Below are 135,120 nucleotides of genomic sequence, written 5' to 3' on the forward strand. Positions count from 1 at the left end.
AAAGTGACATTAGATCATTAACTCTCTCATAATGTTGATTTCAAAGTTGTGAAATGTGTTTTTTCTGTTTGCAAACTGTAAGCTGAAGGTAAGACTTGCCTTTATCTCCTCTTCGGTGTATGCACACACTGATGATGATGATGATCACACAGATCATCAATAGAACGAAAACAACTGATATTATAATAAACCGGAGGGCAGGAGAATCTACAGTGATGAAGAGAAACAGAATAATCAGCTCTTTTCATTACCTCCTGACATATGAGAGGAAATTCTGTGAATATTCAAACTGATAAATATTAAAAGTTTATCAAACACTTCACGTCTATTACCAACTACAGAACATCTCAGATCAGCTTAATATACAATCAAGACTCACATGAAGACATGTGACAGAGTTTAGTGATGTGTAGATGTTGTGTGAGGTTTGTGATGGGATTGTTGACCACACATCTGTATGTGTTTGTATCCTGATATTCCACCTCCAGAGGTAGAGAGAGTCTGATGTTGAGATCAGACACACTGATGCTGGACAATAAACTCTTTCCTTTGTACCAGGAGACACTCACATCATGTGACACATTCATCACTGAACACAACACACAACAACATGATGATGAAGATGATGAAGAACATTGAGAAGAGACTCTGGAGATGACAGGAACAGACAGACCAGCTGGAAATAGGAAAGAGAAGGATTACTTCAATATTTCTGTAGAACTGTGTGTCAAAGATGGTTTAATATTGATTATATTTGTGTTAAGAAAGACAGGGATGTGTAAAGGATGAATGTTTGTGTTTATTAATCATTCTGTTGTTTCACTGTACAGTTATGAGGAATGAACAAATGTGATCTTGTTTTCTCAAAACTGTTGTTTTTGTGCACTGAATCTAAATCTGTTCAAACAATATACATACAGTCGATGGGACACATGATGAAGTGCACAGACAGTCTCTAAAACACTCACCATACACAGTTATGTTGAATTTCTTGTATAAGGGTTTCATGTTTCTGCTGATCTTCAGTGTATAAAGTCCAGAGTGTTGAGATGTGATGTGTGTGATGTTGAGATCTCCAGTCTGATCGTTCATCAGCACTCTGTCTCTGAATCTCTCATCATCTGAATACATGATGCTGTCGGCCTTTCCATTGAATCTGGCAACAAATGTGTTTTTAGATCCATAATACCACTTTATCAGATCATCTCTCTGTCTGATGACATCAGTGTGTAGAGTAACAGAATGTCCCTCTGTCACTAACACTGACTTCACTTCATCACCTAACACACCTTGGAGATAAAACATAATCAATAATTATATCAATAATACTTACGCATATAAATATAACGTGCTAATGAGCCATTATAAACTGTAATTCATTGTTCGCGTTATTGTCTGTGAATTATTTTGTGATCTCCAATGCTGTATCATCTTCAAACTTGCCTTTAGTACCTTTATTCATAATCATGGCATTTTAAAGGACGTCTTTATTTTAAACTGTTCAAATCAACGTTTTAAACTCGATTTGCATGTGGCCACAACAAAAACACACATTTTACATAATATTGGTTATTCAAATGACAAACTTTGAACCCTCAAACAAAACAGAAGTTTTGATGGTGTTTTTGTAACAGTCACACCAAACGACAGAACAAGAGGGTAATCCAAAAGAGTAATCCAATAAACGGTCATAAAGAGAATCCTGGACAAGCAGTGGCGGTTTTAGGCACGGGCGAACCGGGCAGCCGCCCGGGGCGCCAAATTTTCACGACACGTGGGGGGCGGCACAAGCACTTGAAAAAGAAAAATAATCCGCGCCGCAAAGCAGGTTTCTATTATCTATAATATAACTGTCTGTGTGGGGAATTGGCAAATCGCCGCCCCTGCTTGCTGAGAAGCGCAGAAGCTGTGTGAAAACTGTAAAGGGGAGGGGCTGATCCCCTGATGGACAGTTCACCTCTCCCAAATGGAGCGGACAAGGAGGGGGGCCCATTTAGTGGGCTAAAATCAGTCACACCTTGACTTTCTTCTAAATAACGCACATTTCATTCATAATTTTAAAGCATAGGCCTATTTTTCCACGATTTTTTTCTGCATTGTGTGTGAAATGGCTAATAAAAAAAGTTAATCCAAAACGATTATGTGGAGGTGAAGTGGTTTAGTCTTGATTGTCGAGTGCCAGATAAACATGAAAGCGATGGAGAGAAAAAGGTTTAAGCTGTCAGGTGCCCAATATAAGAAAAAATCAAAGTAGAAGCGGAGAAAGGAGCAAAAGATAAAGGTATGTAACTACGTTCTCTCTGTATGATTACGGTGACGTTATCCATCATCAATGAAGGGCTAATGTTAATGGGTGGTAACGTTAACTCTTACGTTTGTTAGCCTTCTTGCTATGATGCTTATACAACAATAATTCGGTCTTAACTCAACAAACACGAGATCTAATTTCACCATAAGATTGTGCTTTGCAACAAAACTGTTACAAGTAAAGTTATTATTTATTTCCATCATTGGGGTTAATGTTGGGCCCTGTAATTAGCCAACGAAATTAACATATGTCTGGATGTGTTCAAAGGCAAACATTTGCTATAACTCTGTTGCGTGACAAAGAATATAATTCGAGGCAGTAACCAAGGAGCTAATTGTTCCTCCCTTAGATTAGATTAATATAGCGTCTAATGAGTCATGACAGACATTTGGCATGTAAGGGCATGTTTATTTAAATTTGCAATTCATAAGAGTTATACTGTAGCCTACTGTCTTTTGATGTCAATTTCAATTGCAAATTCATGGGCACTTCTAAAGTATTTTGGAGAATCCTCTGTCACTGGTCAGCCATCAAAAACCATCAGCCTCCTTGAATTTTATCACTTTTATGCATGATAAGGATCTATCAGAGATCTACCCCAACTTTTGGACTGCTCTCAGGATTACACTTACTCTGCCAGTCACTGTGGCTCAAGCAGAGAGGAGCTTTTCAAAAGTTGATCAAGTCATACCTGAGGTCAACAATGTCTCAAGAACAGCTCACTGGCCTTCCTATCATCAGTATCAATAACTCAATAGGGGGCAGATTTCGTATGATGACATTATTGATGATTTTGCATTAAGGAAGGCCAGAAAGGTCAGGTTTTAGTTTGTGTTTTCTGTTCTTAGTGCAATAGTGTAATAATTAGATTTGCTTTTGTGTGATGAAGGATTTGTGCTATTTAGAATATTTATTCTATATTTTATTTGTATATTATTCTAATATTTTAATGTTGTTGTTCTCTGGTCGTGTTACATCATGATACATATGTACATCATGTACATATGTTGCAACATTTATGTACATAGAGTATATTTAAGTTCTGATAACTTATACTGATTTGTGCAGAATTGTGTTTTTAAAATGTTCTGTTGAAGGATTTGTGCAATTGAGAAATATAAGGTTCGTCTTACACTTATATAGTTATGGTAAAACATGGCTTTTTTTCTCTCGGATGGGTGGGAGTAGATGGGGGGGCACCCAGAGCGGATCTCGCCCGGGGAGTGATTCAATGTAGAACCGCCACTGTGGACAAGAACGTGAACCATGACCATGACCAGTGAGACGCTTGGTAAGCAGATAAATTGACAATACTCCTCAGTAAACATGGTACAGGTAAGGCTTAAATACAGGAAGTGTTTGAAGAATGAGAAAGTGGGGGCGGAAGAGAAGAATGAGTCATTCCTTACAGTCAGGTTCCCTGTGAAGAAATGTTGACTTACCATTTGCAATCAGAGAGGAGAACCAGTGGAAAATTCTGATGTCCATGTTGCTGAGGTCCGTTAAATATTCAAAGAGGTTAAAATGGTTTGACTGAATAAAGGATGTTGTGCTGTAGATGAGGATCTGTGGCGTGTGAAGCAGCACGTCTCAATGAGACTGAGGTACTGAGTAAGCCTGTGAGTGGATAAAAAGCATGTCCTACTGAAACAGACGGGTCATGTGTTGTTTTCAGTGACTTCGGTCATTTGTTATGCAAAAACCTCCGCTCCTGTTGACTTCATTTAAATGTTCTGTACTGTGGATTTTGAATATTTTGCCTGCTAAGATACAGAAAAACGTAAAAAATGTAATCTTTTAATGACCTTTATTTTAATTAAGTAATAAAATGAGACTGGATCAGATCTACCTTCAGTCACTAGAGAAGATCAGAAACAATATACCATTTCAATCACACGTAATGGGATAGTTCACCCAAAATCAATACTGTTGTGTACGGCTTCACTACTGCACCTCATGCAAAACTCACCTCCCTCTCCACACTTCCAAGAACTTTCCCGTTTTACAACACGCATGAAATCATTGATGTCCATTAAACTCTGTTCAAAATGATAACGTTTTCACTTTAAGTAAAAAAATAGAATTAAATAATGATATAAATAACAGATTAAGAAACACACCAGAAACCCTGTTCAGTAACATTAATTGTTCGAATTTACTTCTGCCATGTCATGTATGGCACACGGCACAATAAAGTCACTGTTTTAATGGCGGAAGGTCTTTCTTGCCATCCAATGAAATTCTGCCTTACGTTTACTACGTGTGGCATGTGGGAGAAGAGGTGTATCCTAAAACTGAGCCCAAAGCTGAATGTCCACACGTGTGTACTGTAAAGGACCACCCAAAGGCCCAACAACGGAATCCAATGGTATGGTTGAAGGGATCTCGTGTTCTGCTTCTCCTCAGCGATTTCTACATGAAGTTATTCAAGAACTGTTACAATTTAGTTCCAATTTAAATGACTCTGTGGTAAAAACCGATCTGACTCCAATTTCAATATAATATAAAATAACTTATATGTCATTTCAAATGTATCTGTTGATAAGTGTTAATTTATTTATAAATCTTCATATTTTAATAATTAATATTAGAGTTATTCTTTCGATTGGGACCTGCAGTCGCTCAGAGTCTCACGCCGGCCGGGCTCATGGATCTCACGGACACAAAACGGTCAGTTCCGATCTCTAGTCAGAGGTTGCCGGGTAAACTAATATCATTAAGTTTGGCCGCGATATGCTTGCTCAGAAACATAACAATAATTATTTTAGTCACGATCATGCAACTTGCTAGGCCAGATGATAGGTGGAAATCATGTGAGCTTTAGCAATGCTCCTTTAAAAAATCTAGTATAAACTAGCCCTACCTATCCTGACACATCGATTTTGCGGTAACAGAACAGGTTCCTTTCAATCTACTTGTAATAACAAACTTTGAAGAATTGAGATAATATCAACAATAACAATTTATTAAACCAGGCAGGCACAACATTAATTAAAATCATAAAATGTGTATACAAAGAAATTCCTAATGTACTAAGCAAAGATTATTAACTTAGTATAAGAATAAAATAAAACTACAAAGTTTATCATACCTGGTAAAATTGAGACACACATTTGCAGTGTGGTAAGTTCTGTTTACAGATGCTTCCAAATCAAGACACACAGCTGCAATGTGGGAAGTTCTGGTTACAGAAGCCTTCTTCGAGTCTTTTGCCAATTCACCTTATATACCCAGATGTAACAAAGCCAATGGTCAGCGAGAAAACTTGGTTTGTTTGTTTTCTCTTCAGTGAAGAGAACATCAAAGGAGATCACAATCTACATATAAACAGGATTCCCTGAGAAAGTCACACCTCTTTGAAGAGTGCAGGTGATGGGTTAGAATTAAGCAGTTTTAATATACTATCTGTTAGACTTTAAAAAACTAGACCTTTTTACCCATCGCACCATGACCTTTAAAACAATACAAACATGAATCATCAAAACTTCATACTATGACAATAAATGATATACACAGAATAAAGCGTAAGCATTTTCCTAGTGATCAGGCCCTGAAGAGATGAAGGGGAGAGGTGTGATAAGAAGAGGGGGTTCAATTCTTGGGCATCAACAACCCCTTAGGGGAGGGCAGGATATCATTCCTCAGAATCTAGCAACAAATGGGGTTTGATTGTCTTGTATCCTAGCATCAAAAACAACCTTAATTCTTAGAACATTTCCAGCTGCCTTACAGTACTGTCCAATGCCATTTTTTAACTTGATTGACAAATGGATAAAGAAAAGCATTTGGCATACGACAAATAAAAGCAATTGTCAAATAGAGCATGAAAGGCTTTAGGCAAATGCTTTTTTAAATTAAATAAAAAAATATATGTTTTAAAGCAGAGGTTTTCAAACTGTGGATCGCAAAGTGATAAAAGGTGGGTCGCACAAGTCACTTGGCTGACGCTAAATTTACATTATGGTGAAAGAAACAAACCAGTACGACATTGAGCAAACGACTCTAAAGAGTCTATACTTTTTTCAATGAGTCATCTAATTCAAAAGACTTTCAAAAACACAAGAATCAGAACTCTGAATCAACACATGATTCATTGAATGGCTCATTGAATAAATAAATCGATTAATTTGTGTTGAACTATCACATGTCTGCATCATAAACGTACAACGCACTGCTAACGCTACAGCATTCAATGACCGTGCAGCGCCAGCGTAGGGTATGTTGAAATCTAAAAGTTTTTAAAACTAAAGGCATCATGGGCCTGTGAGAAGTTTAGATCAAGCCAAAACAATCTAAAAAGGAGCCACACAGAAAATATGACCAGTCCTACCTTGGTCTTGTATTTATTGCCTGCGGAGGTTCAGATGGTGAGGAAGTCCGGCACCTCTCAACACAACTTTCTGCATATGCCAACAATGGGCGTTACTTCTACAAAACATTACTTCTTCTTTGATGTTTAACGGCATATATAGTTTTGCTCTACTGTCATCGCATGATTTTCCCCCCAATCAGTGAAGCGCAAACACCGCCCCTTGAGGGAAAAACAAACCCCACAATGTTTCTGCCTCGATTTCATTGGTCAACTACATTATAGCGTTGATTGGCCGCCTGTGTGATCCAGGTTTGAATCGCCTTGCATAAACGAGATGTACAGAAATAAAACATGTTTTTTTGGGCTGTAAAGTTGTCCCTTTTAACATGGGGCTCAATGAGATCCTGCTCTGTTTTGAAGCCAGCCCAAAAGCACAGAACAGAAAACACAAGGGCATAATATATGGAGACTAACAAAGGACAATTAATAAGGGACAGGTGTAGGTGATGAAACTCTAAAGGAAAGCTAACGACAAAACGAGAGGGGCGGGCCCAAAGACGAGACTGGAGAGAGTAAATGGAACGCCCAAAGGGTCAAAATGCCTCTCTCCACATTAATCAAGGGATCCTGCCATGATTCTGCCACAAGATAGAAGGGCATGATATGATGAGGCAGAATCGTGACACTGAAGTTTTACAAACTAAACAAGGTCTATAACAGGTGTGTTTGACTTTATAAGGGACTGCATGTCTTGCATGACATCGAATTACTGGCAAAGTAATTCTGAAGTATTGAGAGCAATCTGCACTGAAATCAGTCTCACATGCTTTGATGTCATATGGCAATTGGTCTGTGCAGTAGCTTGTGAAGTTAAACACACCTATTACTAGAAAGTTTGATTGGGGTTGGAGCTAAACAGGATTTGTCGTGGCTCAAAATGAGGCAGACGTGGTGACATCCTGACCACATGCACACGTGTGAGCCTACCACACTTTCAATATTTAAAGAGCTCTAGATGAGCGTGATGACAGCTATTAAAATATAAAAAAAAATGTGAAGCATTCAATGTATGAAATACTATTTAGTAGATTATATGTTCATTTAACAAATATATCATTTGAAATAAATTTGACTATACAATGTAATGCAAAAATTCGGGAACCCCTTGAATATGAATCATTTTAATAAAATAAGAGAGATCAAATAGAAAATGTTATAGCATGTTATTTTTTATTAAGTACAAAAAAATTGCTACAATTATTAAACACTGATCCATCGGACAGGAACAATATAAAGAGAAGTGTGAAGGGTCAGTATAGATGTGTGTGGTGTGTCCACAGAGCAGGTGGACAATTTACAATGTCTTAGTTAGTACACAAGTATGTGCTTTTGTTTCTGATCATTTCCAGGCCTTGAAGAGTTTGAATCTTCATATGATCTGCTGAAGTCTCTGGTCGCTGCCTTCACAAAACCTGCAGAAAAGTTGAATGACATTATAATGAGTCTCTCAATAACAGTGATGTTACTGTTGTGAAACATGATTTTCTGTGTACTGTACACTGATGTAAGACTTGCCTTGAACACTCCTTTTGTGTTTGATGATGATGATCACACAGATCAGAAGAGCAAATATAACTGTAAGTATAATAATCCACATGTTTCTCCTCATGTCAGGAGAATCTAGAAGGAAAAATAGAAACAATAATCAGATGTTAATGTTCAGACACAGACTAAAAGAGTAGAATACACATCAGCTGAATAAATAATACAATCACAGCTGTTACCTGAACACTTGTGACAGACATCAGTGTTGAGATGTTGAGTCTGTGTTGAGATGGGATTGCTCACCACACAACTGTAGACGTCAGAATCATCCAGACACTCCAGATGAAGAGAGATGCTTCTGATGATACTGTGTTCAGACACACTGATGCTGGACAATAAACTCTTTCCTTTGTACCAGGAGACACTCACATCATGTGACACTTTCATCACTGAACACAACACAACACATTTTAATGATGAAGATCTTTCTGATGATGAAGAGATTTGTGAAAAGTCTCTGATGAGGGCAGGAACAGGCAGACGAGCTAAAAAATAGAAAATAAAAGATTGTTTAAATAGTTATGCAATACTATTTATACAGCATTATTATTGTGTTTCTTTATTATATATAAATATATATATATATATTGTTTATTTTTACAATTTACAATTATTCATATAAATGTGATGTTTTCTCCCCAACAAAACAGCAATAAAACACAAGGTTTTTAATTATCTATTATTTTAAAAGTTTTTTAAAATATGAATGTGGAAAACTCACCATACACAGTGACACTGAATTTCTTATATGAGACTTTCCAGTTTATGCTGATCTTCAATGTATAAAGTCCAAAGTGTTGAGATGTGATGTGTGTGATGATGAGATCTCCAGTCTGATCGTTCAGCTTCACTCTGTCTTTGAACATCCAATCATCAGAGAACATGATGCTGTCGGCATTTCCATTGATTCTGGCAACAAATGTGTTTTCAGGCCCATATGTCCACGTTATCACATCATTTCTCTGTTTAACAACATCAGTGTGTAGAGTAACAGAATGTCCCTCCATCACTGACACTGACTTCACTTCATCACCAAAAACACCTGAACAACACAAACACAAAAAGATTTCAAGTTTATGACAAATGTAAATTATAAGGCATTATAAACAACACTGACTAAAAAAATATTTATTTCATATGTTTTGCTCTACTTCTTTCATGCACTATACGTTAACCATTAACTGCTATCAGCAGAAGTATTTGCGATGAAAAAAAACTTTGACCTTATAAGCCTTTTTCCCTGAATAATCAAATTACGCTGCCAAAGAAATACAGAATTAAACTGAATATCTTTTACGGCCTTCAGTCAGTGATTTAATTATGACTCAAATCCTAATCCCGTCCTCTCTCTATAGTTACTGCATCTTGTGTCACTTATTATTATTCTGTGTTTAAATGTATAATCCACAATAACAAAGTGTTCACATATTTAAACTTCAGCATTAAAGATTGAACACACTGTAGTTGAAGCTTCTCATAAACATTGATGTGTAGACTATACTTATTGAGAGGAAAAATTTGATGTCTATTTGAATGAAAATAGCTAAATGAACAAATGTATTTATAAGTAAAATATTGAGTTGAGAAATGTGAATGTTTGTTAGTGGCCATTAGATGACGTAAAGTTTTATTGGGTTTATCAGCAGCACAAACTCACTCGAGTAAAACTGTCAAAAAACTATTTTTTTATTGGCGCCAAGTGGTCTAGTGGACTGTGTGTGGACATGTTGTGCAGCAGCACTTCATGCGGCCCGAGTTCAAATCCTGGCTCCTGGTCCTTTCCCATATTACAATTCCCTCTCTCTCAACCCATAATTTCTCACTCTCCCTATCCTATCTGTATAAAGATGTTAACGGCCAAGAAAAGTAGATATATAGTGTATATATGTGGTAGAAACCAAAAGTTTTTACCTTGTAGCAGTGATTGGTGGGGTTGTGATTATAACGTGGGTTAAACCTCGTCCCCGATAGCCACTTATTAGCCGCTAACGCTAATTTCATTTTTAGACTTCTTGGTTGTGTCTTACAGTCCCTCTCCTCCTGAATGAACTCCGCTTACACACAGTTTAGACGAGCCGAAACCGCCCAATGCGTTCATCTGTTTGTTGTTTTCCCGTGTTGGGTAAGATTCTACCTTTATGGTAGGTAAATTTATATAAGGATGTTGTTATTTTGTCCAATCCGTCTAAAGATTAACTTCATAACAACAGAATGGTCGCGTCTCTACCAATGATCATTTCCCGCTCTTCTGAGATACTTTGGAGTTATCCGGGGGCTTTAAGACTTGCTGTAAAGCGTGGATCCAGTGATACATGTCCCAAAAAGGTTCTCTCAAAAACTCTTTGTTTAATTCATACCCGATTTTGTTTATTAAATCTCGACGGACATTTTGACATTTAATTTGCAAATTACTTAATTGTATCTTAATTTAGTTTTGTGTTTGGTAACAAGGGGCCTTCTGTGTATCAACAACACTGACTCAATGACAAACATCATTCATAAGAAGACAACTGATGGCACCTGTATTTGCGTTGAATCAATTGTTGTCACCATTGTTGAGGTTTTTATGATGAGTGTTTCTGTCTAAGTGTGTCTGTGGTTTACTTTGTCACGGTGCTTTTACAAACCTCACAGTTTTCAACGGTCACAATAAGTTTATAACTTTATTTGAAGCAGATATTATTTGATTACAGTTAATATTATAGAAGGAAACAACCGCCAGTTTACATGTGTTAAACATCTCTTCCATTTGGCTTTCTCAATGTATAAGTGTTTTTATTAATCACAATTTCAAGAACTGAAAGAAAATTTAATTTAATGAAAGTAAATCAAACACTCAAAATGATGTTGATTTGTTGAAATCATGTCTTTTCCACATTTTTTGCGGATGTAAAGGATTTTATTGATTCAATTGAATTAAAATCGACCAATCAACAATCAATTCCTCATAATTCCTAAAAAGAGTTTATATTCACTAGACATTATTGTTGCGGGAGATTTTAATCACTCTAACTTAAAGACAGTGCTCCCTAAATTTCAACAGCATGTTTCCTGCCACACAAGAGGAAACAAAACTTTGGATCATGTCTATACAAACATGGCTGAAGCTTACACCGCGACCCCCCTCCCCCATCTGGGTCAATCTGATCACCTTTCTTTGTTCCATCAGTGAAGACCATCAAGGTGTGGCCTGCGGGGGCAGACTTTACACTCCAGGAAAGGTTTCTACACACAGACTGGAGTATGTTTGCTTCTCAGGCCACCAGTGGCTCTCACACGGACATAGACAGCTACACCTCCTCTGTATTGGACTACATCAATACCACCATTGATAGTGTCACAGATCAAAAGCAGATCACCATATACCCGAATCAGAAGCCATGGATGAACAAGGAAGTGCGCCTCCTGTTGAAAGCACGCAACACCGCCTTCAGATCAGGTGATGCACAGGCCTATAGTACTTCCAGGGCAAATCTGAAGAGGGGAATCAGAAAGGCCAAGCACTGCTACAAGTTGAAGCTAGAGGAGCATTTACCAATTCTGACCCTCGACGCATGTGGCAGGGCATCCAGGCCATTAGTGACTATAAACCCAACCACTCCATCCCCATAACCACAGATGCTGCCTTTCTGAACGAGCTTAATGACTTTTATGCACGCTTTGAGAGAGACAATAAGGAACCAGCCACTAGGCTCACACCTTCTATTGACCACCCAATCATCACACTAAACTCCACAGATGTTTACACTGCACTAAGCCGGATAAACGCGCGCAAGGCTGCTGGTCCTGATGACGTCCCTGGTCGCGTACTCAGGGCATGTGCGGAGCAGCTCGCTGGGGTCTTCACGGATATCTTCAACATGTCCCTCGCCCAAGCAGTGGTTCCAGCATGTTTCAAATCCACGTCCATTGTGCCCATTCCAAAAAATTCCAGCCCGACATGCCTGAACGACTACCGCCCTGTAGCACTCACACCCATTGTTATGAAGTGCTTTGAGCGGCTGGTCCTGTCACACCTAAAAGACTCTTTACCATCCACACTGGACCCATACCAATTTGCCTACCGTAGCAATAGGAGCACAGATGATGCAGTGTCCATGGCGCTGCACTCGGTGCTCACACATCTGGATAATAAGGACACTTATGCACGCATGCTGTTTGTAGACTTAAGCTCTGCATTCAATACCGTCATCCCTTCCAAGCTAATCATCAAACTTGGAAACCTAGGCATTAACAATTCAACCTGCAACTGGATTATGGACTTCCTGACGAACAGGCCTCAGCTTGTTAGGTTAGGCCACATCTGCTCCACCACCATCACCCTCAGCACTGGTGTACACAGGGCTGCGTACTGAGCCCCTTTCTCTACTCCCTTTTCACACTCGACTGCAGGCCTGTGAATGGATCTAACTCCTTCATCAAGTTCGCAGACGATACAACAGTGATTGGTCTCATCAGCAACAACGATGAGACTGCTTACAGGGAGGAAGTACGGCACCTGGCCACATTAACACCTCCAAGACAAAGGAGATCATTGTGGACTTCAGGAAGGCGAAAGGAGGCACACACGACCCCATCCACATTAACGGGACGGCTGTCGAACGTGTTTCCAGTTTTAAGTTCCTGGGGACCCATATTTCGGAAAACCTGTCCTGGACCACCAACACCTCATGCCTGGTCAAGAAGCCTCACCAGCGTCTCTTCTTTCTGAGGACACTGAAGAAGAACCAACTGTCTTCAACTATCCTGGTGAACTTCTATCGCTGCACAATAGAGAGCATCCTGACCAACTGTGTCACAGTGTGGTACGGGAACTGTTCTGTTGCTGAGCGCAAGGCACTGCAGCGGGTGGTGAAAACAGCCCAGCGCAAAACAGGGACTACACTCTCTTCCATTGAGGACATCCAAAGAAACGCTGTCTGCGTCGAGCTCGCAGCATTCTCAAGGACTCCTCTCACCCCGCTCATAGACTATTTACTCTCCTGCCTTCCGGTAGGCGCTTCAGGTGCCTCCGGGCATGAACCAGCAGACTAGGAAACAGCTTTTTTCCCAGAACTGTTTCATTATTGAACTCTGTCCCCCACTGATTTCACTACCTCTCATAACTTTAACTGTATGCTGCTATACATTGCTTACATTGCACTACAGGGCTGCCATGCATTACTGAACTGTACACACCAGTACTTCATGTATCTGCTCTATCGGACTGTTTACACACACAGCATCATTTGCACTCTATACTGCTCACTTGCACACCAGGAATATTACACTGAATGCTCATTTGCACTAATGGACTACTCTCATAACTGCATTACCTCATCTACTGCACTGTAACTTTCATAACTGCATTACCTCATCTACTGCACTGTAACTTCAATAACTGCACCAACTTCTCTACTGTACTGTAACTCATCTATTGCATTACTGCATCTATTGCATAACTAACTGCATTAACTCATCTACTGCACTGTAACTTCAATAACCGCATTAACGCATCTACTGCACTGTAACTTCAATAACTGTACTAACTCATCTACTGCACTGTAACTTCAATAACTGCACTAACTCATCTACTGCACTGTAACTTCAATAACCGCATTAACGCATCTACTGCACTGTAACTTCAATAACTGCACTAACTCATCTACTGACTGTACTTCAATAACTGCACTAACTCATCTACTGCACTGTAACTTTAATAGCCTAATGTCTGTAACGAATGCACACTCAAGTCACTTGCACTATTGTATAGTCTATATTGTTATCTGTTCATAACCACCTGTACATAATGTTCACAGTATATAGCCTTCTGTATATATTGTTCATAGTACATACCGACTGTCACATTCTCATAGTACATGCCCATTGTATAGTATTTTCCTAATTTTGTATTCTGTATTTATTCACACTGTATATCTGCACTTGCTAATTGCACTTCTGGTTAGACCTAAACAAAATTTCGTTACACTGTACTTGTATATATGTAATGACAATAAAGTTGAATCTAATCTAATCTAAACATATTACAATAAAGACTTTTCGAGAGAACACATTATAATATAGTCACTGGAAATGAAAGATAAACACGTTTCCACCAGTGGTGTAGTCTAGTTTATTCTGAACGATTTATTGCAAGCAAGATTTCAATAGCCAATGAAAGCTGGGGGGACTTGTTGGTTTTGTTAATCACTGTCTAAACCAGTCAGTTGAGAGTTATATTTAGCCTTAGATGGTATATGTATGCTTTCCTGTAGCTCAGTGGTAAGAGCATTGCGTAAAAACAACGCAAGGTTTTGGGTTTGATCCCAGGGGATTGCAAATACCTATGTAAAATGTATAGGATAAAGCAATGTATGTTGCTTTAGATAAAAGCGTCTGACAAATGTATATGTAAATGTATACAATCCCTAAAGGACAGGTTTATCAGAATGCAATTTTCAATACACATTTCTGATCCATGTGAAAACCGAGCTATAAAGTAATTTATTTGTGATGTACTATTTCTACACAAACCCATCCGCTAAAAATAATACTATAACAGATGTTCCAGATGGAACACAAAGAGAATATAAGTATAGTTATAAAAATAAACTTACCCACAGTCAGAAAGGAAAGAGAGAGAAAAACTGAGCAGATGACCATGTTCAAACGTTTGAGTAAAAAACCCTGAAGGTTGACCTCTAGTTGGTATGAAAATGGCTATTTATTGAGATGTGCTGAACATGTGTTCAGTATGACAGAGGAGAATCTTCAGCTCAACTCAACGAGACCGATCGACACAAATCTGGTGTTTCGGTTCCTGAAGAGAAGTGATGTCACAGTTTTGTCAAGAGAAAACAGGTATTCGGAATGCAGTCTGATCGGTTTGTTCTGCTGCTGCTGCTCTGGGTCTTGGTATACAGTTGAAAGAAAAAGTATGTGAACCTTTGGGTTTAATAACTGGTTGCCCCTCCTTTGGCAGCAATAACCTCAACCAAACGTTTCCTGTAGTTGCAGATCAGACCTGCACAACGGTCAGGAGAAATTTTGGACCATTCCTCTTTACAAAAGTGTTTCAGTTCAGCAATATTCTTGGGATGTCTGGTGTGAATCGCTCTCTTGAGGTCATGCCACAGCATCTCAATCGGGTTGAGGTCAGGACTCTGACTGGGCCACTCCAGAAGGCGTATTTTCTTCTGTTGAAGCCATTCTGTTGTTGATTTACTTCTATGCTTTGGGTCGTTGTCCTGTTGCATCGTCCATCCTCTGTTAAGCTTCAGTTGGCGGACAGATGGTCTTAAGTTTTCCTGCAAAATGTCTTGATAAACTTTGGAATTCATTTTTCCAACAATGACAGTAATCCGTCCAGGGCCTGAGGCAGCAAAGCAGCCCCAAACCATGATGCCCCCTCCACCATATTTCACAGTTGGGATGAGGTTTTGATGTTGGTGTGCTGTGCCTTTTGTTCTCCTCACATAGCGTTGTGTGTTCTTTCCAAACAACTCAATTTTGGTTTCATCTGTCCACAGAATGTTTTGCCAGTAGTGCTGTGGAACATCCAGGTGCTCTTTTGCAAACTTCAAACGTGCTGCAATGTTTTTTTTGGACAGCAGTGGCTTCCTCCGTGGTGTCCTCCCATGAAGTCCATTCTTGTTTAATGTTTTCCTTATTGTAGATTTGTCAACAAAAATGTTAGCATGTGCCAGAGATTTCTGTAAGTGTTTAGCTGACACTCTAGGATTCTTCTTCACCTCATTGAGCATTCTGCGCTGTGCTCTTGCAGTCATCTTTACAGAACGACCACGCCTAGGGAGTGTAGCAACAGTGCTGAACTTTCTCCATTTGTAGACAATCTGTCTTACCGTGGACACATGGACATGAAGGCTTTTAGATATACTTTTGTAGCCCTTTCCAGCTTTATGTAAGTCAACAATTCTTGATCGTAGGTCTTCTGAGAGCTCTTTTGTGCGAGGCATGGTTCACATCAGACAACGCTTCTTCACAACAACAAACTCAAAACTGGTGTGTGTTTTTTATTGGACAGGCCAGCTTTAATCAACACATCCAATCTCATCACATTGATTGGACCCCAGGTTGGCTGACTCCTGGCTCCAATTAGCTCTTGGAGAAGTCATTAGTCTAGGGTTTCACATACTTTTCCACCCTGCACTATGAATGTTTACATGTTGTGTTCAATAAAAACATGAAAACGTATAATGTTTGTGCGGTATTAGTTTAAGCAGACTGTGTTTCTCTATTGTTGTGACTTAGATGAAGATCAGAACACATTTTATGACCAATTTATGAAGAAATCCAAGTAAGCCCAAAGGGTTCTCATACTTTTTCTTTCAACTGTATGTCACACCAGATACAATCTATTTTCCATCGTATCCATTTCTCATAATTACTGACTATTGATTGTGTTTGTAGGCAACATGTGGAGGGGAGGAAAAAGTAAGAAAAGAAAGATATAGATTGAAGAATAAAATAGAACAACTTTAGGAAAGACTAGACAAACAAAGAAAACAAGAAGTCGCTGTTTCAGCACTCACTGATTAAAGACGTCAGTAACAAATATCAGCAGACCACCAATAATCAATAATCCACACAACTAATTACATTAAGCAATGACAATGATTTTCGAAAAAATTATAAAGAATAACCAATGATGACCACTTAAAATGTTTCATTCACACGAAATACAGGTTTATAGTGAAGATGAACTGGCGACATTGTCAGAACGTATTGTGTTTGCTGGGTTTGTGCCAATTCAATAGAAATGTAAATTTATAAAAACTATTTAGCTCAGATTGATTCAAACGAATGTTGGTTTAGTTTCATTTACTTTTCATTTAATTTCCTCACAGCAAGGATATTCCAAAAGATCTTCTCTAGTGAATGTAGGGGAAGCTGCTACCCCTGATATATATACAAGATGTCAGATTTATTTTGCAGTGTGTGTGTGCGTCTAGAACCTTTGCATGCAACCATGGTAGTGCTTTTGTTTTTGCATTGCAAAGTCATTCTGCTGATCATTTTTGTCTGGGGACATGATGTGTCTCGCCCAAGGGCAACAACAAAACAAACAGATCCGCCACACCTGCGCACATCCCCACAATTTTTCATTTTCTCTTTACACAACACTTATCTTCAGGAACTGAAACAGCAGCCGTGTGTGATCGGTCTTGTCGAGTTGAGCAGAAGTTCCTTCTCTGGTATACTGAACACATCTTCAGCACATCTCATTAAAATAGTCATTTTCAGCGGTCAACCTTCAGGGTTTTTACTCGACAGTCTGAACATGGCCATCTACTCAGTTTTTCTCTCTCTGTCCTTTTTGTCTGCGTGTGGTGAGTTTATTTTTATAACTATACTTACTTTCACTTTCACTCACATATCACACTGCTTTCAAATTAAATGTTTTTGTGGATTTAATGTCTATTTCAAAGTGTCACTTCTTAAATTATTAGAATCTTTTGTACAAATCGTCTCAAATGTTCGTATTTTCTTGACCTGCGAATGTGTTTTCTGTTACCAGAAGTGCACAAAAATTCATACGTAGAAAACCAGTTTAACCCCGTTAACATTAGAAGCTTTTACTTGCCCTTACAGAACAATAGATGAACAGGTATAAATACAAACAAGGGTGGAACATTTATGGGGTTACTTATTTCATAGACAGGTGTTTTCGGGAAAGATATCCGGGTGATTTACATCATCTCATCACTGCAAAAAAATACTTTCTTACATACATAGGTGATTATGTAACGATTTTGAGTGTGAAACAACATTAAAAACATTTTAATAGCCAATAAATGTAAGATTTAAATGCGATCGTGACCGAGCCAGACAGAGTGCCCAGAATATCCAGTGGTGTCCTTGGTGACTTTACAAACGTCATAGATTTGCATTTCAAATTGTGAAGGTTTTGTTTTGTGAAAACTGATTGTGATTTGTATGTAATTTTTATTTAATAAAAAGAGAAATGAATGACAAAATGATGTTTTTAAAATAAATATGCCTTCCGATGAATTTTAACTTTTAAATAGCTTAAAAACAGATTTACATTATAAAGACTTACACAGTACAAACACTAGTCTAAGGCCTCAGAAATATGTTTAAGGCCCAGTTTTACAGACAAAGAAACTTATTTTTTGCTGTTTTTTAAGTCAATTTTACTTACATTTGTAAATTTAGGTAAGGCTTTTTTCATTTTTCACATTTACCATAAATAAGTCTATAAATGCAATAAGCCTGTGAAGCAGTGTACTTAAGCAGTGTGGCCTGCGGATAAAAATCATAACAATCAAATTTGAAAGTGGGGGGGACAGGAACGGCATTTTGAAAAGTGGACACCCCTGACTAAGAGTGTTGTGGCACAATGCTGTTGTTAATTAAAAGTGACCTATTAGTCAGATATGAGAAATGTGACCTCTGCTTTAAACTCATCCAGAGTAGTGAACACACGGCAGAGTAAGTGGTGAACACACGTACACCCTGAGCAGTGGGCAGATATCACTGCAGCACCCGGGGAGCAAGTAGGGGTAAGATGCCTTGATCGAGAAAACCTCAATCGTCACCCGCCGGCCCTGAGAATTGAACCTGCAACCACCTGGTCACAAGTCCGACTCTCTGACCATTAGACCACGACTGCCCTAAATCCCCTCAGCTGTTATAAAATGCACTGTACACAGTGCCTCGAGGGGCTTATTGCTTTAATAAAATGCGTATTCAATATGCGTAGCAAGGTTTCATAAAATAAATTAAATAAAGTGATATTTAGGCTGTAAAATGCATCAGCAGTTATAAACCGGGCTATTTTATAACAGCTTAGAACTTAGCTCAACGAATCAGAATCAAGGACCAGAACGTTTTATAAAATATATGCACTTACAGTGTATTCAATTTTAACTGAGACAAAGATGTCCTAAAATGTAAATATTTGAATCATTTACTCAAGGCTGTAAAAGTTCATTATTCTGTGAAACTTCATTTTTATTATTCTATAATATATAAAATGATTTGCTTTAACAGTCCACAGTCGCTTCATTGTCTTTAGCTGGAACGTCTCTTGATACCAGTAGTGGTTAAAGACTGTTATGAGCATAACAGTAAAAGATTTAGTGTTGTGTAATAGCTTGTTTTTAGTATTTGTTAGTCATAAACTTGAAATGTCTTTGTGTTGTTCAGGTGTGTTTAGTGTTGATGCAAATGAAGTGAAGTCAGTGTCAGTGATGGAGGGATATTCTGTTACTCTACAAACTGATGTTGTCAAACAGACAGATGATGAGATAGTGTGGAGTTATGGACCTGAAAACACACTTCTTGCAAGAATGAAAGGAAATGACAGTTATTCAGATGATGAGAGATTCAAAGACAGAGTGAAGCTGAAAGGTCAGACAGGAGATCTCATCATCACACACATCACATCTCAACACTCTGGACTTTATACACTGAAGATCAGCAGAGACATGAAAGTCTCATACAAGAACTTCAATCTCACTGTCTACAGTGAGTATTTCACATTCATGTATTATGTCATGCATTACTAATAATATTTTTTTAGCCTGATTATCTTTTTATTTTTGTAGAAAAAACATCACATTTATACATATTAATTGTAAATCATTTAATAAAACAAAAGTATAATACAGTGCTGAATGTGACACATGTGAGTCTCTCCTGTATAAAGAAAATGACGTCAACAATTCATTCAGCAAACAGACTGAACATCTAACCACTGATGCCTCTCCAAAGTCTTCAGGTACATCAGCTGTGGCTCCATCATTTTTTGATCTGATCTGAGATCTGTAGATGAAGAATTCTGTTCTGTATTTTAGTCTGTGTCACATAAATGAACATCTGATGATTGTGTTTCTCTTCATTCTTGTAGATTCTCATCGCATGCGGGTCATTATAATTTCAGTTGTCGTTCCTCTTGTGATCGGTGTGATCTTCATCTTCATCATCACTGTCTACAAACACAGAAGAATGTCTCATAAAGGCAAGTCTTACCTTCAGTTTACAGTGAACACAGAAACATCTTTCACAATATTAACATCATTGTTATTGACAGACTTCATTTCACTTTTCAGAAAGCGTTTTGGAGACCATATATGATCCGGTCAGTGATAAAGGGAGCAGCATCTACAGCAGCTCATCTGAAGAGTCAAACTCGTCAATGTCTCCAGATGAACAGGAAAAAAGCACATGATGAATTTACTAAGACTTTGTAAAATGTCCACCTGCTGGACCTTACACACTATATCATATTCTTCTCTTTACCTGTTTTGTTTTCCTGTCCGATGGATCACCACCTTATCGTGGTGGATGGGTTTGAGTGTCTCAGTGATCTTTTGGGCTCTGTTGTCTAGAACATTATCTTCTGTTTATGACACCCTTGACAAATTGATCCCAGGAGAGAGGCCAGACCAAGAGTGATCCAAAACATTCCTGAAAATTTACCTCAAAATTAGAATTCTGCCATCACCAACATCTTCTTGTTATTTCAAACCTGTGTGAGACTCTTTTTTCTGGAGAATACAAAAGAAGGCATTTTAAAGAATGTTAGTATACAAAAAAAGTTCAGACACAAATCCAATGCAAGTCAATGGGAACCAATGGTTTTCATTTATCAACATTCTTTAAAATATCATCTTTTGTGTACTCCAGAAAAAAGAAACTTATACATGAAAGACGAGTGGTTGTGAGTAAATGATGACAGAATTCTCATTTTGAAGGGAACACATCAATGTTTAAGGGAGATCAGGGGTTTTCCTGCGTAGAGGATTAAGAAATGATCTCCTCAAGTAAAGTTTCAAGGTTAATGTATTTCTGAAACACATTTAAAAACAACAGAAGTTGATCAAAGTTGTGTACTCTAAAATTATAAAACAGACATTTATATTAAACAGAATATATTAAGAGATACTGTACATAGAAAAAAATATTTGTGTTGCTTTTTTAAAAATGCATTATAATAATATATTACTGATGTGAGCAATTCCAGCATTATGGATGTGACATAAAAAGGAAAGGAATTTTGAGAGACGAAACCTGCACAAATGCACAAACCTGAAGTGCCTAATGATGACTCTTTATAGACCATCAATACTTACTTTATTTATAATTTTCATGTGTCCATTTATGAGGATTATGAAAAAAAATGGTCAACTCACTGAAAACACAAACAAACATATATGTTGTATATATATATATATATATGTTCCGTGAGTTGATTTACTATATATACAGTATATTCTGCATTAAATGGGAAACAAAGTTGTAATGAATGCGATGTTATGTGTGATAGGAGCAGTTTTCTCTTCAACAGCCTCTCACATCTCACTCACATTAGAATATGAACAAAAGCTCACCGGCGCCATCTTGTGCAGCCAATAAATGATCATCACTTGGTTTATATGGTCGATTTTAAAGAATATTACTGAGTTTTCTTTATTTTACTGAGATTTCTTATATAAAAGACCACATTTAAAGTTTCTAAATATATTACATTTTGTTCTTGTATAAAAGCATACATTTAAGATAGGTATAGAAGTTAATGTACTTCTCTGATCTTAACAAAGGCTATGGGCCTCATAGGATGGGCACCAAGCAGATATGAACCTCACATCTGCTTAGCATAACACAAACACACTTTTGAAGACACTAGGTGGTACTAGTCACAGACATTTACATTTAGGCATTTGGCAGACGCTTTTATTCAAAGTGACTTTCATTGCTTTATCCTACACATTTTACATAGGTATTCACAATCCCCTGGGATCAAACCCACAACCTTGCGATGTTAACGCAATGCTCATACCACTGAGCTACAGGAAAGCTACAAAGATGGACACAGACGGACACAGAATACACTATTATATTGATTTAGGCACATATTTACCCTTTAGATACACTAAACACTAAGCCCAGTGTAGTAAATGAAAATGTGACATATAGGTGCATTTTAAGATGGATGTATGTGCATTTCTTTTTAAGCTTTTAAAAGGTTTTGCCACATTTAAATACTGATATATGGAGCTTGACGTTTAACTGTGGAAGGTCAGAAAAGGATGGATTAACAGAAATAGGTGATGTCATGTGAAACATGCTTGGTGTAAACAGTGATAACAACGTGAGAACAATTCTCAACTCAACTTTATTTATATAGCGCTTTTTACAATTTTCATTATTACAAAGCAGCTGTACATGAGACACATTGAATACAAGTATGAATTCGAAAGCAGCCCCCCGGCCAGGCAGATAGTGCAAAACAGTATGCAAACGGTGGTGAGGAACCCAAAACTCCCATCGAGAAAAAAAACCTCAGGGGAACCCAGTCCCAACCAGGGGATTCCAGTTCCCCTCTGGCAAAAGCTGCTGCCTCTGCACAAGCTCAACAGTGCTTGTACAACAAGGCTTATTAAAAATATAAAAATGTAAAAATGAAGGATTTAAGATTATAATTAACAATCTAATAGCATTTTAAATGTTTTAGGAAAAACAAAGTTGTCGCGACCTTTAACCAGCTCTATCCTCTTAGCTCTTCTCAGGTCACCGCTTCCCATTCTCAGCTCTGCCATCAGGTCTGGGCATGAACTGCATCCTGCAGTTTTTTTTGACGATGCAAGAAGGGTTTTGTTTACACAGCCGTCGACTGTTTTTAAGCAAAACATGTTCCACACATTTCATGAAGACCCTAATAAATCATACCAACTTGTTGAAAGCGGTCATATGAGGCGACAGTTTAAGGGTAACTCTGGCCAAAAATGAAAATTCTTCCATCAATTACTTCCCCTCAAGCAGTTTAACATCAGTATTACCTCAGTTTTCCCAAAAAACGCAAAATAAGGGAGTTTTGGAAGCTTTCTGACTCCCCCCTTAGATCTCTTATTTCTTATGTATTTCTTCAGTTAGTTTTAAAGATTTATGTCAATGTGAAATGTTCCAAATCTGACTTATGTATAGCATGTATGATCATGTATGTATCATGTACATTTTGTGAAAACAATGAATGTGGAAAGCTGTTCAAAATATATAAAATATATAAAAATAAAAAATATAATTCTGTGAAGAGTTGGGAATGTCTTCTGGTCTATAGTTCATCTAAATTAGGCATCTCGAGCAGATAAGGTCCCCCAAACCAGACAAGCTCGGTTTTACTTTCATTGAAATTTTTAAAGCTACTTGAGAGCCATGTTTTAACCTCATTCAGACAAATCACGAGGGGGTACAACTCGGTTGTATTATTTCTCTGCACAGGCAGATAAGTTTGCATGTCATGACCCTAGTGGTAGCATGTACAGGGCAAATAACATGGGAGCAAGGATGGACCCTTGAGGGACTCCACACATCAGCGGGGAGGAGGAGGAGCAAGTCTGGCCTAAATGAACAGAAAAGCTTCTGTTTGATAGAAATGACCTAAACCAGGTTAGAGCCGTGCCTTGAATCCCTACTATTTTAGCAATGTGTGAGATAAGAATTGCATTTTCGATTGTGTCAAATGCTGCGGTTAAATCCAAAAACATAAGAAGAATAGAGTGACCAGAGTCACATGATAAGAAAATGTCCTTCAAAACATTAAAAGAGCTGATTCTGTGCTATGGTTATCTCTAAAACCTGACAGAACTGTTTCAAGCATATCATTTTGATCACAAACATCCCATCGTTTTTCTTTCTACAATCCCGTCTGAGCTGTAACATTAAACCATGGATGAGATTTAGCCCTGTTGGAGATATTTCTGACAGAGGCCACAGAATCCAAAATAGAGGAACATGAGGAATCAAAAACATTTAGCAGCTTCTGTACATCGCAGTGGGAAGGGGGATTTTGCAGGGTAGTTAAGGGGGGACTAATAAATGGACAACGAATACAGTACAAACTCTACAATCAACAATAATACAGACAAAAGACTGGAGCACAGACGGCATTGCACATGCACTTTCTTTAGTGTTTCTGGTGATCTTTGACAGCCTCATGGATGATTATTATTTTTGTGATTTTCCTGCCATTAGAGGGCGATGTGGCTCACCCACATGACGTCATCAAATGCATCTCTTTCTCTCGAGCTTTTAAGTGTACAAGTTAGTTTTTCATCAAGTTTATTGCGAAAGTTGTAGCAAAAGTCAAGGCAGTAAGATTTGATACTGCAGTGACAGATTTGAGAGGTTGTAGATGCCTATTAGATGTTGCAATTCAAATCTGAATCTATGAAAACAAGTAAATATGTGCTATGCATTTGTATCTGCCGATGTATTTTGTAAATGCCAGTTTACACATTTGTGACAATTTCTTTGCAACTTCAAATTCATATTTTGTCCACAAATCTGAACATTGTACAAGGAATATTTCAGCAGAACACAACATGCTCACAAACACTATCAGATGAGCACTTTGACCACTTGACCACACTTTCACTTTGACTCCTACAACACCACATTTATTTGCTTAAACACTATACATGTTTTAACTTTATTGCAAAACTTATGGACAACTGAAATCACTGTATGAGGCTTTAATAACTTTAGACTTATTAACACAGAAAACAGAGAAACAACAAAGACAACCGTTTAAAATATTGTTGAAGAAATATCTAAAGATTATTCTTATATTTATAATATCTGTGATCATCATCAGTGATTATTATTCTCATTTACATATGATGTCATATATGAGAACAGCGACAGTAGCCACACCCACTACAGCAGAGAGGACCAATCGGATCACAGTTTCAGTAAAACCACAACTGTGGACACCAACTGAAGGACAGAAAGAGATAAGAGACTTTAACTGAAATACAACAAAAGGGAAAATTAAGAAGCAAATAAACATACATGTGACTCACCTGAAGACATGTGACAGAGTTGAGTGATGTGTAGATGTTGTGTGAGGTTTGTGATGGGATTGTTGACCACACATCTGTATGTGTTTGTATCCTGATATTCCACCTCCAGAGGTAGAGAGAGTCTGATGTTGAGATCAGACACACTGATGCTGGACAATAAACTCTTTCCTTTGTACCAGGAGACACTCACATCATGTGACACATTCATCACTGAACACAACACACAACAACATGATGATGATGAAGATGATGAAGAACATTGAGAAGAGACTCTGGAGATGACAGGAACAGACAGACCAGCTGAAAAACATGCAAAGAATGAAATTAATTAACAGCAACACAATTGTATTTTAAATATTTTTCACATCTTTTAAAGTGGCTGTCTGTAAGAATGGCCTCTTTGTTGCCATCTCTAGCGCCAATCTGACTGCCCTTTTTGCCGGGATTCGTTTTTTTATTTCTCATAGAAACTCCTGTGATGCCAACCGGACAGAAGATCACTAAATGCGACCGCGGGTCTCAAATGCTGACAGGTCCGGTCATATATCATTCTACACCAAACAACTTTATATACTTAAACAATTCACAAAGCCTTTCCATCATGTCCAATGAGTCCGAAATCTGAGTAAACCCAGCTAACAATGTTTGGTTCCCCGAACGCTCCCTTAACGTTAGTTTTTGGTTTCCAGAATGTTATTTTCTAAGGTTCGTTTTTTGTTCTCCGGGAAGGTTTTCTTTACGTTGATAGAACGTTGTTAGAATCTGGTTCCCATAACGTTCTTAGAAACAAAACGTTTGGGAAACGTTATAATTACATCATAGAAACCATGAAACTAACGTTTTATTTTACGTAAAGATAACCAAAAACAATCCTCTTCGTTCTGTTGTTCACGAATGTGACGAGATGACGCATAGACGAAAGACACCAAATAAGGAGGTTTTTCTGTGGTGAATCCAGCGCGGGCAGTGACACAGTTTTAAACACCGTTCTGGTTCATTTTTGCTCAAAATAATTTACAGACTGCAACTTTAAGTCCTAAACCAGTTTATGTTTGTTTTAATTTTGTCTTAACTAGTGGTGGGCATAGATTAATTTTTTTAATCTAGATTAATCTAGATTAATTCCAAGATTAATCTAGATTAATCTAGATTAAAATGGCTCATTTGAATTCTGCCGAAGGCATTCAGAATGTGTGCTACCCAAATAATGACTAAAAGTAAGTCTTTGAGAACGGGTGTCTAAAGCCAGGTGGCGCATTAGACCAGGGGCTCATCTCCTGTTTCCAAAATGCATCACAAACTGCTTGAGAAAGCTGTTCTACTATGATAATTGGTGATGAAAATTAAATTATGTTCAATAAAATGAATTTGTGACTCCTGAGATAGGCGCAGGCTCCCCGTGACCCGAGGTAGTTCGGATAAGCGGTAGAAAATGGATGGATGGAAAATGAACTTGTGTTTACTTCCGCATTAGCTAAGGGATTCTTTGCGTTTAGGTGGTACTTGAGACTGGAAGAGCTCCTACAGCACATTTACATTTAGTCATTTAGCAGACGCTTTTATCCAAAGCGACTTACAAAGAGTGAGGGAGCAACAAGCGATATGTCATACAGGAGCCATAATACATTAGATCTCAATACAAAGTTACTGATTTTAACTAAAGCTAGACCACTACCTGTTGAGAGAAAGTGTTTTTTTTAAACCAATTCCGCATTGCACAAGGTGCAAACCACCTTAGTCTTGTCGATGTTCCTATTGGGAAGCTTCTTAAAAATTAATATTCCCTGAAGCAAACCCGGCGGCTTCATAGCTGCATCCATGTTAGCACGTCACGTTTGATGCGGTAATTTCACAGTAACGTTATGTTGTGTTCAGACCAAACGCGAATGGCGTGTCAAGCGCGAGTGATTTACATGTTAATGCAAAGAGCCAATAGACCTACTTGCTGCGCGAATCGCGCGAATGAAGCCCTGGTTATGAGATGATGAGGCGGCTTCTGCTTCCGCTTCCGCGAATGACGCGAATCACGCGAGTTTAAAAATCTCGTTCTCGCTCCGTACAGTGCAGTTAAGATGGTATACATCCGCGCTAAAATATCAAGGTGAAAGTCATCATAGATGCGTAGTATAGACCCAGCTCCCAACCCAACTTTGAGAATAGATTAACGGCGACGATTTTTTTAACGCGCGATAATAATTTCACTGCGTTAACGCCGTTAACGGCCCACCACTAGTCTTAACACACATTCACATCAACATTATTTATTTATTTAAAATGTTTTATACTTTAAGAATGTTAAATGCATTCTGTTTTAATCATTTATTTAGTCATTTGTCATATACAGTCAGATTGAAGTGTCTGGTGAGGACAGAAGGTTTTCTGATGATCTCTAGTTTATAAAGTCCAGTGTGTTGAGTTGTGATGTTTGTGATGATGAGAGATCCAGTCTGAGGATTCAACTCTAAATTTTTCTTGAATGTCTCATTAATGGATTTAATTTAGTTGATTTCCGCTATAATCTCATCTGCACTCTTAACACCAAACATCCACTGGATCACATCATGTTTGTGTAGTTGAGTATCAGTGTGTAGAGTAACAGAATGTCCCTCCATCACTGACACTGACTTCACTTCATCACCAAACACACCTGAACAACACAAACACTGACATTAGAGCAGCAACAACTGAAATTATGGGAGCATGGGAGGAGAATCTATAAGAATGAAGAGAAACACAATCATAAGATGTTCATTTAAGTGACACAGACTAAAATACAGAACAGAATTCTTCATCTACAGATCTCAGATCAGATCAAAAAATGATGGAGTCACAGCTGATGTACCTGAAGACAAGTGACTGACGTCACTCACCCGATCTTCAGTCTGTTTGATGATGTCACTTCCTTTATACAGGAGAGACTCACATGTGTCACATTCAGCACTGACAGTTTGTATTATAGTTTTTTAAACGATTTACAATTAAAATCTATAAACATGTGATGTTTTGTCTACAAAAATAAAAATATAAACTGGCAAAATAATGATAATTTAAAGTACATCACATAATACATGAATGTGAAATACTCACCAATGACAGTAAGATTGAATGTCTTGTATAAGGGTTTCTTGTTTCTGCTGATCCTCAGTGTATAAAGTCCAGAGTGTTGAGATGTGATGTGTGTGATGGTGAGATCTCCAGTGTGATAGTTCAGCCTCGGTCTGTCTCTGAGTCTCTCATCATCAGAATATATGGTGCTAATGTTCTTTCCATTGATTCTGGCAACAAATGTGTTTTCAGGCCCATAATACCACACTATCTTATCATCTTTGTGTTTGACAACATCAGTGTGTAGAGTAACAGAATGTCCCTCCATCACTGACACTGACTTCACTTCATCACCAAACACACCTGAACAACACAAAGACTGACTTTAGAAAAACTGTAAAGTAGTTTATTAAAACACAACTAAACTCCACGCTTGTAAATAAAGTTAAAATGATCAAATAATCTGATTTGTATAAGAAAGTATCTGATATATCTGAGAGTTTACAGCAAGAACTGAATGTGTGAAAACAAAACATCACTCACCGTCCACATGACAGAAGAATAAAGACAGAAGAACTATCAGACGAGACATTTTCTGACACATTTGTGAAGGTTTTTATCATCAAACTATTATCAACAGGACAGAGAGAAAGTATTTAACACAGAAAGATGAAGCGTCTCTTTCTGGTGTGGGTGTGTTTATGATGTAGATGTTTGTCCTCCTCCTCTTCACCACCACACCACTGACACACAGTCTGCTAGCAGGACACATGTGATCAAATATGGATTTATGACATGAAAAATGATCAAATAGTAGAATATTAGTCATGTTATTATACTCAGTGCCAATATAAATATATTGTAGAGTATTAGTCTGCAGGAGAGATGCAGGTTGTGAAAACCACAAGTTAATATAAAGTTCAGAGTTGCTCCTCCTCCATCTGTGGTCAGAACACAGACGTCAGTTCAGCGTCTGCTCATCCTCTATAATCCCCCCGGCCCCTCCACACATGAGAAGAGAAGTACGATATTTAAGGACAAATGATGATAATTGATCAATGTGCTTAATTTATTATGTGAATTGATAGATTTTGTACCGTCCTTAGGCTACAGTTTATACTAATGTGTCATTGTCCTCTTGCAACAATTGTTGCATGTCAAAAAACATAATTTATTTAAACAGAGACTGAATTTTAATATTAATAAACACACCGGCAGAAAATAAATAGTTTCTATTAGAATTATTGTGCATTCATAAAGGGCCTAATACTGCACTGACAGAAAGTAAACTCGTGTCTCCTGCAGTTTCCTCATATGAACACTATAGGTCTCTCTCACACAGTTGTGTAATGTACAGACACACACTGTCACTGAAGGACTCACATCATGAAGAATTAAATATCATTTGATGTTTTGACACACAATACGTCTTTTAAAGTACTTAAGATGAACTATAACACATACAGTAAACTCAAACTCTCTTCACAGGAGCCTGTGTTCTGTCTGTCTATGCTACCCATTGATGTCCACGAGCACGTGGTGAATTCATGGTTTGCCCCTCAGATGGGTTCACGCTCCTATGCAGGCCATGTTCACCCACATGGACGGGGCTGAGTCTCACGGTTATGTGAAGATGTCAGTTATTTCTCTCAACAGGTTGTGGTTTAGCTTTTGTTGAAACCAGTAACTTTGTATTGGCACCTAATGTATTATTGCTCCTGTATGACATATCACTTATTGCTCACTGAACTCTTTGTAAGTCACTTTGGATAAAAGCATCTGCTAAATGAATACATGTAAATGTTTGCCAAATCAATAAATAAATAGATCAATAAATAAAAATATAGAAATAAATATGGTATATAATATTATGTGATATGTAGCTGTAAAACGGCATATTTAAAAAACAAAACAGCTGGACGATGATAAATAAAACACAACTCTGTGTAATAGAGACCTCTAGTGTTCAAGAGAAGAAACTGCAGGTGACTTTACACAGATAAGATGGAGGCCTCACATTTATTTATTGATATGAGGACATATTTGGTTAAATGAGTTCGTTCATCTTACAATGGCCTAATATAAAACACATTTTGATAAATGAGGATTTATGTAAGTGCAGTCAAACATAATGCAAAGTTGATCACAGATTTCACTGGAAAACGTATGTGTGTTATAAGATCTCTAGTTTTGTGTAATGTTTGTAAAAATCTTTTTTCTTTGTAACTTAATAATAGTTTATAAAGACAATAAGCATCAGAATGTGTCAGAAGATGATTCATGGGAAAGTTCTTCCACTGGTAGGTGATATTTTGACGTTTTCACACCTTTAGTTGTTGCACAGTTAACACATGCCACTTAAACTTAAAGGTGTTGCACTGAATGATATAGTCTCAAATAATATAGTAATGCAAAATAAGTTTAAATAAACAATTTTTTTGAAATTCTCTACATTTCAACACAACTTTTCCACACAAATTCAAAGGCTGCTGTTGGACTATTGAAGGTAAACGTCAGTGTTGCCAACTTTTCAATGGAAAGTAGCTAAAGCCTGCCCGAAGAGTAGCTAAATGAGGTCACTCGCTAATTTGCATATCAGATAGGTCAGTGCTTCAGGTCTGCTTCATGTCTCTACTATTTGACCCATTGAAAATGGGTATGAAGTGTTTTCCGTGAATGGGTGTAGTATGTATGCGATCAGCCGTTGTCCACCATATCCATGATCTTCTTCTTTTTAATGGCGGGACCTACTGTAGAGATTAACCATGTGACATAATAACAAGCACAACAATTTAAGTTCTCAGGGACAGGTGCATTATTAACATCAGTAATCTATTTGCAAAATGTTTTCAATGTCTTCACAAAGAAGATGTCGGGCAGGTGCTCGATGATCTCGCCTTAGGAGAGCACTCTTGATTTTATTCGCAGGTATTATGGCTTATAAAGAAAGTGACCCTAGAACTTAGCACCTCCACTTCGGCACAATATTGTTGATAAGTGCTGACCAATACATATTCATTTTTTTCACCTGAAAATGATATATTGTATTAAAATAGGCTAATAAATGTCATTGTATTGCCATATGCCATCTATGCATTAGTACGGACTATAAAAATGTGAATGCATTCGTTTTCAGTGAAGCAATGACATAATGCATGAAGATGAAGTAATGTAATACGTTTTATTTACAGAATAAACATGAATAAAACATATGTAAATTTGATGTTAGAAACTAAATGAACTGTATTATTATTAGTACATATACAAGTAAACATCACATAAATCAAAGCATTATTTCAATTTATTGTTGTAACAAATTCTACTGCCCACCGTCACCACCTTCGTGATTTTTAGGAGTGTGCTCATGTGTCCCTGTAACAGTCAAACAAGACTCAAGTGACCTTTGTGATTTCTCCTCAATACTGCATTTAAATGTGGTGGAGGCAGCTGCACATGTGTTGAGTCGCTGTTTATTCGACTCAAAATGTTCCTGAATTCATCAACAGTACTAATAGACAAATAAAATATATACATACGTTTTTAATAACTTAAGTAAATATGTTTATTACCATGACTTACATGTATCTATGCAAGCAGTGAACAATGCTCTGTGCCACATGTTAACAGACGTAAGCTGCATTACTGTGATGAGTATTTCATGTTGTGTACTTATCGAATGAATGACAGGTCACGTGTTACACAGACATTGAAAAGCGCCTTTAACTTGCGTATGTTTTAATATGCATGTGTGCGTGGAACGCCCCTTTAAGCTAGACATTAAAACTCTGCAGTAAAATCACAAATGTACTTTAATATGTCGCATCTTACAGGTTAACTTTACAGCACTTGTGACTGCAATGCCAAGAGAAGCGTTGTTGACTCACGTTTGAAAACACCTGCCTCGCAGTTCTCCTCAATGCTCCTGTATGACCGTATCCTGTCCCGTGGGCTCATGGGATATAGCAGCATCCCAAGTATCTGTCTCTGGGTGCTTCAGAATGTGGGCGTAACCAATAAGCCATCTGCGAATTTCTCACCTACTCTGTTATGAATACTGAGGATCGGACATACTATATTGTTTTCGTCCAAATCTCGCGAGAAATAGTGCACCAGGCGGAAATTTCTCGCCTACTGTTTAAGGAATACTGACGTTTTGGACATATACTCTTTCGCCTACTGCTTTTTCCTACAATATAGTATGACAATATTCGGTTTGGGACTCAGCGATCGTATCTGCGAGAATGTGCAAGAAGTGAAGATCAAATACTAGAACACAGATGACCGATCACAGCAGGAAGAGCAATCGAACACAGAGATACATAAACAGATCTCTCTAGATCTCTTTTAAGATTAAATTGTTTGCGGTGGCAAGGACAATGTCTTTGTTAATGCATATGAACAATAAATATACATATTTACCAACAAACATACCTTAAAATAAATATATATATGTTCCTGGTCACTACAGGGAAGTCGTTTTAGACGGTCACGTGATCACGCGTGACGTCATACCGCTTCATTTTTCAAAAGAAACACTACTCACTTATTTTTACATGTTGTTTGTTTTTACCAAATAACACATGAAATAAGAAATAAATGCATTTCAATATCTGATAAGTTGTTCGGAAAAAATAAAATAATTTGTTGTAACATTAATCTTCCTAGCGATACGCAGCTGTGTTATGGAAGTGTCCCGAAGCTTGAGTGTTGACTTCACATAATCGGTGCTGTGTAGTGATGCTCACTTTAAGAATAAATAAATAAATAGATTAATACATAAACTTTTTTTAAAGATGGTAAATAAATATATTGTTATACTTGATGTAATATGAAGTCCCAGTGATGTTAATAAAATACAATGGAATTGTGAAATAAAGAAACGAATTGCTAAAAAACTAGGAAATAAAACAGAACACACACACGTCATAATAATTGTGTGATCTTATAATAAATGTTACTTAGTCTTGGCACGACAGGAAGAAACACATCATGTAGACTTACATTGGACCCAAAATACATATTTGATCACAGATTTCACTGGAAAACGAGTGTGTGAGGTTCTGACAGATTCTCATTCTATATGTGTAGTAACAATACAAAGAGATTTTGGCTTTAAAAACATTTGTCAGCATTTTGAACAAATTTACACCTTACAAATCAAACTACACACAAATGGTTCTGGTTTTTGACAGCAGATCCAGACAAGAACAATAAAGTGTCTAATTGTAGAAAGTAGAGATATTTTTCATTCAACTGGCTCACAGATGAGTGAGTCAAAGTGAAACTGTTGTGTTCTCATCACAGGTGTGATCTCATCTGTTCAGTGGACAAACAACACGTCTATTAATGTGTTTGTGGTCAGTTTGCGTGTGTGTGTTTTCTGGAGAAAAGTTTCAACTCATTTCTTAATGCACTTCACTCCAAACTCATCTACAGACACAGGTCAGAGGTCAAACACAACCTCACACATCAGATAAATGGCTCAAATATAATGCAAACATTTAGTTAAATCACGAATAAAACATAATCAGTTAAAGTGTCAAATGTTTTTAATCTGTATATTTGAGACTATAATAATGTGACTGAAGGTCAGAGCTGGTGATGAGGAGACAGACAAACATCATCTCTCAGAAGTCAACAGATGATAAAAATCACTCAATCTGTTCTCATGTCGCCACAATTCTATCAACATTCATTTATAAACTTTGAACAGTCAGTGATCGGCACAATTGTGTTGTTTGTGTGTTTAATTACTCACACGTAACATTGGTTTATTTGTGTGTGTTGTCTCTCTGTGTTTCAGATCAGGCGCGTGCTTATGTGTGTGTGCGCGTTCATGTGTGTGTGTGTGTGTTCATGTGAGTGTGTGTGTGTGTTTAGGTGTGTTCATGTGAGTGGCTGTATTAAGGTGAAGATAAACACATGTAGTGATATTTCCTGTCACATCACAAGTGACGCTCAGTTTCTCAAACACACTGCAGCAGAATATGATTTGTGTGACAGTTTTACTGTGTTTGTGTCTGTGGCGTCTGAACGGTGAGTCAATTCTTTAATACTTTTAATGATTTTACTTCTTATAGGATTTGTATTAGCCACAACATTCTCCTGCTTTAAACTACACATGTGGATCACCTTAGTATTGCACATTTTATTTCAGCCTCATAATGTCAGTGTTTGTGTTGTTCAGGTGTGTTTGGTGATGAAGTGAAGTCAGTGTCAGTGATGGAGGGACAGAATGTTACTCTACACACTGATCTCACTGAACTACACACACATGATGTGATCCAGTGGATGTTTGGTGTTCAGAGTCCAGATGAGATTATAGCTGAACTCAACAGAGAAGCCAATTCAACATAATTTATCAGTGAGAGATTGAAGAATCATGTAGAGATAGATGATCAGACTGGATCTCTCATCATCACAAACATCACAACTCAACACACTGGACGCTATAAACTAGAGATCAACATAAAACCTTCTTCTCACATCAGACACTTCAATCTGACTGTCTATGGTGAGTAACGTTTCTTCAAGTTTTAAATCACAATCATCACATTATTAAACATTTGAAAAAAAAACTTTCAGCTCGTCTGCCTGTTCCTGTCATCTCCAGAGTCTCTTCTCAATGTTCTTCATCATCTTCATCATCAAATTGTTCAGTGTTGTGTTCAGTGATGAATGTGTCACATGATGTGAGTGTCTCCTGGTACAAAGGAAAGAGTTTATTGTCCAGCATCAGTGTGTCTGATCTCAACATCAGACTCTCTCTACCTCTGGAGGTGGAATATCAGGATACAAACACATACAGATGTGTGGTCAACAATCCCATCACAAACCTCACACAACATCTACACATCACTCAACTCTGTCACACGTGTGCAGGTAATATCAGACGTGACTATCAGTGATTTATGATTTAATATCAGACTGACAGATTCACTGACTTTATTTCTTACAGAATCCAGTCTCACCTTCATTCATAAAGTTGTGATCTGTTGTGCAGTTGTTGTATTTCTGACGATTGTAACGACACTTCTGATCTTCTTCATCAGCAGAAAACACAGAAAAACAAATAAAGATTGTAAGTTATAGAACATTTTTAATGTGCATGAACTAAATAAAAAATATTCTTATTGTATTATATATTTTAATTGTTGTTGAAACAGATCAGACCGGTGAAGAGGAGATCACTTATGCAGAAACAACCTTCCGTGAAAGACTAACACATAAACCGGTGAGATTATTTATGACTGATCATGTGTAGTCCAAGTTTTGCAATAGAAGAATTATTACATTAATGCATTCAAATTAACATTCATTAATTGAACGGAGCTAGAGCATTGACCGGTGTTTTGCCAATTTATGCTACCCTGTCAAATTTTGCTACCTCCATAAAAAACAGGACCAACCCCTCCCCCAACCCTTACACCTAAATTACCCCTCCCCCAACCCAATCACAACACGAGGGTAGAACAATTTCATGGGTATTATAAATTGGCAAACAACCGGACAAGCATTTACCCTAATTCCGGTTTGTACACGTCTACAATAGATATTTTTTCCACTGAGCAGTACGGTTCGGTACAATACAGTATGGTATGCTTCGTTACAGGTTAATATTATCAGGCTTGGGTTTCCACTGACAACAGGTAGGCTTGAAAGTAGAGATCAACATCATTCTCACGCAACAAAGCAATGTGTAAATGACAATGGCGCTTCCTGTGTTGTCGTTCCCCCAAAGAGTAAATATACCAAGAGGTGCAATTCTGGTGCTTTTTTGAGAGCAAACACCGCGTCATTTTTGGGTGAAATTGCTTGATATCTGACATAGTTTCTAGCGAGCCAAGGCTTTGTCGTCATGTAATATATTCATTTAGGTTGAATTTCAGCTTTAATGTTTTATTTTTTAAACAAAGCAGCTGATATTGCCATCGCCACAGCAGAAAGCAGAGTCGCATTCACCCCAAAATGGTAAAATGCAGGGAACAGGTGATGCAATCGAAAGTTCTATTGAGTTTCACCTCTTGGCATCTATACTCTTTGGTTCCCCTTGTAGTACACGAGAGTGACCATTCAAGACAGCCGGCTGCCCCTCATGGTCGACAGCCGGCAAATAAACCAAAAAATACAAACATGAACATGTTCGAGACCGGTGCGCGCACAGCTGGCGCTCAATAACACTTCAGTCACTGGCCTCGAATCACGGTCTCGCCCCGCCTACTCCACTACAGGATTCATTTAGAGCAGGGGTTTTCAACCGGTGGTCCGCAGCCCCCTGGTGGTCCGCGGCGGCATTGCATGTGGTCCGTGACATGCATTCCAGCCTACCTAATTTCACTATTAAAATCACTTTTTTTCCATAAGTTATTTTTTCCAAACATTTCCAGAATATTTATGCATTGGTGTGAATACTAAATTTAATGAAAATATTTCAAATAATTTGAGTTTGAGTTGAGATTCAAACTGACACAGGATAGGCTAGCTTTGCACCTATCAGGTCAATCTTGTGCTTTGCTAACATTGTGTTTTGCGTCCCCAACGTCATATACGTACACATTCATTTTGTGCGCGAAATAGACCAGCATCTCGGATTAAAGGAAAAACATTTTTGAGGTGAATTTAAATTTGGAGTGGAGTGGAGCTGTCCAGCATTGATCGCTTTTTAGTGAGGAAAGTGACAGGTGTCAGGACAGATGGACAGGCTTCTGTTGCATGCTCTTCAGAAAAAGCTACATCTTTGGAGGAAACAGGGAAACGAAAAAGAAAATACAGTGAAGATTATGTTAAATATGGATTTACAGTGACTACTGACACACCCACACACACTTGTGTCCGCAGACAGTGGCCACCTGGAGGGGTCGGCCTAGACTCCCGTCCAAGGCTTATAAGCTCTCCTCGACCAAGATAATGGCAAGGGCCTTGGGTCGGTCAATGTCCACCATGGTGGCCCAGGAGAGGCATTTGTGGGTCAACCTTGCCCAAGTGACTGAGACCCAGGCCCGGCTACGTGCCCAAGGTTCCCACTACTCCCTTCAGGGACCAGGTGGTGAACCTCCAGGCGCTTCCCCCTAGGGAAGAAGACCCAACCTCCGATGTGCTGTGTCCGGTACACGCTTTGCGCCTCTACCTAGAACGCACACAGGACCTGAGAAGGTCCGAGCAGCTGTTTGTCTGTTTCTGGAGACAGCACCAGGGGAGGGCTGTCTCCAAACAGAGATTGGCAAACTGGATCGTGGACGCCATCTCCATGGCAAACCGATCCCAAGATCGCCCGTGCCCTCTTGTAGTGAGAGCCCCCCACACAGAGCACCCACTTGGAGTATGGCCTCCTCTTGGGCACTGGCCAAAGGTGCCTCTCTGGCAGATATTGTCAAGTTGCGGGTTGGGCTACGCCCTGCACCTTCGCGAGGTTCTATAACCTTCGAGTGGAACCAGTGTCAGCCCATGTTTTACATCCTTCCTTGTAAGACAGGCGTCTGGTCTGGGCGTACACCTGCACAGCACCTACTGCCAGCCAAGGTAAGTACAGTGCGCTATTACTTGCCTCCCTACTTCCCCCTCTCTTGGGTGAAGTATAGGCATTCTATCCATCACTAAGCAATTGGTAACGGACCGAGCGGAGCGGTCTGTTGGAACCAAGTCCAGTATTAGTGGAGTCGCCCCTACTTAGGTGGACCCCTTTACTAGGACAATTGCTCCATACGCAGTGACTCCCCCATTGGGTAGTCCCGTATGACGATTACTCACTCTCGATTCCCCTGTTGGCGAATCTGTGACCTCCTCTCTGGTGGCACAGCCACCGAACCTGGCCTCCTATGGCCGGCTACTTCGCATGTCATCTCCTACAGGAGACCATGTCTATTTCCACATGTTACCTCCCGTACGGTAGGATGTGGTCTTCGTAACGCACTCTCCAATAGGAGAGCAGTGTTCTTTCCCAGTGCGACGGCTCCGGATGGCGCCTCACTACACTGTCCGTGATGACTGTCAGTACAGGCTTCGCAGTATGTCCACTACTATTCAGTGGAAGGTTACATCTCGCTGCACCGCTCACTTGTGACTCGCTAGCCTAGTCAGTGTCGCTCAGCTCAAGGTCGTAATGCGGCTCAGCGCCGTAGCGTGTTAAGATATATCCCCAGTCTGTCTCTCAACACAACGTCGAGAGACCGACTGAAGGGGAACGTCTCGGTTACGTCGGTAACCTTCGTTCCCTGATGGAGGGAACGAGACGTTGTGTCTTCATGCCACAACGCTTTGCCGATCCGCTGCAAGGAGCACCGCTCACGTTCCTCAGCACAAAGGGTGATGAACGACCGCCGCCATCTTCCTTTTATACCTGTATGTACGGGGCGGAGACTGGAGTGGGCGGGCCATTCGCCAATCCCCATTGGCGTTTTAGTTTTATATCGGAGATGATAGGTTCTCAGAATCAAACCCCAGTCTGTCTCTCAACACAACTTCGAGAGACCGACTGAAGGGAACGAAGGTTACAGACGTAACCGAGACGTTTTACGCCCCAGGCAGTTTTACGCCCCTGGCAGTTTTAGGACCCTGTTGTTCCTTATTTCTCCAGTAGGGGTTCGCTGTTCATTATGAACCACCAGAACAGACCTAACAGATAACTTCGTCATCTATCGTGAGTTAGAGGTAAAAATAATCGTTTTTGTTACTAAGAAATAGCCCAGCATGCATAAATTTTTAACGATGAATTGATATTGTTATGAATTAATTTAAACATCTCAACATATATATATATATATATATATATATAATATATAGATATGTGTGTGTGTATTTTTAAACTCAAAGACAATACAATTAATACTTATTCGGGAATAGGTCAATGTTGGATCAACCTTAGCTAACCACGTGTATGCCAACTCGATATCTCTTAATCATTTTCATATTTATTTTATTTATAATTTATTCTCATTTTGTCTCTGTAGTCAATGCGAGATGGCCTTTCCTAGTAAGATATTCTTCTGACCCTGTTAACTTGCATTATATATTATATATAAACCATTTCAATTTAGCTTCACACCTACTAAAGTCTTTTATAAAAAAAAAAAAATCAACAATTGAGCACCAACAACCACAAACATGTTCAAACTCAAACTGAAAACATAAGTCCCATATGGATCTTGATTTGTTAAAGAGATGATCCAATTATCTATTGTAAATACAATACACCTCTTTGATATTTTCCATTGAATATTTTAACTTAATGATCTGGATTATGGGGGGCACGGTGGCTTAGTGGTTAGCACGTTCGCCTCACACCTCCAAGGTTGGGGGTTCGATTCCCGCTTCCGACTTGTGTGTGTGGAGTTTGCATGTTCTCCCCGTGCCTCGGGGGTTTCCTCCGGGTACTCCGGTTTCCTCCCCTGGTCCAAAGACATGCATGGTAGGTTGATTGGCATCTCTGGAAAAAATTGTCCGTAGGGTGTGAGTGCGTGAGTGAATGAGTGAGTGTGTGTGCCCTGCGATGGGTTGGCACTCCATCCAGGGTGTATCCTGCCTTGATGCCCGATGACTCCTGAGATAGGCGCAGGCTCCCCGTGACCCGAGGTAGTTTGGATAAGCGGTAGAAGATGGATGGATGGATGGATCTGGATTATAATGTATGAGCACCTTTTGTGGGTTTTATCACGTGTGTGATTGTTAGTGCTCAATTAATCCTGTATCTTGTTTTCTTAATAGTAGTTGTTGGCTAATTAGGTCTATTATGTTGTGATATTATTGATCTCATTGGTAATAATACTTGGAAATAATTAAAAAAATATTAAATGATCATGCAGTTGCACTGTTTTGTCATTTCAAAAAGTTTTAGAAAAATAAATCTCTATGAACTTGTATGAAATATGCAGCAGGGGCGTAAAACTGAAGAAATACTGGATAAATAAGGAACAGCAGGGGCTTAAAACTGCATGGTGCAGGTCTGCAGACTCCCCATATAGTTAAAAAGAGAAACAGTTAGCATACAAGACAAATAGAGGGAGATGATATTCCAGTGTAAACAGAAAGCAAGCTCAAACACTAATACTATACTAGCAGCGTTAAGTTTCAATAAATATAGGTTTAGAATATTAAGTTATAAATAATTCGGCAACGACAGTGATAGGTAACGATAGTAAAATACACTAATATTAAGACCAAGAACAAATGTGAGGTGAAGCAAGTGTCAGAGGATACAAACTAGCTAGCGGCAGCGATACAATCAGGAACAAGTAAGCCGTGATTGGACGATGATGTTACATTTGGGTCACATCTGTCCAATCAGTTGCAGGTGAAATCATGTCAATCATTCACGTCACTGCTATTGCTAGACGGCATAGTAGTAAAATTTTAGAAAGAATGTACAATAGTGGAGCCCAAAAATGGAAAATACAAAGATTTCAAGAACAACTGTAACTGACTAAAATAGCAGCACTGGCAGCTCCTGTGCTAACATCAGTACTGCGGTTGAAACAATCCTTTTCATTCGTTGTCAGTAGGTACCGCAACGTTTTGACAATGTACCAATCAGGACAGGCTCACAATTTCACCGTTACTTACTTACAACATCATGAAGTTAAGTTTTGACAACCAATCCAGGAATTTACATTTTCCAGTTGTCACAACGTTACTAGATTACGTTGTCACAACAAAAGTGTGGTCATCAGATTACCAGATTACGTAATCATATCGTTGGCATACCGTGACAACGTCAGATAGTTTATGACAGTACAATGACTTGTTTTGCTTCAACAAGTGTCAAAATAATGATAGCTTCAAGAAACGTGGAACAGGTTTATATCAAAACAGTAATTTGACCCATTTAACCCCTTTTGAAATACATAACAGTTGTATAGCAGTAATACAACAGCATAAAGACAATGTGCATGTCAGCGGCCGATAGCTATTAATAAAATCTATATTTCAATAAAACTTTTGTTGTAGCCGACTACGCCACCTAGAGTTGAAACGGAGACCCAGGAACTCACTATTAAAAACAGGTTCTTTATCGGGGAATGGAAAAGTGGACATTTTATTTCAATAAAATTGTTGGAGGAAAGCGATTTCAAAAGTCCAAAGTCCAAAAATCCGAGCTCAGGGGACAGTCAAAGTTCAACTCAGTCTCTGCTGGGCATCTGAATTGCAGCTGACGTCCATATACTCTCAGTCCCGCAGAGAGGCGAATATCCACTCGAGACTCCTTATGTTGGCTGATTCAAAGTCACTCATTAAGTAGAATTATTGCAAAGCAAGCTCGATCTCTTCCGTTACCGGCAATAAAACTGGATTTAAAAGGCACACCGCTAGATGAAAGTCAATGTACTCACAGCATGACTGGACAGCAAACCTACTATCCAGTCCAATGCATTCACGGCAGAAGAACCACGTCAGTTTCCAGTCGTCTCCTCAGCCCTCACGATAGTCCCCGCAGCCGGTCATCGACCTGTCTCACATGCTGCTACTCCAACAGTGCTCCGCGACTCATCGACTCTGTGTTTATTCGTGGTGTGCTTTACTGCACTCTCTCTCTCATAGCCATAAGCTGTCTCACCGCAAACGAACAAACACTCATGCACTTGCACATACACCCGATGCAGGCACACGTGATTCGTCTCGCTCTTGCTGTGTTGATTTCAGTTACGGACACACAGCGCTGCCACCCCGTCTCTCAGTCACAGTTGTTGCACTTTTATAGGGAAACATTCACAGCTCATCAACCCCAAAGTTGATCACTTATTAGTTAATTGAATGATAGGAGATAGAGGCGTGGCTTGGGAATACTGCTTGCACAAAAAAAAACACAGCAATCAATACAAAGCAAAACACAGCAATTCACACAAGAGAAAACACAGCAATAAAATGTGAACATGTGTAACAGAGTCAAGCCAGTGAAGTGCTGAGCAAGTATGTAAACCTCACTCCTCTGCCTCAAGGACTCTCTAGCGACAGACGCTAGAGACTGCGGTCTTTAGCCTCCTCGCTAGAGCGCCCGACTCCCGTGCAGAACTGATCCGGTTCGAAGCCCGCCTGGAGCAGGTGTGGTTCGTTCCGTCACACATGCATATATATAAATACATTGTGCAACACCTTTGAGCCACAACATACATATGATTTAAGCATGCTACAAAATAATTTACAGATAAATATTAACAAAAACACTTTGAAATGAGTGTTACTTAATGTGAAGTTGTTGGTCTTTTGTCATTATTTTGCTGTTTTCAGTCTTCAGTGCATATCAGGGGCGGTTAGAGGGGGAGCCACCCCACTGGCCCTCCTAAATCTGGAATCATATTTAACCAAAACAGAGAAATTTTGAGCTGAACTTCTTTTCAAATGAAAAATGACTGGAAAATAATCAAGACAACAAATGTTAGTTTGCCCCCTAAAAGCATAAGTGCCCTCTGCCTGGCCCCCACAAGTTACAATTGTCTAGAACCACCACTGGTGCATATTACAGTTGCCATCGTCACTCTGCTCTTAACAGCCACCAGTGCTAAATAATATGAAAATTAACCAAATAATTACTTAAAGAACATTTTTTACATTTCATTCAAACCACTTAGGTTATATGTCTTACCTGAATGATTTTTTTTGTCTGAGGAAACATTCCTTTCTTGTTGATGATCCCGCCGCTGTACCTCAGCTTTCAGGCACTTTACTCAAAATTTCCTGTCTGAGGAGCTATGTTCCAGTCAGTAAAGAAGCAACTCAAAAAAACGTTGTTACTCCTCTCAGACAGCGTTCTGTCAGCTTACGAGAAAATATTTCATTTAAGAGCCGATTTATAAAACTACTTTACGTTACAAGTAGGTCATTATGAATTGATGAAAGTGACCTATTGGTCAGATATGGTGACCCATACCCGAAAAGTGAACTCTGGATTTAACCCATCCAGTTAGTAGTGTCTGTTTTACTGTATCGTGTAACGTCAGTAGTTCGTGCTGGCAACATCAGGAATTGGTCACTTAATGGTATTAAAATTAGGTGCCTGGGACATGCGAGCTACGTTGCCAGCTGGTAAGTCATGAAATTACCAAAAATTAGCAATACATTAAGTGACCGGCACGTCATTTGTTAGCTTGGTACTCAGGCCCCGCTTCACAGGGGGGCCAGTGTGGGCTTTGCCCACCTTATCAGAAGCTTTGCCCACCTTTCAAGTGGCTGTGTTATAAATAGAAATATAGGTAAATGTATGTGCTGTTGTTGGTTCCCACTACATGCTACGTTTTAATATTTTAATGACAATATCAAGTTCTTTGACTTTTAATGATCACAATTCGAACACAAAACTGTAGCATAATATAATAATAGCATAATCATTTATTAAATGTGGTTGTGCATCTGAGGTAGTTTCTACTCCGTTGTTCAGTTGTACAGACCCGCTGTTATCAACAATACAATAAGCTACAGAATGAAGTAACATCATAACCTAGGAAGTTCGTCAGTACAATAGATTAACATGAGAGCATGCAGACATTATGAGTAAAATAGCCTTGTTATTATTCATATTATAACATGGTTATCTACAGACATTAGCAGACATCTATCTATCATAAGCCCAAAACACAAATGGCACATAAACTAAAGTACTGTCCTACATCAATTACATAACACTGTACATCCTCTTTTTAAGTGTGAATGGCTTCTACACTAATACCAGCTTTTTCTCCCTTTATGTGTCATGAATTGCCAGGGGGAGAACCCAGATACAGGCAGCACAGAAAGGGTTAACAAAAGACAGATTTATTAAACAAAACAGGAACAAAACAAAAGCCCACAATGGGGTAACAAGGATAGGACTAAATAATTATGCAGCAAGTCAAAACAAACAATGTCATGTCTCGCTCTACACCAAACACAATGGATCTTCCATGATTCTGCCACTAGACTAAAAAAACATGACCAAGGATGCAGGATCATCAAATTTAAATTTACGCATTTGGCAGACGCTTTTATCCAAAGCAACTTACATTTCAATATCCTATACATTTCTACATAGGTATTTGCAATCCCCTAGGGTCCAACCCACAACCTTGCGTTGTTAACGCAATGCTCTTACCACTGAGTTACAGGAAAGCTTTAGTTGTTGGTGCGCACAGCAAACCAAACCTCTGGGCAACCCAGCAACTTTGAGGCTTGCAGGAACTTCAACATAGGCAGATGCTCTAGACAGCTATGTCGCTTCCTACATATGTGCACCATCTGCAGCGGCGCACACTCTCAAATTTGTTGCCCAGTGTCGCAAGCTCCTAATAAAAAACATAAAAATTACCTCACGACTCCTGATAACGTTTCTTGCTTGCTTGGAAAATTATTATAAAGAGGTAAAGCCCCATTACCTGTCCGTGGAATACTGTTTTGTTGCTTTATGATATAAGTCTACAAAGAAACCCAGTGATGATCACTTCTTTAGCTGCCTTACAACCCCACGAGTAAAAGCCCTGTTGTCAGGCATTCATCTGTGAGCTCCTCTCTCAGGCATGTTTCAACAAGATTGCAAGGTCACCTTTGTTCTTTGAGATGCATATAAATGCTCTAGCTGTACAAGATGGCGCCTTTCACTATGCCAGAGTCATCAGTCTCATTTCCTGTCGTATAACACTATAGAGTGGTTTTGGCTAAATGAAATGCTCAGCTATGTAAAGAGGGTCTGTCATTCTCTTCCCTTCTTCTTTATTTACATAAAAAATATTTGACCATTTCACAGGAATGATCTGCCCGCTGGTACAAGATCAGCAGATTCTGTGGGCTTTTTAAGAATATGCTGAAAACACATCTCTTACGTCAGCACCTGACCGTTCAGCTCTAACTTCTATTTATTTTCTACTCTTTCTGTATAAAAACCCATTTGTAAGTCACTTTGGATAAAAGCATCTGCTAATGACAATGTAAATATTTGCTGGCCAAAAATCCTCCTTTTCCAACCAAGTGTTGAACAACCAGCAATGACTCTGCCAACTCACTAGTGCCATCTTGTGCAACTAGAGAATTTTATCTTTCACTAATATTTCCTCATATTTTTAATGCATTTCCTTACACTAGTCCAAACTCACTGTGTAGGTACTAAAGATAATATTTACTTGTCAACAATCCACTAATATATTGTACTATTTAAGGTAAATCGTATTAACCGGCTCATTTACATCCTCTGTTTTCCTGTTTACTGATCAATGACTACTTCACGGTGTGGGCCAGAGATGAGCTCTCTTCATCATATTAAAGTGTTGACATCGAATTGAGAATTCTGTCATCGTTTAATCACATCCTCTTGTCAATTCAAATCTGTGTGAGTTTCTGCAGAACACTTAAGAAGAAATTTTGAAGAATATTGATATATGAAAACCATTGGTTCCCATTTACTTTTTTTGCGTCTACTGAACTTTTTTGTAAACCAACATTCTTCAAAATATCTTCTTTTGTTTTCTTAAGAAATAAGAAACTCACACAAGTTTTAAATGACATGAGGATGTGAGAAAATGATGACAGAATTCTCTTCTTGATGACTGTTTTAGACCACTCTTGGTCTGGTCTCTCACCTTGGACTAATTTGTCAAGGGTGCCCCTAACAGAAGCTAAAGCTCCAGACAACATTACCCCCAGAATCACTGAGACACTCAAACCCATCCACCACGATAAGGTGGTGATCCATCGGACAGGAACAATATAAAGAGAAGTGTGAAGGGACGGTATAGATGTGTGTGGTGTGTCCACTGAGCAGGTGGACATTTTACAATGTCTTAGTCAGAACACTGGTCTGTGCTTTTGTTTCTGTTCATTTTGAGACCTTGAGGAGTTTGAATCTTCAGATGAGCTGTCGGAGTCTCTGTTCGCTGTCTTTACAAAACCTGCAGACAAGTTGAATGACATTATAATGAGTCTCTCAATAACAGTGATGTTACTGTTGTGAAACATGATTTTCTGTGTTCTGTAAACTGATGGAAAGACTTGCCTTGAACACGCCTTTTGTGTTTGATGATGATGATGATGAAGAAGATCATACAGATCAGAAGAGCAAATATAACTGGAAGTATAATAATCCACATGTTTCTCCTCATGTTAGGAGAATCTAGAAGAAAAAAGAGAAACAATAATCAGATGTTAATTTCAGACACAGACTAAAAGAGTAGAATACAGATCAGCTGAATAAATAATACAATCACAGCTGTTACCTGAACACTTGTGACAGACATCAGTGTTGAGCTGTTGAGTCTGTGTTGAGATGGAGTTGTTGATGACACAACTGTAGACGTCAGAATCATCCAGACACTCCAGATGAAGAGAGATGCTGCTGATGATACTGTGTTCAGACACACTGATGCTGGACAATAAACTCTTTCCTTTGTACCAGGAGACACTCACATCATGTGACACATTCATCACTGAACACAACACTACACAATCAGAGCTTCCAGGTGAAGAGACTCTAGTGATAACAGGAACAGACGGACGGGCTGGAAATTTGAACGTAAAAGATTGTTCATATAGTTCTGCAATACTTTTTATCCAGCATTATTATAGTGCTTTTTTGTTAGATATATACCTTGTTTATTAAACAGTTTAAAATTATTATGTATAAATGTGATGTTTTTTCCCAAACAAAACAGCAATAAAACACAAGGTTTTTATTCATATGTTTTTTTAAATACAAAAGAAAAGGAAATATGAATATGAAATACTCACAATTGACAGTAACATTGAATCTCTTGTCTGAGACTTTCATGTTTCTGCTGATCTTCAGTTTATAAAGTCCAGTGTGTTGAGATGTGATGTGTGTGATGATGAGATCTCCAGTCTGATTGTTCATCTTCAGTGTGTCTTTAAATCTCTCATCATCTGAATATGTGGTGCTGTCGGCCTTTCCATTGAGTCTGGCAACAAATGTGTTTTCAGGTCCATAATTCCACATTATCACATCATCTTTGTGTTTGATAACATCAGTGTGTAGAGTAACATTCTGTCCCTCCATCACTGACACTGACTTCACTTCATCACCCAACACACCTGAACAACACAAACACATTTCAAGTTTATGACTATCATAAGCATTATAAACAACACTTACTCTTTAATAAAAATATGTTTTCTAATATTTTATGCTCTGGTTTAATGCACTATACTTTAATACGATGGCGTTTTAGTGCCACGTAAAAAATTTTTTCGAGGAATAAAGTCGAAATGTTACGAGATTAAAGTCGAAATGCCTCGTTAAAAAAAATAAAAAAAAGATTTTGAGAATAAAGTCGAAATGTTACGAGATTAAAGTCGAAATGTTACGAGAATAAAGTCTAAATGTTACGAGTTTAAAGTCTAAATGTTAGTCTGCTGGCAAACAGCCTTTTATTGGAGCGAAATTAATTTTCTCCCAGCCGGCACATGACCGACCTTCAACGTTGAAATATGGTTGAAATAATGACAGTTGTCGTTTCAACGTTGAAACAACGTTGATATAACGTTTAATGCTAAATGGTTGAAAACCAACCAGTACATGACTGACCTTCAACGTTGAAATATGGTTGAAATAATGACAGTTGTTGTTTCAACGTTGAAACAACGTTGATATAACGTTTAATGCTAAATGGTTGAAAACCAACCGGTACATTACCAACCTTCAACGTTGAAATATGGTTGAAATAATGACAGCTGTTGTTTCAATTTTGATTGAAATGCTAAATGGTTGAAAAAGGGTAATAAAAACACTTATTAATCAACTTTTTTTTTTTACAAGATTCATATGTTGTATCAATTAATGTATGCACAGAATAAATAATTTCTGCCTTTTAAATTATTAAGATCATTATTATTATTATTTATTATCCATTTACATTTTTATCATGAACCTTCTGGTATAAATATTATCAACAGCAATAAAAGATTGCGCTGCTTTACCACACTGAAACAATTCCTATTGGTTATTTAACCTTATTTGCTTTGATTATGATTGGTTAATCTGTCTGTCATTCATGAAACTGGCCAATGAAACTGTGCGCGCCATTTTATGTTTGAAAATATGACCGTTATCCTGACCGTCTTTCTGATCGAGGACGTCATTTGAAGCGAGACTGGTCTGGCCAAGGGAAGAGCACGATAGAAAGTGGTCTGCGAGGGCGCGGGTTCAAAAGGTAAGTCTGATTTCACAAATATACGCAAGGTCATGAGTTAAACGCATTATGTCAGTTCTTGCAAAATTGTAAATGCACAGTTTGTTGAATGAATTTACTAACTCGATATTCACAGGGAATGCTTTTCCACATTTGTGTCGCGGAGGGCTAACGTTACTTTTACAGATGTCGATTGAGGCCTAACGTTACTCGTGCCGCTTCAGTGTCGTTATGTGCTTTTGCGGTTGCTACGTCGATTTTAAGGGATAAGACATTATACGTGTGCACACAGATACAAAATTTCAGGAAAAAAAGTGTAAGGTTACATAAGCTAAATTTTCCGTTTGTCGTCGTCATTACTGTCCATTCACGGTAATATCGCGAGATTGGAAGCGAGACTGGCCAAAGGAAAGAGCATGAAAGAGATGGGCGATATGGAAAACAATCCAATCGAGTTTATTTTATTTTATGTGTTAAATATGATTCACAATATTATCACGATTCTTTTTCATGTTAGTTTTACTGTTTTGCAAGTTGTCTAAGCAAATAATAGTAACGTTGTAAAGTAACTTTGACATCCTTAAAAGCTTTTCCATAAATTTATAGCAATTTTGTTGATCTTGGCCGTTTTGATTTTTCCCTTTAGATGCAGTCGTCAATGCACACAACCCAACCAGTACAAAAGTAATGAAGACCATGTCCAAATATTTAAAATATGCACCAGAGAGGATGGGTGGTGGTGGCCGTAAGAAGACTCTTCCTTGAAGACACTTTTTTTCCTTCTTCTGTTTTAATGACTGTTGCTAGTAAAATGTTAAGTTCTACGAAAGACTTCTTGTTCTACAAACTTTCCTTACTTTTACTTGGATTCTTTTTCACTTAATTGTTGAGATTTTAGAATGTTACGAAATGAGTACATATGTTGGTCACGAAATGAGTACATATGTTTGTTATTATTTATATATAGGCTATTGTGTATATTTGCAGTGTGTATGAAATTAGAATTAAAAGCTTTTTCCCTCTGTATTCTGATATCATTAAACCCTTAAGAAAGTGCTTTGTTGTTGAATGAGAATTATTTTCAATAAATTATGTGAAAGTGTAAATGTAGAATATAGATGTATATTTAAATTCTAAGATAATTATTTTTCCATTTGGTGTAATTGTTCAAAACTTTTTCTTTAGAAAATGAAGCATCTCATCCCTGCACTGCAGATTAATGAACATCTAATTGTTAGAAAGAGATTTTTTTTGTTATGCCGTCCAATTGCAAATCATGTACAGCAAGTTTTATTAGTTGCTGAAAACACTGTGTACCGAAAATCATAGTTTAAAACTCAGTGTTGACGTTTAAGCAAAATTACAGGTACGCCGGTGAAACAGGGTTACAATATCAACGTTGATTCAATTTGCAAAATCGAAAGGTGATTCAACGTCGACAGAAGACCATAACCCGAAAGGCAAGAGTGAAACGACGTCGCGATTTCAACGGTGAATCAACGTTGTTTCTTCCGCGGTGAAACGACGTCACAATATCAACGTTGATCCGTTTTGCAAAATCGAAAGGTAATTCACCGTTGATTCAACCATGGTACCTGACGTTGTTTCAACGGTGAATCAACGTTGAAATGCCGGCTGGGCTACTTTTAACGTCACAGTTTCATTTTATGATTCTGTTAGTAAACCTACTGTCACGGTTCATGGATCCGTGTGTTCTTTCCTACTTGTTTGTCTCATGTCTGTTTGCTGATTAGCGTTCCCTTAGCAGCGGGCTCTGATTAGCAAGCAACTTGGCGGCACCTGTGGTGCAATGCCGGCTGCCTATATCTGCCTTGGTATCCCAAAACTCCTTGTGTGATCGTTGTGACTCTTGCTCATTGTTCAACCTTAGTCTCTTGTAAGATCTGTCCAAGAGTAGAGGGGAATGTCATCTTGCTGAGGATTATCAAGTGGCCGTTTTGGATCTTCGGTTAATGGTTGGACTTATTCAGTAGATGATTGGATCAGCATCTAGACTCTACTCTCTTCGTCTTCCTCCATTTATCGTCCTGTCTTAACTCTCTTTATGACATTAAATCTTGTTACACTTGCAATCGGATTCTGTGTTCTCTCAGTCATCAAGAACATACAAACAAACTTGTTTGACTTGATATCGAGTGTCAACGCATCTATAAAAACAGTTTTGTCTTCCCGTTTTGTTATTTCTTCTGTGAAACTACGGTTTCCTTGAACTCCCAGAAACCAACCGTGTGTCTCCTGGATTTTGGTACCCATATGTTGACAGTTATGGACAAACACACTTGTATGTCAACAGAATTCATACATTTCAGACAGATTTTGAGTCAAATAATTCAAATTATTTTGAAAACACAAATTAACTTTGAAACCCACAAACAGACTTTAAATATGAATAAAATTAATGTGAAATATGAGCAGCTGTTATCCATCAACCAAAAGAGAAAGAAATTAAACTGTTAAAATATGAACTTACTAATGACAATCAGAGTTGAGGACAGAAAGAGAAATATCAAGCAGGTGTCCATTGTGACTTCAGAAAAAACCCACAGAAGTGGACAGTCGATATGAAAATTATTGATGTTGTTTACTGAGGTTGTTGTGCTAGAGATGAGGTCTTTAGTGATGTTGATGCCCGGTCAGATGATTATCTATGGTGTGATCTGTTGAGACAGTACAAACAGCAGTTTCAAAAGGCCAATAATGGAAATGTAGTTTGTGTGTTTAGGCGTGTGAAATGGTCAACGGTTCTTCACTTGAGGTAAAATTTCGCAAAAACTTCCTCTAAACCCTTCTGGTAACTGTGCTTTAAAGCAGAAGAGAACCGGCTATATTTACATTATGTGTCATTCCTATTTTGCACCCGCGCAAAGCGCGCTTTTCCCTCCACAGAAGCACGTCGCTAAACTAGTGAATGAACTTGCGCACCCTGGGCGGTTCAGCGCAAAAAAGGAGCCGTGTTCCGGCGCAAACAATCCCTGGTGCTATTTTGCTGTTCCATTAAACAATTGCGCCACTGACCAGAAAAAACCTAGTCTAAAGTCAGTGGCGCGTTGCGCGTTGTTCATTATGCTATTTTAAGGGCGCATGCTTGACCATAATGTATAGCGTGCACAACGCGCATGCTCATGTAATCTACACAGATGCAACAGTTATTTTTGCAAATCATAAATTGTTACACTAAAAAAATATTAACACATGAGATGACGGAAATCATTGTGGTGTGCAACGAAGATGTGAAAAAATAGGCATAAATCTACTTAACAAATTATTCAGGTATTCAGATCCTTATTAAGGATCAGACCTGTTTTCCCAATAGTGGCAATAAGACATATATGTATATAAGGACATCTGACAAATTGGTTTGTCCGTCAAGAACCAGGAAAAAAATCGACTGAAAGACTGAAAAAAAAGACTGTGAAATCACCTTTACCATAATGTAAGTACATTAAAAACCTTAGTCTTCAATTTACCAGTTAAATTGAGCGTGCTCATATTTTTGCGCCTGGTAAATACGCCATAATAATAGCAATCCATAATGGAACTTGCGCACCTGCTTTTAAAGGGAATGTTGGATGACGCTCTGATTGGTTTATTTCACGTTACGCCCAAACCACACCTATGAATAATGAAGCTACTTCAGACCAACCCATTTTAGATTTGCGCCGGGCGCAAGAGACATTTATCCCGCCGGGAAAATAGCAACAGCGCCGAGACCCGCCCACAAAGTTACTTGCGCTTCGCGCTTTGACACTTGCGTTTCAGATCGTTAAAATAGGGCCCAAAGTGTGCTAGTATGTATAGCTGCGACAAGCTGTTTGTTTTTCTAATGAACAGAAGCGAACTCTGCAGGTTAGTTTCGTTTTAAACATCTCAAATCATTCGTGCTAAGGCCGAAAAATCTGTTGAGATCTGCAGGTGTGCAATCTGTGGATTTTAGGCAAACCTACGACCACAATGTGTGCGCTGTTTGCTGTAAGAGATTTTCTTTGTCTCAGGTCGAATGATTTGAGAGTTTAGGAAACCTAAGTTAGTTAAACAATTGCCATGGCAGTACTACGCATGTGTTGTGTTGACAAGCCGTTTGGAAGGGGGGTGGGGTTCGCTGTAACTCATTATCATTTAAAGACACATGCACTAAAACGGGTTGCTGTGAGCAGAGCTGTTTTTGACGAGGCACGAAGGGTTTTGTTTACACAGTCATTGAGTGTTTTTAAGCCAAATATGTTCCAGACATTTCATGAAGACCCTAATAAATCATGCCAACTTGATGAAAGCGGTAAAATGAGGCGACCGTTTAAGGGTAATCTCATCTGGATTCTCAACAGCAAACCTCCACTGGATCACATCATGTGTGTGTAGTTGAGTATCAGTGTGTAGAGTAACAGAATGTCCCTCCATCACTGACACTGACTTCACTTCATCACCAAACACACCTGAACAACACAAACACTGACATTATAGAAAGTGTAATATAGTTTATCAAAACACAACTAAAGACTACGTATGTAAATAAAGTTAGAATAGTAAAATAATCTGCATTTCCTGTTCAAGAACTAAATGTGTAAAAACAAAACATCACTCACCGTCCACATGACAGAAGAATAAAGACAGAAGAACTATCAGACGAGACATTTTCTGACACATTTGTGAAGGTTTTTATCATCAGACTATTATCAACAGAACAGAGAGAAAGTATTTAACACAGAAAGATGAAGCGTCTCTAGAGTGTTTCTGGTGTGGGTGTGTTTATGATGTTTTATACAGATGTGTCATTGTCCTCTTGCAATAATTGTCGCATGTCAAAAACCATAATTTATTTAAACAGAGACTGAATGTTTATATTAATAAACACACCGGCAGAAAATAAATAGTTTCTATTAGAATTATTGTGCATTCATAAAGGGCCTAATACTGCACTGACAGAAAGTAAACTCGTGTCTCCTGCAGTTTCCTCATATGAACACTATAGGTCTCTCTCACACAGTTGTGTAGTGAGCTGACACACACTGGCACTGAAGGACTCACATCATGAAGAATTAAATATAATTTGATGTTTTGACACACAATATGTCTTTTTAGGTACTTAAGATGAACTATAACACATACAGTAAACTCAAAGGAGTTCAGAGTTGTAACGTGTTCTGATATTTCTGTTATTTTAAAAGAAAGATGTTGTGTGGTGGGATTCACCGTTTCTAGAATATGATGGAGGTGTTCAAGCAAAAAGTACCTATTTATATTTTAGTATCATTTGATTCTGTACTCTGCGCCGCTTTGATCTTTAGACCGTGTTGTCGGGGCCTGTTGACCCGCCGGATACCCACGAGCACTGAATTGCCTGAGTGGGCCTGGCTCATGGGTCGTTGCAGGATCGCCCTCCACAGAGAGCTGCTCGGACCACCACGAGGAGTTTGTGAAGATCCTCGAGAAAAAAACTAAAAACACAACTCTGTGTAATAGAGATCTCTAGTGTTCAAGAGAAGAAACTGCAGGTGACTTTACACAGATCTGATGGAGGCCTCACATTTATTTATTGACCTCAGGACAGATTTTGGTTAAATGAGTTCCTTCATCTTATAATGGGCTAATAATAAAACACGTGTTGATAAATGAGGATTTATGTAAGTGCAGTCAAAGAGTCCAGCTTTACATGACATAAGAATACAAGCATTATGTTGTATTAAAATTATATTAGATTTGATGACTTTGATAAATAAGTAAAAGAAAGAATGTACTGCTGTGGTAAAGTGATGTTGTGGAAGATCAAACACACATCAGATCTGAACACACATGGATTGCTGAATTGATTGTGGTTTCAATGGAAATAACACACACGCACACACACACACACACACACACGCACACACATCATATTAGTAGTGTGGTATAATAATAAATGGTATTTAGTCTTGGCACGACATAGAGAAGCTCATCATGAAGACTTATATTTGATCCAAAATACATATTTGATCACAGATTTACATGTGTGTGTGTGTGTGTAATATCTCTAGTTTTGTGTGTCGTTTGTAAAAATCTTTTTTCATTGTAACCTAATAATACTTTATGAAGACAATAAGCATCAGGATGTGTCAGAAGATGATTTGTAGGAAAGTTCTTCTGCTGTTGTGTTGCATTCGACTGGTAGGTGATATTTTAAAGTTTTCACACCTTTAGTTGTTGCACAGTAAACAGTGTCTCTCTCTCTCTTTCTCTCTCTCTCGCTCGCTCTGCGTGTGTGTATGTGTGTGTAAGTGTGTGCTTGACACTCCACAATCTCTTTGAGTCAAAGTGAAACTGTTGTGGTCAAGTGGACAAACTGCTCATCTGTTAGTGTGGCTGGTTTGCGTGCATGTTGTGTTCTGGTGAAAGGTTTCTTCTGTTCCACTCGTATCTCCTATCTTATTTTTTTTGTCACACGTCTTGTGAACGTAAGAACCAATCAGATTGAAATGTGAGTTTCACATAGCATGCGTGTGGCCATTTTGTGAAGGCCAAGTGATGTGGTGCGTTCCAAATGGGTCAAAAATCACGGATGCCATGTAGCTCATAACTGCCCACTTTACGTCCCTGAGATTCTTTGCGTGGTGAAGGCACCTCCTTATGGGCGCGGGATGATGACACAAAAGGGCACATGAAGAACCTGTTGTTTTTGGTCCCCTACACCCTTCAACCCTTTGAAGCTCTCACTCTTGAGGGTAATCCCTTCAAAGGGCGAAGGGCAGACCATTTGAAAACCACAACTCTCCACCTCCTTTTGTCAAGATATCAAAATACGTGTCCCTACATGCTGTGAAACAGAAAGAATGCAACACTTCTATTGAGCTTCGACTGCTTTTAGTTTTATCAGACTTGTTGAGCAATCCTATTATTTCACAACATCAAAACAACAGAAAATGCTTTACACATCTCTTGTGTTGTGCTTGTGGACTCTGATCGGTAAGTTGTGTTTGTTTCTGTCGGAAGAAAAGGTTTAATATGGAACCGTTTCTGTCGCTGCTGTTGTACCTTTATGGGTATACAACACATTTTTGCAGTGCATTATTGTATCTTATGGACCAATTGTGCACTGGGTCAGAAAACGTCTAACAAAATTCTACAGCGTCATATTTTTTTGTACATGTAATATACGACAAAGAACCTTGGGGTACCAACCCAGCGACAGGTACAGTTTGAAACCTTTTTTCTGAAAGTGCATTTATTTCTGTAAAAATAAATAATCAAACCTCATTTTTATTAAATATTTCAATGAAATCAGGTCTGTGATTCATGTTTGTGTTCATGAACAGATTCAGTCAAACTCTTTCTGTATTTCACTTTACTTAAAATAAATACATTATTTGTACCTACCATTGTTCTCTTCTGGACGTGCAACACATTCATTGCAAGATGACGTTTTCTCACTTCACACTGTGGGTTTTATTTCACAATTCATTCTATGTTGAGTTAAGAGCATCACACGTTAGAAATAGATACGTACAATTTTCTTGTCTCTTAACACATGAAACCACAAAACACCAAGAACATGCAACGATTTACACATCTCTTTATTTACCTACAACCTTTGGAATAGTGTTTACATATGCGTATAAAGTATGAAGGGTCTGCTGGTCCCCATCCATAAAGATGATATTATGAACATGAGATCGATTGCTCCATTACCTTTTTTATACTTTCAAGAGTAAATGCGCTTCATCTTGTATGGCCGTTTTAACGAAGATTCTTAATGCCACATCCTTCAGCTTCTGTCACTAAAGAACTGTTGGTTACTGAGGAAGTTTACACACCTCTAAGTCTCTCTTCAACACTGTTCTTCTTCGTTGTCAAAGTCTCCCTGAAATCTGTTTTTAGATTGATGATGTTTTTGGGGTGTTTAACAATGATGTTTCTAATTTCAAAATATAAAATATACTTCACATATTTCAAGTCTTTTGTTCACCGCCGTCCCTCTCCTAACAAAACGACTGGATTTCTTCCAGTCTATATAAAGTCCCAGGTATAAATTTCAGGTACAATTTAGTTACGCTTAATTAATTGAATCAAGGCAATGAGTTTGCACAATTCAATTGAGTAAAGTGAACAAATTAGTATTTACAGTGTGTGATGTCACAAAATGATCGGTCAGACAGACAAGCCTGTTGTATGTTTTCAGACTGCTCTTGTGCAGGGGCGGATGGGAAGCAAAATCGGCCCTGGATTATTTGGCCCACATCGGGCCCTCGTGTCATTTGCGTTATATGCATACGTGTCCGACTCGGTAACGCCTTTGTGTTGCACGCATTCTCGTTTATGATATGTCCGTTTGACCGGTCCAAGTGTCCATTCTGCCCCATACGTCAGCGACCCTCTGGGTAAAAAAATCTGGTGATCCAGATGGCCAGTCCGCCCCTGGTCACGCCGGTGCAGCCGTTCTTTGACAGAATGTCCTACAGGTTCTTGTGGTACTTTGCTGTCATATGGCAATCGGTTTTGTGCAGTGTCCCAAGGCAAACACACCTTAAAATGTGAACAGTGTTTAGTGTTAAATAGAATAATGCTCACAGATTTGATCTGATGATGAGTGACTGATCAAAGCTTTTAGTGTTCAAGCGGTTATAAAATCTCTTTGTGTGAATGTGTTTGTGTTGTTCAGGTGTGTTTGGTGATGAAGTGAAGTCAGTGTCAGTGATGGAGGGACATTCTGTTACTCTACACACTGATGTCACTCACATACGGACGGATGATATCATGGAGTGGAGATTTAAAGACATTCTCATCGCCAGAATCAAGAGATCATTCAATATTAATCCTATATATGTTATTATCGATGAGACTGAAATATTCAGAGACAGACTGATGATGAACAATCAGACTGGAGATCTCAACATCACACACATCATATTTCAACACTCTGGACTTTATCAACTCAAAATGATCATTGGAAATGAACTGACAAAGAAAAGTTTCAGTCTTGTGGTTTATGGTGAGTAGAGTTTTACTTTTCATCACATCATATCTTCTGTTGATTTTCTCTTTTAGTCTTCACAATCACGTCTCACACATGAATAATAAAATAAAGCATCACTTTTATTGGCTGTTGATATATTCAGTTTTGTGATTCTTTTATATTTTCCAGCTCCCCCTGCTGTCAGTGTGAGTGAATTTACTCCATCATCCAAAAGTTTCAGTGTGCCAGGTAAACACATGCTCGAAGGGGATCGCTAGGGTCGGAAGGAGTAAGGGATGAATGATTTAAGGCTAATTGTAAAATGTAAACTTTTTGGCAGATCGATAGCAGTTGTATATGACACTTTTAGCAGCTACGAATACCACGGTTAAAGCACGGAGGACAGTTACTGTAGAACAGGTGTAACAAGAGAGTGTCTAACATGAACTGTTGCTGTAATATTCTTGTGAATTTTGCTTGATATTAAACTTATTTTAATTGAAATTAATTGTTTGGTCAAAAGGTCTTCCAGACTCATCCTCTTCTTTCCTTACAAACACACAAGAGGTGTTTTAAGCTCAAGTAATAAATGACACCCCCTTCTGTTAGTCACATGAGTTTCACATCAATGATCACGTTTACATGAACGTCAGTAATCATATTCTTTGCCTTATTCTGAATAAGCTAATATTACTATCAAGGTGTTTACATGAGTTGCTTTAAGAATATATCTTTCATGTTCCCATTTTACATGTTACACTGTTGGATTAATGGTATATGTCATGACGTCTCCATCATTCCCTCCATAGTATCATGTATAAACAGACAGTTTGTTTTCACTATGGTGTCAAAAGCAGTTGTTGGTGTTTTATTTATTTTCAAGAATTGTTTAGTTTAGATGGATTAAGCTGATTAGAAAAGATCTGTTTACATGCTCCATTCTAAATCACAGTATTGTCTTAATCTTGTTCACATCGGATTATTGTTGTCCATGTAAACGTGGTCACTGAATGAATGAATCTTACAGCGGGGCTATTGCTTTCTGCCCTTTAGACATTTTAACAGAAAATGTGTTTATGCGATAAAAAACATTTGTCCTTTTGTCTATTTATTTGTCATTACAGACCCAGATGTTTATACTCCACCAGAAGGAACATGGTTCTGTACAAAAAACACAACAACAGAGTAAATGACAACTCCTGATGATCAGAGATTCAGTCTAAGGAGAGAAAAACTGTTATTTTTGACAATGAATGTTCTGACTGATGCAGTTTATTTACACAGAATGTCATATATTTTAATCATCAATGTTAAAACCGTCCGCTAGATCAAGTGATGGTCCAAGACAGGGGTCTTCAACTACTTTTCTTTAAGGGCCAGATCACAAAAAAAGTATAAATAGGATGCAGGCCTCTTACCATATCATCAATTCTTCTGTTATTTATTGCATTTTGTTCCTTCTTATACTGTTTTTGTTGCGGTTACCTATAGATCATATAATGGTCATATTTTTTAAGGTATTTGAGAAAATGAATCCCCGCCCCTTGAAGTTAAACTGGTGTCTTATAATGCGAATCAATCGGTCTTTGCAAGAAACTGAGCGCTGAAATCGCATCTTGGGGTAAATTCCAATCCCATTCCCATAACATAAAGTGTGGACAAACCCTCAGTTTCTTGGAAAGACCTATAAAATTGCTTAATAAGACGTCAATCGAGCAACAGGAATTACTTTCCTATAGAATGTAGAACAAGGCACACCATTCTTAAAGTCTCTTGGCTTATTTCAAATGTTAAGATGGACCAGGTAAAGATGATTGGCGGGCCGCAAGTTGACTAGCCATGATCTAAGAGATAAAGCATGAACTCATGAATAAAATAATATTCTTTTCTCAAATATATTCATCTTCATTTTTCTTAGAGTAAAAGGGCAATCTTTGTCAATGATTATACTAAAAGAGTAATTTGTCCAGTTGTTAAACTTTGAATGTGTAAGCATGTAATGTGTTTAACGGCATCAACGGGTATAAGTATACTTCTGTAGCCTATATATTACGACAACATTTTTGTGTGTTTGTAAATATTTTGCAATCTGTGTAAAAGCACTGTGGAATAATGAAGGCTAAATATTGGTAAAGTGGGGCAGTTAGACCTGATAATAAACAAGAAAACATCTTTTCAGTTTCTGTTGTCAGTTCATGACGCAACATTAAACAATTGTGTTTATATTTATTTATCCAGTCAGTCAATAACAGTGACAGGTTGTTGGAAATGCTGTTTTGTACTCATTTTATTCATAACTTACGTGTCATACAGTCAAGGCCAGCCCAAACCTTTACAGGGCCCTCATCAGAATTTTATTTGGGGGTCCTCCTGTACCCCCAATAAAATCCACTATTGTCAATTCTGATTATTTGCACGCACACTTTAAACCTAGCCATAGTTTTAGCTGTGTTTGAATGTCCTAAAAACAAAAACACAGGTTGTGGAATTAAATTTTCGGTGCATTTAACTATTTGCAAAGATTTTTATTTTATTTGATCCTTTTTTCTTATAAACACCATTTAAAGCCACACAGCCCTTGAGGATGATCAAACTTTTTTATTTAGTGTATTTACTTGATGACATGAAAATGAATGTACAATATGCACACAATTATTCTTAACCTTATCCAAAATAAAACACGAAATTGACAGATAATAATAAATTACATAAATCACGTAAATTACATATTTTTCATCTAAATCAGCATTTTGTCGTTTGCATCAGTGAATATAAACAATGGAAGCAATTAGAACAACACAAGGACAAAGAAGTATAAGTGCAATGTTCTTCAATGTTCTCCTTCAAAAAAAAATCCGCTAAAGGGCTCGTAAAAGTGACTTAATCCAGAGAAAAGAAGCAAGATGCAAACAAAAAAAACAAGCACCACCTCAAGAACATCAATATGTCATCTCTAAAGTTACACAAATAATAAGATTTAATGATTAAGCAGAAACTTTTACCAAAGATCAGGCAACAACAATGGATATATAAAAAGTTGATGTAGTTGGTGAAAGAATAACTTTTATCGTATAACTTTTGCTCTGACTGCGATGGACAAGGTTAAGACTCTTACAGTGAGGCCCTCCGTGGATTACATCCTTTAGTTATTGCAAGCTTTGTAACTTTTAGGGGCGGTTTCCTGAAATGGTATTAGTTTAAACCAGGACTTAGTTAAATTAGGACATTCAAGTAGATCGAAAAAACATGCCTTACAAAAAAACAGAACTTGTGTGCATGTTGAGACAGCACGAAGGGACTGATGTACTTTAAGATATGTCAGTGGATGCTGTTTTCAGTTTGGACAGCTGTTAGATTTGTTTTAGTCTTTGATTAGTCGAAACCTTGTCCAGGAAACCAGCTCATGAAGTTCAGACTGCACAAAAGGTGCTATGATAGATAGGGCTGAAGATAATTTTGAAAAAATTAATTGTAAGAGACATTTTTGTCATTAGTTTGAATTATGTACATGTATGTCCAGTAGGGGTCACTCTTGGTCGATTGATTGATTGCCATATATAGGTGGGAACCTTCCTTCTGGTATACTTTGTTGCTGGAGGGAAGGTGCACACAGTTTTTGACTGCTATGCTTTACTTGAGCTAAGCCATGCTATGCTAACTGTATGGAAATGAAGACCAGTAATAGTAATGCAAGCGTGCGTGTCCATTAACAAGCACCGTCCAGCATCCCTCCGCTGCTTAAAGGGATGGACTAGGACAAAAAGGCCCTGGACTGTTTCCCAATTTTACTTATTACATAACAACCTGCAAGCATGTCAAGATACTCTACCACAAGCCTAGACAAGATATTTACAGAGAATAACATTCCACAATCAACAATTATTTGTGTTAATACAAAGTATTTACAAAGCACTAGTACATTATTAAAATATGATTATGAAGGCTTTTTCAAAATAAAACAATGAATAATGATCAACAAGTGAATGAAGCAAAAGTATTGCACAACATTTTCAAAGGTAGCCTAACCTATTACTCTACATGAACTTGGAGAGCTTATAAAAATATACTCACTACTGTGGGAGTAAAAGCTTCTTCATTAGGTCACTAGTTTCTGCAACTCGGTCAATGATGAGGTCACTAGTTGTCAAGGGACATCAGGATGTCTTTCTCTGTGGCCATAAGCATGAATCCTTACAGATGCTCCTGTGAATTAGTGCTCCTTAATCGAGTCTTTATGAACTTTGGGATAGAGAAACTTCTCTCACAGACTACCTCAGTCACAGGGAGGGTGAGCAGAAATTGGTAGCCTAGGCCAAGGATGTGATGTGCATTTGTAAGGAGGTCGTACCCCGTTTTAATCATTCTGGGCAGTCTTTAAATGCCTTTCAGGTGCTCAATTTGGTTCTGCCTGCTCTTTCTCTTCAGCATCTCCATCCTCTTCTGCCTCTTCTTCCATCAATGCCCTGACTTTGTACTCATCTAGTACAGCCTGTTTTAGACGGGCCATTGGGTTGGCAAACACTTCAGCTCAGTTTGCATATTAGCAGCCGTTGCATTGCTATCAAATTTCAGTAAGAAAAGAAGTGTCAGACAGACCTGATGAACAAACTTCTGGTAAGTTTCTAGGGTCAAGGAGAGCCATCTCAGCATACAGGGGACCAAGGGTTAAATAACACACCTATGGAGTCTCGCTGTGACTGTGTCCATAACCTCATAATGGACCTCGGCTTTAAAGGCACAGATAGCCAGATTGCCATCTCTCCATCCATTCTCTTTGTTCTACGCACTCTTTTCTCTGGAAGCAATCCTTCACATTCCTCCTCAGACAATTTTGTATTTGCCCACTGAAAAAAACATCAGCAGCTTTCGTCACCGACTCAAAATCTCTTAAGTGCATTTTCAGTGTTCAGAACCATTCAGTTAGCAGTCAAGATGTCTAAACCATGCCTCTGATATTTAGAGAGTGTTGTTGTGACTTGAAAGATCCTAAGGAAAAGTTGAGCAGTCAGAATTGCTTTCACACGTGCTGATGTTTTCAAGTTTACCTGGCCTTCTATCATTTTCAGTGCCCTGAGGACATCAGTGAAGACACACTGCTCTGTCTTGCCAAAGCACCCAAAATTTTTTCTCAAGGAAACATCCTTGGACCACCACCTTGTTAATCCAATCATGGAAAGGAGATTATGTTGACTGTCTTGACCTTCCTGCTCCCATACATTAATCCTTTGGTATGACTCGCCTCTTTTGCAATGGTCTCCTGAACTGTAGAGATGACTTTGTTTACGGTGTGTGGCAAGGGAAGTGTGGTTTGAGCAATGCTCAGGTCATCGATAGTAAACGCTGCTTCCGATTGTGTCCCTATAGCTAAGTCCTCTCTTGCCTATGACTAAGTATTTCAACAATGCGTTCCAACACCTGCCGTCTTTTCCTTATTTAGCTTATCAATCTTTCCTGTAGCTCAGTGATAAGAGCGTTGAGTTAACAACACAAAGTTGTGGGTTCAATCCCAGGGGATTGCAAATACCCATGTAAAATGTATAGGATAAAGCAATGAAAGTCACTTTGGATAAAAGCATCTGCCAAATGATTTTATATTTTTATGTGACCTTAGGGTCCACTTTGGCTCAAAATTCAAGTGTCTGTCTCAAGGAGTGTGGAATCTGTCAAAATAGTCCCATTCATGTGATGAGTCCACAGCTCTGTCAAGTTCGGATGTTAAAGTTTGCCCTTGTTTTGCTAAAACCACCTTAATCCAAATCCCACCCCTTTCGTGCTCGTCAGGGAGGCGAGTGATCACTAGCCTCTCAAGATCCGGTGTGGCCCAGAACACAAACTGTCTCTTTGTACTGTATCTTTATTATAAAATAGAAGTTTTACAGTCAGTGATCTAAAATTATCTTTTTCCTGCAACACCTTCCCTTCCTCCCTCTTTGCCTTTTGGTCTCACATCTGGAACCCATCTGTCTTTCATTTCTTAACTCCAGATACTTTTACAAAGCCTGTGAGTAATGGAAATCGTTCTTCAGAGGTCAGATAAGGACGGGGGCTGCACACACACTTTCCTACTGTGTTACTCTCGCTGACTCTTGGATTATTTTTCTTGCCTGTTTAAGTAAAAATTGTCCTTCTTTCTAAAAGAATGATAACACTTGTTCTTTTTCTCTTTTTACCCATGTCTTAAATTTTGTGGGGGTTTTTTTAACAAAATTTCACAATATACACATCAAAAGAACCCTATTTTGGCCAGTTTGTGAAGATGTTTTTGTTCTCTTCTGACATTGTTTCGAAAACTTCTTTACACAAGAAGTTTTTAACCTCAAAATTTCAAAAGGCGCGCCTGCCATGCCTTTTTATTAAAACAAATCCATAGCTTTTTCATAGTTATTGCTTCATTTATTACTTTTAATCTCTCACTTTACAGTTTATCATCTTATTTTCCCAGCCCTTATCTCCCAAATAATCAATTCCCCAAAAGCTTCCTTATTTGCTTAAAAATCGTCCTTTCACCAATCATTTAGTTTCATTATGTCACTGTGTAGCCCAGACCGGTCGGCCACTGAAGCTAAGCAGGACCGAGTCTGTTCAATACCTGAATGGGAGACCTGTTGGGCTGCTGGAAGAGGTGTTAGTGAGACTAGCAGGGATGCTCACCCTGTGGTCTGTGTGGATCCTAATGCCCTGGTATAGTGATGAGACCTTAAACCGAGGTCCTGACACACTGTGGTCGATAAAAATCCCAGGATGTCCTTCAAATAAGAGTATGGGTTTCACCATGGCCAAATTCGCCAACTCCTAATCATCCCCATATGTACTAAACTTTTCACTGCCATAGCATCATCCAGGTGGATGCTGCATATTGGTGGTGGTTGAGGAGATCCCCCCTTCCATGTAAAGCACTTTGAGTGTCCAGAAAAGCTCTATGTAAATGTAACAAATTATTATACAGAGATGAAGGAAAGAACAGCAGGCAGGAGACAAAGTGATGTTATAAATGAAGATGATTTATTGAATAATCTCAGTTGTGCTACAATGCTCAGACAAACTCTGTCAAACTTGGTCTGACTAGAAACAGATTCAATGTGTTGTTAACCATTCAAGATTACAGTATCAAAACATTGTCTCGTGATGTTATTATGAACCTTGAGATGAAGACCAATGGATACTCATATCAGCATAAGACAAAATACAACTCCCAACAAGGTTGAACAATATTAAAAATAATAAGAATAAAAGTGAATAATAAAATGATAAAATAAATGAATATATACGATGAATGAATATATGATGAATAAAATGTTATAAATGCTTAACTTAGTATAGGATAGTAATTATATAATGGAAATGAAAATAAATGGAATAATGTTATAAATGACATACATAAAATAAAAGAAGAAACAAAAGCATGTCTTTACTCTTTCTGTATTTCATTAGGATTAATTGCATTAGAATCTCCCTCCATCACTGAAAATCTGACAACATCAGTAACAAAACACCTGAAGAACTCAAACACACACTTTTATATCTAGAAACATCTAGATCCATCACTGCACATGCAGAACTTCAATGCAGGCAAAATGTCCATGCACTTCCATGCGCTCAAGGTTTGTTTCGGCGAAGACACCGTGCACAGCTTTGGTGTGTAAATCCACTTTACAGCTCAAGGCATGTTTCATGTTTTCATTATTTACTGATGTTTATTTAAATGTTTTATATGCTTTGTGCCATTTCACTGATGGATTTGCACCTTAAACATTGACGGATGTTTCATCCTCGATTTCAGATATCATATTTCAAGTATCTAACTATTTAACAATTTCGAGTATTTAAATAAGTTATATTTATATGTATATATTTATTTTTAAATATTTCTCTTCTGCTCGTCATATGGTTGCTACACGCAAATATAATAACATAAATATTAATTATATAAAACATATATATTTCTCAACCACCGCGGTTGATTTGTCCATTGTCACAGCCCTTCACGGGGATGACAGCGTGAACACCTTTGGTGAGTAAATCCACTTTACAGAACAAGGCGTGTTTCATGTCACACGGCGAATTCACCGTGATCAAATTGACTATTATAAGGGACTCAGGTCATGTTATAACATGCCATCACCTGACAAACACACAAAGACACACATCTGTTAGCAGTGCTGAATCTAAACACAGATATTATTCTGCTCTTAATAATCACACGTATTCAAGTCATTGAATGCGTTACTTACAGTTCCTGAAGATCTTTTATATAATCCAACAAACCACCAGCACCAGCACCAGCCCCAGCACCAGCACCAGCACCTTTAACAATGGACCAGTTATCTTCCAGTGTGACCTCTGACAGGATTCTGGAACAGCTAAAGAGAGACGTGTGTTACTAGTGTGACTGCTCCTGTCATTCACATCTGAATCAAAACATGATGTCATGTGTAATACTGAACTTTTCTCATCAAACTGAACATGTATATTTCACTCTGCAACAAAGTGTTTGATTTGTTTCGCTATTTGCTTGCTTAAACAAAGAAGATAAGAATATGTTGATCCTTTGCTTTGCCACTGCTTCCTGAAAGAACTTATTTACGAATAAAATTGAGAGCTGCTGTGGTAAACCAGACAGAGAACCTGCGATTCAAGGGTCATGGAAAGAGATGCTTAGAAAGTTGAATTTAAAGTAGGGAGACACAGAAACAGAAGAGACATGTGTTTTAGGTTAAGTGGAAGTCACTACACTGAAGCGTTCAGAGGATCTACAGCATCACCACAAGAGGAAGACGTGGAAACAGATGGAGAGACGTCTGATGAAACTGAACCAGATTACATCAACAGAGCGGTGATAAACCGTTAGATGAAGCCGTAATTCTCCTTCGATAGTAAAAGGAACATTTTAGTTTAAAGAGGTGAAAAGAAAAGCTCTCTCACACCCAACGAAAACTCAATCCATCTCTGTGGCCAAATATGCAGAATGATAAAAGGAGTAACACAGCAGAAGCCAGAGAAAAGAAGGTGGCAGACACAAAGGAATAAGACTGGCGACAGATGTGGAAACTGTGCTCAACAAATGTTTGGTCTCAGAGTGGATCTACATCTGTGAGATATCTTCAGGATTGTGAATCCATTTGCCTTGTTACGATCCCACCGGCACGGGTGAGTACGCAACATTAGGTACATGGGAAAATAAACCTAATAAAATAAGGTTAAGAAGAACAGGGAAAGACAGTAAACCTTGGTGGAAACATGACATTTACAACATTTCTCCGAGGGTCAAGCTTGATATGATCTGGAACACTGATGAAGAAACGACCGAAACGATCAGTGAGGGGGATTGTGAAGGAGTTTTAAATGTAATAACAAAAATGTCTTCTCGCAGGTTTAGCATAAGCGTGCTTTTGTTCAGGGCCGTGCAGAGACCTTTACAGGGGACATGGAACAAGGCTTTAAATAGGGCTGTACCTAAAAACATCAATACTGTATATCGCGATGAATTTCTTGCTGATATGTGTATCAAAACAGATGCAATACAGCAGCAAATGGCATGATGCAGTCTTGAAAAAAAACATTTTAATTCTACTTTATTTGCACCTATTAAGTCTGGATTAGAAACTGAAGTGAATTAAGTTGTCTAAGCCTTAAAGGGACAGTTCACCCCCCCAAAAAAATGAAACTTCTGTCATCATTTACTCACCCTCAGATTATTTCAAACCTGTATAAAGGTTTTTTCAGGTTGAACACAACAGAAGATATCTGGAAGCATGTCAGTAACCAAACCGTTCTTGGACCCCATTTACTGCCAGAGTAGGGAAAATACAAATATGGGAGTCAATGGGGGTGAGATGTGTTTGGTTACTGACATTCCTCCAAATATCTTCCCTCGTGTTGAGCAGAGCAAAGAAATGTATACAGGTTTGAAACAATCTGAGGGCGAGTAAATGATGACATAATTTTCCTTTTTGTGTGTACTGTCCCTTTAAGGTTTCATCGGTTATACAGAATAGCACCTGTTATAGTAAATTGTGTAGGATATGGTCACTATTGGAAATTAACGTGTCCACTTTATCATGACATATTGTGTTGTAAGATTGCAGACTATATGTGTTACGGTGGGCTGACATCACTTACTAGGAGCAGCTGATGTTGAGGGGGCTGCTGGAGATGTTGCTGCTGTAGTTTCGTTCTTTGCTGTTGTAGAAAAAATAGTTTAGTCATTAAAAGATATACTATACTATTTTTTTTAAATGATAATTATAATAAAAAATGCATTAATAAATATAATTCAGAGGATGAGAAAATCAGAATAAGCCTGTTTTATCAGTGTTTTGACAACTTAAGGCACTCAACTGTAATAATACATATAATAATAATACTTCAAAGTATTAATGGTTTTATTCAAATAACAAAATGTTTATAAAGTTGAAAAAGTTTACATGAAGACATTTTTCCTACTATGGGGGGAAATCTGTTGATTTACTCACCTCTGACAGTAACATTGAAGGTCATGTATGGAGTCCCAAATTTGCTGCTCATCTCAAGTTTATAAAGTCCAGAGTCTGTGATTCTGACGTCACTGATGGTGAGAGATCCGTTCTGGGGATCCAGCTTCAGTCTGCCTCTGAACCGCTCATCATCGTTTCCAGGAATTGAGCTTGTATCTCGTTCTCTGTCAATCTTTCCAATGAGTTTTGCTTCACCGTTGTATAACCACAGAAGATCAGTAGCGTTCTGGATATCATCAGGATTGATGTCTAGAGTCACAGGATCTCCCTCCATCACTAACAATCTCAAATCATCAGCACCAAACACACCTGAACAACACAAACACATTCACAGCTGAAGGGTGTTGTTAGCACTGTATTGTGAGACCTCTACACTGCATGTCATGCCGGAGTAGGGTTGGGAATCAAAAATCAATTCCAATTTCGAATCAGAATGGAAATGCTAGGAATCAAATTGGAAACAAAAGGAATCGGACAGTTGAGATTAAAATTTGAGTTCCTATAATCAATTCCTGTGTGCGTGTTTTCAGAAAAGTATGCTGATATATCAATGAAAGCCCTTATGAAAATATATTAGAATATATTTTAACTACAGTAAATATAGTTACTATAGTAAACTATAGTATTTGCATTAAATAGCACATGAACAACAAATTAACCATCATGTAGTTCAGCTATGGTAATACAAATTGTAATAAATTAGAAAAATCACGGTTCTATGTGTACATACACATATATATATATATACATATATATAAAAAAACACACAAAACTAGTGTTGTAACGGTACCAAACTTTCAGTATTCGGTACAGATACCAGTAAAATTCCATGGTTCTCTGTACCAATTTGGGTACCAAAGCAAAACACCATTACATGCCATTTGAAACACACTTTTTTATTAAAGCTCATTGTTAATATAAATGTATGAAAAGCAATGCAGAGTTAATTGTAGCTGAAACTGTTGTGTGCTCACTGCTGATGCTGATGAATATCCTCCTCAGTCTGCTGCTGTATTAAGACAAATAGAGTCAACTTAAGCAAGTCAACAAAATATGCAACATTAAAACAAACCTCCGATTTTTTTACACCATTTATACAAGATTTACCGTTTTAATTTGTCTTTTTAAACTGTAGAGAGCAGGGGTATTCTATTAAAGATCCAAGATGTCCGGTCTTTATATATTCTTCCAAACGGAGGTCCAGAAAATATGTATTTTTTAAATAAATACATATTTAATCAATATAGCCCAGTTGGATATACTTTATAGAGGTTTTATCAGGCCATTTATTTAATATTTTGATAAATGCATGTATAGGCTTTGTAGCTTTAGGGGAATGCCCTCTTAATAGAAGTCTGATCATTAATGTTTGTAAATAAATAAAAAATACTGACAACATGCAAACAGGAAATGCAATGTAACAATTAAAATCATAAACAGAAATCAAAATTACTTACTAAATTAGCCTTTCCCAGCCATTTTCACCTTTTCACTTTCAAACAAGAACTACTATCTTTAAATTATTTCTTAATTAAAACGTTCTTCTTTGCAAAATGTAAACGTGCTTGTACTTGAAATTATTTTCTGCCGCATTCGAGATGTTAAGTCCAGGCGTTTGGATAAAAGGAGTACGCAGTGCAGCTCGCATTTTCTGCATGGTTTTAAAAGCGAAATGTGAATCGGTCCTAAATGCGCCTCGGTGGATGTGATGATGTGGAGTTCACTACATTACCCATACTGCTTAGCGTAACATGGTTATAAGTGATATACGGATGTTACGTGAGAGTATGTTCCGGCAGCCAAGTGTATGTGCCAAATGAGCCAGACGCACACTGTGTTCTAATAAAGTTATTATTTGTATATAACTGTGAAGTTATATGACGTGGTGTCAGACGTTTGTCATACTCGCCAACTCAAGGATCATAAGATGTCGATGTTTCAAGCTCCGGAAAAGTTTGATTTTAGTCAACCCGCCACATACCACCTGTACACAGCGTTTCAAGCGATTAAGGATTGCTACAAAGCTGGAAAAAAGAGGACGAAGGGGTCCAAGTGAATTCACTGATGTATGCTATGGGGAAAGAGGCAGAGACTATATTCGCATCATTTTGTTTCGTGCATCCGGATGACTCGGGAAAATACAAAGAGGCAGTGGAAAAGTATAATGGACATTTTGTGCCATGAAGGAATGTCATGCATGAGCGTGCATGTTTTCATCAGAATTCACAACAGTTGGGTGAAACGGTTGAAGCTTTCGTGAGAGGATTGTATGAAATGGCAGAAAATTGGGAGTTTGGAACACAAAAGGATGAAAAGATCCGAGACAGATTGGTGAACGCAATAAATGATCGTAGAGTATCACAAAGCCTACAGATGGAAAGTGATCTGACCCTGGGAAAGGTAGTGCAGATAACAAGACAAGCGGAACTTGTTAAAACTCAAAATTCTGCAGAAACGACGTCCGCATAAATGCCGCCATTGTACCAGAGGTCACGAACAACAAAAAACTACAGTACCGGTGAGGAAGAAACAAAGACACAGTAAAGAAAAGATGTGTTCACGTTGCATAAAGCGTAATACCCATGTGAATGTCCCGCTTCCAATAAACAGTGTCACAAATGCAAGAAACTACGACATTCTCCTAAAGCGGGTTTAAGCAAAGCTGTTAGAGCAGTGCATGTTCAAGAAGGAGAAAGTGAGACATACTTTTTGAACAGTATCAAAAAAAGAGAATCAGAATCAGACTGGTTAGTGAGTCTTGTATGTTGAAAAGGAGTGACTTTACAAATAGACACAGGAGCGGATATTACGATTATGTCCAATGACACATATGAGAGTCTCCCACATGTATAAAGCTGTATAAAGCAAAACAGTCCAGGTGGTTATGAGATTATATGCAGGGACTGCGAGAAAAACGCCTGTCATCAATTCTAGATTTACGTCATGGATGAATGTTATGCTAACAATCTACTTTGTAGAAGTGCAGCATGTGCTATGGGACTGTTCGCCAGAGAGGATTACTTTCAAGAGGATGTGTTTGGGGAAATTGGCTGTCTGAGTTGTGTGCCAGAAAAGATTGAGCTGACACAGGACGCACAGCCATACATTGTGACAATTCCCCACAGGGTACCTTTTCCATTGATGAAGAAAGTTGACAAGGAACTACAGCGGATGCAGATACATAACAAGACCAGTGTCTGAAACAAAGCTAAACGAATTATAGGCGAGTTCACCTTAACAGATCCTGTGATACAGAAAGTGAAGTAGTTCATAAAAGGAGGTTGGCCATATCACGTCACATGATTTGTATTCTATAGACATTGAAATTGCTCGTATCACTAGTAGTCGCAGCGTAATCTCCGCACTAAAAGGAATGTTTGTGAGGTGGGGAATTTCAAGAGAATTGCATTGAGATAATGCTACAGAGTTCAGTAGTCTGGAGTTTTTGTAAAACTTGGGGTGTTTATCATGTGACCAGCAGTCCTCACTATCCAGTACCCACAATCGAATGGTGCCGCTGAGAGATCTGTGGGCACAGCGAGCACACATTCTGCGTCAGCCAGATCCTCATTTGGCTCTTTTGAGTTACAGAGCTTCTCCAATTGCAGCTGCGGGAGTGAGCCCTGCACAGCTCATGCTGGGACTGCAAACTTGTACCACATTGTCTGTTCTGAGGAAAACTTTGCAAACAACATCACATTAGCAGAAAAAAGGGGCTGAAAAAGACAAGCGCGCGAAAGAGGAAGACTTAAATTGAAGACTAGACAATGAGGTACGTAACAGCGTATGCTGGTTTGGTGTGTTTTGATGCTGGTTTGCGATAGTTTAAGCTGGTCCAACCTGCATCAAAACATATCTAAACATTTAAAAGAGATTAATAAATACGTATTGCTCAACATTCAGCAAATCAGACCACTCATTCTTTAATGTTAGTGAATAGCCTACATTTATAGGATACATTTTTAAGGGCTTCAAGTCAAATATAATAATTTATCAGCGCACATTTAGACAAAAAACGCAAACTATAGATGCAAGAAGTGTTCCAGAGATGTGGACTGGACATCTTTTCTAACATTAACACTATTTACCTGCTGCAAACGTGTTAACTCACTCTTAGATAAAAGAGAGAGAGAGCGGGAACGCACAGCTGGTATCTATACGTGGGAAGAGATAAAAGAAAAGTCTGCTAAGAGTACTTCAACAGTAGAGGAAATAACATTTTTTATACAAATCTTTTTATGTGAGAATGCAAGACATTTTTGCTTGATTTCTTAAATGAATCTTCATTTTCAATGCCAAAATAGCCCATAGTCATATACAATAAAGAGCCTAAAGTTTACAAAACCAGCCTCACGCAGTTGTCAGACAGACACAAAAATATCCGTCAATCATCTTTATCTGGCCCGCCCTAACATTTCAAATAAGTGGAGAGACTTTAAGAACAGTGTACTTTAAGAAATGCATAATCCATAAATCTTCTTGAAAAAACAAATGCCATGGGAGTAGCCATTATTTGTGCGCGTGTTTTAATATATGATAGTATATCATAAGTATACAGCAACAACAACAACAGTATAAAAGTAACAAAATGCAATGAAAAACAGAAATACTAAATGACAGAAAAAAATGATGATATGGTAAAAACTGGCCCGCATCCTATTTAAACTTTTGAAATCCGGCCCTCAAAGTAGTTGAAGACCCCCTGGTCTAAATCGTTGTTATAGAAGTTTCTTGGAGCAACACGCACAAATGACCACTAGGGGTCACCGTTGAGACTCGATCGGCTTGATACATCTATATGGGGAGTCTGCAGACCTGGAGCATGCAGCTTTGCGCCCCTGCTGTTCCTCATTTCTCCAGTAGGGGAAGTATGCAGTTTTACGCCCCTGCAGTATAATTCATACAAGTTCATAGGGATTTATTTTTCTAAAACTTTTTGAAATAACAAGAAAGTACAACTGCATGATCATTTAATATTTTTTATTATTTCCAAGTATTATTACAAATGAGATCAATAATATCACAACATAATAGGCCTAATTACCCAAGCAATTTTACGTCCGTGATGTTCCTTATTTCTCCCGTAGGGGGAGTATGCAGTTTTACGCCCCAGCAGTATAATTCATACAAGTTCATAGAGATTTATTTTTCTAAAACTTTTTGAAAAGAAATATGAAAATGAGTAAGAGTAAGAGATATCGAGTTGGCATACACATGGTTAGCTAAGGTTGATCCAGACACAACATTGATCTGGTCGCCAATAAGTATTAATTGTATTGTCTTCGAGTTTAAATTAGACACACACTATATTATAAATATATATATATATGTGTAAAGATGTTTAAATTTATTCATAACAATGTCAATTAATCGTTAAAAAACTATGCATGTTGGGCCATTTCTTAGTAAGAAAAACGATTATTAACCATAACTCTAACTCGCGATAGACGACAAAGTTATCTGTTAGTTCTGTTCTGGTGGTTCATAATGAACAGTGACCTCTACTGGAGAAATAAGGAACAACAGGGTCCTAAAACTGCCTGGGGCGTAAAACTGCATACTCCAGGTCTGCAGACTCCCCCTTCTCTGATACACGGTAGTGATGGGAAGTTCGGATCATTTTATTGACTCGGACCTTTGAGTCTCGTTCATCAAAAGGAACGAATCTTTTTTCGAGTCATATCGTTCCTTTCGTTCATTTAAGCACAGTATAATTAAAATGTTACATGTCACTTTCCTAACAAATCTACTATTTATTCAAACGTTGATCACATTACAACAAATACAAAATTATAATGCTACAATAAACAGAAAATATTAATTACTTGTTTACATGGGTATTTAGTCTATCATTAGCTCACCTCACCTCTTATCTTTATTAATTTGGTCTTTTTCTATCAATAAACAACAATAGAGCTGGGCTATTCACCCGTTTGTTAGGAAGGTTGTAAATTAGCTAATTTCTCTTTCCAAAGCTGTCACATCACATTACAAAAGACCGAACGACTCGAACCCGAAGACTCGAGAGGTGAACTAATCAATTCTCTTTCCGGCTCTAACTGCATTTGATTGGCGTGCAGGGATGTCACGTGATGAACGAACGACTCAAACCCGAAGACTCGAGAGGTGAACTAATCAATTCTCTTTCCGGCTCTAACTGCATTTGATTGGCGTGCAGGGATGTCACGTGATGAACGAACGACTCGAACCCGAAGACTCGAGAGGTGAACTAATCAATTCTCTTTCCGGCTCTGATAGCATTTGTTAAACGTCCGGAGCGTGTTGCACAATGCGCATGCGCGAATGAACGAATCACTTCCCAAGACGACCCGTTCTTCCCGAGTCACATTTAAGATTCGTTCAAAATGAACGAATCGATCACGAACGACCCATCACTAATACACGGCTAGCAGGCTGGCTAGCAGCTTGCAGTGAGTTATGATGCATCGCGCGATTGAATGAAAGCACTCAATAATGTCCACTATGAATTCGGATAACATTTAAAATGAATGTCCCCTCAAATAGTGCACTATATTAGTGTATAGGGGCTACTTTGGACACCGCGGTCATATTTATAACCGGCATGTGTAGCGGAGGCCGTCACACATGCAACTTGCGCTAAAGTTTGACTCAAACAAGCAGATTGTTCCCGAAGCCTCGCTCTGCCCACCACTAGTTGTTGCAACATTTAGATGACATGTAAACAGATTTAATTCATTCGGATTGACAAAAACGGGTGAATGTTAACATAGCCATTCATTTAACATGTTCATTCAAATAACGTTACTCACCGAAAAACAGTACCGGAAGAGTGAAGATCACTAAATGAGCCGTCATGATCGGTCAGGGTATATTCTGGCAAACTGTTTCCCGATCACGTTTTGCAATCGGCAAAGCAGTCTGTAGCACACGCCGTTCACTAACACAAGATGGATATTCGCAAAGCAAATCGGCCGTGTCTGATTTCCCAGCGCTACACTATCGATTCGAATTTGAAACGAGAAGCAGGAGACGGAAGAGGCGGGTCTCTGTTTGAAAATTTCAAAGTAAAAGTTGTAAACGTTCGAGCGTAAACCGCACATGATTGATCAATGTAAGTAAGGTAACCCGCGCGTCAGTCTGAATGCAGAGAGCATATCTTTAACTCGACACACCCGTTACCATGAGTTTATAAACGTATAAAACTTTATAATACCATGTAGGAAGATGGACACAAAGATACACACAGAGCTTGGAATGCAGAGGGGAATTCAAAAGAGAAATTTAAGAAAATTATGTTGTTTCATTATTATAATTTTATTTTTGATGAGCAATGTCGTACAGGTTTTAGACTTCTGGCTATTTCAAAAAAAGTAACTCTTATAATTATTGCGTTTATCCCACCACGCACATCACTTTGCAAAAGCACAAGATTATGTTTTTTTTAGCAATACCAGCATGTCCAATTCTAAAGTAAAATTCATTTTAAACAACAAGTTATTGTTGCGAAATATATTTTAGATATAATATTGTCGGGTTGTTTTAATTAAAATAATTCCTAGCTGAATCCGCTGTTTGAACCGGTTCAATGAAATCAATAATGACTCACCACTATTCACATATGACTTACTTCGGTAGTAGCGACACCTATTGGCGGTTTAAATTTAAACTTTATTTCTATTAATTATATTAATCTATTCATTTCAACATTCGGTTTTTAAAATGCACTAAATCATTTACAGGATACCAAAGACTGCGTTTTTTTCAAGGTCTGAGTTTTTGTTTCTTGGTATCCTCTGTTAATTCGTATTTATTTGAGTGTTTATTCAACAGGAACAATGCAGGATAACATTACAGATGCTCTACACACAGACTTCTAGGCTTTTGAAATACAGTAAAATAAAAGTGTAAAATGACAAGAACAGTAATTATAACAAAAATCTGAAACCGTATACAACCATAAATGTTCACAATCCTGCTTTTATTTTAACTATTTACATTACATTTACATTTGGCAGACGCTTTTATCCAAAGCGACTTACAGTGCACTTATTACAGGGACAATCCCCCTGGAGCGCAACATGGAGTAAAGTGTCTTGCTCAAGGACACACTGGTGGTGGATGCTGGGATCGAACCAGCAACCTTTTGGTTTAACCCACTAGACCACCATCTCCATAACCATTAAATCGTTAGGCTGATGCATGGATTAATATCATAATTTGATTAATTGTGAACGTTTTAGGTTTATCTGTACCAAATTCTATAAGGGGTATGTAATTTTATTTAAATATTCCAGCAATGGCTTATTTTAACCCAGCAGTGTGTTCTGTCAAATATTTAATCATGGGTCAAAACAACCCAGCACGTTTTAGAGTGTTCATATATACACTGCTCAAAAAAATTAAGGGAATGCTTATCATCGCAGTATAACACCAGATCAGTTAACCTTCAGAAATATCAATCAACCTGTGACTTAAGCATAAGGGATTTTGAACCATTTTTACAGTTTTTGGTGCAAATAAAAGACCTTATGCTGGTGCAGTGCAGGGTCCTCCTGGTGCATGATAATGCCCAACCACTTGTGACCAAAGTCTGTTGACAGTTTCTGGATGATGAAGGCATTGATGCCATTGACTGGCCCTCATGTTACCCAGACCTAAAACCAGTTGAGACCCTCTGTGATCTTGTATATCCGAAGCTGTCAAGTAACACCATAGACTGTCAACTGGCTCACCTATACTCTGATCCAAATCCAAGTCACAGAGGAGATCCCCCAAGGCAAAAGATCTGACAACAGATCTGAGCATTTCATCCCCTTATAGTCCTCCACAGACAACCATTGCTGTTGCCTCTCTAGTGTACCTGTTGTCACTTTTATTTGCTATATGCAATTGAAACTGATTAACCATCAGTTATGCATCCTTGGTATTATGCTGTGCTGATTATAAGTTTTCCCTATTTTTTTTTTAGCAGTACATAGTATATATTAGGCAGGGTGATTACAGTCGTTTCAATTATTATATAAAGAGGTTAAATGAGGGTTCATAGGTATATTTGAAAACTTCATCATTATTTACTCTTCAGCTTAAATCCACAAATGTACTCCTGGATTCATCATCCCTATTCGGCATGTGGAAGTCATTTTGGTCAAATCCATATTAATGGACATTTAAAAAATCACTGAGAAAAAAAATGTCTAAACTGAAAGAGTTCCGTTTTTAGGAACGTAATGCCATATGCCATCATCCTATACCACTGGATAGTTTTATATTTGGGCAATTCCAGCGTTGTGGACCCGACACTTTGAGTTATGGATGTGATAAAAAAATGCTCAGAGAATCTATTTGTTACGAATATATAGAACCATCTGTTTATGTTTTACTAAACTCTTGTTGATAGTCTAAAAATCAGGCATGTGTCAGTCTATGAATAAAAATTTTCATTAAAAAAAAAAGGATATAAACATGCGATATATGGATGTGACAAAAAAATGGACCCAGTTTTTGGGAGACGTCAAACTTTGAAGGATTTCTTTGAATTAAAATGCACAATCCTTAAGCAATAAAACCCAATGAATGGAGAAGGGATGCCTCTTTAAAGAACATCAAATAGTTACTTAATTTAAAATGTCTTGTGTCCGTTTATTAGGAATATCTAGCGATATGGATGTGACAATCCTGAAAATGGCACTTACCCAACTATCAAAAATCATGTAAAACTTAAACCAATGCTTTTAAAACTTGGGGAGACCTCACATGGGTATTTGAATCATCAAATATTGATATCTTTGCTGTTGGCATAATAAAAACCGTTGGTAAAACTAAAAAAAATTAATGGTAAGGTTGAAATTTTAACGGAATTGCCCATATTCTTTAGTTTATATTTTTATGGTTTATTAACGTGACAATTTAGCCGGCAGATTTGAAAAATTTTCATTTATTGTTTTACTTTTACTTTGAAATTTTCAAACAGATACCCGCAGCTCAGGTAGCAAAAAAAATAAGTAAATAACGTTACAATAACTAATTGTAGTTTGGGCGGATGAGAAATCATTCATGTTCATTTAAAAGCAGCATTCGTTCACGTCACTGAATCTGCTGCTGAAAAATGTTCCAAATATGATTGTTTGCACTCTACTTTAACACTGGATTTTCCTACAAAGCATAAATATTTGACTGAAACTTGTTTAATATTTTTTGCCCGAACTTTAACTTTGAAATTGTTTAACTATTGGTCCGCCCCTTAATTCAACACCTCTTACTTTAAACTCCTTTATATGGGATCGTGGTGGGAAAACAAGAAGGAACATTGGGCTTTGCGAATTACCCATCGTGTGTTGGTAAACGGCGTGTGCTACAATCTGCTTTGCCGATTGCAAAACGTGATCGGGAAACAGTTTGCCAGAATATACCCTGACCATGATCCCCAAAAGTTCTCTGAGGGTCAACCGTAGCGATGTTAACTGTGACACTGCGTGTGTCAAAAAGAAGGATTTTCAGTGAAGCTTGATTCCTTCTCTTTATATCAGGTGGGCGGTGAGGTCCGAGGATCCTGTCGTCACGTGGTTTTGACTAGGAGACAGCTACGTCCACTGGGCATGCGCACTTCACGCTTCATGTTTGTCAGGCTGAACACAGTTTATTAATGTAGTTTAGCTATGTAGGTGTGTAGGCGTTAGCTTAAGTAATTTATTGTACTTGTATGGCGAGGGTTTTGCACCCAGGGTTTTGAAACAACCATTTCTGGCCGTAGCTGTATTTTTTTAAAACATTAACATGTCATTTATACATTTTTATAAAGAATACATTCACATATTGCAAGGAAAAAGAAACCCACAAATAATAACAAGGGGGTATACATTATGTAATCAACAAAATGGGGGAATTTAGATCTTTGAGTGTCCAAATTTCTGATTGCTCTCTGGCTTGAAAGTCCTTGTATGTATATTTTACTTTCATCCCTTAAGTGGGAGATATTGGGCGTCATTACATTTGTGAATAAAAAAATTGACCTTTTACCTTGAAATTTACAATAATTAAAATTCTGTCATGACTTACTCAACAAAACCTGTATACACGTTTTTGTTCTGTTGAACACATATTTGGAAGAATGTCGGTAACGAAACAGATCTCATTCCCCATTAACTGCCATAGTAGGGAAAATAAATAGTGTTGGAGTCAATGGGGTACTGACACGCGTTCTTTGTGATTACCAGAACAAAGAAATGTATACAGGTTTGAAACAATCTTAGTAAATGTAAATGATGATATAGGTAAAAGGTTATGTAGTTGATGGTGAACTGTCCCTTTAAGGTTAACTCTCTGATGAACAGAACAACAGCTGTTATAGGAAACTTTGTAGGACATGGTCACTAATCAAAATAAATGTGTCCACTGTATTATGATATATTGTATTGTAAGATTGTAGACTTTATGCTTGTGGCAAGGGCTGTTAGCGAAGTCTGCAGTGGGTGAGACAGGAAATAGGTAAAGTGCAAATTTTAAACGCCGGTGTCTTGTTTCAGTGATTGGCAAGAATACTGTAAAAGACAAGAGGAACAGACGATAGAGAGAGAGAAAAATCTGCTGAGGACTCGAGAAAGATGGAGGCTTACTGAAGAACGAGAGTGACTCTTTATGTGCCCGAGGACATAACTTCAGATATTATTTACTTTTATTTTGTGTTTTGAAGAATAAATCTGAGTCTCAGCCACGCCGACCATACTGTCTCCTTCCTTCGTTATTTTTTTATCTATATTACAATGTGTTAACACACGGTGGGCTGACATCACTTACAGAGAGCAGCTGATGTTGAGGAGCTGCTGGAGATGTGGCTGCTGTAATTCCGGTCTTTGCTGTGGGAGAATTTTTTTAGTCATATTAATAGAAATACAATTCGGTTCCAACACTATTCTGAATTTATTCATTTTTTAAATGATAAAAAGAAAAACAACAATAATAAGTAGAATTCAGAAGATGAGAAAATCAGAATTAGCCTGTTTAACCAGTATTTTGATAACGGTTTTGAAGGTACTCTACTGTAATAATAATATTTCCAAAGTATTTACAGTTTTAGTCAAATAACAAAGACCAGACCCCTCGACACTTTTCTCCCCCAAACATCAAAGATCTATTCAAGAAGTGAACGTGCACCTTTGTTTATACTGTGTGTAGATGTAACGTCAGTTCATGAAAACTAGTAAAACCATTGTACATTTTCGTAAGGGCCACACACACACACAAGCCCTGGATGCTCTCCTCTCGGCGGTCTTGTAAAATACTACTAGGCCTACTTATATCATACAAATAATAAGATAATAATAAGCACACCGCTCCAATGTAAGTGACAGCAGAAACAGTTTGTAAACAGGAAAACACGCTAAACTACTGAAAGCGTCTGAACGTGAGGGGTGATCCCAGACGAGGTCGACAGGTGAAAGGTCATCACCTGGGTCCTTTTATGTAGGGTTACATTTTTATTAATTTAACTAATAGAGCCTTTGAAACGTTTTTTTGCCTCGACACAAAAGGGCACTTTAAGCCATTAAGGGCCGAAAGGCAGGTGCTCTTGTCGAGGTCGACACAGAAGACGCAAGACACCGTGCACATGGCTAACAGCTCTGGAACATAGACCGGCTAAAAATACTACTAAAAGAACACAATTATAAAACTTACGACGATTCCCCAAGACGACGATTCCCCAAGACGACGATTCCCCAAGACGACGATTCCCCAAGACGACGATTCCCCAAGACGACGATTCCCCAAGACGACGATTCCCCAAGACGACGATTCCCCAAGACGACGATTCCCCAAGACGACGATTCCCCAAGACGACGATTCCCCAAGACGACGATTCCCCAAGACGACGATTCCCCAAGACGACGATTCCCCAAGACGACGATTCCCCAAGACGACGATTCCCCAAGACGACGATTCCCCAAGACGACGATTCCCCAAGACGACGATTCCCCAAGACGACGATTCCCCAAGACGACGATTCCCCAAGACGATTTGGGTAGTAACTGTGGATAAAAAAAATAAACGATCTGACAACAAAAAAAAAAAAGGGGATTAAGTAGGAAAAGAAATGACCTCGAAAGTGGACCCAGGTGTGCCGTGATGAGAGAAAGAGAAACCGGTGTGAAATGGTACGTAGATAACAAGGGGGCGGGGCACACGCACGCGGACTCAGAGCACATGGTGATCTGTCAAAACAAAACCATGTGCTCAATAAACATAAGCACAGAACGACACTGACGAAACAAGCAAGCTGCTCAGACCCGGAACCTGACAGTTGACATCAAAGTCAGCTCACACGGCAATGAATCCCTGAACGGTATATCCTCAATGTATCATCTTAATTTAGGATCTAAATTTTGCCAGAGATCTCAACATCATACATTAACTTACATCTAAACGCAGTTTGTCCCTTCACGCTTCCTGTAGTTCCATTGTTTTAAAGGTCTCATTCCCCGCGTCCCAACCTTTAGTTGTTCTGTAATGTTGTTGTTAGAGCATAAATAAGTTCTGAGCCCATCTGGCCATTTTCCATGGAAACATCGCACACTTGTTTCAGAGTAAATTAAATCGTAGGTAAATTAAAATGTTGCTTCGTAAATGAGTGAAAAATATGTCATAAATATGACAGAGATATATACGTATTACACATACTCACTAAATACAAATACATGATCTAATTTATTTGCATGTTTAGTGATTATTATCTAATAATGATAATTTTACATTATAAATTGTATTTGGGGGAATGTGCTAGCCGTGAAGATCAAACAGTAGAACACAGATGACCGTTCAAAACAGGAAGAGCAATCGAACACAGAGCAACATAAACAGATCTATCTCGCTCTCTTTAGATTAAATGGCTTGTCGTGGCACGGGATACCCCAAGTGTCTTTGTTAATGCATATAAACAAAAAATATACATATTTACCAACAAACATACCTTTAAATAAATAAATATGTTCCGGGTCACTACAGGGAAGTTGTTTGAGACAGTCACGTGATCACGTGTGACGTCCTCCCGATTCATTTTTCAAATAAAACACTACTCACTTATTATTCTTTACATGTTTTTTTTTTTTACCAAGTGCCACATCAACTAACAAATAAATGATTTTTAATATCTGATAAATTGTTTGGAAAAAATAAAATAATTTGTTGTAACATTAATCTTACCAGCGATACGCAGCTGTGTTATGGATATGTCCTTCATACTTGAGTGTTGACTTCACATAATCTGTCCTGTGTAGTGATGCTCACTTTCAGAATTTGCCAAATTAATCCATAAATATAATACCATGAATAAATAAATACAGTAATACATAAACTTTTTTTTAAAGATGGTAAATAAATATATAGATATATTTGATGTGATATGTAGTCACAGTGATTTTAATAAAATAACAATGGAAATGTAAAAAATAAACGAACAGCTGGAGAATGACGAAATAAAACAGAACTCAGAACACAGAGTGTAATGAAGCTCTCTAGTGTTCAAGAGAAGAAACTGCAGGTGAGTTTACACAGATCTGTTTGAGATGCAACATTAATTTATTCACGAGGACAGATTTTGGTTAAATGATTTTGTTCTACTAACAATGAGCTAATAATTCAATAAAACACAGGTTAATAAATGAGTCTTTATGTAAGTACAGTCAAACTAAATCTTTTAAATGAAGTTTAAAAATACATTTAAATAAACCCTATATTGAAATTGTATTTTATTATATTTGGTAAATTAAAGAGACAGAATGTCCTGCTGTGGTAGAGTGATGTTGTGGAAGATTAAATACACATCAGATCTGACCACAGATGGAGGTGAAGGTTCACATGATTAGTTCAGTTGATTGTGGTTTTCAATGGAAACAACACACACACACACTCACACACACGTCATATTAATAGTGTGGTCTAATAATACATGTTACTTAGTCTTGGCACGACAGGAAGAAACACATCATGTAGACTTACATGGGACCCAAATTACATATTTGATCACAGATTTCACTGGAAAACGAGTGTGTGAGGTTCTAACAGATTCTCATCGCTATGTGTGTAGGAAACATACAAAGAGGTTTTGGCTTTAAAAACATATGTCAGCATTTTGAACTAATTTACACCTTACAAATCAAACTACACACAAATGGTTCTGCTTTTTGTCATTAGATCCAGACCTCTAATGAATCAGAATGTAAATAAATCTCCAGGCCAAAAATCTTGCTCTTTCATCAATTTAATATTGTGGCACTAATGAAGTCATGAAGACGTTTTGTTTTTGGAGTACGCCTCATCTTGAGATAAAGTGTCTTATTGTAGAAAGACGGTCTTTTTTCCATCATCATCATCAGGAAGTAAATATGCATTAGTCAGTGTCCACAACAGCAACAGAGTGAGGATGAAAAAATAATAAACTTCAACTGACTAATGAAAAACAATAACACTGAACATCATTCAGGTGATATAAATACATATAATTGCAATACTTGATTTTTAGTCATGCTTTAACACATTGTTTTATTGTTGCAAAAACTAAAATGGTGGACATTGAAGTCAAAAAGACGGACATTCACTAAAACAAAATAGATGTGACACAGATGAGTGAGTCAAAGTGAAACTGTTGTGGTTTCATCACTCGTGTGGTCTCATCTGTTCAGTGGACAAACAACACGTATATTAATGTGCTTGTGGTCAGTTTGTGTGTGTGTGTTTTCTGGGGAAAAGTTTCCACTGATATCTGATGAACTTCACTCCAAACTAATTTGCCCGCAAAGGTCAGAGGTCAAACCCATAAGAGATGACTAGTTTAAAGTATAGTTAGCACATATTTTAATAGATAAGTCTTAAAAGCCATCTAAAAAACAAACCGTTAAAGAATCAAATGTGTTTTAAACTAGACAATATTATATTAATGTAATAGAATAATGTGAGTGATTCAAGGTCAGAGCTGATCAATGGAAGGCTGATGAGAAAAAAAGACTCTCTGCAAAGATTATAAAACAAATTTCATCTAAATGCGGTCACATTTATTTAATATCTCTATACACTCAGTGTTTGTTAACAATCGTCTTGTTTGTGTATGTTTATTCCTAACACTTAAAAATGGTTTGTGTGTGTGTTGAAGTCTCGTTCTCTCTGACTTCATGTTTCAGATCATGTATGTACATGTGTGTGCGCTCATGTCTGTGCGTGTTCATATGTGTGTGTGTTCGTGTGTGCGTACTCATGTGTGTGTGTGCTCATGTGACTGTATTAAGGTGAAGATAAACACATGTAGTGATATTTCCTGTCACATCACAAGTGACGCTCAGTTTCTCAAACACACTTCAGCAGAATATGATTTGTGTGACAGTTTTACTGTGTTTGTGTCTGTGGCGTCTGAACGGTGAGTCAATTCTTTCATTACGTTTTTTTAATGCTTTTACTTCTTGCGGCCCCTGCCTGATTTCTATTTCGATTAGCCGCAATATTCACCTTAAACATACACACGTGGACCACCTTAATATTGTACATTTTATTTCAGCCTCATAATGTCAGTGTTTGTGTTGTTCAGGTGTGTTTGGTGATGAAGTGAAGTCAGTGTCAGTGATGGAGGGACATTCTGTTACTCTACACACTGATCTCACTCACTTACAGGGTCAAGATCTGATCGAGTGGATGTTTGGTGTTGAGAAACCAGATGAGATTATAGCTGAAATCAACCAAATTAAATCAATCAGTGAGACATTCAAGAATTATTTACAGTTGAATCCTCAGACTGGATCTCTCATCATCACAAACATCACAACTCAACACACTGGACTTTATAAAGCAGAGATCACCAGACAACCTTCTGTTCTCGTCAAACACTTCAATCTGACTGTCTATGGTGAGTTGAGAACTGTAGTTTCTTTCAATTTCAAACATGATAATCATAGTGGCTGTGTGTGATCAGAACTGGAAGATTGTTATAAACTTTGGAAACATATTTTAATAGAAGTATTTGGTTTGCTGTTATTAAGTCTGATTCTTTGTGTTTTTCCAGCTGGTCTGTCTGTTCCTGTCATCTCCAGAGTCTCTTCTCAATGTTCTTCTTCATCTTCATCATCATGTTGTTGTGTGTTGTGTTCAGTGATGAATGTGTCACATGATGTGAGTGTCTCCTGGTACAAAGGAAAGAGTTTATTGTCCAGCATCAGTGTGTCTGATCTCAACATCAGACTCTCTCTACCTCTGGAGGTGGAATATCAGGATACAAACACATACAGATGTGTGCTCAACAATCCCATCACAAACCTCACACAACATCTACACATCACTCAACTCTGTCACATGTCTTCAGGTAATATCAGACGTGACTATTAGTTATTTATGATTTAATATCAGACTGACAGATTCACTGACTTTATTTCTTACAGAATCGAGTCTCACCTTCATTCATAAAGTTGTGATCTGTTGTGCAGTTGTTGTATTTCTGACGATTGTAACGGCACTTCTGATCTTCTTCATCATCAGGAAACACAGAAAAACAAATAAAGATTGTAAGTGATATATAAAACATTTAAATGTTCATAAATTAAATGTAAATACTGATGAAACTAAACTCACTATTACTGAAACAGATCAGACCGGTGAAGAGGAGATCACTTATGCAGAACCAACCTTCCGTGAAAGACCAACACATAAACAGGTGAGATCATTCATGACTGATCGTGTGTAGTCCAAGTTTTGTAACAGAAGAATTATTGCCAATAATTTATTCAACTAAACTCCTGAAAATGCATCTTACATGAAATTTGCATCATAAAAGGATGACTACAGGTAACTTTTATGATTGCAGTTTAGTTCGGAAACGGAGCGCGTTTTGCTTGAAAAATCGCTAATGTAAAAGCTGTATTATAATTAAACTTTTTTCTTTTAATTATGCAATTCTAAAAATATTGCGGTTACTGGGTGTAAAAGTTAACATTTTTATTAGCAATTATTTTTTCAGTCAAATAAAAAAATTATTTTTAAAAATAAATGTCAATTGTCTTGATTGACAATGAAGTACAGAATAAATTAAGAATAACCCAGCAAGAATAACTAAACTCCTGAAAATGTATCTTTCATGAAACTTGCATCATAAAAGGATGACTACAGGTGCCTTTTATGATTGCAGTTTAGTTCGGAAACGGAGCACGTTTTGCCTGAAAAATCGCTAATGTAAAAGCTGTAATTCTATTTCAATGTAACAAGATTCCAAGTAAGGAAGAAGGAGGCGGGAACATTAACCAATTTGAATTAAATAAACAAACAAAAAAAAAAAAGTAAGTAAAAGGGCCAACAGCTCCCTCACGGTCAACTGTCGGCAACAGGCACGATACACAGGCAGACAAGAATGCCCGAACGTTCCCCTATTACATGTTCTGGGTGGACGCGTGATTGGACGAACAGTACGACAAGCCCAGAAACTAGTTAATAGGTGTGATAGAGCAGTACCAGTTTGGGACACAAGCCCAAGCTTTAACCAATTAGAGTATTCGACTACGCCATCCCAGGACTTGCACCCAGGGAAAATACTTTAAACCATGTAAGACACACAATGTCAGTCATAATGTATTATACATAATTTATATGTCTTTAGTTAGTTTTATTAATTGACATTTGTTGCTACATATTGTGGAGTATGTTTATTAGTCATTTATAATGTTATTTATAATGCTTGTTAATGTTTGATATAAAACATTTTTATTTATTATAATTAAACTGTTTTCTTTTAATTATGTAAAACTAAAAATATTGCTGTTACTGGGTGTAAAAGTTGACATTTTTATTAGCAATTATTTTTTCAGTCAAATATTTTTTTTTTTTTTAAATAAATGTCAATTGTCTTGATTGACAATGAAGTAAAGAATAAATTAAGAATAACCCAGCAAGAATAACCCAGAATTAAACACATGAATAGTTCAAATGACTACATTTGGGTTTTTTTCAATAACCCAGCATGCTTGGTTAACATGTGCAACCCAGTGTGCTGGGTTACTTTAACCCAGCATGTGTTCTGTCCAATATTTACCCAGCGCTGGGTTGCCATTGGGTTGTTTTTAACCCAGCCATTTTTTGAGTTTAGAGGCGCCAATAGCAGTGCCAATCCAAAAGACAGCAGAGAACACAATTAGCTCTTTGTTAGGATTAGGACAAAAAGATCCTTTCATCCGTGGGACCACGGCTCATGCGGTAAATCAAAAAGTAACCAATCAACTTAAGCATAAATGACCAATAACAAAAACTTCTTACTTATAAAAGAAAACATCCAAAAATAATCAGGTTCATGTACTAGTTAGCCACAAGCGACCCACAAACACCCTGGATTGCAGATAACTTGTTGCCTGAACCAAACAAGCTTCATTGAGAATACTCGTAATGTCATATCTGCAAGGTTATAGGTTGGTCACATGAGACACCCGGGCAACTAAAAGTAAATGAAAAGTGAACACAAATATATATATATGTATTGTCGTAAATGTATAGACTACCTGGAGGTCCTCAACATACTAACAGCTCAAATAATCGTTGGTACAAATTCTCTAATCTCTGATTATACCCTCCTTAATTACGGATGCGCTGCAGAAGCCACCTCCTACCCGTGGTATGGTCTCGTCCTTGGAGGAGAACGCATGGAACGTGCGGACTAAATAGTTAACCGCGAGGTAGAGGTCCACCTTTGGAAGCTCATGGGTTACCAGGAGGGGGAACTATTCTCATGAGGATACATCATATTGAATAGCCCACGGAGGGGGTGTTACAGACGTCCCGTAGCACTAGGTCCGGTTAGAGCTATCTGTGATAGTTCATATGGTGTCCTGGCCTAAGGGGGAAGGCTGTTCTGCCCGGCCAACCCCAAGGTGGTGCTTGCTTAGTGATGGATGGAATGCCTGTTCTTGACCAGTGTTTGGGTAAGAAGGAAGGTTGGTGAGATAGCTGTTCCTAGCCATATGTCTGGGTAAGAAGAGAGGTAGATAGCACACTGACCCAACCTACTGGAGGATGGAAAGGTGCTTTCGCAGGCATACGCCCCCCCGGAATGCCAGTCCTACATGTCGCCACGCAGGACGTGGGCTGACACCGGGTTTACGTGAGGGTTGTTAACCCTTGCGAAGGTGTTTGGGCATAGCCCAACCTGCAGCTCTACAGATGTCTTCTAGATTCGCGCTTCTTGCCAGTGCGTGGGAGGTGCCTATACCCCGTGTGGAGTAAGCCCTCACTGCCAATGTGCATGGGAGATTCTGAGATCAGTATGCCGTCGTAACTCAACTCAACTCAACTCAACTTTATTTATATAGCGCTTTTTACAATTTTCATTGTTACAAAGCAGCTGTACATAAGACACATTGAAAACAAGTATGGATTCTAAAGTAACGGCATCCACGACCCAGTGGGCCAGTCTCTGCTTGGAAACAGCCTCCCCCTTCTGCTTTCCTCCAACACAGACAAGGAGATCTGCGTGCGGTCCAGGTCACAACATGGATGGAGTTGGGTCTTCCTCCGCCCTCTGGCACCCCTTAGGAACCTGGTGACCAGGTTGTGCTGCCCTAGCAACTTTCCATCAACTGAGTTGTGATGAGTAGCGATAGCGACTACAGACATATTCAGTGTGGGGAGGAGATGTAAGTCTCCAGTCTCTAAAGAAGGACAACACGATCCCGATCGAGCACCTCAATGGGTCTTTCTCGTTGGCAATTGATATGCCAGCGCAGGCGGAGGTTCATCCAACGCCCCGCTACTGCGTGCCCGTTACACACTGCACAGTACCCCTACAGGGAGGAGTCCATCGTCACCACGACGTGCCTCGTTACCTGCTGAGAGGGATCCCCGCTCGGAAAAAAGTCATGGAAGACCAAGGGGTTAGGGTGCGTTGGCAGAAGGGCATCATCACCATGCGCCTGCTGCCGGTGTGCCACTCGTGTGAACTCGACTCTGTAGCCAGTCTTGAAACGGTCTCACGTGCATCAACCCGCAGGGTATTATCCCCGCCGAGGACGCCATGTTTCCCAGGAGCCTCTGAAATTATTTTTAGGGGGACCGTAGCCTGCCAGAAGTGTTCCAGGCAGTTCAACACCGACTTGGCGCATACTGCGGACAGTCGTGCCGTCATGTTGACAGAGTTTAGTCCCGGAATCTGTACTGATTCCTCCGCCCCTCGAACACGAACCGTAGGAACGGAAGGTGTCGAGGGAGGATCGAGACATGAAAGTAAGCGTCCTTCTGAACATTTTTGCTTGTGGACAAACTCAATTCCTGTCTCGCCAGATGGGTGGTGACCTCTATCCCAAGTAAGGAGGCGTCCCTGCCTCAGACAGCGGGAGAGAGGATGCCCCGGAACTTGGGAGAGTTTCTGGTGAACTGGATCGAGTAGCCAAGATGGACGGTCCTCTTTAGCCACAGAGACAGTGTGGGCAGCTCTCAAGCTCCCATGGACTGTGACAGGGGGACCAAGGGGACGATCTGCTTCACCATTCCCACGCTTAGAAGTCCTAAAAAGGACTTTTTTTAGAAATTTCTCTAACATCTCTGGAAAACCCGAGACGCCCAGGGGAAGGTCGCTGCGGGTTGGGAGGATCCGCTGCTCTACGTCTTAGATCCGGCAATGTAGTCTTTAAGAATTCTTTGAATTCGGTTTTCGTAATCATGAGCAAAGGCTCTGAAGAACAAAAGGTAACTGAATGCTGCACACCGGCTTCCTTTCATACCGGACATCCAGGGGCGGAGACTGACATGCATATTTCATTCGCCAAATTTCATTGGCCTCTTCTATAGTAGTCAGAGTTGATTGGTTCTCAAGGGCGAACCCCATCTGTCGCCTCAACACAACGTCGAGAGACCGACAAAAAGGAAACTTAACTTACACTGCCTGCATCCCAATTCAAAACTGGCATCCTTCGTAGGGCACAGTCTTCAGAAGCCAAGCCTTTTAAGGGCCTGAAGGCAGCTCAGTCTAGCCTTCACAGGATTGTGTCACCAGAGGTTTCTGCCCACAGGTCCTGTCACCCTAGCAATGGTCAGCTGAATCAATCCGATGTATCCTTTTCATGAGAAACATGAGGGGCCTTGATACCGCGGCTCCACTTGCACTCCCACTTGCACTCTGGCTCTAAATCGTCGGCGCAATATGTCACAATGAAGCGGAAGTGAATGGAACGTGTCATCTATTTTTAAGTCGGTCTATGGTTTCCCCACAACAGAATCAAACTGACAGGCGCTTAAAATGTCAGTAAAATCTGTATTTGTTTCAGACTTCAAGTGTCAAGTCATATAACAAACACGTTTTCTTTAGACTTCATTCATGATGAGTAACTTTATGCATTGTTGTGTCTTTCAGAGATGTGCAGTGGAGGATGATGTGGTGTATGCAGGAGTCATGAGAAGATGAAAAAACCCTCTGTGATCCTGATTCTTCACTAGTGATGTTCTGATGAACTTAAACTGCTTTTCAAATCTGATGTAGTTTGTTTTATATTATTTAGGCTTTTTTTTAATTCCTCCATGTGAAATATTAATCCACACATAGTGCCAATTAAATGATATGGATTCCAAACAATGATATAATTTATGCTTCTGTATATGTTGATCGGTATCGGCCGATAATCACATTTTATGACTTGATCGTTTTCTCACTGAATGTAAATGATTTGAGTCACAATATTTAATTTAGCTGTAAAACGGACAATAAATTTGCTTTAAAGGAGAGGTTGTTTAAATGGTTTCACTAGATGTTAAATAAGTCTCTGGTGTCCCCAGAGTGAGTTTGTGAAGTTTTAGCTCAAAAAACATCACAGATCTTTTAATATATCATGCGCTACACGCCCACTTTTGCATGTGAGGAGAAACGCGCTGTTTTGGTGTGTGTGTCTCTTTAAATGCGCGAGAGCTGCTAGTCTCCGCCCCTTTTCAGCAGAAAACGGGAGTCAGCGGCAAAACAAGAAAGTTTGGTCACATAAAACGAACGAGAAACAAGGTCTCGTCTTTGAACTCCAAAGACATTGATTACAAACCATACACACAGTTTTCTAAAGTGAAGATACTCAGGACAAACGCATCGCTATGTCTCCAGTTCAAGTGAAAGTTACACAGGAAAATCCCATCAAATGCTTACAAGCCACACACATCACTTTCTAGTGAACGGACAAACGTGTCACAGTGACTTATTTTATCTAAGTTGCCGGAGGTCCCTGGGGTCTTACTTAAAAAATATCGGTACTTAAAATGTCTTTATTTGCAGCTTTGACTCGTTCAGTGTGGATGATTTCCATTGAAAACTAAATAAATCCATCGCTCTCTTGTAAGGCTGGTAACATTGTTCTGTGCAGCCAACAACACAACAGTTCGTAAGCTTTGCTACTTTTGCAATGGTGTTGGAACTTCACACATGTGAATACAACAATGACGGAGTCGCGATGGACAGACACATACAGAACAAGGGGTGGAAATATTATAATAAGAACAACTTTTTACATCATTAAGAAAGCAATTTCTGAAGCAATCGTTTTCTCAAAGGCTTGCAGAGATAGGCTTACATAAAAAAAGTTAATGATTTGTCTTTTGTCAGGTTATCTGAGTTGGCAGATCCACAGGAGACCCAATTTTAGCATTTAAACATGGAAATGCTTATTTTTCCATACTTCAAACTACAAAGAACAGATTAAGATTCACTTAAAAAAGTATACACTGATGATAGAATGTCAAGTTTGTTTATTTATAGAGCACATTTAAGAATGTCCCCATGCCGACCAAAGTGTGCAAAAAAACATGTGTCGAGCCGTCCACCGAGTGCCCAGGGCCACAGTCTCTGTGGTACAGTCTCTGTGGTACCTCCCGGCCTGTAAGGGGCGATAGGGGTATGTAGTGAAGTAGGCGGGTCGTATCACGGAGGAGATCGGGAGCATAAGAGGACGAGCGACTGGGCCGTCAATGAGAGAGGACCAGGCCTGGATTTTAGTTGTGGTTTGTGTTATTCGCCGGCAGTCTTCCGTGAAGGGCTGCCGGCTGTATATTTACTGTGTTGTTGTTTTAATAAATGTTTAAGTGTTTGCCGGTTCCCTTCTCCTTCCTTCCCTACTTTCAATTGTATAACAAATATATTTGTACATATTTATTCCCTTAACATATTAGCCCTAAACAGAGACAGTTTTCTCCCAATTTAGGACAAAAGCAGAGGACACTCAGTGGTAAGAGCCTTGCGTTAATAACGCAACATTGTGGATTTGATCCCAGGGGATTGGACATACCCATGTATAAATGTATAGGATAATGTTATGTAAGTCGCTTAGGATAAAAGCGTCTGCCAAATGCATAAATAGAAATAAAAGAACAACCGTAAAATTATTAAAATACATGATAACTATTTAAAGTTAAATGATCAGCAAGATTATACAGCAAGCAGTGAAGCCACGAAGTCTGACAGACAATACAATTATTTAATTTTATATAATGTGACGTGAGTCCCGAGCTACAACCAGCGTTGCCCTGGAAACAGACGAGGAACAGCTGTCGACACTCACGTGTTGATCGGTCACAGCTGCAGGCGATCAGCGGGCGGGCTTCTTAGCAGCCTGAGCGTCAGAGGAAGGGAAGGAGCCTTTTGACCCAGGAGATGCTTACTCTCTCTCTTTCTTCCAGACAGCAGCGTGTGACCGAACACCCTACGAAGAGCACCCGAGGGACTCAGGAGCGGATACGGACACGGACACGGACACCACACCTCGCACCACTGGGAGAAGAAAGCACCACCACACTCATGAGATCAAAACCTTTATTTAATAAAATCCACCCTCCGTGGACTTGTTACCATGTTAACCTTGTTGCGTGTCCTTCCACCCCGCTACAATTATTATAATACATTTTATTTGTAATCTCAAAGTGCTACAATGCATAACCAAAGGGTAACAACAGTTAGCAAGGGATTAAAACATAACAAGGCCCTTCTTAAAACTATCAATGGCTTGTGGGACCTTCAGATGTTAAGGGAGGTCATTCGAGAGGTGGGGAACAGCAGCGCAAAAAGCTCTATCCCCAATTTTTCGAGGGCTAGTCAAGGGGGGGAGGAGCCGATGGGTATTTATGGAAGTTGAGAGCGTGATGAGTTCTGTGAGGAGTTCTATAAGGTAAGTGGGGTCATTTCCATGGACACACTGGTGCGTGAGAAGGGAAACTGTATACTCGATGAGGACAGAAATGGGAAGCCAGTGTAAGGATTTAAGAATTGGTGTGATATGTTCATGTTTATGTACTCTCATCAGGATCCAGCCAGCACCGTTCTGTATCTGCTGTAGTTTCTGTATACTCTTGCCAGGGATCCCGATGAGAAGAGCATTACAATAATCCAGTCTGGAGGAGACAAAGGCATGGAAACGTTTTTCAGCATCACGTAGAGAGAGTGTTGGATGGAGTGAAATGAGAAATGATGTTTTGCAGAGATGCTTAATAAGAGCCTCATAGGTGAGATGAGGGTCAAACCTGACGCTGTGATTAGTAATTAATGGAGATAGGGGAATAATGAGTATCCATTTTCATGTATAGGGGCATATCATCTTTGTAACAATGGAAAGATATTCTGAAATGACTGATGACTTTGCCAAGGGGGAGCATATTGAAGATAAACAAAATAGGTTCAAGGATTGATCGCTGTGGAACCCCGCAACCAACAGCATGTGGATGGGCCCTTGAATTTCCCGAAGTCACAAATTCCTGTCTGTCAGTGAGATATGATTCAAACCAAAGTAATGCTGTGTTATCAAGAGTGATTTACCCGAATGAAGGAGAATGCCATGGTCAATGATCTCTAATGCTGCGGACATATCCAGGAGGACAAGTAGAGATTGTGAACCAGCATCAGCTGTCATCAGCCGGTCATTTGTTGTACGGTGTTGTGGGAATTATTTATTTATCAAAATTATTGTTTAGTTTTAGGTGATCCTTATGGTGACAACTGACTTTTCAATTACGTTTGAAAGAAATGGCAGATGTGATATGGGTGTATAATTTGCAAGCGTTTAAGGATCCAAAGAAGGTTTCTTGAGTATTGGCCTGATTAGAGGCCGTTTTTAAAACAGATGGTACATAACCAGCCTGAAGGGACTGATTTATTGTTGTGGTGATTACGGGGCTTATGGCAGAAACATTAGCTTTTACTAGCACATGTGGAAGATCTCATTCCCTTGATAGTTTCCTCAACTTCAAGTTTAGTGATTTCTGGATAACAGCAAAGTTTCTTCGGCGAACCAAACTGAGGGCTACCACTTGTCCCAGATGAGGGGCATGGAGCAGAGAGGCAGGGGCGAATTTTGGCAACTTTGGGACTGAAGAAAGTCATGGACTCATTGCACTGTTCATCTATAGCTTCGGTAGGCACCACAATTTTAGGTTTAAGGAGGAAATTTATAGTGGCAAAGAACCGTTTAGAATTTCCAGGCTTATTTTGGATGATATTAGATTAGTACTGTGACCCGCTTATTTGATTGCAGCGCTTGAAGGAACAAACTCGGTGATGACAAGATCAACAGTATTCCCTTTGTTGTGTGTGGGAACTCATCAAGTTGCCTAAGGTTTAAAGCAGTGGTTCTCAACTCTGGCCCGCGAGATCCATTTTCCTGAAGAGTTTAGCACCAAATCTGATATAAAACAGCTGAACAAGCTAATCAGCGTCTTTACAATAGATGCTTTTAATTTAATACGACGCTGCGCAAATCTATCATAGTATGAGATTTAAGTACTGCGATAGCGATTCAAGTGCAGATTGCTCTGTACACAGTTGATTCGCTCTCGCGGTATTTAATTCGCTATATCACACAATCTGCCCAGCCCAATATTATATTGAACACGCTTGTTCCTGAAGTCACTGACTTATGGGATCAGAATTGTTTCATTATTCTGAATAAATAAACTACGATTCGCAAATAAATATAGACAATTTTTTAAATCCATATATGCACAAAAAGCGAACCATAAATACATGTTAGACGTTCCACAAAAATAATTGGAATTCACAAATAAATACAATGAGATTTGCAAATAAAAAATATTTACAAATGTATTTTAATTATATTTATTTGTAGATCGCCTTCTTCACATTTGTGGATCGCTTTCTGCACATTTGTGAATCGCTGCACGCATTTGTTGATCAGTGCGCGCATTTGTGGATCAGTGCGCGCATTTGTGGATCAGTGCGCACATTTGTGGATTGCTCTCTGTGCATTTGTGGATTTTGAAACATTTCTAACGTCAAATAGTGAGCACAATCCACAAATAGGTGGACTCCGCCCACTATCTACACAAGCCAATCGGTTAACTTCCGCTTTTGTTGTCCAATAGGCCACGTTCTAACTTCAGCCAATCACGTTTTGCTATGCACTAAGATTAAGGGAGCTAACATGGCGACTAGTGGCGGTCTAAAATCTGTGTTATACTAAGAAATGATAAAGGCCTCTTCTTTATACTATGTAATGATCGCTTGTGTTCATATACATTGTCCGTATTGTTACATATATGCTGTATTTAAACATGTATGACTTGATAACAGCGTCCACGGACTGGTGTAGAAATCCCGGTGACTAGGGAGTCGGGACTGATTTGGTCATCCAGCCAGCCGTTTTATTGTGTTTATGTTCCAAAGGGCTAAATTCCGATTTTTTGCAACTGTCGGTGTACTACCAGTATAACGATGCAGAATTATTGTGAGGGGAATCATCAGCATTGTGAATTTCTATGTCATTCATAATTCTCATCTCGGTTTATCCCATTCCTGAATGATCTCTGCTGCTATCGCCACACTGTTCTGTTTACTTGTCTAACTCTTTCCCATGACAAAGGATGTTGATTCTTTTAGGCCTACTAAGATCTTGTGCACACAATATATTCTTAAATTCAACCCCAAAAGTAAATGATGTAAGCCTATACAATTTGTGTTTTCAAACCTTACCATAGTAAATATTGGTATAGGCTACAACTGCAGATAATCAATTTACTGTAGTTCATAATAATGGATGTGGCAGTACTCTCAGTAGCGTGTTAAACGATAAACGTCTACATTTTACCTGGTGCTAAATAAATAATTATCGTTGGGTTATAATTATGTATATTGCTACCTTTTAAACGACAGCTTTAAAATACTGTTTATTTCCATTATTTAATGGCAAATAACAAAACAACGGGGGCATTGGGCATGCAAGGGAGGCAACACAACTTTTTCTTCGATGAAAAAAGTATGAAGCAAAATATGAAACTGCCAAATAAAAATGAATTGATGCCAATTGAACAAATGAATGAGTTCTACATACAAATGCACAAAAGGCACTGAACATTACTGGGTATTTCAGTAAAGCCATTTTCATACAGAGCTCCCCGAAAATATGCGGAAGGTGTCCCGGGATCACGGGATCGGTTGATTTTGGTTTACAATGCCAGTGACCTGCAATTAAAAGGCAATTATTTTGTTTTACTTGATTTTGTTTAGAAAAAAACAAGCATGCTCAGCAGTGGCGGCTGCTGATCTTTTAAAGAGGGGAAGCTCATTTTCGGCCTAAATCATAAAAATTGTCCATTTATTTATATGTAAATTCTGCCCTACGTTCCTTTTCAAGAAAATGCTCTGTAACCCTGTCGTACCAACTAGGCGTCTTTTCCAGTGACTTGACCAGTGTCCTCTCAATGGCCAGCAGAGCTAGGCTGCTTAAACGGCCTTGGCCCATGGTGTTATCGTTTGTTCATTAATTCATATAGTTCATATAGAAAATGAGCTTACCCTCTTTAAAAGATCAGCAGCAACGGGAGGAAATGTGGGAATTATGTTAAACTGAAACATTGAATGTGGTGTGAAATTGTGTGAAATATACGATGAAGGTTGCAGCAGTTTGTCTTTCGACTACACATGCAAAATCCGCGATGGGACTGAGTTGGAAATGGAGACACAGAGTGATACGCGTCATAATCTGAAGACCACGCCCAAAAAGAGATGACAGACCCTCCAATCATCACGCAGACGCTCGGAGTCCGGGCCAGCCCACTCCTCCATTCATCCCAGAGACGCTGAGCGTCCGTGGGCGGGACATAATCGCAGGATTATCCAATGACCGTATTGTTTCTAAGCACTGAAAAAACTGTTTAAAGCAGCCCCATTGAAGTCAATGGACGCTGGGCTTCAACAGAGTAATGCACTGTACGCTACGGGAATGAATGAGAAGGAAATCGAGTCAGCCGACCTAAGTAGCTGATTCTGAACTAAACTGTTTTCGTTCGAGATGAACGTGTTTAACGCATTTTTAGTCAATAAAAAGTTAACATAATGCAGTGTAGCGATAGCAGCAGAGATCATTCAGGAATGGGATAAACCGAGAGGACTGTATAAATTAAGTTTTATTTTGAATTATGAATGACATAGAAATTCACAATGCTGATGATTCCCCTCACGTTAATTCTGCAATCATTATACTGGTAGTACACCGACAGTTGCAAAAAAATCGGAATTTAGCCCTTTGGAACATAAACACAATAAAACGGCTGGCTGGATGACCAAATCAGTCCCGACTCCCTAGTCACCGGGATTTTCTACACCAGTCCGTGGACGCTGTTATCAAGTCATACACGTTTAAATACAGCATATATGTAACAATACGGACAATGTATATGAACACAAGCGATCATTACATAGTATAAAGAAGAGGCCTTTATCATTTCTTAGTATAACACAGTTTTAGACCGCCACTAGTCGCCATGTTAGCTCCCTTAATCTTAGTGCATAGCAAAACGTGATTGGCTGAAGTTAGAACGTGGCCTATTGGACAACAAAAGCGGAAGTTAACCAATTGGCTTGTGTAGATAGTGGGCGGAGTCCACCTATTTGTGGATTGTGCTCACTATTTGACGTTAGAAATGCTTCAAAATCCACAAATGCACAGAGAGCAATCCACAAATGTGCGCACTGATCCACAAATGCGTGCACTGATCCACAAATGCACTGATCCACAAATGCGTGCAGCGATTCACAAATGCGTGCAGCGATTCACAAATGCGCGCACTGATCCACAAATGCGTGCAGCGATCCACAAATGCGCGCACTGATCCACAAATGCGTGCAGCGATTCACAAATGCGCGCACTGATCCACAAATGCGCGCACTGATCCACAAATGCGCGCACTGATCCACAAATGCGTGCAGCGATCCACAAATGCGCGCACTGATCCACAAATGCGTGCAGCGATTCACAAATGCGCGCACTGAGCGCACTGATCCACAAATGCGCGCACTGATCCACAAATGCGCGCACTGAGCGCACTGATCCACAAATGCGTGCAGCGATTCACAAATGCGCGCACTGATCCACAAATGCGCGCACTGATCCACAAATGCGTGCAGCGATTCACAAATGCGCGCACTGAGCGCACTGATCCACAAATGCGCGCACTGATCCACAAATGCGCGCACTGAGCGCACTGATTCACAAATGCGTGCACTGATCCACAAATGCGTGTGTCAGCGGCCGATAGCTATTTAATAAAATCTATATTTAAACTTTTGTTGTAGCCGACTACGCCACCTAGAGTTGAAACGGAGACCCCAGGAACTCACTTTTAAGAACAGGTTCTTTATCGGGGAATGGAACAGTGGAAAACAACACTCAGAAATAACAGCAGAAACTACTTTATTTCAATAAAATTGTTGAAGGAAAATGAATTAAAAATAAAGTAGACAAAGCAAGAAACAAGTCCAAAGTCCAAAAATCCGAGCTCAGGGGACAATCAAAGTTCAACTCAGTCTCTGCTGGGCATCTGAATTGCAGCTGACGTCGATATACTCTCAGTCCCACAGAGAGGCGAATATTCATTCACTCGAGACTCTGATTCAAAGTCACTCATCAAGTAGAATTACTGCAAGCAAGCTCGATCTCTTCCGTTACCGGCAACAAACTGGATTTAAAAGGCACACCGCTAGATGAAGTCAACGTACTCACAGCATGCCTGGACAGCAGGCCTGCTATCCAGTCCAATGTATTCACGGCAGAAGAACCACGTCAGTTTTCACTCGTCTCGTCAGCCCTCACGGTAGTCTTTCGCAGTCCTCACGATAGTACCTCGCAGCCGGTCATCGACCTGTCTCACACGCTGCTACTCCAATAGTGCTCCGCGACTCATCGACTGGTGTGCTCTGCTGCACTCGCTCTCATAGCCATAAGCTGTCTCGCCGCAAGTGAAACACTCACTAACTCACTCACTCACTCACTGCTTACTCACTGAATACTGCTTGCAACAACACAGCAATCAATACAAAACAAACACAGCAATTCACACAAGAGAAAACACAGCAATAAAATGTGAACATGCATATATATAAAATACATTGTGCAAAACCTTTGATCCACAACACGTGCAGCGATTCACAAATGCGTGCACTGATCCACGAATGCACAGAAAGCGATTCACAAATGTGAAGAAGGCGATCTACACATAAATATAATTAAAATACATTGGTTAATATTATTTATTTGCAAATCTCATTGTATTTATTTGTAAATTCCATTTATTTTTGTGGAACGTCTAACATTATTGTTCGCTTTTTGTGCAAGTGTGGATTTAAAAAATGTGAAATTGTCTATTTATTTGCGAATCGTAGTTTATTTATACAAAAGTTGGCGCTAAAAATCAGTCTGCAGGCATATCAGAAGGAGGATTAAATAAGGACATACAACCAATCAGGAGGCAGCTTCTAAATAATTGATTTACTTTAAACCAAAAAAGGCGGGAATAAAGAACTCTTCCCCAATACAAAGACCCATTTCAACGGTAGGGTGTTCTTCAGAAGACATGGTTCTAACTAGAACATTTACCGTCATTAAAGAACTTTTTAAGAACCATGTTTTATTTAGAGTGATAAGAAACAATTATCACTAATAATATTTGAAACAATACAAATTAAAACAAACAAACCAATTTAAAATAAAAGTTAGGGAACCACTTGCAGAATCTGTGAAAATATTAATAATTTTAATAAAATAAGAGATATCACAAACAAAAATATCTTTGAACAGGATAAAGATGTCCACATTTTCTTAATTTGTTAAAATATATATATTTTCCATCAGTACTGCCCTTCAGAAGCAACAGAAGGTGCTTGTATGTTTCCCTGAAGACAAATTAAGTGAAATTTACCTTCATTTTCAAATTGAATTGGAATTTGAGAATTTCCTAAAAAAAAAAATAGATCGTCCTTGTCTCGTGTCAAAAAGTCTTTATCAATCATCTAAAATGATCTTTATTTGTCCATGTTTTCTGAAAGGTTCACCTTCTCAAGTCATTACTATTACAAAGGATGTGTGTCCATCAGAAACAAAGCGCTTAAGTGTCTGACGTTTTGGTTTCGACTGGCAACTGTCTCTCATAACAGCTCATAACAGTTTCGATCACATGAGCAAACTGAATAATAAATATCAACTCCATTTTCTCTTTATCCAGGATGATACATTGCATTCGTCCCTTTCAGCAATGCTTTTCACGGGTGATTCGGGTTGAATCTTCAGATGATCTGCTGAAGTCTCTGGTCGCTGCCGCCTTAAAACCTGCAGAAAAGTTGAATGACATTGTAATGAGTCTCTCAATAACAGTGATGTTACTGTTGTGAAACATGATTTTCTGTGTACTGTACACTGATGTAAGACTTGCCTTGAACACGCCTTTTGTGTTTGATGATGATGATCACACAGATCAGAAGAGCAAATATAACTGTAAGTATAATAATCCACATGTTTCTCCTCATGTTAGGAGAATCTAGAAGGAAAAATAGAAACAATAATCAGATGTTAATGTTCAGACACAGACTAAAAGAGTAGAATACAGATCAGCTGAATAAATAATACAATCACAGCTGTTACCTGAACACTTGTGACAGACATCAGTGTTGAGATGTTGAGTCTGTGTTGAGATGGAGTTGTTGATGACACAACTGTAGACGTCAGAATCATCCAGACACTCCAGATGAAGAGAGATGCTTCTGATGATACTGTGTTCAGACACACTGATGCTGGACAATAAACTCTTTCCTTTGTACCAGGAGACACTCACATCATGTGACACATTCATCACTGAACACAACACTGAACACTTTAATGATGAAGATGATGAAGAGATTTGTGAAGAGTCTCTGATGAGGGCAGGAACAGGCAGACGAGCTGAAAAATATAAAATAAAAGATTGTTTAAATAGTTCTGCAATACTTTTTATCCAGCATTATTATTGTGTTTCTTTATTATATACATATATTTTTGTTTATTGAACAATTTAAATTTATTACGTATGAATGTATTGTTTTTTCCCCAACAAAACAGCAATAAAACACAAGGTTTTTAATTATCTGTTATTTTAAAGTACAGAAGAAAAGGAAATATGAATGTGAAATACTCACCATTGACAGTGAGATTGAAGTTCTTGTATGAGGCTTTCTTGTTTCTGCTGATCTTCAGTTTATAAAGTCCAGAGTGTTGAGATGTGATGTGTGTGATGGTGAGATCTCCAGTTTGATCGTTCAGCTTCATTCTGTCTTTAAATCTCTCATCATCTGAATATATGGTGCTAATGTTCATTCCATTGATTCTGGCAACAAATGTGTTTTCAGGTCCATAATACCACACTATCTTATCATCGGTCTGTTTAACAATATCAGTGTGTAGAGTAACAGATTCTCCCTCCGTCACTGACAGTGACTTCACTTCATCACCAAACACACCTGAACAACAAAAAAAAAAAGATTTCAAGTTTATAACTATTTACAACAAATGCTAATAATAAGGCATTATAAACAACACTAAATTATCTTAATTTAAATCTTTAATAAAATATCTACTTAATATGTTTGCTCTATTTGTTTAATGTTCTATACTTTAACCATTAACTGCTATCAGAAGTTTTTGCAAAAGAATACAATGGTTGACTTACACAAAGAAATAAAAAATTTAAACTGAATAACTTCTACGGCCTTCAGTCAGTGATTCAATTATGACTCAAATCCTAATCCCGTCGCTCTGTATAGTAAATACATGTTTGTGTTATTTATTATTATTCTGTGTTTAAATGTATAATTCCACAAGAACAAAGTGTCCACATATTAAAACTGGCGTAAATCACACAAGACACTTTGAAGAGGTTCTATTGGGTTTATCAGCAGCTGGTGCTCAGTCCAAACTGTTTAGTTTAAATAAGCAGACAAACAACAGTTCACAGGACACAGAAGAAGGTCATGATGGATAGAGTCAGAGCAATGGTTTATGGGTAATGTAGTTTAGTTGAATATCAATAGTCTGGTTGATGTGGAGAGTGTCCTCTAGAGGACCTGTGAGAGAACTCCAGCTGGAGATGTGAAAAGTTACTGTACAGTCGTGGCCAAAAGTTTTGAGAATTACATAAATATTGGAAATTGGAAAAGTTGCTGCTTAAGTTTTTATAATAGCAATTTGCATATACTCCAGAATGTTATGAAGAGTGATCAGATTAATTGGATAGTCCTTCTTTGCCATGAAAATTAACTTAATCCCTAAAAACCTTTCCACTGCATTTCATTGCTGTCATTAAAGGACCTGCTGAGATCATTTCAGTAATCATCTTGTTAACTCAGGTGAGAATATTGACAAGCACAAGGCTGGAGATCATTATGTCAGGCTGATTGGGTTAGAATGGCAGACTTGACATGTTAAAAGGAGGTTGATGCTTGAAATCATTGTTCTTCCATTGTTAACCATGGTGACCTGCAAAGAAACGCGTGCAGCCATCATTGCGTTGCATAAAAATGGCTTCACAGGCAAGGATATTGTGGCTACTAAGATTGCACCTAAATCAACAATTTATAGGTTCATCAAGAACTTAGTGGAAAGAGGTTCAATTCTTGTAAAGAAGGCTTCAGGGCGTCCAAGAAAGTCCAGCAAGCGCCAGGATCGTCTCCTAAAGAGGATTCAGCTGTGGGATCGGAGTGCCACCAGTGCAGAGCTTGCTCAGGAATGGCAGGAGGCAGGTGTGAGCGCATCTGCACGCACAGTGAGGCGAAGAGTTTTGGAAGATGGCCTGGTGTCAAGAAGGGCAGCAAAAAAGCCACTTCTCTCCAAAAAAAACATCAGGGACAGATTGATCTTCTGCAGAAAGTATAGTGAATGGACTGCTGTGGAGTGTGGCAAAAGTGATAAGTGGCTCGGGGACCAGAATGTTGAAATTCTTAATCCCTTTGAGAACTTGTGGTAAATCCTCAAGAGGCGGGTGGACAAACAAAAACCCACGAATTCTGACAAACTCCAAGAATTTATTATGAAAAAATGGGTTGCTATCAGTCAGGATTTGGCCCAGAAGTTGATTGAGAGCATGCCCAGTCGAATTGCAGAGGTCCTGAAAATGAAGGGCCAACACTGCAAATACTGACTCTTTGCATAAATGTCATGTAATTGTCGATAAAAGCCTGTGAAACGTATGAAGTGCTTGTAATTATATTTCAGTACATCACAGAAACAACTGAAACAAAGATCTAAAAGCAGTTTAGCAGCAAACTTTTTGAAAACGAATATTTATGTAATTCTCAAAACTTTTGGCCATGACTGTAGTTCAACTCTATTCAATATTATTCGCACTGTAATCACTAAAGTTGTTTGTTTAATTATTTGGCAAATCACGGCTAAGTTTATGAACCGGTCCAATGTCTCGACTCATTGTGCATTTTATTTAAGTGTAGTTTTAATTCTGTATTTCTGTTCTTATTCTAGAGGCTGTCAGAAGTCCTTCATGTGCACAGATGACTGAACTGGAGGAATAAAAAGTCTAATGTATATTTTTACACCTGTAAACATTTTGTTTAACAAAATACCACACAAAGTCAGTTTTCACACAACAAAACCTGCACAATTTGCAATGACGATCTATGACGTTTGTAAAGACCCCAAGGACACCACTGGATATTCTGAGCACACAAATTGTTGCATTTACTCATTTAAATCTTACATACATGCTATTAAAACTTATTTTAATATTGTTTTACACTCAATATCGTTACTTCTCAGCCGTTTCCATGATGACTCATGAAATTGGTGAATGGTTGACAATGTCTTCATGTTGATACCACACATTAACTTTCAGAAGGTTGATTTAAATTGAGCTTTTAAATGTTTTTTGGAACCGATGTTACCCAAGTATAAGCGAGATCTTCCTGAAACATTCACTCGAGAGATCGTCGTCAGGGCATCATCCAGAGCTCCTCTCATTTTTTACTTTGCGCTAGATTTTGTTGTGTTACGCTTTTGTAGAATAAAGCCAAAGTCTAGATGTTTGTTCGGTCACGACACCCAACCATTGGAACTGGGAAACCAGAGCCTGTTTATTGGAAATAAATCTATCTGTTGGCATTTCAATATGCAGTGCATAATTTGTGAAAGGCTCTGTGAGCTTTTTCTCTTTTGTTCCATTTTAAAAGTTTTTGTTGCGTTGTACTTTAATGAATAAAATCAGCATCTTAAATTTTTTAAGCAACCAGTAACAAGACACACCCTCTGAGGTTGAGATAAAAGACTATTTTTATTTTTCCTTAATTTACGTAAGTGTTAACATTCCAATAGCATGTGTTGTGCTATAGTTCTGCAAATTCAGAAAATATTTAAGTGTAGTTTTATGAACTAGTAACAGGACAGTACACACCCTTAGAAGTTGACATAAAAATTTGGATGTTTAAAGAATTTTTGTTAACAGTTTTGAATTCAATTCAATAGCTGATGTCCGGATTAACATGTGACAGTGAAGGGTATATGAAAATGTTGTTCTATGAACAAATAAAAAGACACCCTCAGTGGTTGACATGTAAGATGTTGTGTATTTCATTCACATTTCTGAATGCTCCTCTAGGGGCAGTGTAGTGCACGCTCTTTGGAAAGCTTCTCAATATTTTACCTTAATTGTTTCATTTCAATAGTTTATTTGTCTTATAATTACGTAAATAATACCAGCATCCTCTATGAACCAGTAACATAACACTCCCTTCAACCTTAAGATAGAATACTATGTTTTCTACAAAAATGTCTTAACAGGTTTATGTTTATTTCAATAGCATGTATCCAGATTAACATATGTTAGTAAAAGAGATGCCTGAACATGTTGTTCTTTGAACAAGTAACAAGACAAACCCCTTGAAATTTAGATATCAACCTTAGTTCATTTTAAATTATTTTATTAAAATTTCTGAATTTAGAACTTGCCAAAACCACTGCACTATCTTCCTCTAGGGGGGTAACTCCACAAGCTCTGCAATCTTGTTTCATTTCAATAGCTTTTGTTGTGCTATAGTTTTAGAAATGAAACCGACATCAAAATATTCTTCTTTGAACAAGAAACAACACTCACCCATTAGATTTAAAAATAAGTGTTTAGATGAAATAACTGTGTTTCTTGCTCATCGTCTTGTGCTTTGCATACGGTCCCTATTCTCATACATTACATTATAAGGTCATTCAGTTACAATATCTTAAGGCAGAATAAAACTAAGAAAAAGCACTGTGTGTTCTCTTGTACATTTGAAAACAATTCGCACTCAGCATGTCTATTGTCACTGTACTAAGTCGTTAAAGCACTATATATTGATTTTTTCCGAGGCTGAATGTCTGAAAAATGTCAAACGTTGAACTAACTTCACATCGGTTATGAAATTTACATGAAATACACAAATACACTTAATTGACAGAAGTGTGATATGTGAGTTGAAGTGAAAGTGAAAGTAAGTGTAGTTATAAAACTGAACTTACCACACGCAGTCAAAAACATCATAGAGAGAAAAACTGAGCAGATGTCCATGTTTAGACCAGTAAAAACCCTGAAGTTTGACCGCAGGTTGTTGTGTAAATGACTATTTTAATGAGATGTGCCGAAGATGTGTTCAGTTGTGACGTTTGGTTCTGTGCCGTGGATTCGGAGCGTGTGTCGAGAGATCTCAGATGCTTTTAGTGAAGCGCGCAAATGTGAGCAAATGAAGACACTAGAAATGAAGAGTTTTGAGAACCACCGCTGAACAGCTTTTATGTTTCATGCTTTCATCTCGACAAAACTAGTGTGAAGTAAAACAGAAAGTAATCTTCAGCACACTTCGACGTCACCGATCTACACTAGGGGTGGCCAAGGTTGTATCGAAAAGGATCGATGCCACCATAAAAACATCGATACTAATGTGTTTTTACAACTGCTTTGATTTACTTACTAATGTGGCAATATAGCTTATAATTGTAAAATGAAGAAAAAATATTTCCCATACACCTAGTTTTACACAAGTTGCTCCTCCCTGCCCTGTTGTGTTTTGTAGTCCGCTATCACGTGACTCAACAGAGACAAGCCAGAAGCATAGTGTGGAGTTACCACCTCTGTGCATAAAACACTGCGAGTTTACTTTCTGTCAGTGCAGTATTAGGCCTTTTTATGAATGCACAATAATTCTAATAGAAACTATTTATTTTTTGCCAGTGAGTTTATTAATAATACAATTCAGTTCCTGTTTAAAAAAAATCCCTTCAAAGCATTCATATAAACTGCCTTTGGACTATACAAAATCTATGAGTTCACATGATAAATGTACATTTTCTAGCATTTTCTGAAAGGATTAAGCACATTGATCAATAATCATAATTTTTCTTTAAAAATCAGTCTTCTCTTCTCATGTGGGGGGGGGGGGGTCGGGGGGATTATAGAGGATAAGCAGACGCTGAACTGATGTTTGTGTTCTGACCACAGATGGAGGAGGAGAAACTCTGAACTTTATGTTCACTTGTGGTTTTCACAACCTGCAGACTAATGCTCTACATTACGTTTATCTTGACACAATAGTAGCATTACTAATATTCTACTGTTTGATCATTTTTCTTGTTATAAATCCATATTTGATCACATGTGTTCTGCTCACAAACTCTCAACCCCACACATGTGTACAGCAGTGCCACACAAACAATATTTGAGGTTTAGACACATTACTAGTGATGCTTTTAAATACATTTCAAAAACATTTACATTTGAACTCTTTGAAGTATATTGTATAGAAATATGAATAAAAAGAATGTGTGGTGGTGAGTGAGGAGGACAAACAGTCTGTCAGAATCTATATCGCTGACTTTTCCTGCCACGCTCATGCTTCCTGATCTACCGGCTCAATCTCTGCTCCACGGCCCTAGTTCTCTTCCCCTACATGGGCCTGGTCTTCCGTCCCGCCCCCTGTTCCTCCACCGCTCCGCCGTCCTCCTGCACTCTTGTGTTTGGGGGTTTCTGGAAGCCACTCCTTTGAGGGGGGGGGCTCTGTCACGATCTTGGATCTTGTGCTTTTTTTACTCTTCCTGTGTTCTGTTCCTGTTCGCCTTGTTATCTCATTAGTTTCCATGTTTACACTGATCATTTAAGAAGTTTTACATCCAATCACATTCATGTTAACACCTAAATTAAATAATGCAGAGGCAATTCCCACAGTTGTTGTCTTGACCGGTCTTGAAATAAAATCAGAGACCACAAAGTCCGAGACCGCGAAAAACTGCAGGTGAATTCAGTACTCACACTTGTGGCCACTCTCAAGGGGCCTAGAACACAAGTGGGTGGGGGGCATTTGGACAAAGCCTGTAATCTGCCATCCTCATTGTTTTTCAGTGCATACTAGTGTTGAGCTGAGAAAACTGCTGGTGATTCTACACTATGAGATCTGAGATGCTGCACATGAACCGGCACCCGTGCCCTGACCACAGGGAGGTGGAGCAAGGTATTGTTCAGATGTGGAAACAACACACATGTGCACCTCTGGTGTGGACTTACACTGACTTCAGCCAAGGTAGAGAAGCAAATTCAGCCTGCTACTAATACTGTTTTTAAACATAAAACTTGAAATAAAACAAGAATTGTAGAGAACATGATTTGTGTCAGCATTCTACTGAGTTTATGCTTGTGGCGTCTGGACGGTAAGTAATTTTTTTTGTAACTACGTAGGTGTTCAACTTTTCTCAGTAGATGTTTAACAGTGTAACAGTAAAACAGTAAAGGATTTTCATTGGCTGCTATATTCTCCGATATAATCATTTCTTATAACAACGAGGTCACTTTATATGCGATTTAATGTTTATTTCAGCTTCTTTGGATCAGTATTTTTCAGCCTTCACATAAGACACTGTATTCATCATCCCTTTAATGTTGTTCAGGTGTGTTTGGTGATGAGGTGAAGTCAGTGTCAGTGATGGAGGGACATTCTGTTACTCTACACACTGATGCTGATCTACACACAGATGATGAGATACTGTGGACATTTGGTGTTGAGAGTCCAGATGAGATTATAGCTGAAATCAACCGAGACGTCAATATGACATCATTTATCAAAAAAAGATTGAAGAATCATTTACAGTTGGATCATCAGACTGGATCTCTCATCATCACAAACATCACAACTCAACACACTGGACTCTATCAGGTCACCATCATCAGAAATACTGTTCAAAACAAACACTTCAATGTTACTGTGTATGGTGAGTTAAATTTAAAATTAAATCAGTTAAATCAGTAAAGTTAAATCAGTTTTATTTATCTTGATCATTGCAGTATTAAAACTAAAGAAGTATTAATAACTAGATGTGGTAAATTTTCTGAAGAAAATATGTCTCAACATGAAGTCAGATATGCCTTTCAGCACGACCAGTCAAATTAATGAAATTAGCTAACGCCTACATCTACCCTACACATAACTTTACAGTAATTAATAAAATATGAATCAATCATTTTCAGCGTGACACAAATAATGCGGTGTTGAAGTGCTCATGCCAAGTAGGACAGCTAACTTGGCGGCCGGCCAATCATCTTTACCTGCCCCCCTTAACATTTAATTTAAATGGAGAGACTTTTAAATCGCTGTGCTTTAAGAAATGTACGTCCTGAGACCCCACATATTTTAAAGTCCAAAACGCTGCTGAATTCAAAACAAAATTATTTCTCGCGGCTCATCGACATACTGACGTATTATAACACGATTTGATCAGTCTGTGCAAGAAAGGTGTAATGATATTTACAACATTATAATCGCAAATCCACAGCCACAGGAAGTTGATTTACGCACTTGAAAGTAACTGGCAGAAAGGGTACAATAGGTCCCAGAGAAGGGAAATCTGTGTAGTTTTTATTAATGCATTCATTAGCTATTATTTAAACGGACGAAACCCTGCTGTTCATCTCCATCCAGAACTCTTCTTTTAACCGTATTACAGGAATATAAAACACAGTTCAAAAGACAAATCTCTTTTAATTTAATGTCATGAAAAGGCACAAATATAGGGGGTCAATTTTTGTGAGCATGTTTTAATAAATGACCTCTAGGAAGCAGAGACAAAAGCAGTATGAAAGGAACAAAATGCAACAAATAACAGAAGAAATTAGGATATGGTGAAAAACGGGCCCGCATCCTTTTGGAATCTGACCCTCAAAGAAAAGTAGTTGAAGACCCTGTTTTACAGTATGAAGGTCTTTCCACACGAGACTAGATGTGCATGCCTTCTTGCCTTGGAATTCAGTCTCTGAAAGAAGCAGTTTGTAGCTTTCAGACGCAGCCCACATCCTGCTGTATTCTGAAAGTCTGACCAGCAAATTCTTATCACATGACCAAGTGTTATCAATAGTGACAGGAAGCCTGGAGTTGTGTCCCAAATGACATGCAGTATACGCTCAACCATGTAGTGTATGGATTTTAGAAGGTTTATCATCCCAAAAGAAATACTAAAAGCTTTCAGAAGTATAGGTTTGCCAGACGAGCGCAAATGACGTCAATCGTACGTTTTAATGTAGTTTTCATCTGTTTGTCCGTCAGCAATACTTAAGATATCATCAGATTGAAGTGTTATCACTCTGCAGGAGAGTTTTGCTCTAGCAGTGTCTGATAGGCCCTCTTTCCTTCCGCTACGTAAACGAAACTGCGATCGCTGAGAAATCTTTGGTTTAGGATTTATAAAAGGACAAATACCATTTGGTTTGTTATTAATTTATTTTGTATTGTTCAGCTGGTCTGTCTGTTCCTGTCATCTCCAGAGACTCTTCTCAATGTTCTTCATCATCTTCATCATCATGTTGTTGTGTGTTGTGTTCAGTGATGAATGTGTCACATGATGTGAGTGTCTCCTGGTACAAAGGAAAGAGTTTATTGTCCAGCATCAGTGTGTCTGATCTCAACATCAGACTCTCTCTACCTCTGGAGGTGGAATATCAGGATACAAACACATACAGATGTGTGGTCAACAATCCCATCACAAACCTCACACAACATCTACACATCACTCAACTCTGTCACATGTCTTCAGGTGAGTTCATTCTGTATTTACACGTTTTCATTTTGTTTTGCTAAATGCTTCTAAGAATATGAACACAAACATCTCTTTTATTTCTTTCCTTCAGTTGGTCTTTGTTGTTGTGGTCGTCCTGAAGCTGTGATCAGATTGGTCATCTCTGCTCTAGTGGGCATGGCTACTATTGCTGTTCTGGTTTATGACATCAGCCTCTGATGAGTCAAATATACTAAAACAGGAATAATCTTGCTGTTTTTTCGAGTATATTTTTTAGTAAGTTTCAAACTATTCTCTTTGTTCAAACTTGATCTAGTCTGTATGAAATAATCAAAAATTCAGTTGACTCCAAAATGTATGAACTCTTGCAGTGATGATTTCAGAGAAACTCTTGGACATGTACAACATTATATTGTGATGTTCTGTAAGCTGAGTTGTAACAATGTAAACTGTGAAAGCAAATAAACATTTGTTCAGTTCCAACTAGCAGATTTTTCATTTGTATGAGTGAACATGTTTGTACAGTCTTGATATCTCTCTGTAAATATGTTTTTTAGTATGTAAATGTGACAGGCCCTTACAGATCGGTGAGTAACAGTACAACTGCTGCGGATGTAACCGTGGACAAACTTCTTCTTTGTTCCACTCATCTATGCACGCGGACTGAACAAAACAGTGACATCATCAGCGGTGATGTTTTTAAAAGGGGACACAGGTCTCTTTTCCCTAATGACATGCCTAATGGACATCAGCAGTGTCACTTGTGCCAAATTGCACTACTGCAGTATTTTTGTGTCTTTATTGACCAATAGTTTATCCACATACCCACTCACTTGTGGGGTGCCTCAGGGCTCAATCCTCGCCCCAGTTTTATTTTCTATATTCATGCTTCTGATGGGTGCTATTTTAGAGAAATACGGAGTGTCTTTTCTCAGTGCTTGGGCTCTAGTAATTAAACCCAGTGAAAAAGTTTGAAGCTGATATTTTATTTATTTAAAGGACAATTCTGCCACATGTAAAGTACACACATATAGAGGATTGAAATTGTGTTACCCTCAGACCCATTGTGCATAAAAATAACACTACACAGAATAAAACTATATATTGAAAAAAACAAATAAACGCAGATCATTATATATGTAAAATAAAACTTCTACAAGCAGGGATATTTCAAAAGAGAAAAATAAGGTATCTAATGACATATGAAATATAAAACAGTGCAGATGTGTGGTAGTCCAAAGATCTAGTCTACAGTAGATTAGTCTGTTTAAGTGACAAAGCTGTCATCTGCATGTAGCAGTTCTTATGCTCGGCATAAAACATGTTTAATGATGCTTCTGTCATGACTCAGTCCACAGGACTAGAAAACTGATGACAAGAAGGACAGAATCATAACACTCCTCCATCAGAGGTGCTGCTGGAGTCTATACTGCTCTCTTCATCCGTCTGAGGAACTTCACCATGTGATGTTTTTATGAGACCTGCTGAAAAATAAAGTGACATTATATCAAGTCTTATTAGCAGTGATGTCACAATTGTGAGGTAATGTTTTAGTTTGCTAAACTGAAGGTAAGACTTGCCTTTATAGTGCTTTCTTTTGTGCATGTACACACTGATGATGATGAAGATGATGATGATGAAGATCACACAGATCACAAGAGCAAATACAACCGGTATTGTATTGACCTCTGTGGTAGGAGGGTCTGAAGAGACTGTAGTGATGACAGGAAAAGCCAGACGAGTACAGTATCAATAGAAAATGTGCATTATGTGTCTCATAGTGTAAGTAACATGTGATTTTTAAGGTCCTACTTTGGTTTATGGAGTGACCAATAATTCATCCGTCTAATTCCCTCCTATCCTCTAGCCTAGTGTCATGTGATTGGTCAGATGGTGTGGTATGATGTGATTGGTCAAACGTGTTCAGCATTTGTCTATCATAATTACGGGATCCTGCTATGATTGGTCAAACGCGTTTGTAACGAGCAAGGCGGGACAAGAGCCCTGACAGAACGAGGCGTGGCCGTTACATGAGTGACAATGAGTGTCAGCTGTGTGTTGCACCGGTCTCACATCTATCACGGAAGAGATCGGAAGCATAAAAGGCCGAGCGACCGGAGTGTGCGACGAGAGAGGACCAGGCCTGGATTTTGTGTTATGTTTTATTATGTTTGTGTGGTTGGCAGTTGACTTTGCGGCTTTTTATTAAAAGTTGTTGAACGTTCGCCTCTGACAGCCATCTTCTTCCCATTCCTTGAACTTGTTACAGCGTTCATCATGTGTCGCAAATGGAACGCCTACCATCATTGCCGGATTACGGTTTACAGGATATATATTATATACAGTGTATAGATAGATATGGCGGGGATTTAGATAGTAGATAATAGATTGAACACTTTAAGAGTTCATAGCTAGATAAACAAACTATAATACCCCAGAAATAACGGAACATGTTAGCGTTATATGCATTAGCTAAACACAGACATAAGGTATACAAATATTTCTTGAAGTCAAGACATAAATAAATAGATAACAGACTAGGATTAGTTCACGTCTCGTTTGCGTGATTCAGAGTCGACTCCCTTTTTTACGAGCCTTTGTTATTTATTCACCTTCAACTTACATCTTGGCAGACAACGAACTTTCAAACACGGCAACATAACACACTGCATGAAATGTAATTTTCCTGATCTTATGCTACTTACTCTTTAAAACACAAAGATCAAACTCACCTGAACTTGGATGACAGAGTTGAGTGATGTGTAGATGTTGTGTGAGGTTTGTGATGGGATTGTTGAGCACACATCTGTATGGGTTTGGAACAGACAGACGAGCTGGAAAAAAGGGAAACAATATTTACATTGTTTGTATATATTTATATATTTGTTCATATTTATACAACGTATTGAATCTAATACTCACTATTGACAGTAACACTGAACGTGTTGTATGGACGTTGGACTGTCTGGTTTCTGCGGATCATAAGTGTGTAAAGTCCAGAGTGTTGAGATGTGATGTGTGTGATGGTGAGATCTCCAGTCTGATCGTTCATCATCACTCTGTCTTTGAATATCGAATCATCAGGTAACTTGATGCTTTTGTCTTTTCTGTCGATTTTTGCAAGAACAATGTTTTCAGGTCCAAAGCTCCACAATAGGCGTATCTCATCCTCTCCATGTAGTTGAGTATCAGTGTGTAGAGTAACAGAATGTCCCTCCATCACTGACACTGACTTCACTTCATCACCAAACACACCCGAAACACAAAATCAGAGACCGTTTATGGCTACAAAAAACAACATATTAATAATTACCAATCATACACAACTCTATTTTCTGTAAATATTTGAAGAGTTTGATTCCAAAAATGTGAATACTCGATGTTTTATCATGTTTTAATTGTGTTTTATTGTGTTAGTCAGCAGTATTTGTTTTGTTATTATGGCTCAAATCAAAACAAACCAACTGCAGTTTGATTGATATTAAGTTAAAAACGGAGTTCTCATTTTGGGACCAAACTCTTAATTTTTTGTACGTGTCCAGTAAACTTAAAATTGTCATAACATTGTAAAGCACAGATCCAGTCATTTGAGATTAAATATACAGAAGGTCAATGAAGACCGTAATGTTGTATCAAATGTTCCCACTAGAGGGCGATGGAAGATAAACATTTAAATCTTGCTTTACATTACACACAAAAACAATTCTTGTGTACAAGTATAAAATAACCTTACATTGTTGCATCTTTCTTAAATAACATAAGTGTAATTGATCTAAGCAGCCTGAATAAAAGACAGATACTTGCTACTGTGAGATTTATTGTGAATTTTGGGAGTTATGAGTTGAACTTGTGTGGTGCGCATGCGCGCGGTGTAGTTCATGTTGATAGACTCTTGTGGAGAAACCTCGACTAATAAAGTAAACAAAAGTATTGCCGGTCGTGACTAACTGTATTTTCTTTGATCAAACCCTTCAGAGAATAGTGCCCTTCAGTTTATTATACGCTTACATTCATTGGGGGCAGTGGGTTGGGAAGACGTGTTGTGGCACGTAAACAGATTTTCATCATTAGGACAAAGAGTTGAAGTTTTAAGTTGAATACCTGTTAGGTCATGATGTATGTTTCTCTCTGTAGTTCTACAGCGGCCAGGACTTTTGTTTGTGTTTTACAGTGGTGTTAGTTTCTTCACAATAAATCACACACTACCTTCAAACGCAAATGCAGATGTTTCACAGCATGCTTTGCTCTTTTAACTGGAACAATAGATCATAAAATCAGGTTTTATGTGTATTCTGTAGGCGTTGACATTCAGAAGAAAAGTTCAGAAAATTCAGAAAGTTTTTAGTGATTACCATTACGACCATGAGTGAAGGTTACTTAACACTTTACGTCAGGTGGATATGAACTGCCATTTTTACATGTAGATTTACTGTATGTGGTTTACAGTGATTAAACATTACATTTTATTTGTTTTAATTTAATAAACGTATCAAAATTATGTTAAACTCGATTTGATTGCAGTTAAAAAAATCAAAACATGTACTTAAAAATGAAAGGATAATGCATGACGGAATTGTGCAAGGTTAATTTAAATAGAACATGTACAATTTGCTTTATGAAAATACATCTGAGTAGCATAAATGTATGGTTAGTGAAAGCACATAAGTGGGTAGGACTCTTATTTTGAAACGGCTAAAAATATAATATATTATAATACATATCTCAGCTGGGTATTTTAGTCACATTCCGCTGCATTTCTCCCCTTATCATTATTCACAGTATAAATTAAAATCAAATCAAAGTCAATTATTATTTAGATTATATCTATGGATATATTAGCCTATAGATCCATACTCATAAAAAATGATGTTCATGTAACAACTCCTTTTGTTATTTTGGATTGGCAACCACGTTTACACATCGTTATGCAAAGAGTAACGTACATTTAAAAACATTAAAATAGACCCGCAGTGAACTGTTAAATGAAAAACACGATGTGTGAGGGAATCCCTGACGTTTTCTACTACGTAAATACGCGCATGCGCAGAACGGATCGTGAAGGAATCCCTGAGCGTGTACAGACAAGCAGCGTGAAAATCGAGAGCTGGACTCAACCTCGAGGAGAAATCGCTTCTCTTCATGACTTATTGGTTTCTTCCAACATATGTCGTGACTTGTTGTTTATACCTGTCTTTCGCAACTATATATTCTCTATCTCTGTAGTTTTTAATCGCAGCCTGTATTTTTTTTCCACAGCATGAGACACAACCAGCCACGCACACACGCACACGGAGAGAAAGTATGACAAACTTAACTTATCGCCTTACACTTTATTAGATGATAATCAAACACTTTTTTTTCGTGTTTTGTTTTCTTACAAACATTTGGTTTTAAAAGTGTTTAACTTCCAAAAGAACCAGAGCAGAGAGACAGTGCACAGAAACGACAGTGATAATATGGTTTTAAACGTCTTGAATATAATAATGAATTATTCTTTTAAGTAAAATAGCACAAAACAATGAATATTGGTTGCTTGGTGTAAAGATGTAAAGATTATTATTAACTGTTAAAAAAAGAAGAACAGAACTTACCCATTACAATCAGAAGGGATAAACAGAGATACGTATGGACGTCCATGATGTTGACTTCAGAGTTGATGTGAAAATGTTTCCTGTTAAATGATCATCTGTGATGTGTAGTGTTACGGTACAGCAAAGAATACGATCAACTTCAGTAAAACACACCTCAATGACATCATTCACTGCTGCTTCTGCCTTCATGTGCTCCATGCAGGCGTGGCCAAAGCTAGCCCCACCCCCTTTCAGTAAAAAGCAGCAAAAAAATGAAACATGTAAATTACAGCTGAATAAAACATTTGCATCTATTCCCGGATCTGTGAGGCAACAATACTCTTTGGATACAGGGCTCACAAACCTCTGGTGGACCTTCATGGGACTCTTCAGATTTTGGTATTGAAGCCAATTTTTATGTAATTGTTGAGTTGAGACATCAATCAAAAACAAGAGAATACAGCCAAACACAAATATCAACAACATTATTTTAAATCATAATCATCACTACAATTTAAATATGCATTTGGTTCTAAAATGTCTATCTGTGTCAGAATCTGAAATTTCCTAAATGTTTCCCAAATATATACATTTGATTATCTAAAGATGACTATACTAGGCTATTCAAAAGATACTATAGCATAATATTATACAAATTATAGTGAATCACTGTAAAATACTTCTGGTCAAAACCATAGGGTGGCTCAGAGAGGACGTATTTTTGTATGCAAATCCCGGAAGCAAGTTAACAATGTAGAAGTTCCGGTTCCATCGCTCCAAAGTCTATGGGTTTTCTGAATGGATTTTTGATTTTTTACTTATGCCATAAATCACCAATTCTAATCTCTCTGTGATTTTTTTAAGCCTTATTGTTTCTTAATAATGGCAGTTGATTACAAGTTGCTAAAAGCGACTTCCTTAGTCGTGGAAGCTCACAAATAATGCAACGTGGGCACAAATCTCTAAAAACCTAGATGCGAATTCATTCACGGAGTAATTACTCAATTTTTAATAAAGTTTGAAAGATGGAGGTGATGTTGATACTGAGCGACCTTAAGTGTTGTCTGTTTATAGCATCGTGTTATCTTTTTACTTCTGCCCATTGTATTTTGGCTTCAAAAGTTACAAATGTGGTTTCAATTTGTAAATATAATCTTGAAAGACAAATGTGTAAGTGTCATAACCCTTAGTTAAACACAGAGCTTATTTTTTGCGATTTTCCAAAAGTCTATGGAAAATTGGGGAACCGTGCACCGCTAACTTCAGGTTTGATATACAAAAACATCTCTTTGGCTCCCTTTGAATCTAATTGATTACATGATGTTGCGATTAATTCATTGATTTAAAATCACATTTGGGGCCAAAAATATAATTTAAAGCCATACAACAGGGGTCTCCAAACTGCGGCGCACCACCACATTTGGAGCGGCCCTCTGAGCAATGCCAGACATATATTTAGAAAATGTATTTATTTATTTCACTTACATCTATATTTGATAATTAATATTGTCTTTCAGACAAAAATTTCCCTTAGTTACTTATGTAGCCTAATTGTTCAACATAAAGCGACATTGCGAACGAACAGTTGACGTGCACACCAGCAGAAAAATTCAAAGAGACGACAAAAAAGAGAGAGCTGGGTCTAGACTGGCCTGAGCTGGCCAGCATCACGACTGACGGGGCTCCTAGTATGGTTGGTGGGTCGAGGGGGCTTATAGGACGCATGAATGAAGAAATGGAAGAAAGAGGTCTAGCCCCACCGCTACAAGTCCACTCTCAGATTAGAAACCAGTGGCACCACCAGAGATGTATATGTATTGCAAAACGATTGCTAGGCTAACCTGTTTGGTTGCTATAGGCGTGGATTAGCATCTGCGAGTTGATGATACTCTATGCTATGAGTAAAAGAAACAAACCCGCATGTCTTTATGATGTTCTGATTCAGAGATATAGGAACTGCAAAACGGTTGCTAGGTTAACCGGTTTGGTTGCTATGGGCGTGGCTTCGTAGCGTAATTACGTTCCTGGGATACTGATTGGTTGCCTAAGTCAATTCAGCCAATCCCCTTGTCTCTATGACTTTCTGCTGCAGAGATATCCACATGGTATCCACCTTTTATAATGGGAGTCTATGGGACCGGTTGCTAGGTTGCTGAAAATGGTTGCTATGGGCGTGGCTTCATAGCGTCAGGATGATCTTGAACGACTGATTGGTTGTTTGTGTCGAATGATTCCTGCAGCTGAGCTTGGATGTACATTTACATTCCAATAAAGGTAATTGATGACATGACTCTGAAGTTGACTTTTTGTACCATTACATTATTTTTAGGCAACTAGTCATCATATCTTCTGCTCTATGAAACACATGTTAATGCTCTGTAGTACACACATATAGTTCTTTAATGTTTTTGCATTGCACTTAAATGCGTTCATTTTCAATGGGCATATATGAAACAGGAAGCCCAAATTTTTCAACATTCACATTTTAATATAACATTATGGCCATTATGGACTTTAGAGAAATGTGTATTCAAGGAGGCGGGGATGTTAGGCGCGGCCTAAGCCATGTCCTTAATTGCATTTTCTTCCTTATATTACTTTTACTTTTATACTTTAAGTAGTTCTAAACCAGTACTTTTACACTTTGATACTTCAACTTCTTGTATCTATACTTCCTGAGCAATAAAAGTGAAAACACCAGTCCACACAAGTGTCAAACATAAATTATAAATATTTACATCCAAACTGGGAACACATTATAAATCTGAACTCCTTTGAGTTTACATTATGTGTTAAAGTTCATCTTATGTACCTACCAAGACGTATTGTGTGTCAAGACATCAAATGATATTTAATTCTTCATGATGTGAGTCCTTCAGTGACAGTGTGTGTCTGTACATTACACAACTGTGTGAGAGAGACCTATAGAGGAAAGGAGAGGACACATTACAAACTGCCTCTGTACAAAATCTATGAGTTCATATAATACATGTACATGTAGAATTACATTTTCTATTATTTTCTGAAAGGATTAAACCATCGATCAATAATCATAATTCTTTCTTTTCAAATTATATGTTTTCCTCATGTGTGTGGGTGGCCGGGGGGATTATAAAGGATGAGCAGACGCTTACTGAAACAGGAACTGACGTCTGTGTTCTGACCACAGGTGTAGGAGGAGCAACTCTGAACTTTACGTTAAGTTGTGGTTTCACAGCTCACAAACAGCAGACTAATAATCTACAATACATTTATCATAGTAGCATGAGTATTATTCTACTATTTGATCACATTTGTTCTGCTAGCAGACTCTCAACCCCACAACAACACATATACATAGAGTAGTAAACAATATCAGAGGTTAATCTACATTTACTTGTGCTGCTGTTTAACACACTTTAACTCTTTGTGTCAGTGGTGTGGTGGTGAAGAGGAGGAGGACAAACATCTACATCATAAACACACCCACACCAGAAACACTCTAGAGACGCTTCATCTTTCTGTGTTAAATACTTTCTCTCTGTCCTGTTGATAATAGTTTGGTGATAAAAACCTTCACAAATGTGTCAGAAAATGTCTCGTCTGATAGTTCTTCTGTCTTTATTCTTCTGCCATTCAAACGGTGAGTGATGTTTCGTTTTCACACATTTACTCCTTGCACAGGAAAAGCAGAATATTTTACTATTTCAACTTTTTTACATGTATACATACATGGTGTTTAGATGTCTTTTAATAATCTATTTTACATTTTCTATAATGTCAGTGTTTGTGTTGTTCAGGTGTGTTTGGTGATGAAGTGAAGGCAGTGTCAGTGATGGAGGGACATTCTGTTACTCTACACACTGATACTCAACTACACACACATGATGTGATCGAGTGGAGGTTTGGTGTTCAGAGTCCAGATGAGATTATAGCTGAAATCAACAAAGAAGCCAAAACAAAACCATTTATTATTGAGAGATTGAAGAATCATGTAGAGATAGATGATCAGACTGGATCTCTCATCATCACAAACATCACAACTCAACACACTGGACGCTATGAACTAGAGATCATTGGAAATACTTTTCAAAACAAACACTTCAATCTGACTGTCTATGGTGAGTCGACAGTATTACGTTTCAAACAGCAAAAGCCTTAAAGTATAAAACATTTTTAAATAAATATATAATGTTGATGTGAATGTGTGTTAGGACAAACTTATAATAAACACAAACAAGGACTTCAAATATTCGAAAAATCTTTATAATAAAATTGTGTGTGCTGTTAATTAATTAGATTCTTCGCATTTATTTCAGCGGGTCTGTCTGTTCCTGTCATCATCAGAGACTGTTCTTCATCATCTTCATCATCAAAATGTGTGTTGTTGTGTTCAGTGGTGAATGTGTCACATGTGAGTGTCTCCTGGTATAATGGAAGCCGTGTTCACTCCAGCATCAGTGTGTCTGATGTTAAAACAACCGCATCTTTGCATCTGGAGGTGGAATATCAAGACAACAACACATACAGTTGTGTCATCAACAATTCAATCACAAACCTCACACAACATCTACACATCGATCATGTCTGTCACACGTGTGAAGGTCAGCTCACTCTGTGTTTAAAGTTTTTCCGTTTCTTTGGCTAAATCATTGTAAAAGTTCCTCATTTGTCTCTTTGAACATAAACACAAAAGTGTCTTTCGTTTCTTTTTCTCAGTTTGGGTCGAGTGCTGTGGTCGTACTGAAGCTGTGATCCGATTGGTCGTCTCTGCTGTAGTGGGTGTGGCTACTGTTGCTGTTCTGGTTTATGACATCACATCCAGATGAGAATCACCATTAAACTGTTGTGGTCTCATCACACGTGTGGTCTCATGTGTCCAGTGGACAAGTTTGTTCCTAAGAGCTCGTCTGAATGTGTTTGTGGTTGGTTTGTGTGTTTAGTTTGCTGGTGAAAAGTTTCCACTCATCATCTTTCCAAACGCATTTATGTACATTTATATACTCAAAACTCATCAACATAAGTTTCAAACAGACACTGAAGTGTCAGAGGTCAAACTAAACTCACTCATAACGGCCTGCACTACATCAAATATTTTGTTTATTTGTAAAAACCTTAAATTCATCACATGTTGAAGTCACCATTCAATCATAAGATTTTATGTATATTTGCCTTCGAATAACAAACGAGATTAGAAGATTTATACATTGAAAACCTACATGTTTAATAAAGGGATAAACAATTTGATGACGTCATTCTGCACTTCAACTTCTCATCAGATTCCAGAATGTGATTGGCCATTTTGAAAGGAGAGGAGCACATTTGTCACTTCATCACTTTTTGACGCTTGAATTCACTAGGGGTCCTCTAGTGCAGGCCCATTGGCAGGTTTTTTTGGCTCAGTCATCTTTGAAGAATCAGATGAGAATCACCATTAAACTCTCCACTCTGATGAATCAGATATTCAAAATGGAGATGTGAGTCCGTCTTAATCTATTGTCTTAAAACTAATGAATGCTTCTTCTGGGAGGTTCAGCCATGACCAATGGAGCCGCAGAAAAGCAGCATGGCGTCAGAAAGCACTTGAGAGCGAGGCACACTTTCCACTCTGCATACAGTGGATATACTGATGTGCTGAAAATGACTTAAGTAATTAATATATACATGTACCAATAAACAATTAATTGTAGAGTAAAGGAATGAAACAACAAATATAAAACAGAAATGATAAAAATTAGCATGTTCATAAGTCATCCAGTGATGAGAGTGATGTGTCATGGTGTATAGGCAGGGGCGCCGTATAGGGGGAAAAGTTAGGACAATTTCAAGAACCCATAACTGACAAGTGTCCCAAAAATCGGTAAAAACTCATATAAAATGATTAAACCATCATCATTCATTATATATTTTTATATAATAATAAAATGAATCATCTCTTTGTTTTTGGGAGTAAGAGTTAAAAATCCCCATTGATCAAAAAGTATACATCCATATTGACCGACTACCCCCTGTATCTGCATGAAATGGTTTGGTCTTGCCTCAGCGCTCTCAGTGATGGTTTTTAGTTGCAGTTTGTAGAACTACAGTGACCACAATGTTGCCTAGTAACGTTAAATCAAAATCTAGCTCTCAAAAAGGGAAAGAGAGAAAAGAGAGAGAGGAAAGACAAAGGAAAGGGTGTCAAACTGTGACCCAGTTTTTCACCAAGAAAAGAGGGTATCCTATAGTCTGTCAGTGGTATTAACCTGTTGGCTTAATGTACATGAAATAAGCTACCTAGCTACAGACTAGTGTTAGCCTACATTTAATCAGTGCAGGGAAACATTTAGCAAGATATTCATAATAATATATGTGCAGCTAACTAAAAAAATCTGCTGTTTTCATTGTTTTGAGAGGATGATGTTAATTTTGTTTGATTGAAATGTTAATATATATTAAGTTGTTCGTTTTTCTTTTTTTAAATCTTTCATGATAATTAATAGTAGTTTTGTCGAGAGAATTTTCCATTTTGTCAAATTTAGCATTAAATACATTGAGACTGTAAAAGATAGCCTTCAGCACATTTTTTAAGGTTACTTTTAATCTTGCATCAAATAGTTAACTGCATACTAGACTTGCATGCATGTACAAATCACCAGCAGTAAATATAGTGCCAGTACTAGTGTTGAACTACAAGAAACAAGACAGTTGCAAGCCTTTAATTAGAGTTATGCAAAGCTTTTGTTGGGACAGGGGGCCCAATTAGATTTTTTGTCATAGGGCCCAAATTTCCTGGCAGCGCCCCTGTGTATAGGACACTTCTTAGGGTGTCAGACACTAGTTTCAGTGTCAGACTAACAATCATCCGTCCGAACCCTGCTCAGAGCAGTTTTGGGTAGGAACGGCTACATGTCTGAATGAATTATAATTATAATAAGAATGAAAACTCTATGTAAATTATAAACAGAGAGCGTCTTTGCAATAACTCACATATCACATATTTAAAAACTATAAAACTAATATATCGCTAGAAAAGCAATCGGAAGTTGTCGAAAGTGAAAAGTAAACTTACATTTATACCAAACTTTGCTCCAACAGGCATTTCGCTGCCATTACATTTTTCAGAGCTTGAGCCTTCTTGACCAATCATGTTCTTCACATGTTGTTCTGGAAACGTCTGGTGTAGCCGGGGAAAAGGAGCTTGACGTGGAGCGTTTTTTTCTTAAGAAAAGTTGAACTTTTTTCAACCTCAAAAGACGCTCTGAGCTGCAGAAAAAGATGCCGGTGCTGGCTTTTGAAAGAGCACTCAGGACTTTTTTTCAAAACTCTCAACCAGGTTAGGTTCACAGAGGAAGCTCCTGTGGTTACTGACTCTGAGTATAAGTGACCTCTTTTTTAGAAACGGGCTTGAGTTACCCCCTGCTTTCTCGGGGTCAACAAACAACACATTCTGAAACTGAAAAAGCAGATTTGCCTCATTCAATAATTACAGTTGTTTACTTTTTTTATTTTAAGATGCAAAAGTGTATTTACAATTCAAATATCTATTTCATTTGTTCAGTTTATGTCTGCTGTTGTGGTTTTAATGAAACTACAATCCTATTGGTCATCTGTGCTCTGGTGGGCGTGGTTGCTGTTGCTGTTCAGGTCTATGACATCAGATCCAGAAGAGAATCACCATCAACCTTTAATGCCTCAGATATTCAAAAACAATAATGATCTTCATTTTAAATAATATTTGTGAATTAAAAACTATCGTCTTCATTAAAATATATTCCATTACCTATCGTCTAATTGATTTTTATTTCATTTCTTAATGTTACTGATCAGTTTGTTTTTAAAAGCTGGAACATTATATATTGACTCTTCTTATCCTAAATGACGTAATAATTAACAACAATAAACAACGATCAATGATGAAGAAACACTAATACGCGACCATCAGCCAAAATCCAATAATGACTGAAAATAAGTAAATAAACCTCATTTTATACCTGATTCAATTCACATTGAACAGAACAAACATGCATGTTGTTTTTATCATGTAGAAGCGATGTGACAGAGGTCACAGATGAGTGAGTCAAAGTGAAACTGTTGTGGTCTCTCCACACGTGTGGTCTCATGTGTCCAGTGGACAAGTTTGTTCCTAAGAGCTCGTCTGAATGTGTTTGTGGTTGGTTTGTGTGTTTAGTTTGCTGGTGAAAAGTTTCCACTCGTCATCTTTCCAAACGCATTTATGTACATTTATATACTCAAAACTCATCAACATAAGTTTCAAACAGACACTGAAGTGTCAGAGGTCAAACTAAAGTCTCACTCATAACGGCCTACACTACATCAAATATTTTGTTTATTTGTAAAAACCATAAATTCTTCACATGTTGAAGTCACCATTCAATCATAAGATTTTATGTATATTTGCCTTCGAATAACAAACGAGATTAGAAGATTTATACATTGAAAACCTACATGTTTAATAAAGGTATAAACAATTTGATGACGTCATTCTGCACTTCAACTTCTCATCAGATTCCAGAATGTGATTGGCCATTTTGAAAGGAGAGGAGCACGTTTGTCACTTCATCACTTTTTGACGCTTGAATTCACTAGGGGTCCTCTAGTGCAGGCCCTTTGGCAGGTTTGTTTGGCTCAGTCATCTTTGCCAGAAATATGTCGCAACAATTTGGGCTTGATCCTGGTCGAATGTTTGGGCCGGCTGCTCAGGAACCTTTTGACCAACATGTATCAATTTAAGAAACTCGGTCACGTCTTGTGGGGATGGCCTCAGGACCCAGACCACCCCCAGCTTGAGATCTGTCTTTAAATCTCAACAAGGTGGCAGTGTTATACATCAACCATCAGTGAGGCAAAAGGTCAGAGATTGCTCTTCAGGTGGTTCACAGCCTGCTTGTTTGGGATCAGAAAAATCTGCTCTCTTCTCAGGCATCGTATCTGCGAGGTCTACTCAATCAAAGAGTGGATGCTCTCTCTCGTGGTCAGATGTCACAGGTGGTGGAAATGATATGGAACACATGTGGATATTTACGTGGACAGTCAGTCAACGCATTGCCATCGTTGGTTTTCTCTGAGGGACGAACAGAGGTCTATGGGTCTAGACGCACTAGCCCACGACTGGCCAGACATGATGCTGTATGCTTTTCTCTGTGCTTAGTGCACGTCAGTAGACATCGTTTGAAATTAGGGGCTCTCCATTGGCCTGCAAGGCCTTGGTTTCAGGTTATACTCACTCTGGTAGTAGGACCACCTTGCCGTTTACCCAGCAAAGGGGAAATATGGCACCCACATCCAGATCAACTGAACCTGTGGGTGTGGTCCCTGGGACAGTCGGGCCTCTCTTGGAATGTTCACAGAGGGCCAGGCACACTGTTCTGAATCCTCGTGCAGCATCTACTCGAAGATTGTACTCATGTAAGTGGAAGGTGTTCCGTGACTGGTGCTCTTTTCACAGTGTTGATTAGTTATATTGTCCAGTGGGTTGGATTTTGGATTTAATGCAACACCATCTGGATACGGGTACTTCACCATTCACAGTAAAGGTGTATGTGGGGGTTTCTTCTCATGGGTCTGACTGCTTAGTCGTTGCCCTTTTGAAAGGAGCTAAACGTCTGTGTCCTCCACGCGGCTTACAAAGTCCAACGTGGGATTTGACTATGGTTCTCCATTCCATGTGCCAAACCCTGTTTGAGCCAATTCTGGAGTCGAAAGTTAAGTGCCATTTTTTTCAAGCATTTCTCTTGGCCATTACTACTGTGAAATGTGTGAGTGAACTCCATGCATTATCTGTGAGTGCCCCATGTTCTTGTTGAGGTAGTGGATTTGGGCGTTTCTCATTATGGCCCAATCAGTCCTTTCTACCCAAGATTTTGTCCCCACATTTTATGAACCAGCCCATTGTTTTGGCTGCATTGCCCACGGATCATACCAACATACTGTTGCAGTTGTGTCCAGTGAGGTCTATGAAGGTCTACGTTGATATGATAGCGGCCTGACGTAAAACGGTTAAGTTGTTTGTTTGTTTCAGTTCAGAACGCTTGAGGAGTCGGCTGGGCAGTCCATGCACTCCACTGTTCTTTGTCATTCTAAGCGTGCTTTAGCAATAACTTGGGCAGTGTGTAAAGGAGTTTCACTCTCTGAGATATTTGCGGCCACTTGGAGTTCGGCCTGAACGTTTTCTCGTCTCTACAGATTGAATGTGACTCCCTCGCCAGCAGTGTGTGCTCCAGTGCTTTCTGCCTGTTCGGATGCTTCGTAACAGGATCCCTCGTGACTGCGTAGGCCTTCATCTTCCAGCACTGCCTCTGGTGGTGGGAACGAAGGAAATAGAATGTAGTTACTGGTTTCACTGTGGTTTCTTGACTAAGAGTCTCTGGTCACTCGGGATGGTGAGAATGCTCAAGAGACAGATATGACGTGTTGTAGGGTTATTATAGCTCACGACAACTTTGACAAACCTGAAAACTTTGTTATTCTACTCTCGGTCAAGAGCGAGCGTGAGGGTTTTTCCACTAGTGCTTACAGCACTGGGGTTCTTCCACTTCATAGAACCACAGTTACGCCAGTAACTAATGTTTCTCTCACATTACAAATCACGCTTATTTTTCTTCACACACCTCTGCAGAATATGATTCATTTACTTGCTCTTGTGAGATTATGTTTGTGGCATTTTGACGGTAAGTGATATTTTGACCTTTTTAAAAATTTTGTTCGTGAAACTCGTGAAAAATAACTATGGTTTTACAAAATGTTAAAAAGAACATGGTTGCTAAGTAAACCTAGAATAATCAGTGGTTATAATCGGCGTTATAAACACACATTATTTATAAACCAAGTTTTTCATCGATTTTCTTGGTAAAGGTTTTGCATTGGATAGTTTTCCCTACTTTAGAAAAATGTAATTTTTGTGAGCATGATTGTTTTGCTCAGTGTTTACCAAAACATCTGCAGATAAAACAAACTTAAACATTTATAAATAATATTCAATGTACAGCTCTACATATCCTATTGAGTACTTATTGAATAGTTCAATTTGACTGCAAAATGAAAAAACTTTCTACTGTATAAAGCTATATATAAAATATTTAGTGATTATAGATACAATATAATTTTTTATTGACAATTGGAAGTTGACATAAACAGTAGTTTGTAGATTGTTGATATTTTTTTATACTTTAATATTTAACATTTACTATACTGTAGTAAATGCTGTAGTATACATAGTACATTTTGCTCCAATACTTATCATAAGAGCCTTACTAACTGCTAAAGTGTTGATTGTGTTTGTGTTGTTCAGGTGTGTTTGGTGATGAAGTGAAGTCAGTGTCAGTGATGGAGGGACTTTCTGTTACTCTACACACTGGTACACAACTACACACACGATATGTGATCCAGTGGAGGTTTGGTGTTCAGACTCCAGATGAGATTATAGCTGAAATCAACAGAAAAGCCAATATTGAATCATTTATCAGTGAGAGATTGAAGAATCATGTAGAGATAGACGATCAGACTGGATCTCTCATCATCACAAACATCACAACTCAACACTCTGGACTTTATCATGTAGAGATCTTTGGAAATAAATTTCAATACAAACGGTTCAATGTTACTGTCTATGGTGAGATGAGAAATATTATAATCACTCTTTCAAACATGCTGTATGCCAACATATATATATATATTTTAATGTAATTGATTCTCAAATGTTTTTCAGCTCATCTGCCTGTTCCTGTTATCTCCAGAGTCTCTTCTCAATGTTCTTCATCATCTTCATCATCATGTTGTTGTGTGTTGTGTTCAGTGATGAATGTGTCACATGATGTGAGTGTCTCCTGGTACAAAGGAAAGAGTTTATTGTCCAGCATCAGTGTGTCTGATCTCAACATCAGACTCTCTCTACCTCTGGAGGTGGAATATCAGGATACAAACACATACAGATGTGTGGTCAACAATCCCATCACAAACCTCACACAACATCTACACATCAATCAACTCTTTCACACGTGTGCAGGTGAGTTTCACCTTTGTGTTTTAAGACACACTTTCTATTGATAATGTACGTTGTTAATGCTACCAAATATTTCAGTTGTGTTACATTTATTATTTTTTCAGCTAGTCTGTCTGTTCCTGTCATCTCCAGAGTCTCTTCTCAATGCTCTTCATCATCTTCATCATCATGTTGTTGTGTGTTGTGTTCAGTGATGAATGTGTCACATGATGTGAGTGTCTCCTGGTACAAAGGAAAGAGTTTATTGTCCAGCATCAGTGTGTCTGATCTCAACATCAGATTCTCTCTACCTCTGGAGGTGGAATATCAGGATACAAACACATACAGATGTGTGGTCAACAATCCAGTCAGCAACCAGACTCAACATCTCAACATCACTGATGTCTGTCACAAGTGTCCAGGTGAGTCATGTGATGTTTACACTTTTCAAAGTTTTTTGCTCTTAATTGGAAAATATTCTTGTTTGTCTTTCCTTTAATTCTGTCCTTCAGTTTGTGTCAGCTGTTGTGGATTCACTGAAGCTGTGATCCGATTGGTCGTCTCTGCTCTGGTGGGCGTGGCGACTGTTGCTGTTCTGATCTATGACTTCAGATCCAGATGAGAATTATGGTGGTTTTTCCATTATAGTGTTGAGTTTTCTTATATAAAATAATACATTTAGTTAGTTATAGGTTTCATGTATTCTTATGAAACAATATTGGGCCTCGTGTATAAGTATGAGCTCATGAACACCTGCATGAACAACAAGCATCTTATCTTAGCTGCACGTACACCACAAATAAGTTTTAATAAGGAAGTTTGGTTTGTCTCATAGAGTCAAGGACGCTGGTATCTCTAAACAGTGAGCTCATTTTAACAAAGTAATGTTATGAGTCTGAACACTTGAACATCTGCACACACACCAAATATCTTTTAACACTAAGACGAACTCCCCACACACTTTTGTAGAGAAGTTTAATTAAATCGCATACAACCGAGGACACCGGTAGCTCATTATCGCTAAACCATGAGCTCATCTTTGATAGAAACATGGTTAAATCATGTATCGTCCGAAACCCCCAGGAAAGTGTCAAGATAAAGAGGCACTTGTTTTTGAGGGGCGCACGCAACCATTAAATCCTAATATGGTAGGCCGGAACTATGAGCGCTGAGGGACGGGCTAATGAAAAAGTGATGTCATATGAAACCTGATTGGAAGAAGACGATGTCATGCACACATGATTGGTTTAAACTGTGGTAACAACTGGAAAACAATGTATAAAAGATGGAGTCAGATATGTATTCGTTGGATCCCTTCAGATGAACTCTGAATATCCCACTTTGTTTGTCCGGGCAAATAAAGTTTAAACTCTTGGCACCTGGAACCCTTGTCTCTGAGATTTCTTTCTGTGATGGAAGGCCGATTCGCCACAACATATTTGGTGACACCAAGACGTGATCCAGGTTAGAGGGCTGGAGGCTGACGACTGTGACGGGTGAACCAGACAAGCTGATCGCACAAAAAAGGGCCCTAAAACAGGTGAGCATATTTGCTTTATAGTATAGGTTTTGTGCGGTCAGCTAAAGGTAAACTCTGAATGTCGTTTGTCCTGTTAAAGCCTCTCCTAAATTGAACAAAATTTAATGTTAGAAATTGCACTAGTTTGCCAAGTCTTTAGGGTATCCAGATCTCAAGAAATGTGTGGCTGATTGTGTGTGAAGTGTCCTGTCAGTGGAGCAGACGGAGAGTAAACCTTACTTTGAGAAGTGAGTCGCACGGTGGGTGTGTCGCGTTGGGACGCGGGAATAAACCTTACTTTGGGAAGTGAGTCGCACAGTGGGTGTGTCGCGTAGGGACGCGGGAATAAACCTTACTTCGGGAAGTGAGTCGCACAGTGGGTGTGTCGCGTTGGGACGCGGGAGTAAACCTTACTTTGAGAAGTGAGTCGCACAGTGGGTGTGTCGCGTTGGGACGCGGGAGTAAACCTCACTTTGAGAAGTGAGTCGCACGGTGGGTGTGTCGCGTTGGGACGCGGGAGTAAACCTCACTTTGAGAAGTGAGTCGCACGGTGGGTGTGTCGCGTAGGGACGCGGGAATAAACCTTACTTCGGGAAGTGAGTCGCGTTGGGACGCGGGAGTAAACCTTACTTTGGGAAGTGAGTCGCACAGTGGGTGTGTCGCGTAGGGACGCGGGAATAAACCTTACTTCGGGAAGTGAGTCGCGTTGGGACGCGGGAGTAAACCTTACTTCGGGAAGTGAGTCGCACAGTGGGTGTGTTGCGTAGGGACGCGGGAGTAAACCTTACTTTGGGAAGTGAGTCGCACAGTGGGTGTGTCGCGTAGGGACGCGGGAATAAACCTTACTTCGGGAAGTGAGTCGCACAGTGGGTGTGTTGCGTAGGGACGCGGGAGTAAACCTTACTTTGGGAAGTGAGTCGCGTTGGGACGCGGGAGTAAACCTTACTTCGGGAAGTGAGTCGCACAGTGGGTGTGTCGCGTTGGGACGCGGGAGTAAACCTCACTTTGAGAAGTGAGTCGCACGGTGGGTGTGTCGCGTAGGGACGCGGGAATAAACCTTACTTCGGGAAGTGAGTCGCGTTGGGACGCGGGAGTAAACCTTACTTCGGGAAGTGAGTCGCACAGTGGGTGTGTCGCGTTGGGACGCGGGAGTAAACCTCACTTTGAGAAGTGAGTCGCGCAGTGGGTGTGTCGCGTAGGGACGCGGGAGTAAACCTTACTTTGAGAAGTGAGTCGCACGGTGGGTGTGTCGCGTTGGGACGCGGGAGTAAACCTTACTTTGAGAAGTGAGTCGCACGGTGGGTGTGTCGCGTTGGGACGCGGGAGTAAACCTTACTTTGGGAAGTGAGTCGCACAGTGGGTGTGTCGCGTAGGGACGCGGGAATAAACCTTACTTCGGGAAGTGGGTCGCGTTGGGACGCGGGAGTAAACCTTACTTTGGGAAGTGAGTCGCACAGTGGGTGTGTCGCGTAGGGACGCGGGAGTAAACCTTACTTTGAGAAGTGAGTCGCACAGTGGGTGTGTATGGCAAGCCAAGAGGGTCACAATTACGCCACAGATTAAACGCGTTTGTATCGGAACGCCGTTTTTGACGGCGTTTTAAACAGTATTTGCGCCGCAAAATACGGCGTCGCGATTTCAAACGCCGTAAAAAACGCGCGAAAAGCCGTTCATAACGCCGTATTTGACGGCGTTTTAAGGCGGCCGAAAAGCACGGCTTTTTGCGCCGCTATCTTGCCATATGACGGCGTAAAAAACGCCGTTTTGGTTGCACAGAGCGCGCGTCTTTTACGGCGTTTCGTCTGTTGTATAATGAGCCCCTCCCACCGATTTCCAAAGCCAGTAAATTTGAACCGTTGTCAACCAATCCCTGATGAACTGAGCCAGACCAGACCAATTTACCACTGATCATTTCACAGGATTTTATTATGGGCGCAGTGTTTGCTAACATTTGACAAATTATTGCTTGCTTTCTGAAGAAAATATTTATTCTAATAATCTAAGGTAATCTAAGGTTACATAATGTCGTCAACAATTATATAAAGGCCAACCAATCCCATTGTATGTATCTTGCTTATTACATAAGCTATAGCACCGTATTGTCTACGTAAAATGCAAAAAAGCAATCGGTTGAAATATTGCATTATAGTATCATTGTACTATAAATCATTCTTGGTACAAGCGGTGTCAGACAGAGTAAAACCTAAACTGCCTTCCCTTTGTTAAATCGTAGGGTGTCACGTAGCATATTGAGTAGCATCTTCGACCCGTAATATATATTGTTGTCTTTTTACGGTTCGAGTCCCGCTTGGATCACCGGTCATTTTTTACGTTGTTGGTCTTGATCTATTTATCTGTATCACCGGGTAGTTTTTAGATTTATATTTCAATACTTAATGTGTGGTCAGTATGAAATGAGAGTCTGGAATGAGAGATCTTTTTATAAAACGGATCTGTAGTTGATTTTGCCGCTGAACTCACACATCAGTGGACTTTCATGCTATAAACAGGACGGACGAACAGTAATAAATGTTGCATTCACGGATTTAGCAGACACCTTTATTCAAAGCGACTTACAGGGGTATCCCCCTTTATACCCATATAATTTACCTAGATATAGTTGCCAGTTATCCTCACTAAGATTAAGAAATTTACTGGCTGTTGAAATCAGCGGGAGGGGCTCATTATACAACAGACAAAACACCCTTAATGACGCGCGTAAAAAACGCCGTTTTGGTTGCACAGAGCGCGCGTTATTTACGCCGTCATAAAGCAAGACAGCGGCGCAAAACACGGCGCTTTTCAGGGCGCAGTAAAACACCGTTAAATCCGGAGTAATTATGAAGGAAAATCCGTAGCAAAACTTTAGAGGAGGTAGATTTTAAGTTGTTCACTTGTTAAGTAAGTATTTCTACGGGTACACTAAAATGTACACTCACAGCCCCTATGTGAAAACGTGTAAAATAAAAAACTTAAATTGAATGTTAAAATTTTCACTCGTGGACAAAACTGACTTATCTGTCTTCTGAATTTGAAGTTGCAGAAAAATAGTCACAAATGTGTAAACTGGCATTTATAAAATACATTGGTAGATACAAATGTTTTGCACGTATTTACACGTTTTCCTATTCAGATCTGAATTGCCACCACAAATAGGCATCTACAACCTCGCCACCTGTCATTGCAGTTTCAAATCATCTCGCATTGACTTTTGCAACTACTTTCGCGATAAACCCTTTGCAGAATTAACTTTAAGCTAAGAGGCAAGAGAAGGAGCAGCATTTGATGACGTCATGTGGCTGATCCACACTGCGCCCTAACGGCAGGAAAATCACAATGAAAGGATCTGGCAAATAATAGTTTAACATTTTTTTAAACTATAAGGTTTTGATATAAAGGTCCTACTATAGATAAATTATAGGAATGCTAGAGTGGTAAGCTATAGTTTTTGAAAACCATGGGAAAAGTATATAATATGAATTATACTATGCAATAAGGCTACGGTTATTTTTGGATTTACTGTGGTTTTACTACAGCTATGAAGTGTATAATTGTAGTACAACTATTTATTTTGTGTTGACCATTTACTATGGTCTCACTGGAAAGATGGAAAACTATATAAGTATGGAAATGTTATCTGCTTCTTTTTGTGTAACGTTGGTTAAAAGCATTTGATAAAGGTAGTGCATTTATGTATTTGATGTGTTAAAATAATAAATGTGCTGTTGCTATTAAACATGTTTGATCCAGTATTGTATTTAAAGACACATTGGTTTGCGTTATTTAACAATTATGAACGGCGGGTCGATCGTGGATAAACCAGCGGCTCATGGCGGACCACTAGCAGAAAGGTGGCGGCTGCCGCTGGTGGACCGCTGGAAAAATGATAAGCAAAACCCGGTGGACCGCAGTCAGTTGACGCCGGTGGCACGCCAACTTTACCACTGGGCCGCTGTCCTTCTATTAGCTGGGGTAAGTCTGAATCATTTAACCATCTTCCCCCATGGATAATTCAATTCGATTTTACTTATATAGCGCTTTTCACAGTGTGTTTTGTTCAAAAGCAGCTTGACAGAAGAAATATATTTTTAAAAAAAACACAAAAACACATAAGGTAAAACACAGTGCATGGTGTTTGTAGAACAAGCAGTTTCGTTTTAATAAAGCTATCTTAACGGAATTTAACGAAACTAAGCTAATTTAAGATATAATTTTATTATATTAATAAATTAACTATAATAAAGATAAAATAAAATGGTAGGAGAACAAGAGTTAGGAGAGTAATTTTTTCCCTAAAGGAAAACAGTGTTTACTTATAAAATGCGGCTATGCATAGCCTAAGTCTCAGACTTCACCCAAACTGAAACTGAAATATCATCTCATATAAATTCAATTATATGAGAATGCAGCGTCAACCGACTACATGCAGATTTCAGTTTGAAAATTACTTAATCAGTATAATTGTTACAAAAGCATTTCACAAGCATTTAGATATGATTGATTTTACTCGACAAAGCATGAAACAAAATAAAAAAAATGACCATGACTCACTTGAGTAGGCTGTGTGAAGGCTATTTTATTAAACGGGGTTTTCGGTTGCTCTGTGTAAACTTAAAATGCGTTTGTGTCGCCTGCCCCTTCACTGAGACTCTTTCAAATAAGTAACTAATAATATCGTGTAAGTTTGTTGTGGATATCTTGTTATAGTAATATAATAATGTAAATGCCACACCTTATAATATCCAGTGCTTTTTGTTTTGTATTCGTTTTGATACTGTAACTGCACAAATAGATTGCCTTATTTTTGTTTCTTTTAGATCCACTGTGTTCCGTCCTCATTGTATTGAGGCTCTGTAAGTTTGCAATGCAGGCTAAACATTTAGCTTTTATTTATAGCCATTTGACATTTTTTTCTTTTCATTTTTTATTTCAAGAAAACACTTCGTTAAATTGCACCTGTTGTTATTCATTAATAATAATAATAATATATATTTCTATTTAAAACGTCTGCCTTTTTTATTTAAAAAAACCCTATTCAATAATACCCCTCAAAGATAGAGTAGGCCTATTCATTTTTGTGGTATTTTTCTCATTGTTTCTTCTTTACCGTCTTAAGTGTAGCTGATGTCATCGATAGCAGGGGCCATTCGTAAATATTAAACCTGTTTAATAAAATTAAACCATATCTAAATTCTATAGGTATTTTTATGGATGTTTTTTAATTTAATTTGTTTGATTGACATCGAGAGTTAAGGCCTTAGGAACAAATATTTCCCCCGGCAGTTCAGGTATCTAATCTATCTATCTATCTATCTAGGTAAATTATATGGGTATAAAGGGGGATACCCCTGTAAGTCGCTTTGAATAAAGGTGTCTGCTAAATCCGTGAATGCAACATTTATTACTGTTCGTCCGTCCTGTTTATAGCATGAAAGTCCACTGATGTGTGAGTTCAGCGGCAAAATCAACTACAGATCCGTTTTATAAAAAGATCTCTCATTCCAGACTCTCATTTCATACTGACCACACATTAAGTATTGAAATATAAATCTAAAAACTACCCGGTGATACAGATAAATAGATCAAGACCAACAACGTAAAAAATGACCGGTGATCCAAGCGGGACTCGAACCGTAAAAAGACAACAATATATATTACGGGTCGAAGATGCTACTCAATATGCTACGTGACACCCTACGATTTAACAAAGGGAAGGCAGTTTAGGTTTTACTCTGTCTGACACCGCTTGTACCAAGAATGATTTATAGTGCAATGATACTATAATGCAATATTTCAACCGATTGCTTTTTTGCATTTTACGTAGACAATACGGTGCTATAGCTTATGTAATAAGCAAGATACATACAATGGGATTGGTTGGCCTTTATATAATTGTTGACGACATTATGTAACCTTAGATTACCTTAGATTATTAGAATAAATATTTTCTTCAGAAAGCAAGCAATAATTTGTCAAATGTTAGCAAACACTGCGCACATAATAAAATCCTGTGAAATGATCAGTGGTAAATTGGTCTGGTCTGGCTCAGTTCATCAGGGATTGGTTGAGAACGGTTCAAATTTACTGGCTTTGGAAATCGGTGGGAGGGGCTCATTATACAACAGACGAAACGCCGTAAAAGACGCGCGCTCTGTG

At 38.5% G+C, this 135,120-nt stretch overlaps 9 protein-coding genes and 2 long non-coding RNA genes across 18 annotated transcripts; 5 read left to right on the forward strand and 6 right to left on the reverse strand.

Annotated features, from left to right (window-relative positions):
- Positions 1–368: 368 nt before the first annotated feature.
- Positions 369–3,796, reverse strand: LOC130429825 (uncharacterized). Its single transcript, XM_056758643.1, has 3 exons — positions 3,751–3,796; positions 969–1,289; positions 369–676 (listed from the first exon to the last, which is right to left on the reverse strand). Exons 1-3 carry the CDS (start codon positions 3,794–3,796, stop codon positions 369–371), a joined length of 675 nt encoding a protein of 224 aa, XP_056614621.1.
- Positions 3,797–7,909: 4,113 nt separating this feature from the next.
- On the reverse strand, positions 7,910–14,998 carry LOC130429452 (CD48 antigen-like). Its single transcript, XM_056758019.1, has 5 exons — positions 14,822–14,998; positions 8,947–9,267; positions 8,405–8,710; positions 8,196–8,300; positions 7,910–8,092 (listed from the first exon to the last, which is right to left on the reverse strand). Exons 1-5 carry the CDS (start codon positions 14,865–14,867, stop codon positions 7,989–7,991), a joined length of 882 nt encoding a protein of 293 aa, XP_056613997.1. The 5' UTR covers positions 14,868–14,998; the 3' UTR covers positions 7,910–7,988.
- Positions 14,999–19,580: 4,582 nt separating this feature from the next.
- On the forward strand, positions 19,581–20,208 carry LOC130429462 (uncharacterized). The gene is made up of 3 exons (XR_008907612.1): positions 19,581–19,715; positions 19,897–19,968; positions 20,098–20,208. It is a non-coding gene; the product is annotated as an uncharacterized LOC130429462 (long non-coding RNA).
- Positions 20,209–22,346: 2,138 nt separating this feature from the next.
- On the reverse strand, positions 22,347–32,528 carry LOC130429454 (natural killer cell receptor 2B4-like). 3 transcript variants are annotated; one of them, XM_056758020.1, is made up of 5 exons: positions 31,981–32,528; positions 28,139–28,459; positions 27,894–27,953; positions 25,052–25,351; positions 22,347–24,965 (listed from the first exon to the last, which is right to left on the reverse strand). In XM_056758020.1, exons 1-5 carry the CDS (start codon positions 32,063–32,065, stop codon positions 24,856–24,858), a joined length of 876 nt encoding a protein of 291 aa, XP_056613998.1. In that variant the 5' UTR covers positions 32,066–32,528; the 3' UTR covers positions 22,347–24,855. The 3 variants fall into 3 exon arrangements, with proteins under 3 accessions (XP_056613998.1, XP_056613999.1, XP_056614000.1); XM_056758021.1 differs by lacking the exon at positions 31,981–32,528 and adding an exon at positions 28,640–30,911; XM_056758022.1 differs by lacking the exon at positions 27,894–27,953.
- A 14,936-nt stretch (positions 32,529–47,464) lies between these two features.
- LOC130429461 (uncharacterized) lies at positions 47,465–49,245 on the forward strand. The gene is made up of 2 exons (XR_008907611.1): positions 47,465–48,210; positions 48,836–49,245. It is a non-coding gene; the product is annotated as an uncharacterized LOC130429461 (long non-coding RNA).
- Positions 49,246–64,168: 14,923 nt separating this feature from the next.
- LOC130429458 (CD48 antigen-like) lies at positions 64,169–74,616 on the reverse strand. 4 transcript variants are annotated; one of them, XM_056758029.1, is made up of 5 exons: positions 74,415–74,616; positions 67,603–67,932; positions 67,250–67,309; positions 65,362–65,490; positions 64,169–65,252 (listed from the first exon to the last, which is right to left on the reverse strand). In XM_056758029.1, exons 1-4 carry the CDS (start codon positions 74,458–74,460, stop codon positions 65,378–65,380), a joined length of 549 nt encoding a protein of 182 aa, XP_056614007.1. In that variant the 5' UTR covers positions 74,461–74,616; the 3' UTR covers positions 64,169–65,252; positions 65,362–65,377. The 4 variants fall into 4 exon arrangements, with proteins under 4 accessions (XP_056614007.1, XP_056614009.1, XP_056614008.1 ...); XM_056758031.1 differs by adding an exon at positions 68,598–68,629 and having other exon boundaries at positions 64,169–65,490; XM_056758030.1 differs by adding an exon at positions 68,598–68,632 and having other exon boundaries at positions 64,169–65,490.
- On the forward strand, positions 65,523–90,178 carry LOC130429460 (natural killer cell receptor 2B4-like). Of its 2 annotated transcripts, none has more exons than XM_056758032.1 (5): positions 65,523–66,277; positions 84,173–84,940; positions 85,017–85,139; positions 85,221–85,288; positions 89,960–90,178. In XM_056758032.1, exons 2-5 carry the CDS (start codon positions 84,733–84,735, stop codon positions 90,008–90,010), a joined length of 450 nt encoding a protein of 149 aa, XP_056614010.1. In that variant the 5' UTR covers positions 65,523–66,277; positions 84,173–84,732; the 3' UTR covers positions 90,011–90,178. The 2 variants fall into 2 exon arrangements, with proteins under 2 accessions (XP_056614010.1, XP_056614011.1); XM_056758033.1 differs by lacking the exon at positions 65,523–66,277 and adding an exon at positions 83,091–84,004.
- Positions 90,179–99,391: 9,213 nt separating this feature from the next.
- LOC130429455 (hepatic and glial cell adhesion molecule-like) lies at positions 99,392–105,857 on the reverse strand. The gene is made up of 5 exons (XM_056758023.1): positions 105,384–105,857; positions 101,027–101,347; positions 100,497–100,793; positions 100,288–100,392; positions 99,392–100,184 (listed from the first exon to the last, which is right to left on the reverse strand). The coding sequence occupies exons 1-5, from the start codon at positions 105,430–105,432 to the stop codon at positions 100,105–100,107; spliced, it is 852 nt and encodes a 283-aa protein (XP_056614001.1). The 5' UTR covers positions 105,433–105,857; the 3' UTR covers positions 99,392–100,104.
- A 5,025-nt stretch (positions 105,858–110,882) lies between these two features.
- On the reverse strand, positions 110,883–115,650 carry LOC130429457 (uncharacterized). 2 transcript variants are annotated; one of them, XM_056758026.1, is made up of 5 exons: positions 115,508–115,650; positions 112,839–113,153; positions 112,649–112,750; positions 111,497–111,628; positions 110,883–111,400 (listed from the first exon to the last, which is right to left on the reverse strand). In XM_056758026.1, exons 1-5 carry the CDS (start codon positions 115,551–115,553, stop codon positions 111,306–111,308), a joined length of 690 nt encoding a protein of 229 aa, XP_056614004.1. In that variant the 5' UTR covers positions 115,554–115,650; the 3' UTR covers positions 110,883–111,305. The 2 variants fall into 2 exon arrangements, with proteins under 2 accessions (XP_056614004.1, XP_056614005.1); XM_056758027.1 differs by having other exon boundaries at positions 112,839–113,201.
- Positions 115,651–118,928: 3,278 nt separating this feature from the next.
- On the forward strand, positions 118,929–120,380 carry LOC130429456 (uncharacterized). The gene is made up of 4 exons (XM_056758025.1): positions 118,929–119,108; positions 119,266–119,586; positions 119,785–120,069; positions 120,185–120,380. Exons 1-4 carry the CDS (start codon positions 119,048–119,050, stop codon positions 120,292–120,294), a joined length of 777 nt encoding a protein of 258 aa, XP_056614003.1. The 5' UTR covers positions 118,929–119,047; the 3' UTR covers positions 120,295–120,380.
- Positions 120,381–126,760: 6,380 nt separating this feature from the next.
- Positions 126,761–128,067, forward strand: LOC130429827 (uncharacterized; the record flags this gene model as incomplete). The annotated part of the gene is made up of 4 exons (XM_056758644.1): positions 126,761–127,076; positions 127,173–127,469; positions 127,814–127,867; positions 127,958–128,067. Coding segments are annotated over 4 exons (777 nt in total), but the record flags the coding sequence as incomplete, so codon positions are not given.
- Positions 128,068–135,120: the final 7,053 nt, after the last annotated feature.

Source organism: Triplophysa dalaica, chromosome 10, assembly GCF_015846415.1.
Source record: "Triplophysa dalaica isolate WHDGS20190420 chromosome 10, ASM1584641v1, whole genome shotgun sequence".
NCBI lineage: Eukaryota > Metazoa > Chordata > Actinopteri > Cypriniformes > Nemacheilidae > Triplophysa > Triplophysa dalaica.

Coding starts and splice junctions, on each gene's coding strand:
- LOC130429825 (XM_056758643.1), bottom strand. CDS start 3,796: ATGGACATCAGAATTTTCCACTGGTTCTCCTCTCTGATTGCAAATG. Junction 1,290..3,750: donor CTCCTCTCTGATTGCAAATG/GTAAGTCAACAT, acceptor TTTATCTCCAAG/GTGTGTTAGGTGATGAAGTG. Junction 677..968: donor ATTCAACATAACTGTGTATG/GTGAGTGTTTTA, acceptor TCCTATTTCCAG/CTGGTCTGTCTGTTCCTGTC.
- LOC130429452 (XM_056758019.1), bottom strand. CDS start 14,867: ATGGTCATCTGCTCAGTTTTTCTCTCTCTTTCCTTTCTGACTGTGG. Junction 9,268..14,821: donor TCTTTCCTTTCTGACTGTGG/GTAAGTTTATTT, acceptor TGTGTTGTTCAG/GTGTTTTTGGTGATGAAGTG. Junction 8,301..8,404: donor TGTCTGTCACAAGTGTTCAG/GTAACAGCTGTG, acceptor TTTTCCTTCTAG/ATTCTCCTGACATGAGGAGA.
- LOC130429454 (XM_056758020.1), bottom strand. CDS start 32,065: ATGCTGCTATATCCCATGAGCCCACGGGACAGGATACGGTCATACAGG. Junction 27,954..28,138: donor ATTCAATCTTACTGTCATTG/GTGAGTATTTCA, acceptor TCCTGTATAAAG/GAAGTGACATCATCAAACAG. Junction 25,352..27,893: donor CGTCAGTCACTTGTCTTCAG/GTACATCAGCTG, acceptor CATGTTTTTCAG/CTGGTCTGTCTGTTCCTGTC.
- LOC130429458 (XM_056758029.1), bottom strand. CDS start 74,460: ATGACGGCTCATTTAGTGATCTTCACTCTTCCGGTACTGTTTTTCG. Junction 67,933..74,414: donor TCTTCCGGTACTGTTTTTCG/GTGAGTAACGTT, acceptor TGTGTTGTTCAG/GTGTGTTTGGTGCTGATGAT. Junction 65,491..67,249: donor CTCAACATCAGCTGCTCCTA/GTAAGTGATGTC, acceptor GTCTCTCTTTAG/CTGTTCCAGAATCCTGTCAG.
- LOC130429460 (XM_056758032.1), top strand. CDS start 84,733: ATGAATGTGTCACATGATGTGAGTGTCTCCTGGTACAAAGGAAAGAGT. Junction 84,941..85,016: donor ACTCTGTCACATGTCTTCAG/GTAATATCAGAC, acceptor TATTTCTTACAG/AATCGAGTCTCACCTTCATT. Junction 85,140..85,220: donor CAGAAAAACAAATAAAGATT/GTAAGTGATATA, acceptor TTACTGAAACAG/ATCAGACCGGTGAAGAGGAG.
- LOC130429455 (XM_056758023.1), bottom strand. CDS start 105,432: ATGGACATCTGCTCAGTTTTTCTCTCTATGATGTTTTTGACTGCGTGT. Junction 101,348..105,383: donor GATGTTTTTGACTGCGTGTG/GTAAGTTCAGTT, acceptor TTTGTTGTTCAG/GTGTGTTTGGTGATGAAGTG. Junction 100,185..100,287: donor ACACAAAAGGCGTGTTCAAG/GCAAGTCTTACA, acceptor ACTTTTCTGCAG/GTTTTAAGGCGGCAGCGACC.
- LOC130429457 (XM_056758026.1), bottom strand. CDS start 115,553: ATGGACGTCCATACGTATCTCTGTTTATCCCTTCTGATTGTAATGG. Junction 113,154..115,507: donor ATCCCTTCTGATTGTAATGG/GTAAGTTCTGTT, acceptor TTGGTGATGAAG/TGAAGTCAGTGTCAGTGATG. Junction 111,629..112,648: donor ACTCTGTCATCCAAGTTCAG/GTGAGTTTGATC, acceptor TCATCACTACAG/TCTCTTCAGACCCTCCTACC.
- LOC130429456 (XM_056758025.1), top strand. CDS start 119,048: ATGTGTCAGAAAATGTCTCGTCTGATAGTTCTTCTGTCTTTATTCTTC. Junction 119,587..119,784: donor CTTCAATCTGACTGTCTATG/GTGAGTCGACAG, acceptor CATTTATTTCAG/CGGGTCTGTCTGTTCCTGTC. Junction 120,070..120,184: donor TGTCTGTCACACGTGTGAAG/GTCAGCTCACTC, acceptor TCTTTTTCTCAG/TTTGGGTCGAGTGCTGTGGT.